Genomic DNA, 114,892 nt, shown 5'->3' with positions numbered 1-114,892 from the left:
GAATATGCCACAGAAGGAAGTCTTCAAGAACCCAGTGTCTTGATTTTCAATATTTATACAATGCTGCCATCTTGTGGGCATTTACTGTAGCCAGCCTTTTACGGTTGCCGTACTGTGACTTGGATTGCTTAACCGTATCTGAAGTCAAATATTAAATGCACAGAATCGGGCATTTGCCAATCACAGAGAAGAAAATAATCCCCAAGGAAACATACAGTGTTGAACTCACTCTGAAAAAGAAAGCAATATGATGCTTATAGAACATGGTAGATGAAAAAGACCACGTCAGGGAACAATTAAACCTTATGTGCAGAACAATACATACTGCAAAGAATCCTTTCTTCTTCCTACTATAATGACGTCATGCTGTGTCATAACCCCTGTGCAATGCGTTCTGTCTCTCTGTAGACAGTGATCGATGAGAATGACTATCAGGTCTGTTTGCATTTTGTGACCTAATGAGTGAGAGACATAGAGAACAGAGGACAAATTCAAGGTCGTAGTTGAGCAGGTTTTCTAGATTCCCAGGTCATTCAGTACTCTGTACCAAGTCTATTCAGGACTAGCAAAAGCATATTGGTGACTAAGAGAAATGAAAACATATTTAACCTTCTCAGTGACCACTAAGGACAGCCATTAGGTACGTCTACTGGCATGGCATTATTTACTGAGTGCCACTGTGGGCCAGTCACTGTACTAAGTGATAAGCTCTAAAATCCCTGCATTTAGGATGTTTCCAGTCTAGACTTAGAAGGTCTGAGTAAGAAATGTCATTTTGTCTATAAATTTAGAATTAGTCTAAATTCAACGAATCCCACAAAATACTGGGAGATGGTTAGGCGATCTCCATTTTGGGCACTCTGAAGTTTATATTTTTTTCTTATACACTTTTTCATTTTTTTTGTCAATCAACGCTGGGAAAGTCATATAGATTGATCAGGGTGTGGTGCTACACGCTTTTCAGGAGGCAGAGGTAGGCGGATCTCTCTCTGAGTTTGAAGCCAGCCTGGTCTATTTAGTGAGTTCTTGACCAGTTAAAGTTACACAGTGAGACCATGTCTCAAAACAAAAACAAAAACAAAAGAAAAGGCATATAGGTTGTATACTTACTTTACCCAAGAAACTAAGTCCCAGAAACACTAATGAATACATCCAAAGTTAATAACAAAGATAATTAGAGGGGCTGGTTTGTGAAATTTTCAAATTCATTTTCCTTTTACCACACGGCAAGGGCCACTTTATTTACTACGAGATACCGACAGTACTATTACTTGCTGAGAACTGCATATCATTCTACTTCTAATTTTATGAGTATGTGTATACATATGTATAACTTTTAATTATATATAACCATATGCCATATCTTTAAATATTTCTGTATATTTCCCAATCTTTTTTTTAACCCCAGTTTCTTAAAGATTTGGTTATTTATTTATTTATTTATTTATTTATTTATTTATTTATTTATGTGTCTGTCTATGTGTGTGTCTAAGTGCATACATGACATATATAGGTGCCCAACGAGGCCAGAGGAAAGCACCAGAGACCCTGGACTGAAATTAAAGGCAGTTGTGAATCACCTGACTGGTCACTGGGACCTGATCGAGGTCCTCTGGAAGTGTAGAAAGTTCTCTTAACCCACGAGCCATTTCTCCAACCATAAATTTTTAAAATCAAGAAATTGCATGTTGACACAATACTGCTGTTTGATCCCTAGCCTGTATTCGAGCTTCCTCAGTTGTCCTAATAATGCCATTTTCCCACAGTCCAGGATCCAGTTCAGCATTGAGAACTGCATTGCATTACGCAATCCCATCCATGTCCTTCAATCTGGACTCTTTAGCCTTTGTTTATGGGTCTATTTTTCTTTGTTCTGTTTTCTTTTTGATATGCTGTCTTCCCTGACTGAGTTGGAACTCACTTTATAGACCAAGGTATGCTTGACCTTACAGCAAGCAATTCTCTTATACCTGCCTTCTAAGTGTCGTGATTGCAGGTCTGTGCCAGCACTCCTGGCTTCTTTGTTTCTCTGAATTAACATTTTTGAAGATGATAGGCCAGTTATTTTGTGAGATGGCCTTTGATCTGCATTTATGTTATGGTTCCACATAAGTATATCCAGGTTATACATCTGGAGCAAGAGCCTGTTAGTGGCAAGGCTGTGTCCTTTCCTTTGTATCCTGTGGGTGTCACATGCTGCCAAGACATCTCAGTGATGGTGAGATTAAATTTTGGTTAAGGTGGTGCAGGCGGTTATTCCACTGCAAAGACATCACTTTGCTTTTGTGACTCATGAGTGGGTATGGTAATCCCCCTGCCCCACCTCCACACCCTCCGGAAGTGTGAGCCCTCAGTACGGAGGATTAAGTGTAGAGCCTTGTATGCTTCAGGTACACATTTGACCACTGTGCTTTTTAATTTTTACTTTGAAACAGGGTCTCACTCACTTGCTCAAGCTGACTTTGTTTATTTTATGTTTTTGCTTTTTTTTTTTTTTTTGACAGGGTTTCTCTGTGTAATCCTGGCTGTCCTGGAATTCGCTTTGTAGACCAGGCTGGCCTCAAACTCAGAGCTCTGTCTGCCTCTGCTGAGATTAAAAGGCGAGTACCACCACGCCAGGCCTAGGCTGGCCTTGAACTCACTCTGTAGCCTAGGCAGGCCTTGAATTAGTCCTCTTTTTTGCCTCAGCCTTTCAAGTGACTGAGATTAAGGCCTCTACCATCATCCCCAGCTCGGCAAGATATTTTGACCCCAATTCATATCAAACTTTCACTATAGCAACAACCTTTAAGGAGTTTTCTAACAGACTATTCATGTATATTAGTCTGTAAGGAACAGTTTCCCAGTCTTCATTTATTTCTTCATTCATCCTGTTATTTATATCAGTATGGGCTTGCGGATTATTATTGCTAAAAATGCTTATTTTTATTTGCATGTATGTGTGCTTGTCTGTGTGAGTGTATGCCACGTGTGTGAGACTTCTAAGGACTGACGGTGGTGTTAGAGCTGCTGGAGCGAGACTTACAGGCCATTGTAAAAGGCCTGACAGGGTTACTGAGAATGGAAGAGCAGCAAGAGCTCTTATCTACTGAGCCATCTTGTCAGGCCCTAGATGATTGATGGTGGTGGTGATGATGATGATATTTGACTTATCATTCCTTGGTGATACTTACTTTGATAAATTAACTTAGAATTAGCCAGGAAACCCTTGCAAGTTAACTCTCTTACCGTTTTGACTATTATATTCTTCCACACCCCACTTCTCACCCCTGAAATAGAGCTCTGTGTAACAGCCCTGGCTGTCCTGGAACTTGCTTTGTAGATCAGGATGGCCTCTGACTCACGGAGACCCACCCACCAAGTACTGGGATTAAAGGTGTGTGCCACCACCAGCAGGCAGTGGGGATTTTCTTAATTGCTGTTTGTTGTAGGAGGACCCAGTCCACTGTGGGTAGTACCATTCCTAGGCAGATGGGCCTAGGCTATAAAGGAAAGGAAGAAGCAATTTAGCAAGCAGAGCTCTTCCATGGCCTCTGTTTCAGTTCCAGTCTCCAGATCCCTGCCTTGAGTTCCTGCCATGGAAGGTCAAAATGAAAATCCCCCTGTCCCAACTTGGTTTTGGCCACTGTTCTATTGCAGGAACAGGACAACAAACTAAAGCAAGCTGTTTTAGGCTTACCAGCCCCTTCTTCCAAGAGAGTCGTGGCTCCTTTAATGAGGAATGCTACTTAGAAGCCAAGATCTGGGGGTTGGGGATTTAGCTCAGTGGTAGAGCGCTTGCCTAGCAAGCACAAGGCCCTGGGTTCAGTCCTCAGCTCAGGAAAAAAAAAAAAAAGTCAAGATCTGGGTGCTAAGTGTGCTCAACGTTCCTGGTTTGTCTCTTCTTCAATGTGTATACTTCTAGTTCCAGTGTTCTGTTTTTTTGTTTTGCTTTGTTTTTTTTTGTCTTAACAGGCAGAAATTTGGTTCCTCTTCATCTCTAAGTTATCTTTCATCATTGGCCCAATGATTAAAAGTCCAGAGGGTAGCCTCAGAAACCTGCTTATTAGAATTTAGTATTAACGTTTTAAAAGATTCATTCGCTTTATTTGATGTGGGTGAGTGTTCTGCCTGTATGTGAGTCTGTAGACCATGTGCATGCCTGGTGCCTGAGGACATCGGGTGCCCTGGAACTGGAGTTACAGATGGCTGTGACTATGTGGGTGCTGGGTCCTCTGAAAGCACAGCCAGTGTTCTTAATCTTTGAAGCCTCTTCTCCAGCCCCTCAAATTGAATTCTTTATGTAAAATAAATAAGAATATCAACCTTACCATTAACATGTGCTTTTGTCATGAGTGAAATGATAGGAAGTTTGTACTATTAAATTTTATATCATCAATTTTTTGGCTGCGGGTATAGTGTGACCAGCAATCTCCTGTTCCTACTGCTGTGCCTTCCTTCCCAGGACAGTGTGTACCTCCTGGAACTAGAAACCAGAATAAACCCTCCCTCCTTCCCTCCTTCCTTCCCTCTTTCCTTTCCTCCTTCCTTCCCTCCTTCCTTCCCTCCTTCCTTCCCTCTTTCCTTTCCTCCTTCCTTCCCTCCTTCCTTCCCTCCCTCCTTCCCTCCTTTCCTTTCTTCCTCCTTCTTTTTAAAAGAAAATGTATACCAAAGACTTGCTTTAAAATTTCTTTATGATGTGTTAATAGGTGTTCAGTTTTGTAACACTTTTTTATATATCTATATTTGTGGGATTTTAGGAGAAAAGGGTCATAAATGGAAAAGGCTTGAGAAGCCCTGCTCAGGGAGATGTCAGGCTTTTGTGGCACATGCTTTTAATCAAGTCACTCTAGAGACAAAAGGAGTCTGATCTCTATCAGTCCAAGGTTAGCCTGGTCTCTCTAAGGAGTTCCAGCCCAAAGGCCCAAAGAGAACAAAGACTGACCTCCACTAACCTGGAAATAACTGTATCAGGAGATGGCTTGGACCACAAGTTTTACCGCTTTCCCAAGTCCCAAGTCTACTAGCATCCACCGAAGACTTCGTTCTCATGGCATTTCCACAATTTCCTGAACCAAACTGTTGAAATTCATCTTTCTTCCTCACTCCCCACCTTTGTCCGGATTGTGTCTGTACATAACCTCTATTGGTTGTCACCATCTGGAGAATCTTTTTTTTTTTTTTTTTTTGGTTCTTTTTTTTTTTCGGAGCTGGGGACCGAACCCAGGGCCTTGCGCTTCCTAGGTAAGTGCTCTACCACTGAGCCAAATCCCCAGCCCTGGAGAATCTTGACTAATACAAACTTCTTTCAGGTCATTGATAAACGTTTTCTCCTTAGAAACACTTTCACAAATGTGATACTTGGGCTTGGTAATTTGACAGGATTCCCAGTCACCTAGGAGACACATCTCTAGGCGTGTCTGTGAGAGTATTTCTGAAGATGATTAATTGACAGGGGAAGACCCACCTCCATGTGGCTGGCACCTCACAAGGTGTGGTCCAGATATAAGGAAGCTGAAGGGACTTCTGAGACAGCCAGCTTTTTCGGACAGGACCAATCCAGGACACACACACACACACACACACACACACACACACACACACACACACACACACTCCTGATGATGATGTTTGAGGAGGCTATGGATCCTTTAGGAGGTGAAGCCTTGTCCGAGGCTGGAGAGTTACTGGGAACTTTGAGGCCTTAAAGCCTGGCCCCACTCACACTTTGGTTACTGAGTGCAAGAGTAATATAACCAATCATCTTCCTGTTCTGCCCCTCACCTTCCCTGCCTGTTGCCATGTCTTTCCCACCCTCATGAACCATATCTCTCCTAAAAAGTAAGCCAAAAAGAACCCTTTCTCCCATAAGTTACTTTTGTCAGGATATATATATATATATATTTTTAAAGATTTATTTATTTTATGTATAAGAGTACACTGTAGCTGTCTTCAGACACACCAGAAGAGGGCACCAGATCCCATTACGGATGATTGGTTGCTGGGAGTTGAACTCAGGACCTCTGCAAGAGCAGTCAGAGCTCTTAACCACTGAGCCGTCTCACTCGCCCTTGCCAGGATATTTTAATCATACCAATTAGTAAGTAGTTAAGACAACATGAAACCAACACTTGTTTTTATTAGAGGGCAAATGGATCCCAAGAACACTGATCTCCTCTATGGATCAATCCACTGATGAATTCATAGACGAATGGGTTTATCAGGAACAGAGGCTAGTTGGAGGGTTAGATCTCTGTTCACTCTCATTCTCTCTCCTTTTCCCTCTCTCTTCTGATTTCTTGGGGGTGAGAAGCTTTCTTTTATCATGAACTTCCTCCATGACATTTCTGCCTTGCCACAGACCTAACAACAATGCACCTGTACAGTCATTGACTTAAACCTATGAGACCATAAACAAATAAAATTTCTTCTCCTAAGCTATTTTGTCACAGCAACAAAAATACACTGTTCATCTTAGACTATGATGAGAAAGAGACAGAGACAGATAGGTAGGTAGACAGACAGACAGACAGATAGAGGTAAAGGGAAGCAGGCAATTCATAAAAGTGTTCAGTCAACTGTAGTGAGTTACAGTGAAGATATCAGTCAATACTTGTTCGGAGGATGACAGCTGGGTCAACTCTGAGCCTCCATCACCAGACCCAGAGCCCACTGCCAGTGTTAGAGCAGAAGTATCTTTCCTGTGGTGTGGTTTCTTCATGGATCTGATCATCTAGCCCAGTGGTTCTCAACCTTCCTGATGCTGCAACCATTTAATATAGTTCCTCGTGTTGTGGTGACCCCAACCATAAAACTATTTCATTGCTACTTCATAACTGTAATTTTGGTACTGTATGAGTCACAATGTAAATATCAGATATAGAGGATATCTGATATGTGTCCACAGGTTGAAGATCACTATCTAGCTCCCTTTGATGCCTGCCCATGTTTCTAGCTTGGTTCTTCACTCTTTCCTTTTGTCCCTTTTGTTTAAGATTTATTAGGATTTTAAGATTTAACACACACACACACACACACACACACACACACACACACACACACACACCTGCCTGTATGCCTGTGAGCCATGCGTGTGCAGTTACCTGTGGAGGCCAGAAGAAGGTAGCAGACCCACCTGCAGCTGGAGTTGCCACTATAAGCTGCCCACAGTGGTGTGGGTGCTAGAGATTAAACTCAGGTCCTCTGGAAGAGTAGCATGCACTTTTAACTGCTGAGCCATTAGTTCTCTTCTAACTCTCGGTTAGTTCTCTAACTGTTGGCTCGGCGAGCCCCCTACGATCTCCCAATGCATTCTGCTGGTGCTTCAGTTAACCAGTACCAGTTTTTGTTACTGCTGAAGACCCTAGCATGCACAGTTAGTCCATCACCTCTAGATAGATTTAATCCCAAGGAGTTCGATCTTGCAGCTTATAGTATGTATCTCTAAATGGTTTGTAGAAGAAAGCAGACTGAGCAAATAAAACCCTGGGGAGAGGGCAAGTAAACAACATTCCTGTACAGTCTCTGCTTCAGTTCCTGCCTCCAGCTTCCTACCCTGCTTCAGTTCCTGCCTTGACTTCCTTTGAGAGCTGGCTGTGATTTTGATACCCACTGCAGTCCTCCCCCTAGGTTAATTTTGTAATTGGTTTGGGAGTTCTATCTGGGTTCCTCTGAAGTCTTGTATACCTCAGGAAAAAGGAGAAATGGCAGAGAAAGGGGTAACTGTCTTTTGATTCCCAAAATATCTGCTGCCCCATTTCAAATCATAACTCTCTCTCTCTCTCTCTCTCTCTCTCTCTCTCTCTCTCTCTCTCTGACTTTCACAGTTCTTAATTCGTAGTCTCTTACCCACCCACTTAACAAACACTAATTCAGGGCTAACGGTGTCTTTGGCAGTATGCCAGGTACTAAAGCAAGCCAAAGATCAACGAGAAATAATCCCGAGAATACGCTTTTTGAATTTTAAATGAGACAAATAAATGTAGTTTTGTTTTGTTTGGTTTTTGAGACAGGAATTTACTGTTTAGCTCTGGCTAAACTCACAGAGATCCGCCTGCCTCTCCCTCTCAAGAGTGCTGAGATCCGTGCCACCACTCTGTGGGACAAATGTAACTTTTAGGTAGGTAAATTTTAAAGATAGGCGACTATTGAGGAAAGAAGTAGAGGTGAATCGTTTTTCTCTCTGGGTTGGCTGTCACTGGGGCAAGGTGATATTCACTTTTTTTTAAAGTTCAAGAAATCATTACTAAAAAACAAAATCAAAAATCTGGACCAGGCGTAGTGTGCACACTTTAAATCCCAGCACTTGAGGGAAGAGGCAGGTAGATTTTTGTGTGTCTGACACCAGCCTAGTCTATATAGTGAGTTCCAGGTCAGCTCTGGTTCTATAGTGAGACCCTGTCTTTAGATAAATTGGAGGGTAGAGCTGGTAAGTGCTGTCCCTATAAACAAGCTTAGGTAACTGATAAGGAACACTGTGGGCTTCGCTGTATTTTGCTCTTCCAACTGTGGGTTCAGTGTCCAAGGCTAACAGGGACCCTAGCTGTGGAATTAACTTCTGATTCTTCAGTACCCAGAGGTCACCCCTGCTCACTGTAATAATACGAAATAAAACACCAGCACTTTCTTATCCCAGAAGAAACTGCTCGAAGCTTTGTCTAAGATCACGTGCACAGACCCTTGGAGCAAGAACCCTTAGTGCTTCCCAGGTTTAATTCCTCAGCTGGTTAGTTTCTGTGGACTTGACACAAGCAAGGGTCTGTTGAGAAAATGCCTGCTTCAGACTGGCCTCTAGGCAAGTCTGTGGGGGCATGTTCTTAATTAATGATCGCTGTGGGGAGGTCCAGCCCACTCTGGATGATGACACCCCTGAAGCCCCTGGTTTGTAGAAGAAAGCAGGCTCAGCAAAATAAAACCCTGGGGAGAAGGCAAGTAAACAACATTCCTGTACAGTCTCTGCTTCAGTTCCTGCCTCCAGCTTCCTACCCTGCTTCAGTTCCTGCCTTGACTTCCTTTGAGAGCTGGCTGTGATTTTGATACCCACTGCAGTCCTCTCCTTATGTTGCTTCTGGTCATGTGTTAATCGCAGCAACGGAAAGTAAGTTAAGACACTGCCCTGGAGTTTTCTGGTTGCAGTACAGAAGAAACCCATTGCCAGCAGGAGAGCCCACTAGCCGACCTGTGGCCCTGGTTTTGGGGTGAAGTCGGGCAGGTGAGTTGGCAGGTGTGGCGCTGCCCCGCCCCGGACCAGCGGAGGCGCGGTCTGGGAACGCCCTCGACTGCTGGGTGACTCAGGGAGCGCGCGCCGAAAACAACCTAGGCTTAGAGTGGCAACTGACAAAGGCGGGGGCGCGCTCTGCGCGTGCACAGCAGACAGAGGAGCTGCACTCGCAGCCGGAGCCCAGCGGGTGCGAGTGACACCGGAGGGCATCCGGCGCGTGCGCGGTGAGTCCAGCCTGGCGACAGGATGTCGCCAGGAGGGTTGCGGGGAAACAGCTGCTGGACAGATGAGGTGCGCGAGGTTGGGGGTCGGGGGTAAGCAGAGAGGCAGGGTGTGGCCGGATCCCAGGCCCCACAGTGCTGGATCTCTACCCTGTTAGGAGCTGGAGTCACCAGATTCAAATGGCTCCCCCCGATCCTATTTCTGGGTGGGAGGAAGGTCCAGGAAAGTAAGCTGGGCTAGAGCAAATGATAACTGTTCTGTTTCTTACCTCGCTGCCTGGTAGGCGGCTTTTAATAAAGCATTCATTAAAACAAAGGGAAGATTCAAAGGACGGTAAAGAGCCTTGGCTAAGAAACTGAGTAGACCGGTCAAGACCTAGGAAGAAAGGGTCAGAAATTCAAGACGAACTGAAGGGAGAATTGACCCGGTAGTAAAGTGGTATCAGAACTTGGGTCCAGAAAGCAGAACCGTGGCTCCTGCGTGCTGGCAAGTTGGAGGTGGCGCGGTGCACCCTTAGCACAGGTGCTAGTTCTTAGTCCTCTGGAGGTCAGTGGTCCTGCAAAGAAGCTGTCCACTGCCAATCCCGGCAGAATCTCTGAGAACAGTTTGTTCCTGGGGAATGGGTGGGTAAAAAGAGAGAGACACACAGAGGGACAGAAAGACAGAGACAGACAGACAGTGGAGAAGTAGGCAGCCTCCTGACCTTCTATATGATCTGGGAAGCCCAATTTGCCCTTTTCCAGGCCCTGTACTTTGCCCTCCTGTTTGTTTTGAGGGTAAAGCTTGGTACCTGGCACACAGCAGACGCTCAACAGAAGGGTTGATGCCGATTATCTGATCAAACACTGCTGTGCCAGTTAGGAACGGCCTGGAAGGAACTAGGCTGTGTACAAAGTAACCTAAAATGAAAACTTGAAAAAGTGTGTATGTGAGTGGAGCTGGGGAGATCGTGAACGGGGCAAAGCCCAAAGGCATGAGGAATTGGATCCCCAACACCCACTTAAAAGGCTGGTCTTGCTGGGGAGTTTGTAACTCCAGCCCAGGGAGTGGGGACAGGCAGAGATAAAAGGATCCCTGAGGCTTGCTGGCCAGCTACTCTAGCCAAATAGGTGAGCTGCAGGGTCAGTAAGAGATTGCCAATAAATAAATAGGGTGGAGAGAGGCTGATCCCACTGGGATCTCTGGCCTCCACACTCATGCACCACCCCAAAGACAAAAATGTACACATGAAAGTATAATAAAGCCAATGATATCGTGACTAGCAAAACCCAGCTCGTACTGTGGTGAGAGCACCTTAAATAAGGGTGCAGCAAGGTACTACATGCACTATTTTTAAGATACTTGTTTTTATTTTGATCACGTGTATGTGTGTGCCTGTTTGTAGGTATGTGCTTGTGAGCGCAGGAACTCTCTGAGGTCAGATGCCTTCCAATCCCCATGGAGCTGGAGTTACAAGTGGCTGTGAGCTGAGTGACATTGGCAAAGGGAACTAAACTCAGGTCCTCTGGAAGGGCCGCGGGCATTCTTAATCACTGAGCCCTCTCTCCAGCCCCTCAGTTCACTATAAGTCAAAAGTAAAAATGGAAACTCGCAGATACTCTAACGAAGGTGGGCCCTAGGTGTCCCCCTTGCCTCTTTCGAATGGAGCCAGAACCTTACAGAGTGTTTTGGAAGGAGAGGAGAGGACATGACCTGGGACCTGGCAGCACCATTCTTGCCCAGCCACATGGCCTCATTGAATTTGTGCCAGGGCCCAGGATTCGCCAACAGCTGGCTCGCATCTCTCTTGATCAGCAGAGTACTGCAGCAAACAGTGCCTTGGTTGATTCTGCTCCAGCTCAAATCAATGGCTTCTTATTTAACTCTGGAGAGGGGGTGTGTGTCCGAGTGCTGTCACCCAAGCAGCATGGCATTCACCAAGCCTGACAGTCCACAGCCTGGTGCTTGTTTATTGACAGGCTGAACAACTTTAGATCTGTGGATCAGCAATTGTGAAGACACAGACTGGGCAGACCCACTGCTCTATAAAAAGACCTGCTTTTTTTTTAAATACTGTATGGTTTCCTTTCTCTACCCCTTTCAACCTTCCAAGTAGAGCTAGGGAAGTCTGGCTAATGGTAAATAGCTGTCGTTTAATTTGGGTTAAGACATGTACCACCTGTCTGACCATGTGTTTATAAAGAGAAGACACACACACACACACACACACACACACACAGACACAGATATGTCTTTGTTCTATTTCACTTCTGTATCACTCTTAACTCATGGAGGTTTTTTTTGTTTTTGTTTTTGTTTTTGTTTTTGTTTTTTTTCAGCATGGTAACTCTCTTTTTCTGGCTTTATGCTATGATTTTTGTTCCACACTTGTTTGGTTTGGTTTTATTATTTTGTGTATATGGATGTCCAGCCTGCCTCTCTGTGTGTCTGTGTACCCTGTGTGTGCAGTGCTCCCCCAAATCAGAAGAGAATACTATTTTGAACTGACCTGTGGGTTCTGGGGACTAAATCCAGGTCCTCTGGAACCGCCCCCCTCCCCAGTTGTTTCTAACATTTTGAATTTTCTTTTCTTTCCTTTTCCTTTTTTTTTTAAAGATTTATTTGTTTTATGTATATGAGTACACTGTGCCTGTCTTCAGGCACACCAGAAGAGGGCATCGGACCCCATTACAGATGGTTGTGAGCCACCATGTGGTTGCTGGGATTTGAACTCAGGACCTCTGGAAGAGCAGTCAGTGCTCTTAACCACTGAGCCATCTCTCCAGCCCTTTCTTTCCTTTTCTTTTTTCTTTTTTTTTTTTTTTTCAAGACATGGTCTCACTGTGTAGCTCTCACTATCCTGGAACTCACTATGTAGACCAGGCTGGATTCAAACTTACAGAGATCTGCAAGCCTCTGCCTCCTGAGTGCTGGGATTAAGGCATGCATCACAACAGTGGGCTTTAATGATCAGTTTAGACCTTTTAGACTTCAAACTTTAGCTCTCCATAGAGGACCATTTATGGCAAACATACTTCCTATTTTAGCAAGAGTTCCTTCCTTACTTGGTAACAGTTGCTCACTAGCCCCCATAATTGCCCAAGACCCACTTACCTACATCCCAGAACAGACTTTTTGAGGAACAATTTATAGAACCCTTACATCAAAAACTCCTAGACATTTGTTAAATGCTTCAGGCCAGCCCTTTGAAGCAGAACTTTTCGAGGGGAGTTCTGTGCTTAGTTTGTATGTGTCTCTTGTGATTCACATACCCCGTGGTTACCCTCGTGCCACGGGGTGGTGATTAGTGTGAAGGACTATGCCCTCTTCTTCACACCCTTCTCTGTTGTTACTTGGTTCTGTAATGAGCAAGAGCCTTTTTCCTAACTTACGAGCATTAAAGATGTTGTTCCAGAAAATATATCGGTGGCAAATAAGATCTGGAAAGTGTGCCCAAGGTTATTAGCCCCAGAGAAACAAGAAAGACTGATGACTGTGTCAGTGTTGACCAGGAGGCAGAGCAGATCCAGCTCACACTGCGGGGGGGTCGGGGGTGGGGGGACACACATCAAACCAAAGACTGCTTTACAAAGAACTTGACATTTCCTTATAAGTTAAGGAATCCTACCATGTGACCCAAACATTCCATTACTACTAAGTCTGGCCCTATGGCAACAGAGGAACCAGTTAGGTGACAGGTTGTTTATCTGGTATGTTGATACTCATAGTGTCCATACAAACATAAAACACAGACACCCACGACATACATATATCCACAGCAGCATATGTGTAGCCATAACAGAATATTACGCAGCTATAGAGTGATGAGATATTACTACAATGCTATTGCCTGGTTAGAGCTCAAAATAATTTTTCTGAAAGAAAAAGGCAGCCCTAGAGAGTGCATAGCATCTAGTCCGTTTCATATAAAATTCAAGGGGAATTGGCCTTGAAAGTTTGCTGACCTCAACCTTTTTGGTGTCTTCCAAGAAGACTCAAAGACTTGTGTAAGGGCCTATTAGTCTCAGTGTCATTGGCAATTTAACCATGGTTCTTTGTATTTGTCTGTACCATTTATTCAGGTTATTAACTGAGCACATGTTATGTGCTAACTTAAGAGCAGACAGCAAATTAATATGTTAGTGAAAAGAATAAGAAATGTGCCTTAGTGAAAGTTTATGCTTTGTTGAATGACCCACCTAATAATTAAACAAATAAGTAAATTTGTTATTGAGAACAGGGGTGATTCTTTGGAAAGGGCATTGGAGTCAAGGAAGACTGGTCTAGGTGTTTTGGTTTTGTTTGTTTTGTTTTTTTCAGGATAAGAGTTTCTCTGTGTGGCCCTGGCTGTCCAGAAACTCACTCTGTAGACAGGTACCACCACCACCACCACCACCACCCAGCTCTGACTTTAGTTATTAATTACTTATTATAAGGCATCATAATCTCAGGAGTGAGCATGTCTTAGACGACAATACTGCTTATTTTTTTTTAAAAAATATTTATTTGTGTGTGTGTGTGTGTGTGTGTGTGTGTGTGTGTGTGTGTGTATCTGCCTGCACCTGCATGCAAATGCTGTGGTCGGTGTGTGGAGGTCAGAGATAACTTCTGTGGAGGTCAAGATAACTTGTTTCCGCCTCAGCACTGTTCAGCCTCCAAGTTGGCTGCCCTGGGAGCTTTCAGGTGATTCTCTTGTCTCCACCGCCACCTCAGTTTAAGAGTGCTGGAATTATGGACTATGTGGCTTCTGGGAATTGATCACAGGGCATCAAGCTTGCAAAGGGGAGCATGTCCCCATTCCCTCTTCTGTCCTTGATGTAGAGGAGTAAGGTGATCAAATCTCATGCTTTTCTATTCTATAGACAGATATTTTTCTTCTTCTGGGGTTGGCATCAAACTTAGGGCTTTGCACAGGCTAAGCATAAAACCTACCCTTGAGCATACAGCCCAACCCTCATTCCCTTCTTAAGATTTTATTAGACATATACCTATTTTTTTAAAAATTTATTTAGTTTTTTTTTTGTATGAAATGTTGCCTGGATGTATGTCTGCCTAATACCCAAGGAGGCAAGAGAGATTATTTATCCCCTGGGACTTGAGTGACAGATAGCTGTGAGCTGCCCTGCGGGTGCTGGGAATTGAACCTGAGTCCTCTGGAAGAGCAATCAGTGTCCTTAACCACTTATCCATCTCTCCAGTCCCTATTAAAGATATTTCTCAAAGATGAGTCCACATTTTCATGTTTTAAAGGCCATGGCATTCTGCTGCCATGATTCCAGTCAGGAGTCTGTCATACTCTTTCAGGAAGAGGGTGGAGTGTGAACTTAGGTGGTCTTTGAGGTAGGAAACACTGGAGCGATTACTGGACATAAGTAAACAACAGAGCTCAGGTGGTGGTACACGCCTTTAATCCCAGCACTCAGCAGGCAGAGGCAGATAGATGAATCTGAATTCGAGGCCATCCTGGTCTACTACAGAGAGAATTCCAGAACAGCTGGCACTACATAGTGAGAGCCTGTCTTAAAAAACAAACAGGTTTTAAAAAATCTTGTTCATAATATCACATGTGTATACATTGTATCTTGATCATATACACACCTAACTCCGCCTTCCACTCTCTCTAGACTCCCACATCCCCTTCTTACCTTCATGTCTCCCTATGTTTTCATATTCCATGATATTCAGTTATTTCTGTCTGCATGTATATGGGTGTGGAAACATCTGCCAGAGCATGGGCAACCAACCAGTAGCCACACCCCTGGGAAAAACACGCCCCTCCCCAGGCAACAACTGCCAATAATTCTTCAGCGGAGGGCGGGGCCTCATGATCCCCTCCCCCACCCGGGATGGAATGTTGACCATCTTGATCTTCTGCAGGGAATCCACAGCTGCCGTGGGTCTGTGAATGCAACAGGCATATCAGGTCGAGAGGAAACATCTCACAGCGTTCCTCCCACTCCTTCAGCTCTTACTCTCTTTCCACCCTTTCGTCTGCCATGTTCCCTGATCCCTGCAGAGGAGATAAAGCAGAGTGTGATACAGATGACCCATTTTAGGGCTCAGCTGTCACTCATCCTCAGCTGAACCAGTTAGGACTCTGCATTAACTTTGGCCCGCATTCATGCATGGGTGTAAACGCAAATACCCAGAAGGCAGTTTGACAAGGTGTCAGTTTAACAAAACAAATACTTTTTGTAGGTTCCCCACTACAGCTTATGACCTTCCTAGCTGCCCACCGGCTTTTGGCCAGGATGACAGTGCCAGGCATTAGTTCCTATGCGGCAGGCCTCAAACGCCATCTGAGATCAGATGGTTATTCACTAACAGTAATGCTACTGCTGTTCCGGTGGGTGCATCCCACCTGGCAATCATTATCAATTTTAGTACACACGATTGCCTCGCAATGCCCTTTTCCACAGCCTCCATAACCACATCTTTCTTTCTTGTTCATAAGGGTGCCCTGAGAGAATCACAAGACCTTGCTGGACCAGATTGCTGGGCTACGTAGGCTACAGCATTCCTTTGATCTACTGATGCAGTTGACTGCCAGTAAGAGAATGAGGATAGCCTGGCATGACCTGCTTTTTTCTTTTTTTCTTTTTTTTTTTTAATTTAAATTAGCCAGTGCTGACTCCCAGTGACCTGTTTCCTTTCAAGGGCTAAAGCACCATCTGTCTTAATCAAGTGGCAGAAATCCAATGCAAAGTGCCGTAAGCCAAGATGGACGCAGAGAAAAAAAATGTATTAGCTCTTATGAAAATGAAACCGGAAAGGAATCAGTCTCCATTATGACTGGATTGAGTTACATCCTCAGAACCTGCTCTCCTTCCCAATCTCTCAGGTCTATTTTTGAGACAATAGCAGCTTATGGCTCGTTCGTAGTTTTTATTATCAATGATGGTGATGATGACGATTAGCACTCTAGTCTTGATGAGCTGTTTCGATTCTCTGTTTACTTGGATTTGATTGGTTGTGACAAAATCAGGCAGCAAGCATTCGTAGATAACTTTCTGTCCACCTGGTTAATAACACCACTAGCTGTCTTGGTCAGGGTTTTATTGCTGTGAACAGACACCACGACCAAGGCAACTCTTTTTTTTTTTTTTTTTTTTTTTTTTTTTTTTTTGAGCTGGGGACCGAACCCAGGGCCTTGCGCTTGCTAGGCAAGCACTCTACCACTGAGCTAAATCCCCAACCCCAACAAAGGCAACTCTTACAAGGACAACGTTTAACTGGGGCTGGCTTACAGGTTCAGAGGTTCAGTCCATTATCATCAAGACAGGAACATGGCAGCATCCAGGCAAGCATGGTGCAGGAGGAGAATTTTTATCTGAAGTCTGCTAGCAGAATACTGACTTCCAGGCAGCTAAGATGAGGGTTTTTTTTTTTTAAGATTTATTTATTTATTTTGTATATGAGTACACTGTAGCTGTCTTCAGACACACAAGAAGAAGGCATCAGATTCCACATCAGATTCCACTACAGATGATCATGAGCCACCATGTGGTTGCTGGGATTTGAACTCAGGACCTCTGGAAGAGCAGTCAGTGCTCTTAACCTCTGAGCCATCTCTCCAGCCCAAGATGAGGGTCTTAAAGCCCACACCCATAGTAACACATCTACTCCAACAAGGCCACACCCACTCCAACAAGGCCACACCCACTCCAACATGGCCACACCTACTCCAACATAGCCACACCTTCTACTAGTGCCACTCCCTGGGCCAAGCACATACAAACCATCACACTGGCTTTGCAGTTTAACAAAAAATAGTAATAAAAACCAGCTGAGAGCTTATGTTCCGGGCACTCCGTTAGACAATCTCTTGTGAAGTCCTAGAAGGATGGTTGCTAAACGTGCTGGGAAGGTTGGTAAATTGACCGCAGAATCAAAATATCAAGTCGGCAGCTGGGCATGGTGGAGCATGCCTGTAGTCCTCATCCTTGGGAGGCAGAGACAGAAGGATCAAGGCTAAGTGTGGCCCTCTGAGAGCTGGAGCTAGCCTTGGCAATATGAGACCCTGACTCAAGAGCCTACAAAAACAATTGGAAATCAGGTTTCCTTGGCTTCAGGCCTGGACTCCAAATGACTTCATATAGTTCCTTCATAGTTCCTCCTACAGTTATCCTTAGGACCAAAGACAGAGCAGAGCCATCAAGTAGTACGCCAGCTTTATATTGTTTCTGAGCATGAATATTTTTTCCTCTTCTTGAAAATAGATTTTTCCCCCTCGCATAATGTATCTTGGTTATGGTTTCCCCTCTGACTACTCCTCCCAGTTCCTGCCCACATCACATCCAGATCCACTCCCTTCTTATCTCTCATGAAAAACAAACAGGCTTATAAGGGATGATAATAAAATATTCTGTAATAAAATAAAATATAATAGGGAAAGTTACATTAGAATAGGACAAAGCAAGCAAGCAAGCAAGCAAGCAAACAAACAAACAAACAGAAGGAAAAGATCCCAAGAAAAGGCACAGGAAAGTCCACACACTCAGGAATCCCATGAAAAGACTAATCTGGAAGCTATAATGTAGGCACAAGGACCTGTAGGGCTTTTGGCCCTCGACTGCTAGGCACTGAGCAGGAATCTTAAGAATACGGTTAGTAGGGCTGGAGAGATGGTTCAGTGGTTAGAGCACTGACTACTCTTCTAGAGGTCCTGAGTTCAAATCCCAGCAACCACATGGTGGCTCACAACCATCTGTAATGAGATCTGATGCCCTCTTCTGGTGTTTCTAAAGACAGCTACAGTGTACTTATGCATAATAAATGAATCTTTAAAAAAAAAAGAATATGGTTTGTAGTGGATTGATAATGGACTGAACCTCTGAACCTGCAAGCCAACCCCAATTAAATGGTGTCCTTATAAGAGTTGCCTTGGTCATGGTGTTTGTTCACAGCAATAAAACCCTGACCCAGACAGCTAGTGTTCTCATTGAGAGATGGCTCAACAGGCAAAGTCACTAGCTTTGCAGACTTCATGGCCTGAGTTTGATCCTCAGAACCCATTCAAAAAACTAGAATGGCACCATCCATAATACCAGTAGGTAGAAGACAGGAGAATCTCTGGGCGCTAGCCTGATGTAGGAGGCCGGCATCAAACAACAAAGAGCCCCTACCTCAAACAAGATGAAGTTGACCTCTGACCTCTCTACATGTGTGTGCCTGTATACATAAGACACACACACACACACACACACACACACACACACACACACACACACACACACACGGTAATAAGTAGGGGCTGGCTTACAAGGTGATTCATATAAAAATTTCAATCTCAGACCCTTCTGAGTTTGAGAGCTGGAAGCTCTTTGTATAGGAATGTTTCTTCTGACCGCTACAGTGGTCTTGTCGACCACACCCTTCAGTCCCCCTGCCTCCCCCACAGCCACTATTGTTTCTATAGGTGTTCCCTCCCTTTATTCCTCAGGAGGGTCTTTTACTGTCATGGCTCCCGACCTTCATCTTGGACAGCCCTCCATGAACCATCCCGCAATCTCAGACTCTAGGTCTCATGCTTTTTTCTTTTCTCCCGAGTTAGAGAGCCCTCTGGGCTGGAGAGATGGTACAGTGTGTTAAGAGACTCAACACCAAGCTTGATGGCCTGGGTTCCATCTCCAGGATCCATGTGGTGAGAAGGAGAGAACCAACTCCTCCATACACATGCACTTGCCAAGGGAAACAAATGTAATACATAAATGATGAATGAGTGAATAAGTTGGAGTCATTTCTGAACTTCCCTGGGTAGATGGCTGAGGATACTTACTTTCCCTGCTTGCAGTCCCTGTCTTTCTCCCCCTGCCCCAATCCTTATCTCCATCTCTGTCTCTCCCAAGGATCTATCTAGTAACCCAGGCTGCTCTCGAACCCAAGATCCTTCTGCTTCCAGCCCCCAAGTGCTGGAATTCTAGGCACATACCAGCACGTTCTTTGTTGAATGCATGTGTAGGAATGTTCAAGTCCTGCTGCCCCAGAGAAGAGAGAATCAACCCCGTTTTCTGCAGTTCAGAAGAAGCATTAGCTTGCTGTAGAAGCATAGATACACCATTGACAGTTTCCCTTTCTCATCAAGGATGCACCAGGAAGAGTCTAAGTGGCATGCCTATGCGTGTGTGTGCGAGTGTGTGTGTTACCAGGAACTGGGCACTGAGTTCAGAGCCTGGCGAATGTTATGCACTTTACCACTGACCTACGCCCGTGGTCCCTGATTTTGTTTCCTAGTTTTGTTTGTTTGGTTCGGTTTTGAGATAGGGTTTGTCTGTGGAGTCCTGGCTTTCCTTGAACTCACTCTGTGGGCTGGGATTTGAACTCAGGACCTCTGGAAGAGCAATGAGTGCTCTTAACCACTGAGCCATCTCTCCAGGCCCAAGATGTTCTAAAGAATGAGCCTGCTTTAGACAACAATGTGTTTCTATGCTCATCAGGCATCCTACTTGCCTTGAAGAAAGGGTGAGGCTGCTCCTTATCAGATAAAGCAGACAAGGGATAGGAGAAAGGGCCCTCAGCTCAGTCTTCCCAGCTGTGCATATGCTGAGACTGTTGCAAAGATAACAGAGAACTAAAGTTACATGATATTTTGTTTGCTTTACATTTTTTGTAGGACTTGGGAATTGAACTCAGGTCATCAAGTCTTGGCGGCAAGCTCCTTTATCCACTGAGAGCCATGTTGGCCTCCCTCCCTCTACTCATCTAATGGCTATATCTTGCTTAACTACTGCACAACCCAAGCCAGGAAATAGGTACCAACCACTATACTACATGTATGTGGTTATTCCACAGCATTTCATCATGTGATGGATTGTGTACATCCATGTCTACATCCATGTCTACATACAGACTGTCCCACCACTGCAGGGTGCTCCCTTATGATTGTTTCTATAATGTAGCTCCATTCGCTTGCTTTCCTACCCTGTCCCTAGCCAGACAGTCACGATCGGTCCTCTGTCTGTGATCTCATATGTCATTAGGTAGAATTACCGAGTACTACGTTGTTTATAACACAGTCATTTTCCTTGAGAGCCCAACCAAGCCAAGGCCACGTGTCAATAGTTTGTGTTCATTTCTGATTGTTCTGTGGTACCGATGGGCCAGTTTGTTCAGTCATTCAGCCGTAAAGGGCACGTTTATTGTCTTCTATGAGTATTCGCATGTGGTTTTCTGTATGGACCTACATTTGCTTTCTCTGGGTTAGATGCTTAGGTGTCTAGGAGGGCGATTAAGCACATGTCTCATTGGAAAGAAACTGAAAAATTGTTTTCCAGAGTACTCTACCTAGGAGGAGCTGGAGCCATGGGGGAAAGGCAGATGAAGGGTACTTTGGTGGAATGTTCTAGATCTTGACTCCATCAGTGTCAGCAGACTAGTAATTGTAGCATATGTAGTTTTGCAGCTGACCGTGTGAGAACCTGCTTCAAAGGCCCGTGTAGCTTCTCTGGGCATTTTAAAAATTATATGTATGTATTGTGTGCATGTGTAGGTTAGAGGACACTTTCTAAGTGTTGTTGGCTCCCTTCTTTTACCATGTGTGTCCCGGGAATGGGATTCCTGTCTTCAGACTTGGTGACAAATCCCTTTACCCTCTGAGCCACCTCACTGGCCCTCTTAGTTCTTAACACTGCATATGAGTTTGAGCTACAGACCCAGCCCATACATTATTATTAACAACAATAATAAATAAAATTGGAAAATCCCATTTTCCTCAGTTAATTTTTCAGTTTACCTCACAGTTATAAAAATATAACTTGGGCGGACGAGCTGGCTCAGTGGGTAAAAGACATTTGTCCCCAGGCCTGACAACTTCAACGCTTTTTCCTTGGGAGATTTGATATTTGAATCTTCTGAAATTGCCAGTAGATCAACAGGAGAAGAGTACCGCAGGTATATTTGGTCATAATTCTAACCTGACTCGGAGGCCCGGGGCTGGGAAACTGTCTGACTTTGACAAGCATGTCGCGATATTACTGGGAAGAAAGAAGCATGAGACGCTAAGTACACACCAAATGGGGAGCCCCAGTAGGTCTGTCTGTTCAGATATCAGCCCTTTGTTCACAATATTTCTTCCTCCAGAATGAGACAAGATTCTTTTATCTTTTCTGCACAAAAAAATTGTCGTAAAATATCTATTATTTTTTTGGTTTCATTGGTTGACTGGTTTCTTAGTTTTCTATGAGTCGTCTGTGTAAATGTTCCCAATTAGATACCAGATTCTGTGCTATTTCAACAAATCCGTTCTCAAGATATTTTCTAGCTTTCTGATGCTCTCTAGTCCTAATTGTTTTCCGTTAGGGTGAGGCCAGCTGTCAGCTTGAGTGTCCCCTCCCCGGCTTCCCATGAGGATTTATTCCGTGGGTACCTCACCAGTGTGTCAATCATCATTCTCCAACATCTTTCTTGATGTATCCCAGGCTGATCCTTTCCCCTGATTCACCACTCCACTAATGGAGCGTATTTCCTGGTAAGTTCTCAGGTGGCTGAGATTGGCCACGACCATTTCCTTGTCCTCTCCACTGTGGGACACAGTGGCACCAGCTCACTCACCCCTGCTCTGATTTAGTTCTCTGGAGGTTTCTCTTATGCTTTTGACAGCCCTGCTCTGGAGTTAAAAGTTACACCCGTTCTGGCTTCTCTGAGTGTTTCATAGTAGAAAGATTTTTTTTTCAGGTCATCTTGTTCATATGATGGCCTTATTTATACAGTTTTAACATTTAGAGACAACGAGTAGGTGGGAGTTTCAGAGTTGAGAAGGGTGAGGACGACAAATGGGCTTAGGGAAGAAGAATGCTGCAGGCGGAGCCTGGGAAGGGCGCAGCAAGTGCAGAAGAAGCACAGGGGTGGAGAGAGAAGCACCGCCTTCTTCTCTCTGGCTGGCTTCTGTCTGGGGGCTGAGTGAGTGAGTGAGACTGAGCAGGAAAGAACACTGATGCTGTGGGCGGCAGGGGATGAGTGCCATGACCATAGCTTGTTTCAGAGACTTAAACTGGAAGCACATCCAGGATAAATGGGAGTGGATGGCAGGGTTGGAGAGAGGTCTCAACTCAGAAACATGATTCTGGAACCTTTGAAAATCACCTGGCAAAACTGGGCATGGTGGTGCTTACCTTTGATCCCACCGCTCAGGAGACAGAGGCAGCGGATCTCTGAGGTTGAGGCCAGCCTGGTCTATGTGGTGAGTTCCAGGATAGCCAGAGCTGTACAGAGACCCTGTCTCAAATAAATAAATAAATAAATAAATAAATAAATAAATAAATAAATAAATAAATAGTCAAACAAACAAATAAGTAAAACAAAAGGAGAAAAAAGAAAGAAAATCACGGGCTGGAGGGATGGCTCAGTGGTTAAGAGCACCCAACTGCTCTTTCAGAGGTCATGAGTTCAATTCCCAGCAACCACATGGTGGCTCACAACCATCTGTAAAGAGATCCGATGCCCTCTTCTGGTGTATCTGAGGACAGCTACAGTGTACTTGTATATAATAAATAAATAAATCTAAAAAAAAAAAAAAAGAAAGAAAGAAAGAAAATCACCTGTCCCTAGGCTCTATGTCATGACTGAGGATGGAAGCCAGGAACTGTGGGGACATGGGGAGAAAAGAGGAGAGGACTTAGCTGAGCCAAATAAAGAAATCTGGGTCAATGACTATGCCACCCCTGGGTATTCACCAACAAAATTCCAAGTCAGCACCTCCTAGAGCCACTGCACATCAGAGTTTAATGTAGCACTTTTCACAGTAGCTAAGCTATGGCGACAACCTGGTGGCCACCAGCCAGGGGATGGCCAGACTCTGATACAGTAGGATTTCTTTTTGGCCATGAGAAAGAATGGAGTTGTGCCATCTATAGGAAAACAGATGCACTGGGACTATCATGGTAAGCATGTCACAGGAAGACACTATCACAGGTCTTCACTCACGTGTGGACTTAGGTTTCGGGAAGGGTTGCTGTTCATGGGGAGGAGATGTGATCAGAATACATGTCTATATCTACATGGGCGTGGCCATGTGAACCCAGCATAAAGTATTTTTTAAAGATATATATGTGTATATATATGTGTGTGTGTGTGTGTATGTATGTATGTATGTATGTATGTATGTATGTATGTGTGTATGTACATGGTCTCTGTCTTCAGACACACCAGAAAATGTCATCAGACCCACATTACAGATGACTGTGAGGCACCATGTGGTTGCTGGGAATTGAACTCAGGACCTCTGGAAGAGCAGTCAGTGCTCTTAACCGCTGAGCCATCTCTCCAGCCCCCAGCATAAAGTATTTTTAAAATGAATGAATCAATGCCTGAATGACTCTGGATCAAACTTTGGAAAAAAAATAAGAGCTATTTTAGGAAAGCACATCGAATCCTGGGAAATAAATTTCTTTGCATTATTATTATTTTTATTGATTATTTGGGAGTCTTACATCATGTACCCCAATCATGCTTACCTCCCAGTTTTCCCATGTCTGTCCCCCTATCCCATGACATACCCACCCCCCAAAAAAAAGAAGGGAAAAAAGAAAGAAAAAAAGGTCCATTTTATGCTGTCTACATACTCACTGGAGCATGCTCACGTTCCTAGTGGCCACCGCCCTGCCCCCAACGGAGGATGATTCTTTCTTTGTTCTCTGCCTGCATCCTCTCCAGAAATCATCAACTTAGGAAAGACCTGTGGTGGCTGGAGAGGGGCAGGGACAGCTCTTCCATACTCATTGGCATTATCATGACTTCAGGCATCTGCTTAGAACATCCTCGTGGGTTTCGGTGGTAACACAGGCCACAGGTATCAACATGACCCTTGGTCATATCAGGACCACCAACTCACTCCTGGCCCTCAATGGCTGCAGAGACCAGGAGCCTCAAACATGGCCTTAGGTGGCTACAGATGCCACTCACATCAGGATCCCCCTCCAATCCCCTAGGGAGCATAGCCTGAAGACATTACCAAGGCATCAGGCAGTGGCAGTGAGCCCACATGGATCTCAGGCTTCATCCTGCCTGGGGCAGCAGCATGGACTGCAGACACTAACTTGGCCTTCGGTGGCATCAAGGACTGTGGTGGTCCTTCGAGAAGGTTGGATCTAGAAAGTGAACTTTCCCTCATCCTGGGCCTCCATCATTGCCCAGAGCTAGGGGGATCCTATGACTGGGAAGCAGGTCTAGGGGCTACGTCTGTATCTGCTTAATAACCAGGCTGTTGTATACCATCCTGCCAACCCTACTGGGCAATGACAGCTTGTTAACCTCAGTGTTCTCTCTCTCTCTCTCTCTCTCTCTCTCTCTCTCTCTCTCTCTCTCACACACACACACACACACACACATACACTTGTCACTGCCAATCACTTTTTCCATTCGGCCTCTCTCCATAGCGCATGCTACAGTTTTTCTGTCTTTTCCCCATCTCCATCATTGTAGTGGCACCAGCCGACCAGTGCCTCAAGGCAGGGCAGCCGTTTGGAAATGAATTTCCAACGTCAGCAACAACCTGAGCTGTTGTTTGTCCTCTCGTATTGTTCAGATGCCAACCGTTCACGGACTCTGTTTGATAAACAAGCAGTTGACTCTGTCTGCAGTGAGTGACATTTTAGGCCACTTCAAGTTAGGGACATCATTTCCCAGGAGATGTAATGAGAAGACCCCACCTCACAATTGAATTGAGATGGTTTGTTTTTTTTTTTTTCCCCCAGAACCTGTGGACATGGCTGACTTTGAAACAGATGAGGCCTCTTCCAAGTCAGAGAGCCCTGAGCAGGAAGGCCAGGGTTCTGAGGACAAATCTCTGCTCCATCAGAGGCTGGCCATCAGAGAGCTCATCGACACAGAAGTCTCCTACTTGCACACACTCCGACTCTGTACCTCTGACATCAGAGGCCACCTACAGCAGGTACTCATGGGGCCCCACAACCTGTCTTTATAGGAGCAGGTGTGGGCTGCCTCTTAGACCTCTCGTCACAGCTGTAAGCTGCAGGTCTTTTTTTCATCATGGCCTTGAATGACTTGGGTGTGTCCAACTGGTAGCCTATTAGCCATAGAGGCTGAGGATAGCTATGAACTTAGCCTGACATAAAACAGTAAACTTACGATGCTGACTGTACTTCCTGAGGTCCTGAGTTCAAATACCAGTCACCACATGGTGGCTCACAACCACCTGTAAAGGGATCTGATGGCCTCTTCTGGTGTGTCTGAAGACAGCTACAGTGTACTCGTATAAATAAAAATAAATTTAAAAAAATCAGTAAACTTACTTAAAATACTATGAAAGTTCTCATTGTTGTCTTCTTTTGTAACTCAGTTTTGCAAGGTTATGTTTTGAAGATTTATTTATTTATTTTTAACTTTAAAAATGTATCTATCTATCTAATTATCTAATTTAAGGCATTGGTATTTTGCCTGCATGTATATCTGTGTGAGGGTGTTGGAACTTCTGGACCTGGAGTTACAGAGTTGCGAGCTGCCTTGTGGGTACTGGGAATTGAACCTAGATCCTCTGGAAGAACCACCAGTGCTCTTAAACCACTGAGCCATCGCTCTAGCCCCTTGAAGATTTATTTTTATGTGTATGAGTTTTTGCTGGTATATGTGTGTGTACCTGTGAGATTCCCAGGAGCCAGAGTTACAGACAGTTGTGAGCTACCATGGTGGGTGCTGGGAGCCTGGGTTCTCTGCAAGAGCAGCAAGTGTGCGTTAAACAAGCTATTGGATAGGCAAGGAAGGAGAAGGGGCAGGCTGAAAAACCTTCAGGTCCACCTCCATCAACCCACTTCCTCCAGCGAGGCTTACCTCTTAAAGGTTCCGTAGCCTTTCCAAATAATGCTACCAGCTGGGGAAGATTTCACATTCAAATCTCAACGCTAACCCCTTGCCCATCCCCAAACTAGCCCCATCCCCGGCCTTAAGCTTTCCTTCCATGCTGGACATGCTGGACTTGATGTCTCTTTTTCTTGTTAAGCAATACTGGGAACTAACTTAAAATATTCCCAAATCTTTTCCAACATTACATTGGGCAGCTGGTCTTCCCAAGAGTGAGAGGACTCCAGATAGCATGAATAGCCAGATCTGCTCCTGATAGTCCCCTACCAGACACCCAGTCTCTGCATTTCTGTTGCTTGCAGCTGCCGCCAGGAGATCTGGACATACTGTTCTCAAACATCGATGACATCATCCAAGTGAGCAGCAGATTCCTTCACGGGCTGCAGGAGACAGCCTGCAAGGAAGAGAAACAAGCACACTTGATTGGTAAGCAAAAGACCCATGTACTCACCGGCTTGCTTGCCCCGAGCTCTGTCCTCAGCCTGTGCTTACTGTAGAACTGGCTCCAGAGCTCCAAGGAAAATCAGCAAAGGGGAAGTCTGGGCATGTCAGAGGCAGCAGGGCACTCATTAGTGTCTGATCCCTGTGATCCCATTCACATCTTCCTCGAGACGAAGCGTTTTACACATGTACCTGGGAGATGTTGAAACCACAGTGCTTCCTAGTTTAGTCTCAACATGGTACTGATTTTTTTTTATTTTTTATATGTATGAATATTTTGCCTGCATGCATGTCTCTGGACCTTGTGAGTGCCTCGTGCCTGCAGAGGCCAGAAACAGGCATTGAATCTCCTGGAATTGGATGGTTGTGAGCTCTCATGTGGGTGTTGGGATTTGAACCCAGTTCTCTGGAAGAGCAGTTAGTGCTCTTAACTGCTGAGCCATCTCTCCAGCCTCTATTTTTCTTTTTTAATTAATAGGTTTCATTTTTTAGTGCACTGTTAAGTTTATAGAAAAATGACCATGGTACCAAGAGTCAGAATTATCTCAAACCTTGTTTTTTTTTTTTTTTGGTTCTTTTTTTCGGAGCTGGGGACCGAACCCAGGGCCTTGCACTTCCTAGGTAAGCGCTCTAGCACTGAGCTAAATCCCCAGCCCCTCAAACCTTGTTTTTAATGCAGCAGTCTTCTTTGTTTCTTATCCCTACAGTGCCACCCCAACTCCTTTACTTTTACCACCCTGTTCCACCTGCTCCCCTCTAAGTAACCGGTTTCATATTGGAAGACACAGAACACTTTAGGAAACCACTTGGGGTCTGTTTCATCTTCTCTGTGTGTTCTAGCTTTACTGTAGCTGCTCTTGAAATTAAGCTGACATGAGACCCCAGCTCAAACCACTCTCTCCCACTGCCTGGCTGCACCCCATTTAGGCTAATGCCCCGGGGCAACTTGGCTTTAGTATCCCATTTGATTCTGCCCCTGTGTGCCTGGCACACTCTGTTCCAGACAAACCAAGGTCTGTGGCTGTCCTCAGGCCAGGGTCACCTGACTCAGGGGCCTTGTCATTGCCTTGAGAGCCACCCCTCCCCCCAGCTTTCTGGGGCTGGCTATTTCTGGTCTCTGGCAGATGGTCACATTATCTGTAAAACCTTCCTCAAACAGACACCCCACCCCACCCCCACCCAGACCACACACACACACACACACCTTGTCTTTGATGTTTCTTTAGCTTTGCTTTGACCCCTGTAATACACAGTCATCCCTTGGTACCTGCAAGGGCTGGTTTTCCAACCCCCTCACCAGGTGCTCAAGCAGACCTCTTTTGTAAAATGGTTTATTAACCTAAACCTCCTGAGGCTCTCCTGTATAGTGAAATCATCGCTAGAGGACTTATGACAGCTAGCGTCGTGCAAGCCATGTATAGAAGGTTGTTATGCTGTGTTGTTCAGGGATGGTGACAGCAAGAAAAGGTCTCACATGTTCTATACAGACACTGTTTTTCTTTATAAAAAGTGTTTGACACAATTTAACTGTAGGACAGAAGAATGATTTTTTTTTTTAAAAAGTGATGCAAACGGCATTTTAAATAGAAGTTGCATGGAGATTTCTAATGTTCCATTAATGTGTGAGGATGCTCAACCTGCTGATTACAAGGAAATGAATTGAAAGAACGACAGGCCTTTTTCTAAATTTCTAAAATTTCTTTTGCTTTTGTTTTTGTTGTTCTGTTTTCTTTTTCTCCTCCTCCTCCTCCTCCTCCTCCTCCTCTTCCTCCTCCTCCTCCTCTTCCTCCTCCTCCTCCTCCTCCTCCTCCTCCTCTTCCTCTTCTTCCTCCTCCTCCTCCTCCTCCTCCTCCTCCTTCTTCTTCTTTTGTTGTTGTTGTTCTTGTTGTTTGTTTTTTGAGACAGGGCTCTCTGCGTAGCTCTAGCTGTCCTAGAACTCACTCAGTAGACCAAGACGTCCTTAAACTCGGAGATTCCTGTCTCTGCCTCTCAAGTGCTGGGATTAGAGGCATGTGCCACCACTGCCTGCTCCAAGGCAGATGCTCCAAAATCCTGAAAAATTTGAGAGCTGACATGATACCACAGGTAGAAAATTTCACACCTAACATTGTATGGTGGGTCACAGTTCAAAGACAGGTATACCAGAAGTAGGATAGAAAAATTAAATAGGGTCAAACTGGGCAAGAAATGTGTTGGAGGCACACACACACACACACACACAATATATATATATATATAAAATATTACTAACATTCATATGCCAACTTGGACCTCAGCCCCAACATATTTCACTATACGTATACAAATGTCCCCAAGCTTGAGAAATCCAACACTGGAAGCGGTGTTGGTTTTAGGCAGTTTGCACAAGTAATCTCAACCGGTCTGTATACCTGTCTTCTGAAACCTATATACACTTTGCACTTCTTAAACACAAGCTGCACGCACGCACAGGTTATCAGCCTGCCGTCTACACAAGGCCCTGGCTCCACTCACAACTTCTTTTTACCAAGGAAAATTTTACACAACTCAGGGGTAGAGTATATGGCTCTATAAAATAAATATACAAGCCAGATAGTGATGACACACATCTTTAATCCCAGCACTCAAGAGGCAAAGGCAGACAGATCTCTGAGTTTGTGGTCAGCCTGGTCTATAGCTGTGGTCTTCCAGGACAGCTAGGGCTGTCTAGAGAAAGTCTGTCTCCAAAAAGAAAAAAGAAAAAAAAATACAAACTGAATGTTTACTGATAATCACAAGTAATTTTATTTTAAAGCTGTCTTTTATAGCCATAATTTTGTCATTTATTACAGTTTAATTTCGGTACTCAGGAGGTAGAAGCCGGCCTGGTCTACAAAGCAAGTTGCAGGCCATCCAGAACCACATAGTGAGACTCAGTCTCAAATACAACAACAACAAGAACAACAAAATTTATGAAAACAAATTGGTATACTAGTGAGATATATGTGTTTATTTTTACCTAAAGAATTAAATCTTGGTTGAATATCAGATGCTTTAGGATATAAAAGATCTCCAGGTTTTTTTTTTCTGAGTTGATTAATATTTTAATTTGATCATTATTAATGTTATGAATTCCACTTTGAATCTGTAGCACAGTGACAGAAGTGTAGGAGGTCATTTTACTAAAAAAAAAAAAAAAAAAAATTAATGAAAGTTCTGTCCTAACTCCAAGCCAAAATTTGACCACATTTAAAACAATGAAAGCAGTAAATTTTATTTTTATTTTTATTTGTGTGTGTGTGTGTGTATGTATGTGTGTATATGTCACATGTGTTAATGAATCTCTAGAGGCCAGAAGAGAGCATTGGATTCTCTGGAGCTGGAATTACAGGTGGTTCTGAGCCACCCAGTGTGTGCGCTGGGACCTAAGCACGGGTCCTCTGACAGAATGGCAAATTATTTCTAGGAACTACTAAGCCATTTCTCCAGCCCTCTGAAGCAGAAAATACTAAAATCAGGTATTCTACCACAAAGTGATCGAAGGATACACTAACTTGATACTTATGGGGTGACAGTGGAAAAATACTAAAAGTCTTATTTTCCACAACTAAACTACTCTGTTTCTGTCAGAGCAGAAAACTTTGTTAATATGGAGATGATGCTGCAACTCCTTTCATATCATCGGTCCCAGACCTGAGAGGTATTGCGGGCAGTGTTCCTTGGGGTTGTGTGTCACAATGACACCTGCAGACAAAGTGCAGATGTTGTATGTGTTCAAAACCCAGGCTGCAGCAAAGCTCCATGAGGTCACAGAAACACCTCAGGTTCACAACGAGTTTGCTTTAGAACTGATCTCCGGTTGCCCTGTGTTTGCAAATATTTTACTCTTGCCAAACTTTCCCAGACCCCACATTCAGCTCTGTAGCCAGCCCCATCTGGGGTCATGATCTATAATTTACGAACGGGGATCCACACCATTCTGTTACCCACTCAGTGACTCCATGAAACGGATGAAAAAATAGAAACAGGCCACCACAGAACAGGCTCTACCTCCCAGCCCCAAGCAAGGGACACACGCACTTGCCACCAGTAACCCTTGTTGCTTACTGGCCATCAGGTAACTTATTCCTGGAATTCCAAGAGGAGCTTGAACAAGTCTATAAAGTCTACTGTGCCAACTATGACCAGGCCCTGCTGCTGGTCAAGGCATACCAGAAGGAGCCGGAACTCCAGAAGGAGATCCAGGGCATCATCGAAGCTGCAGTGTGAGTAGCATGTCTGGGGACAGTTCAAGTTTTGATCCTGCTCGGGCCTGCTCAGGCTGCTTCAGGCCTGTGTCAGCAGCCAAGCCTCTCTCTCAGTCAGTTCTGTCTCTTTCTTGAAGGTGCGTCCCCTTATGTCGTTCCTCATCCTTTGACTCTTAGTACATGCTTCCACCAGGTGGTCATGCCAGTTCATTTGACCCATGTCGGTTTGTTTTTAGTCTCGCGATATTATAGGTGGGACTTTTTTTTAAAGATTTACTTATTTATTTGTTTACTTATTTACTTATTATCTGTAAGTACACTGTCGCTGTCTTCAGACACACCAGAAGAGGGCATCAGATCTCATTACAGATGGTTGTGAGCCACCATGTGGTTGCTGGGAATTGAACTCAGGACCTCTGGAAGAGCAGTCAGTGCTCTTAACCGCTGAGCCATCTCTCCAGCCCCGGGGCATTTTTTTAAGATCTGTGGTCTTATTGTTTTCTTTTATTTCTCTTATTGTTTGGGTGAGTTATTAATTACTGGTTCTCATTTTACTATTTCCCTTCTATCACAAATTTAATATTTCCTTTTTCACATATCTTGATAATTTCATCCATGATTTTATATTTATAATCCATGTATTTATATCATTGTACACCACCTTCCTCTGCCTCCAACTCCTTCTGGGTCCCATTCTGCTTCCTCTCAAGCTCGGGACCTCTTCTTTAATTATTACTGTCACACACATATGTGTATTATGTAACATATGTATATATATATGCACACACATACATATATACATATCCTTCTGAATATGTTCTATGTTGTTCATATGTTTATGAGCTGAGATCATAGATATAAACAACCACTTGGAACTAGATAACCCATCAGGAGGCTCATACTTGAAGAAGTCTGATTCTTCCTCTCCTCTCTTGGTAGCCATTTGTTGCCTGTAGCTCTTCATCCAAAGGGTATCTGTTCTTGTTTTTTTGTTTTTTAAGAATCTAAGGCAGGAGAATAGCTATGAGTTCGAGGGTAACCTGGCTATATAGCAAGACCACATCTCACAATACCAAAACTTAGCTGGACGTGATACTGTACACTTTTAATCCCACCACTCAGGATTCCAAGGCAGGAGGATCTTTGTGAACTTGAAGTCGGGCTGGTGTGCATAGAGAGTTCCAGGCCAGCCAGGGTCACATAGCAAGATCCTGCTCATACACGAAATACTCCAAAGCCTTCAACAGCGAAAACCCTGAATCAACATGAAGTCCCCAAACACGACTTGCCAAGGGGACATTGATGGTTAGGCTTGAGAAGTCAGGGTGGTGGAGGAAGGACAGTGGAGGCCATCACTGCCTCACATAGGTGCTCCTTTATGCCACAGAGAAAAGTGCTCGTGGAGTGATGTGAAGCTGGGCCAGCCTTTCTCATCTGCTTTGTCTTTCTCTCAGTCATTGACCTTCCATCAGAGTCTCTTTTTCAAATACTCATTACCCTAGATCCTCTCCTCAAAGGAAAAAAAAATCTGTTTCTCATAGGTCTCAAAAATGTAGGCTTTTGCAGGGCTATTCGATGTGACGCAGGCAACAAAACCCAGGAAAGCTAAAACCCAATGTGGGACAAAAGGGAGTAGTGGAGACTGTGGTAAAAAGGGAGACAGCAGACCCCGTGTAGAACGTAGAATGACTTTAGGAGATTTTTGCTCCCAGTAGCTTTTGCTAGGTAACAAAGCACCTCAAACCTCAATACCTTAAACCAGCATTTTCTGAGCTGGCAGGATGGCTCAGTGGGTAAAGGCACTTGACTGTGGCCACCAAAACTGACTGCCTAAGTTCACTCCCCAGAACATGGTGGGAGTAGACAACAGACTCCAATAAGTTGTCTTCTTACCACATACATGTGCCATGGCTCTCGTGTGTCCATGTACATACACTCAAATAAATGCGCAAATATTAAAAAAAAAAGACATTTACTTAGCTTACGCTTTTGCATATTATCAGTTTAGCTGGGCTCAGTAAATGAACCGTCTGTTCTTGGCTGAGCATTCCTGCACCTGGCCTGCAGCGGAGCATCAACTGAGGGTGATGGAGGACACCCAAGGTCTGCCGACCTTGCTAGGTTCCTCCACCGAGGAGACACAGAGCCAGCTCAGGTCTGGACACACGGCCTGTGTGCTTCCTGCAGCTGCTGTTCACTTGATCGTCACAGGGCTCCAGTGCAAGGGAAAGGCCAAGCCATTGGGATTCCCAGCCATTCAGGTCAAGTCTTGTAGCCAGTTGAGAAAGGACTATAGAAATGAACCAGCACCCCTTGGTTGAGGGGACTTCAAAGTCACACAAAATGCAGGATTTGAAGACATTTTCCTTTGCAAACCATCTGACTAAATTGCCGTATGGGAATGTGAGTCCCCTCTGGCCCGAGCTCCTGCTTTTTCCAGAGCAGCGGAAACTTAGACGGGATCCCTGCCATGGTTCCATCCTCCCCAGCCGAGCTAGAAGCGATAACTAGTTGGCAACGAGGTTGTTCTTTGTCCTGTTTCTGCAGCTCTGGAGCCAGGCCCGCATGGTGGCAGATCGGGCTCAGCCCCTTCCTGTGAGAGCCATTTCACATCTCAAAACCAATTTCCTTATGGGTCTGATGGGAGTCCTAACAGGGCTTGGTGGAGCGTAGACACACGACACAAGGGACACTAAATAAGTCCCGGCTATTTTAGTCATCTCAGCCAGGCAGGAATGGTGTTGCTCTGCAGCTTGGTTCTGTCAGTTGCAATATCTCCTTTTATACTAAGTATTAAATGTATTTATTATCCTGCAATAAATCCTGGAAAATGGGGCCTACCTATACATGAACTAGGGAAAGTCAGTATAATGCCAACTCTAATGAGAAAGAGAAGGAAAAGGAGGGCATTTTCTAACGATGAGGGTTTCTGTGTGCACTCGGGCACCAGCGCTCCAGAAGCTGCGAGGAAGCACTCTAAAATTAGCCTGCCTCTATATATGGTAAGTAAGTATGGAGGTCAGGAAAGAAAAATCCCAAAGCTGCTCTGCTTAAGAAGTACAAGAAGATGAAGGAGTAGAGGGTGTGTGTACCCAAGGGCCACAACCCACAGGGGAGGCAGTCCTGGCTTCCTGCGTATGAGGGGCTAACCATGACTCATGATGGCTCACCCACCTGAGAGGCCGGGAAGTGAGAATGGGTGACGTCCTTGTGAGTAGCCTGAGTCTCATGTATAAAAGGTGGTGCATAAAAGCCAGTGGTGTGACATGTGATTGGACGGATTCTGAGAGGCATAGAAGTATTTTGGCTCTTGGAACCACAGTAGTTTTGAGACCCTGTTCAGGCTCTGGGTGTTCAGAGGGACACGTGAGACCCGAGCTAGTCTCTGTAACACAGGTCTGTATGCAGGATACTGTTCTTCCCAGTTAGCTGTCTCTCTGTCTCTGTGTCTCTGCATCTGACTCTGTGTCTCTGTCTCTGTATCTCTGCATCTGTCTCTCTCTCTTTCTCCCCTCCTTCTCTCTCACTCGTTCCAACTTGTGGATCAAGATGTGAGCTCTCAGGCTATTCCTGCTCCCATGCCTTTGTTCTACCACCATGGACGGTAGTACTCTAAAACTGTAAGCCCCAAATTAAATTCTTTTTAAAATTTTGTAAGTTGCCTTGACTAGGGTGTTCCATTGCAGCAGTAGAAAAGTAAGACCGTGGTCTCAGAACGGATACTGACTGACTTTACCTTTGTGTGGATTAGCTGTCAGGGTAGTCTGCCCTTTAAGACAGAAACGAAGGCTGGACAGGAAACTCGGTATTAGGAAGGAGCTTTTACAGAGTGGTGTGCGAAAGGAGCCTTAGCAGACAGAGGTGGACCAGCCCTGGAAACCAACGTTTTAGAGGGCTGGACGCAGCAGTGTTTGGAGAAGGCAAACAACCGTTTTCCTTTATCAGCTAATTGTGTTTGGTTTAAATATGAAAGTAATATTCAAATTCTACTCAAGCATTCTCTGTTGGGTCTCCCCGAGGGATCCCCGTTCTCTGTTTAATTTTCTTCTATTTAGCCACAGACAGAAAGATACGGAGGAGAAGCAGGCAGGAGGTGGTGTTGTTTTTAAAGAGACTCCTACGCTATTCTAGAACTTTTATTTAATTGTAGCTGCGAATACTGTCTCACGACAGTGTGAGCAATTCTGCCGTGCTCCTGTCAGGGCAGCATAGAGCTTGCTCCCAGATTCTACTTCCTTATTCTTCTATTGGTGGACTCTGTGTGTGCGCATGCGTGCGCGCATGTGCACTCATGGAGTTGCCGAACAACTTACCTCTACCCTTGTTTCCTTGAACCAAGATTTCTGTGCGTAGATGTCTAGGCTGGGGTTGGTGGAGCAAAAGATTTGTGTATTTCAAAATATTGCTCAACTGTCCAAGGTGACACTCAAGAGAGAATGTAAGAAGCCGTCTCCTGTCGCACTCCCCCAGCCTTCTGTGTTATCCTTCCATTCCTATTACCTATAGGAGGTGCCGCATAGGTTTTCCTCCGTGTTATTTTAAGAAAGCTTACAAATGTGAGCGGTGTCCACCATTCTGCACTGGTTCCTTGGTGACATTAAAAAAATGCAGTCATCTCTTTAAGGACCCCTAGGCCTCTGGTTTGTGCTATGGTGGCAGTTGTCTCTGGGAGGCAGCTGGCTCTTTCCTATGGAATGTCAGCCAAGAATGGAGTTCCCAAAATACCCGCCCACAGTTGTCTGAGCTCAGGACAGCCTTAGGGAGAGCAGATGGACGACGCGCAGGTGAAGTCCACCCGTTGCCCGCTGGGGCTCCCACCTGCTATGTCTTTTCTTAGCCTCTGAGCTGTTTTTTTTCCTGAACATTTCGTCTGAAGATTTTTTTCCTTAGGAAGGACTTCCGGCTCTGTTACAGGGCCCTGAAGGCTGGACCCAGGAGCACTTGTGAATCTTGTAGGAGGCACACTGAGATGTGTGAGGGGTTAGAATTCTATACACCTCTCAGAATCTGAGACTCACTAAAGAAAGCCTGCTGCTGGAGCCTCTCCCCAGTGGCCCTTGACCTGCCTCAGTGCTTAAGAGCATTGACTACTGTTCCAGAGGACCCAGGTTCAATTCCCAGGATTCATAGGGCAGCTTACAACTGTGATTGCAGTTCCAGGGTATCAGACACCCTCACGCACATACACCCAGACATACATTCAGGCAAACACCAATCAATGCACATAAAATTAAATAAATAAAGCATTAAATTTTTCTCCTGATAAAAATTCCAATCCTACAGGAAACTTGGATGACATGATGGATAATCTCCTACCTACCACCTGATATGAGAGTTAACACATCAATATCTTCTTATCTATTTTTATGCTACACTACTTAAAGGTAGTTGTTACTTTCCCCATATACTCTAAACGTTATGTTCCTGTGAAATTTTACACTCATTTAACTATTCAGTGTGTGGATGTGTGTGCCTGTGTCTGTGGAGGTCAGAAGACAGCTTGTAGTATCCTTGTACCACGTGAGCTTCAGAGGCAGGTCCTCAGGCTTCGTGGCAAGTCCCCTTCTCTGCTGAGCCATCTCACTGGCCCTCAAACCTTTTTTTAAGCAATAGCCTATTTTGTTGTTAAGTAAACTATCAAGTGAGTAACCTCTGGGTCTTGCACCATTATCTGACTGGAGAGGTGACATCACAACTGAGTGCAGTTCAGCACGTGATTCTGACGCCCTGGAGAGAAGATACTACAGGACCACATGAGGCCACCAAGGGGACATGTGGAGGAATAGGCTTTAGCTAGCATCAGGCAGAGAGAATAGCCCATGGAATGAGCAGACACTGGACAGAGGGGCTGTGTGTCCTACTGAGTAACACCTGTCAAGGAAGAGCATATGGTCAGCCATGCTTACTCCGGAGAGGGTGAATAGGGCCAATCAAGCACTGGACTTTGAATAGATGAGGAATCGAGGCCCAGGAACGGCTCTGTCTGCCTAACATCTAGATTCCCTAAGTTACAGAAAAGATGACAGGGAGAGAGTACACTACACTGCCTGATATCACACACTGAGCTAAATGACAGAGCTGGACCACTTCCCTAGACCCCCACCCCCACCCCCTGGTCCCCTAAAGGATGGTTTCTACCTGCCTAATAGCAACCTTCTCCCTTAGGCCACAAGCTGGACCTTCGGGTCTCAGTTTCTTACTTGTAATCCCTCTGCAGAGGATTACCAAGTACCCCCTCCTGCTGCAGAAAATCCTGGAGAACACACCTGCGGATGCCAGTGCCCACCCTGTCCTTCAGAGAGCCACCTCTGCCCTCCAGGATGTGAACAGCAATATCAACGAGTACAAGATGCGCAAGGAAGTGGGTAAGGGATGCTTAGGGGTGCATCAGGGACAGCATTCCTAGAGCCAAAACCTCACCCCGAGAGAGGCTCATCTATAATTAAAATGGTTTAATCCCTATCACCGCTGGGAGCGAAAGAGGTGTGTGTGTGTGGCTGGATGCATTCACCACTTAGGTTGCTGTAGTAGGAATGGTTGTGAACAGAAGCAGTATCCATGCATCAAGAATCTCAATTGTCCACCATGAGCACGAGACCAAGAATTTAGCTGATGTTTACTTTTTAGAAAGATTTATTTATTTATTTATTTATTTATTTATTTATTTATTTATTTATTTATTTTGAGACAGGGTTTTCTCTGTGTAGCTCTGGCTATCCTGAAACTCACTCTGTAAACCAAGCTGGCTCAATCTCACTGAGATTCTCCTGCTTCTGCCTCCTGAGTGCTGGGATTAAGGGCATGTGCCACCACCACCTGGCTGAAAGTATTTGTTTTTATTTTGTGTACATGGGTGTTTTGCCTACATGCATATCTGTGTACTGTATACTTGCCATGGAGGGCAAAAGAAGGTGTCCAATCCTTTGGAACTAGAGTTACAGGTGGTTGTGAGCCACCATCTATGTGCTGGGAACCAAACCCAGGTCCTCTGGAAGAACAGCCAGTGCTCTTCTCTCTGTCTCCCCAACCTTCATGATTACTTTTAAGACAATTACCTCAAATTCATAAATATCTGTGGGGCAGAGTGTGATACTTCTGCCCACATAAACAGTGTCCAACAGACAGAGTGGTGGTCAATATATGTTGTTTGAAGGCTAATTCTGCTATGCTCTTTTCCCTTCAATATTTTATTTGATCCTTACAACCCCTAACGCCAGCCCTGTTAGTTCCACTTCCCACTGGGTAAACAGAGTATATACAGTTTGCAGTCATATGCACTCAGTGTGGTTACATATCCAGTCACTGGGCTGTAAGAAACAGAGAGCCTCTCAGACTTAGACTGGGGGTCTTTGAGGTTTCTCCAGTGCTTGTTTCTTTATCCAGCTGGACAGGAGGCAGAGGGCAGAGGTACTGAGCCCAGAGAGGGAAATATGTGTTTGGTAGACCTTGCTAAAACTTTCTGGGAAAGTCCCTTCACACATGCTGTCTTAGGTGATTCCTCCCAGCAAGCCAGCAGGATGAAGTCCTCATTTTATAGACAAAAACCAAAACCAAACCAAACCAACCAAACAAACAAAAACCCCAAAACCCAGAGACCCCAAGGAGCAGTGACCTATTAAAATACTGCAGGCCGAATGCTTTCCAGCCAGGAATCATACCTGGGACAAAGAGGATCTGAGTACTGGGATTCCCTGCAGGACTTACCATCCTGCCTGGTGTAACTTGGTGGAGCAGAGTGCCAAGTCGGGAGAAGATGGGGCTGTTTGCCTCCTGGGTCTACTTTTGTCACCCACAGTGCCCTTTTCTTCTGTGTCACCACAGCCTTAAAGTATACCAAAGTGGAGCAGCTGAGCCTTCGGGAGCGGCTGGCCCGCATCAACACCCATACTCTTTCCAAGAAGACCACCAGGCTGAGCCAGCTGCTGAAGCAGGAGGCGGGGCTCGTACCCAGGGTGAGCCTGAGTTCCGGTGGGGGAGATACTGCCATGAAAACAGGGGGAGGTACCTTCAGAAATCTAGGTAGCTGAAGCTGAGAGTGAGGGACCACAGAGAGACACAGCACCTGATTCTCAAGCACCAGTAATGGGGCTCACGTTGCTTATAGAGGAGTCAGGCTCTGAGCTTAGGCAGGGCACCAGTCTGAACAGTTCCCCGTTGAGGCTCAGGTTGAGTGCCTCTTCCAAAGCAGTAGCATTTAAGCCACAGGACTAAGTAGATATTCTTACCTCAATCTTCACACAAGGAAACAGAGGCTACCAGAGGATGAAGGGTCTGCCACACGGCTGGGCAGCAAGTGAGCCAGGACTCAAACATACTCCAGTGTCTGTTTCCATGATATGAATGCAGAACTACCCAACATCACTGCTGTTCGCTTTCGAGACAAGTCCTTGCTATGCTGTCCTCATAATCCTCCTGCCTCCATGACCCAGGGTCTGGGCTTCAGTCCTGGGCCACCACGTACAGTTTATACTGTTTCTTAACCGCCCCACTCAGTCGTAGAGCTGGATGAACCAGCTCTTCTTGTCTTTCCCAAATCTATGGAGAGATTGTCCCCGGTGAGTTTCTAAGGCAGAGAAACCAGTTACACACTGCCCCCATGTGGATCGTCCGACCCTTGCATGTATGACTTTACTTAACAGACAGAAGACAAGGAATTTGATGACTTGGAGGAGAGATTCCAGTGGGTGTCTCTGTGCGTGACAGAGCTGAAGAGCAATGTGGCAGCTTACATGGATAATCTGGAGGTGAGCGCCCCGCATAGTCCAAAGGCCAGGCCCACGAGCTACCCTGGTACCCGCTGCAGGGATGCTGGGATGGGGTGTGAGCCGGGGGTACTGACAAACACATTACAGTCTGTAGCCACAAAACTGGGGGCTAGAGGCAGCTCCTCCTCCCATTAGAGTTCTCATGGGTCAGTGTCAACAATCCTTTGGAACTGGAATTAACAGATGGTTGTGAGTTGCCGTATGGGTGCTAAGAACCAAACCCAGGTCCTCTGCAAGAACAGCAAGTACTCTTAACCACTCTCTCCAGCCCCTGGCCTTTTCTTTTTCATACATTGATTTGAATGGGAGCAGTCCATTGGCTTACAGAAAAACACGAATCGAATCCGTAGAGCATGCACATGGCAAAAGGATTCACCAAGGTGGCACACAGATAAGTGTGGTGCTCACAAGCCCCAAAGGGGTGAAGAGATAAGGACCTCAGCTCAACAAGCCTCTTCTAATCCCCCAGGTTGAATAGGGACAGATGGCGTATGTGCTTGCTAGCTGTGGGGAGGTATGTGGAGGCCCTGGAGAACTGCTTGGGAGGTCTGCCGAATTGGGGGTTAGCCGTAAGATGGTCATGGTGGGACCTAACCACCTATCTGTGTTGACCCTGGACTCAGGCTTTCCTCTGCTTCCGGCCACACGAGCGGAACCTGGATATCCCTGGGGGAGCTGCGGAACAGTACTGCAGCCTAGCGAGGGACCTTCAGCTCCAGGCCTTCCTGCAGTTTGTGAGTGGGATATCTCCTCCCCCTTCCTCTGACGGGCAGGTGGTGGAGCGATTCTAAGTAATATTTAGAAGTCAGGCACTTACACAATTGTCACATCCACTAGGGGAGGGAGCGCTATTCCTGCAATTCCTGATAAAAATAGCCCAACTGATGTGCAGCGAGCCTCACCCTGTACCAGGCGCCGTGCCCGCCTTTTCCATTTGTGACCTCATTTACCCCTCAGCACACGCTTTCGGATGAGGCACTATTAATAGCCCCATTCTGCTAATGGGAGCTCGAGGCCCAGAGAGCTCCATCTCTTGGGTCATCTACACAAATGGAGTCTGGGTCCCGAAGTATCATTCTATACAAAAATCTGTTTCAAGCTCTTTACGTAATAACAATAGCAAGAAGTACCAGGAGTCGAGAACCTTCCCCGGGCTGCCCTCTGAGGACACTACATATCACCCCCTTTCCAAACTACAAGCCCAAGGCTCAGTGAAATTGGAGCAGGGTTCTGAAGCTTTTTCCACATCAACCGCATTACCTGAGGAACTTTTATGTGACCTAGATATATAAGTATATTTAATAGGTATACAGATTTACTGATAATAAATCATAAAGGAGTATTTTTAAACGATTCTTTAAAATACATATAATTTGACCATATATTAAAGGTAAAAGTGGGGCTGGGGATTTAGCTCAGTGGTAGAGTGCTTACCTAGGAAGCGCAAGGCCCTGGGTTCGGTCCCCAGCTCCGAAAAAAAGAACCAAAAAAAAAAAAAAAAAAAAGGTAAAAGCACATCTATGCCCCAGTGTGGTGGTGTGCTGTTATTTTTACATGAGTAAAATCTTGGCTGAATATTTGATATGGATATTCAGAGCTCTGGACACAGAACATCTTTAAAGGGTTTTGGGGTTGATGAGCATTTTGATGGCGTAATCATCAATGCTGAGACCATCACTTCACATAAATACACATTACAGAATTTATTTTGGGTCAGCATACGTTCGGAAAATGTTTACGGTTGTCAAATCTTGTTCAGTCACGACCCTGTATGAACTGCAATTCAGGTTAGGCAGCAGGGGGTGAGGATACACTAAGTCACAGCTTGTCAATGGATGGGGCCTAGAACCTCCCCCAGCCTCCACCCTCTGTCACCCCCTATCCCAGTTCCCACACTCCCCTCTCCCTACAGAAGCAGCGGTTAACAGGCCTGGTGTGGCAACCATTGTGCAGTCTGGCCAGAGCCCTGGTTGGCCCTCAGAACTTGATCAAGAAACGTCTGGACAAACTCCTGGACTTCGAGAGAGTAGAAGAAAAACTGTTGGATGTGGGCAGTGTGACCTATGAGGAAGAGGCGGCCCGGCACACGTACCAGGCACTCAACTCCTTGATAGTGGCTGAGCTCCCACAGTTTAACCACCTCGTCATGCAGTGGCTGGGCCAGATTCTGCGCACATTTGTGGTCCTCCAGAGAGACCTTGCAGACCAAGTGCTGCGAAGGGCAGAGAGCAGCATGGCCCTGGTAAGGCCCCTGGAGCTAAAGTTGTTGTGGAACACATAGTCAGGCAAGGCCCAAGCTGTTGTCAGGGCAGAAATAAAGATAATGTGGATGGCACAGGCTGCTGGGACTCAGAACTCAGCGGAGACCCCCGAGAAGTCTCTCATGCCTTTTCTCCTTCTCTAGTGGAGGCAGAGGCCAGACCGGACTCTAGGCCACCCTAGGTCATCCTGGGACTCAAGAGCAAAGGATGCTGTTGTGGAAAAAATAGCAGCAAACTCTCCCTGGAGAGTAGGGCGAGATGGTGACAGAGACAGGTATCTTTCCTGTCTAGTCAGGAGTAGATGTGTCTGTCCAGCTGGGATCACCACCAGAACCGCTAGCAGCTGTTTCCTGTCTAGCTGTTTGGGGACCTTTCCAGGCAGTGTCCCACTCAGTGTGGGGTCCCCTCAATAACAAAGAAGCCGAGACCCAGAGAGAGGTAAAATAGCTTGTGCAAAGTTGTGGAGAGGACAGGTGGTTTTGACCCCTGACTGTGCAGTAACTGAGCTTTGAACGCAGTGATCCAGAGCCTCTCAAAAGGGACCACCAGCCAAAGGCATAATTAGATTCCAAAGAGCTCTACACGGACCACCACGCGCACTTGCGCACTTGGCGGTGGAGAATTTAGAAGTCTGGGTTGGTACGGGAGGGAACAGGCGGCAGTTCCACATCTGGCTCTGCAGCGGCAGCGTCAGAGCTGAATGGCTCATGAGTCAGGCCTTGGGACCCATTTCCATGCTCTTCATCCCAGCATTGCCTTCTGTGTTTCCCTGCCGTCATCTGACTCCCTCCAACCCCACTCTCCTTTATCCACCACATCCTATCTCCTGACTTCCCCACCCCTGCCAACTTTCCAACCCACGGTCCCACTCTGCTGCTGCGGCTTGTCCCTCCCTCCAACACGTCGCTTGACCATCACCTGGAAACACCTCAACTGTCCCCCAGGCCTCTCTTGATGCCTACCACCCAGTGACAGATGAGCCAGTCTTTCCAGGAAGCTCCCAGAATTCTTGCTGCTCTGGAGGCGTGGAGGCTACCCGCTCCTCGCCCTCTGTATACCTGCAGAACTTAGTAATGTGTATCCTAACACTTGGCTGCTTGGTGCTTACTAGAACCTGCCTTCTGCTGGAGTGGTGGGAAGCTATGTTTTCCCTCAGTCGGGGGTGGGGGCCAGAGATCGAAGTGGTTCCTCCTTTGGATGTCTTACTACTCACTACTGGGCCCTGCCTCGGACATACTTATGAAGTGTGAAGTTGAAATAGACCCAGCGCTGTACAAAAAGAAGAGTGAATCTGATTGGATAACCCTTTTGTTTTCTTCCAATTTCTCCTTTCTCTGCTAGTCTGATGTTTGCACAGAGGGGCTGAGGATGCCAGAGCGGGAGGTCTACAGACATAGACAGTGCATGTGTGGCGGTGGTGATGGGGAAGCAAGGGAGTGTCTCCTGATTGGTCCTGTGCTATGGGTGGCTATGGATATGGCCTAGGATTGCTGCCAAACCCCTCTTGTGTGTCATTCACCTGGCCTCAGTCCTGTGACTCAAGGCCTGCGTGGCAAAAAACTGTCTTCTCTCTGCAGCCAGCCCAGGAGCAAGGCTCTGGGTCATAGATGAGTCTGGCTATCACCCAGAGGGCTGGACATGTCTGTTGGCTGTGGGGTCTCATTCACTCTTGAGCTGTCTGCTGAGACTGCGGGAGAGTCTTAACAGGGTAGGGACCTCATGGGAGAGCTCAGTACTCACAAGCTATACAAGCCCATGCCAAAGTGGTTGGAACACAGAGAAGAGCAGAAGGGCCTGACCCTAAGAGAGGTCAGGGGTCACACCCACTTGTAGACATATAGTGTCATGACTCTCTCCCAATCTCCTGCCTGGTTTTCTCCCTGTCTGGGCTGGTTTTCTGGCAGGTTGTTTCTGTGTGTGGAAGATAGGGAATTGTTGCAGTTTCCTCTCCAACCCGAATCAGCCGGTACAAAGAAAATGCAACTCAATTAATATGAAAACAATCTAGCGTCTAGATTGGGCAGATCCACCCTACACTGTCCTATTCCTAGCTCCCAAATCCCTCATCCCTTGCACCTTTTATTTGCCAGGTCTCCAGCTTCTCCTTCTCCCACGCTTCTTTCCTTTCTCCTCTCCTGACTCCTCCCCCTCCTGACTCCTCCCCTCTCCTGACTCCTCCCCTCTCGCTCCCAGACTCCTCCCTCTGCCCAAATCTTGAGCTCTTGCCTTTATTTTACAAATTCAGAGAGAACTCCAAGGCAAACCACAACAGGGAATCACCAGGTCTGCACATTTACCCTTGGGGATCTGAAGGAAGGGCAACACGGGTGTTCTGAGCCCTTGCACACTGCATCTGACAGAAGGGGCCTGGCCTAAGCGCATTAATTTCCCTTGATGTAATCACAGTAGGTAATGGGGGTCATGATGGCGGTGGTCCTCTACCCCTGTGGAGAGATGTTTTCACAGAAATGGGGATGGTGGGCAGGCAGGCAAGCAGGCAAAAGCAGTTGTCTGGGTCCAGAGGGTGAGTACCCAAGCACCCTGTGGTCCCTTCTCCTGGAGAGGCTCTGCTGACAGCATCTCCCCCCCCCCCCCCCCCAGCTGCCTCATCGCCACGTCTCCGAGCCGGACTTCCAGAAGCTGCTGGAGGACACGCTAGGCCAGAGCAGTAGCCAGCTCCGCCACTTTCGGGAGAGCTTTGAGAAAGTGCTTCCACCCTCCACCTCGCAGGTAGGCGTCCCTCCCTGCCATGACAAGCCGCTTTCCTGCCGTGTGCTGCAGCTTCCTTTACGCCTTTCTCTATTTCTTTTCTGTTACTCACAGAAACATTTCTTATTCCTCTCTCCTTCTTTTCTGTGAACAAACAAAACCCTGTATTCCAACACACACACACACACACACACACACACACACACACACACACACACACACACACGGATGGGGTTGAGGGGAGAGAAAAGCTATCTCCCAATCCACTTGAGCAGCATACCTGGACAGCCTGTCTTTTAGCTCTCTCTCTCTCTCTCTCTCTCTCTCTCTCTCTCTCTCTCTCTCTCTCTCTCTCTCTCTGTGTGTGTGTGTGTGTGTGTGGTGTGTGTGTGTGTGTGTGTGGTGTGTGTGTGTTTGAGATAGATTTTTTTTTTTTATACCTCAAGTTGGCCTTGAACTTGCTACTTAGCTGGGGCTTATTTAGCCGGAGACAACTTCGAGTTGTGAAGAGAGGGCTCATGGAAGTGGAGCCACAGGTGGTTGTGAGCTGCCATATGGGTGCTAGCACCAAACCCAGGTCCTCTGTAAGAGCAGGCACTGCTGAGCCATCTCTCCACCTCCCCAGGAAAACTCTTCCCAGAAAACTTCCACCTCTGTGTTCAGCCTGCAAACATCCATCTGCTCGATTTCATTCTCTTCCTCTAATGCTGGGGTTGCACATCACACACAGGCCTTGTACACACTGACTAGTATTTTGCCACTGAGCTACATCTCCAGCCCAGTACTGGATTTTATTTAATTTTTTTTTGAGACAGGGTCTCTTTATGCAGCCCTGGCTGTCGAGGAACTCATCATGTAGAGCAGGCTGGACTTGAACTCACAGAGATCTGCCTGCCTCTTCCTCCCAAGTATGAGGATTAACAATGTGCATCCTGATTCTTAATTTGGACTCTTCATCAGTACTAGGGCAAGAGTCTTTGCAGGTGTCCCTGACAGACCTCTACCTCTCCCGTACCCAACATCTCCAAATAACCATAATACAGTGCAGTAAATACAACATGGGCACACCCAGCTTAAGTGGAGAATGTGGTAAACTATGCATTTACACATTTGGTTTCCCCTTGGTTTTATGGAAGGGGGCGGTCATACCTGAACTCCTTCTGGATAATACTTTGGCTGAAAACAGTGAATGGGAAAACATAGGAAATGCCAGGCAGTTTGGGGATAGACTCTCTCCCAAATCTCTCTCCCCAGCTAGATGGCAATTTCTATCTGAATAAAGCCCAGCTGCACTAGTGGATGACGTATGCTCCAGTGCTTTGCACACAGTAGGTGTCCAGTTCATGTGTAGTGGAAATTCCCAGAGTCACAGCTAGCTGTCCTTCATCCATAGGAGTGCCAGGAGCTAGTGCTGGTCCTGTGTTAGCCTCTGAGGATTCCCGATGGCTAAGGCCTGGTGCATCATGAAGCCCATAGCAAGGCATGGTTCAAAGACCTAGATAAGACATTTCCTGTGGAATGCCTTAGCTCCGGGCTATGCATAGAATTTAGGGCTACATCCTATGAGTTCTATAACTGACATGTATTTATACTTGAATCCGTTGAAAATTTCCTCTAAAATGTCATTGGAAGCTAAGAGCCAGCCATGCACTAGAGGGCATGGTTGTCACCATCAGAATGGAGTCTTCGGTGACAGAGGCAGGGCTGGATAAGATTCCCAGCTCTCAGCTCGTGTTGGCACAACCTTGATACTTAAGCTACAATGTCTGTCTCTGCTCTCTCAGCCACTCCTTCCAGGGTCTGAACACCAGATGCAATCTCTCCTCACCAGATATGGCCCTGGGAAGATATACCAGGTGACAAGCAACATCAATGGCACTGGGACCCTGGACCTGACACTGCCTCGGGGCCAAATCGTGGCCCTTCTACAAAACAAGGACACCAAAGGCAACAACAGTCGCTGGCTGGTAGACACAGGGGGTATGTGGGCCCCCATGACCCTTTCTTCTCCTTTTGGGAAAGCCAGCTTCTAGGCATGGATGCCCTTGTGTGCCAATCTGACTGTGCAAATTCAGGAAGGATGAAGTCATTGACAGATGCAGGAGCTCAGTCAGCTTTCAGTAATTCAGAGGTGCATAAAATGTCTAAATTAAGGTCCAATGTAGCCTTCCTCATCTAGGACCTGGGTGCTGTGCAAGCAGGGCAAGCCTTAGAAGAACTTACACACTATTGAGTGATACGTTGTGTGGAAGGAACTTGAATAGGACTCTGGAAGATGCAGATGCGTGCTGAGAAGGGATGCTTGCACCCCAGCCACACTCCCAGAATCTGATTTATGACTTTGACAGTAGATCTCTAACGGCCACGGACTTGGGACGTGTCACTGAGGTCTGGGGTTCATGTGTAAATTAGATAAAGGCGAGCCCTGCCACTAGTCCGTAAGCTCACAATGGCGTCGCTATCACTGTATGGCACAAGGTCGAGCTTTAAAACCAAGCCAGCTTTTGAAAATGAGGTAGAGTCATGTGTGATGGTGCATGCCTATAACCCCAGCCTTAGGAAGGTAGAGGCAGGAGAATGACCGCAAGTTTGAGACTTGCCCTAGCTATGTAGAGAGGCCTGGGGACTATACACTGAGACCTTGTCTAAAATAATAATAATGAAAAGAAAAATAGAAACGGGTACCCTCTGAAAACACATCTGTGGGGAAATAGTATGAGGACCATGAAGAGGGAGGCTTTGGGGTTCCTGATGGGGTGATGGAGGGGAGGCATGGAGCTTCCCTGAGCTCAGTTGTGCCAGCATCAAACAGGCAGCAACAGTGTCACAGACCGACCTCAGATTGGTGTGAAGACCACCTGGGAAGCGGGAGATGGTGGTCATTCATGAGGACAGCAGTTGGGCAGCATGGGGTGGGTGCTGGCTGGTGAGAAGGAGCCCGGAAGGACAGCATCAGCAGTGGAAGGCAGTCCTGGTCCTGAGGAAAGCTGGGGAAGTGGCCTTGCTCTGGGCAGCCACTAGAGGGACGTGAGCAGTAGTGCCACCAAGGGGAAACAGTTGTCACACCAGCCCAGGGATGGACTTCCTCTGTCGGATGTTATCAGATCTCATGGACTGACCCAGTGGGGAGCCTCTGTGCCTGGGTGGGGAGCAAGCAGCAGCTAGGGACAGCGATAGGGAATGGGGTGGTGGGAGGGAAAGTGCAGGTTCTGGATGACCTCGTTCTGACTCTTTAATGCTGGGAAACCATGCTTGCAACACTCACATTTACTGGCTTTGCCACCACAGAAAAAGGATAGGAGTCTGGCTAGCATCAATGGAACCTTCTGTACGTTTCCTAGGACACCGGGGATACGTGCCAGCTGGAAAACTTCAGCTATATCACCCTATCAATCCCAGTGAGAAGGAGCCCAGACGCCAGACAGGGATGCCTGAAGACTACTGGCTTCCAACCCCAGAGCCCACCCAACCCTCTGTCCCCACTGTCCCGACCATGAGCCAGGTAAGTCTGGAGGAGGGCCGAGGGCTTGGATTTTCCTCTAGTGTTGAAGCATGTGCTCCTTTATCGGAGGGCCCACCTCCTTGTGAGGCCAGGCAGTGACCAGTGATTAGTTCTTATCATGGCCAGGGTTGGGGCTTCCACAGGAACACCAGGGAGTTAATCCAACATCCCCCCTATCAGCAGGATAAGTGGAAGTCCTCCATTCACTCTGTATTTGCCAGGTATGGTACTAAACGGGAGTCAGAGTGATGAACAGGAGGTCATGGTCCTCCTCAAGCTTACTGCCTGGGACTAGATTAGATTAGAAGTGATTAGATTAGCGGCGTGAATGTGTGAGCAAATGCAACTGTCCCTGCTGTGGTAAGGTCCAGAGTTCTAGGAATAGAGAGGCTTTCTAAAGAGGAACGCTTTCTCCTTACATAGGAAGGAGGACTAGGAGTAAACTAGATCAAGGGGGTCCAGCTTGGTACCTGGGGTGAGTTCTCAGAAAGCACAGACAGCACACGCAGAGGCCCAGTGATCTGTGAGGGTCCAAGGAGGAACCGATGAGGCCAGAACCTGTGGGACTAGAGAGGGCAGGACATAGTGAGCCGCTCCTGCTGCAGTCTGCAGGGCCAGGCCCAGATAGACCCTGTGCCCTTGAAGAGGGTGTCATTCTTCCCTATAAGAGCAGTGGGGAGCATAGACTGCACATGTTCTTGAAATCATGATTTATGGGAGGGAAGGAGGGGGAGGAGGGGGGAAGGGAGGGAGGGAGAAGAAGAGGAGGAGGAGAAGGAGAAGAAGAAAGAGAGAGGAGAGAGAGAAGAAAAGTAGAAGAGTAGAGCCATGAGCATGTGGAGAGGGAGGGGGGAGAGAATGGTGAAAGAAGGGACGAATGGGGAAGAGAGCAAGAGGATGAGGAGGGGGCAAGCAGCCCATTTTATAGTGTTAGGCATACCTGGCTGTTGCTAGGTAACTGTGGGGGTGGAGCTTAGACGGAATACTAACAGGGCAAATACAGAATGGAATTATAGTAAAAACCAGAGCCTAGCAAAGTGTCAGAACAGTAATTACTAGCCACAGTGCTAGCAGGCCTAGCATCTTTAGTGCCGAGAATGTGCCTGGGAAGTGATGTGTCCAGCAGAAGAGACTAGACTACATGTGAACGTGGTGGGGACACAGGATGACGCCCTCGTTGGATGGAGTTTGGTTGTCTGCTCCCTGACCATTTCTGTGTCACACCCATGTGTTTCAGGTGGTGGCCGTGTACCCTTTTGTGGCCAGGAGCACCCACGAGTTGAGTCTACAGGCAGGCCAGCCTGTGACCATCCTGGAAGCCCAAGACAAGAAGGGGAACCCAGAATGGAGCCTGGTGGAAGCAAACGGACAGAGGGGATATGTACCTTCCAACTTTCTGGCCAGGACTCCGAGTCCAACTCCCTGGGGCTGGAATCTTCCCTCTTAGCATGACCTCTTGGGAACCCCATTCCTAAGGAAAGGCGGAGGCTTAAAAGCTGTGTGACCTAGGGGGGATGGCGCAAAGCACAGTGGGAATGGGAGAGGCGTGAAGGGCACCCAGAAGGCAGCAGGAAGTGATTACTAGGCCTTACAGAATGCCTGGTGTGGGAGGCCACAGTGGGTGGTTCGGCAGTGCCACTGTGATCTGCATAAAGAAGCCATCTCTAGGCCACAGCTGATTAGCTAAGGCTTGCCACAGCTCGAAGCTCACCCTACCTCTTCTTACCTCTTTCATGTCTAGGATGAATGTGGCCTGTGTTAGTTGCAGGTGGGGCCTCTCTGAAGACGACCAGGCCTGCTTGGCTCTGTAGTACACTTCCCACAGTGTTGCCAGGAAACACCGTGGCTCGTCAGTCATCTTTTCTTTCTTACTGCCTTGCACTGAGTTATTGTGAACAGTGAACTGTGGAGAGTCCTGCTCAAGGGGAAGCCATGGGCCTAGGTTCTGAGGAGATTGTCTACTGTGTCTGGGAATGGGTGTGGTCTCTGCATAGGTCTGGAACGTGTGTACAAACTTGTAGGTGGTTCCAGGGAAGAGGGGAATTTGAGGGTGAATTAGTGGGTGTGAGAGGCTGATTGCAATGGTAACTACTGGTGTTTTCTTCAGAGTAGGAAACAAAGGAACTTGTGACATAGGTGACTACTGGCCTGGCAAGTCGGGTAAGTGAGGGATAGCGTGGTTTCCTGGCTCTGGGTAGAAGAACCACGAGAACACAGGGGGCCTAGCTTTGCCTCTGAGGACCTGGAGGCAGTAAGGAGCTGAGGTTGGGTAGATGTGAGGCCTAAGACATAGGACCCAATTGCAGTTTTCCACGTAGGGAAAAAAACAAAACAAAACTAAGTCATGGGAAGCAGTAGGGATGGCATGAGGCTGGAGGTGCAAGGGTCCCTTGTCAACCAGGATGTGCGACACCAACACAAAGACTGTTAGTGGTGTCAGGATGGCCCAGCCATTGCCTGGCGTGGGTTAGCAGAGTAAAGCAGTCCTGTTGCTACCTGTCACGTCCCATGTTCAGGCCAATGGTGTCCTTTTCCTTAAACCCAGGCTCTGATTCCAGGCCCAGTCAGCATGGATTAACAATAGACAATTGTTAGGGGGTTCTGTTCTGTGTGAGCATCATGGAGTGTGCAAACTAACAAGGTTATGACATCACTAGGCAATATAATCTCATGGGACTTTGACATACACAAAGCCATTGCCTATAGCTGGCTGTTGCATGGCGCATGACATATGGGTACAATCTAGGTAGCCAAAGTCCCAGTGCCTGGTACTTGATGAGCAGGTCATTTCTCAAATCTGGAAACAGAAACCCCTCAAAGCAGACCTTGTTTCTGGATGACAGGCCCACAGGGGCATGCTGGGTGTCGTCACTACTGGGCAATGTCCCTAGGCTGTTGCTTTAGGTCAAGAGTCATCAGAAGATCCCAAGACAGTGAAAAGGGTGATCCACTCTGACCTGTGTACAACTGACAGATTTGGAATCGACCCTCTTGAGAGACAGAGAGTAAAACAGGTGGCTATTTCAGTGTTTCCAAGACTACGTCTGTTTTTACAACTCAAGCGCCTGTTTGTTAACTTTGGCTTCTGAAGGGCTCTTGAGAAAGGCAGCTCGCCTGTGTCAGACGGTCTGTAATGTGCCTCCTCTGGGCTTGTTGAAGCACCAATGCCGGATGATGCAAGAGCAAGGCTACGCAGCTCCTTTCCCAACCTCAGGTTCTCTCGAAGGACGTTCTCAGCTCAGTTTCCTGTCCGTTTCCTTCTCGGGCTTCTAATCAAAACAGGAAGCATAGACAAAACACACGACAAAGCAGGCTGTACCTGCAGCTTCCACAGCTCGTTGTGAAGCTGAGACTCTAGCTTGGAGTTCTTAGCATGGCTCTTCGCTGCTGCAATTACCTGGGTTGCCCTAAACGGCAGCAAACCAGGAGCCCACCCAGAGAGAGCTGATGTCATTCATCTGGGCACGATCATGGCCTTGGGCTTCAGGAAGCTACCCAGGTGAATCTCACAGGTAGCCACGTTAAGAACCTCTGCCTTAGACATGCAGAGGTAAACAGCTAGACCTGGTCAGAGTTGGGACAGGGTAAGTTAAGTCATGCCCCACCTGAGCTTTGCGCTGGCTCTCTAAGCAGGAAGCTTTGGAAGCAGTTTGGAGTAGGACAGCCTGTTCTGTCAGGTCCCAAAATATATCTTTATTAAGTGCCGTTAAAGGGGACCTGAATGAAATTGAATGTTCTTGTAGGCATAAGGGAGAAAAAAAATGAAATATACTTTGAACCAAGGCTATCTCATGAAGGAGAAATAAAAATGTGTCCAGTACATGTGGGTTATAGCTTCTCAGACCAGGGGGTGAGATTAAAGTCACTGGAGAGTGAGAGAAAGCATACTGAGAAGATGGAGCATGGCCTGGATCTTCACCCAGGGACTCTGTGTAATGTGCCTTTTTACCCCAATGCCTAGAGCCATTGCACTGTGTCTTATTTATTTCACTCTTGGGCTGTCACGTGCATGCTCACAACGAGAATTGCCTAAGAATGGAACAGAACTCCCAGGAGTCGAAGGGTGGTTCATATGGTACCCCCTGATCCTCAAAGTGAAGTGGGAACTCTTTAACCCTTTGAGCCCCAACGTAGTTTAGGATACAGGGAGACGATTGTATTATCCAAGGGAAGACGAGGGAATTCTTGAGTCGTGTGATGAGCGTGATGTGACCACTGGCAATAAAGGACTTAGTATGACTCCAGCTGTTGGCTAGTATTTCATCCATTCACCATCCTCGCTAGATCTGAGAATGATAACTTGTTCGCTCATGTGTTTATTAGAGTGACTACTGTATACCCTTGAGGCTTCCAAGATTTGGGCATAGATGCTGGGGATATAGCAAGACGTCAGACAGATGAACTATGCCATTTTTGAGCCCGCCCAATCTGGGCAGGGAGGCAGACAAGTCAGCACTCACTTCTGTGAGTGTGTCAGGCTGGAGCCCAAGAGAGGCGTTGACCTCTGACCTCGGCTTGGCAAGCAAGGAAAGCTTCCTTAAAGAGGTGATATATGACCTTTGACCTAACGGGTGCCTGAGCTTGTGCGGTCAGGAGGGCATATGCAAAAGCTAGAGGAGACAGCAGATCACAGAACTGAGGGAAATGTGTGGTAGAGGCACTAAGAAATGTGCTAAGCAAGCCCACAAGAAAGAGGGCTTCAGACTGTGCACGGGAGCCACTGGAGGAGTTGAGAGAGAGGAGTGAAATGCTCAGGGCTACAGTTTTGGGAAATCACCTGGCTCTGGCCAGGCGCCTTGTGTGCCCATCAATGACACCGCATTACAAACACAGGGAGTGCTGCTTCCTTCTAGAACCTTCCAAGCCTCTGTCATAAGCTTCACGTTAGAGGTGTCCAAGGTGTATTGCAAAGATAAATGCCATAGAAGGAGCAGAAACACCAAAACCTTAATGGAACCCCCTCCTGTCTGGAGGCAGACCAGTGTCCTGCAGCTTTTTGCCCCTGCAGGGCTCAGTGCCATTGGCCCCATAGAAGATGTTTGCACCAGGCCTAGACAAGGAGGGGATTCGAGAGTGCTGAGGTGGTTGTGGGAGGCTCACTGAAAGAGCTGAGTGTAGATTCAGGACCTCGTAGAGGAGCAGGATTAGGAAAAGCAAAAGAGAGAGAGGAAGCTTGGCCTCAGGAAACCCAGTCCAGAACAGTGCGTACGCACAAACTCAGAGACTTTGACAGTGTGCACAAGACCTAGACATGCTCAAGCCAGACAGAATCCCAGCACGGAGGAGGGGAAGTGGGCACAGAGTCCATCCCTAGCCAAGAAGTGAGTGGAAACTGCTGAAGATAGAGGGAAAACCCAGATTTCTCCGATAGATACTGGACACAATCAGTCATACTTCAGGGCAGGCCCTGCTCAGAAATAGTTGGCTGAGACAAATCAGTCTCTTTGTTGGTTGGTATTTTGTTTTCCTTAATTTTTCTTTAATTTTTAAGACAAGACCTTACTATATTGTTCTGGCTGGCTTGGGCCTCACTGTGTAAACCAGGCTGGTCAAATCTGCCTGCCCCTGCCTCTGCCTCCTGAGTGCTGGGGTTAAAGGTATGCACCACCATGACTGGCTTTTTTTTCTTTTTTTTTGAAACTAGATAGTCTCTATTAGTCCTGGAGTTTGCTATGTAGACCAGGCTGGCCTTGAACTCAAGGCGTACTGGGATTAAAGGCTTGTGCCACCATGTCCAGACCTGTGCTTTTATTTTTTTAAACAGTACTGGAGATTGAACTAAGGGCTTTTTGTGTGCTAAGCAAGCACTTTACCAGTCAGCTTTATCCCCAGCCCACACATCTGTTTTCTTCTTTTCTCCCTCCCTCCCTCCCTCCCTCCCTCCTTCCCTCCTCCCTCCCTGCCTTCCTCCCTGCCTCCCTCTCTCCCTTTCCCCCTCCTTCCTTCCTTTTGGTTAAGAATCAAATGAGGATCTGGAAAGGTGGCTCAGAAGTTAAGGACACTTGTTTTTGCATAGAACCTGAGTTTGATTGCCAGCACCCACATGCCGGCTTACAACTGTCTGTAACTCTAGTTCCAGGAAATATGACACCCCCTGTTAACTGCCGAGGGCACCAGGCGAGTGGTACACAGACATACCCAGACAAGACACTCACTCACATGGAATAAGATGGAAATTATGTGTGAATTGTGACCACCAGGGGGCAGCAGGACACTTCCACTCAGCCATGAAATATTTGAGGAAGCAAACTGAAATGCCTATGACTCTGGCTGGGCCAGAGAGGCAGAGAGAAAGCCTGGGAGGAAGGGGGACATTAAGTAAGGTTATGGTTCTCAACCTGTGGGTCACTGATTCACAGGGGTTGTCTAAGACCATGGGAAAAGACAGATACTTAGATCACAATTCATAACAGTTATGAAGTAGCAATGAAAAATACTTTAATGGTTGGGGGCAGGGGTCACGACCACATGAGGAACTGTATGGAAGGGTCACAGAGTTGAAAGGCTGAGAACCACCACACTGTGGGCTGCATTTGGATTGGAGTCTGTATACCACATCTTAAGGGCTGCAGCTTCCTGGCTCCCAGCCAACTGCTGCCACATCAGAGTGACTGACACGGGTGGTATCAGACTGGTTGACTCTTCACGAGAAGCCAGAAGCCAGAGGTTTTGCTTGACTTTTATTAGGGTCTCTCGTTTTGGTTTGGTTGTAATCCAGGCTGGCCCACACTTCTCCCTCCTCAGCCCCTGCAGTACTGGGATTCCAGGCATGTGCCACCATGCCCAGCTCTGTCCCTTTTTCCTATGGAAATCTTCATGTGGTCGACAACAGGCCCACCTTTGCTCCTCCTGCTGGAGAATCTTCTCCGAAGAAGTAGTTTCGTGTCTCGACTTCATCGGACATTGATTTCTCTCCCTTGGATCTTTGGGGAAGTGTGGTTTCCCTTAGGGTCATTCCTCTAAGGATTATCACTGATGCTGAGTTTCCGTTAACTCCTTGCTTCTGTCTTACCAGTGAGGACTGTGGAGAAGTACTCACCAAGATTCTCTGAGGGAGAATACTGGTAAATCCCCTGGCCCAGCTCCTCTATGCTCCATGACATAATTGTTATTGTTATGGGAGCTTAGGGAGAGAGGCAGGGAATTTGGAAGGGTTTCAGGGTCTGTCTGCCTCCCTGTACGTGACATGGTAAGGATATCTGGCCACACCCCTGTGTAGAAGCCCTTATCTCTGTGCCTGTCCTGGGTCCTCAGGGATACGAATCTCCATGGAACCTGAGTAGGGCCTGAACTCTCCACAGTGGCTGCAGGCTGGGGCTACCCCCTACTCCCAGGCGGCTCAGGCAGAGAGCGCAGAATCTGCAGTCAAGCTTGCTGGGCAGCCTGCTGCTGTCTTCCTTGTTTGCTGCCCTGGCAGATGTGTACTGTAGGAAACATTTCCAAGGTTCCTTTGTCCTCTGTGCAGCTGGTTGATTGGATTCATGGGAAGCCCTGGCCAGGGGGAGGAGCCAAGGTATCCCCCTCCCCCGTTTCTCTACTTATCTGCTATAGGGTGGTCTTTTCTGCAGTCCCACCTCTGGTCCCTAGTGCTCAACAGACCGGGGGATGCTTCTAGTGTTGGGTGGCTCTAGATCCTCCAGTACCAGGGGACTCCTCGTCTTCAGTCCAAGTATTCAAATGTCATGTGCTTGCTGATCTCTGCAGTATGTCTTTCCCCTGTAAGATCCACTGCCTATGTTAAGTTCCTCCTGACCGAAAGGCACAATAGAGTGGTTTCTGGTTTCCGCTTAGACTGATATACCACAGGAACTCAGGTCGAAGGCAAGGCTGGGGCTTCAGCTACTTGGGTCTCTCAGTTAGTCCATCTTAGGAGGGACGCTGGGGACCTTTGCCAGCTCCAGTGCCAAGGGAGCATCACCCCTCTTTACCTGGAGTTACTGAAGTGTCTTCAGCCACAGAGAGCTGAGTAATGGCTGAAGGAATCTGCTGACCTGGTCTCATCTTGGCCAGCTGAGGCTATTACAGCAGGGCCCAGAGCAGACACTAATGAGAAGACCCAAGGGCCATGGTGACAAGCCAGAACTGTGGGTGAAGCCGAGCTCTGAAGGAAGGGAACAGGAGAGACGTGATTCTGGAGCAATAGTGTCTCAGGAGAGGCAGTGAGCCCCAGGTCTGAGAGAAAGGAATTGAGGCAGGTTTCTGGTTGGAGAAGAGGTAGCCTGTCTCGGATCTGGGGTCTCTGGCTCCTGAGCCCATCCGTGGAGTGTCAGAACAGACCAGCATGTCAGTAACCATACTTGAAGCATTTCCTCTCTGCTTACAGAGCTGCGGGGAGGTGACATGAAGGAATCCAGTTTATGTGATAAATCCAGGTACTATCACATAGAAAGCTCTGAAGAGCAGCGATCTTAACAAAACAGAACAAGACAAAACAACAAACAATTAAACAACCCTCGGCAGCAACCATGGCAGCCAGCCACAGTGGAGTTCATTCTCCGTAGGATCCCCAAGAAACAAGCATTGGGATGGAGCCCTGGGACTCTCCCGTGAGGCAGGGCCAAGCCCAGAGGTACAGATCTACTTGCCAGAGCTAGAAGGGTTGGGTCAGGAGAAAGCAGGGAGACTGGGAGGACACTGTGACCCTCGGGCACCCTCCCTGGGGACGGGGAGCAGCAGGTGTCCAACAGGCATAGCTGCAATGGGACACTCGGGGACAAGCATCCTGCGGTGTCCAAACAGGACAGAGGTCAAAATCAGGTTATAGCATGGGCAGCAAGACTCCAGGCTTTGGGCCACAGTTCAAATACAAGGCTATGTGGGACTGGGGCAACTTAGGGACACTGCCATAATGTTGGGATTGAGTATTGAGAATGGGATACAAGGCTGAGTCCTGCTATTGGTGCAAGGGACTTTGTACTGGGCCCTGGAGACCAGCCTGGAGCTGCCCTCAAACCCTTGCATTTGGGGACAGGCTGGTTTTCAGAGTCAAGTGAGCTGACTAGGGGAAAGGCTATAGAAACCAGATTTTTTTTTCTATGCAAGATACTTGTGTTCAAATCTTGACCCACAGTTGTGGGCTGAGTAACCTCTTTGAAACGAGTTACTTAATCTCTTTTTAAAAACCTCACTTTCCTCTTCGTGGGTAAGTCATGGGGTTGCTGAGGTGTTGAAACAACACAGCCTAGTGACACTGGACAGCGTGTCTTCTATGCACAGGGTTTAATACAGATTTGATCCTGGGCGTCCAGGCCTCTTCAGCTTCCCCTCGAAGCTTCCTAGGCTCAGGGCCCTGCACTGTACTTCTAACTAACCTGGGCACCTTCAGCCTTCCTCCTGATGCCCTGTTCCAGACCCCTTACTCGGAAATGCCCCAGCACTGCATGAGCGCTTTCAAAACTGAAAGCAGGTAGAAGTCTCCAGAGGCCAAAGGTCGTTCCCCTGGGAAGTAAGTGTGCCCTGTCCTCAAATGCTCTGTGATTCTCGTCAGCCATCTTGGATTGTTTCTACATTTGAGGGGCTCCCTCAGGCTGCTGACTGTGCAGTTGAAGACAATTTTGCTGTTAAGGAAGACACTGTGGAAGATGATGCTATAGAAAGAGGGAGTCTTTCCTCCTACTTTTTTTGGCTCTGGTTCATTTTTTTTTCAAATTTCTTAATGTTTGTGTTTCACTTTTTAAAATCTTGCCCCTCACATACTCCTTGCCCCGTCTCCTAGGCTAGAGATCCCAAGGTGTGACACATCCCTTCAGGGCCATGTGCCCACCCCCGACCCCATCTTCATGAAAACCACAGTGAAAAATCACTGTATCTGGATTTATCTGGATAGTTCATATCATAAAGATATGTTCCTTAACGTACTGAAATATGCCTCTAGTGCGTCTTTACTAAAGTTGAGTACTGAATTATAATCCTTTCACTTTCTCTGCCCAGAGGGTGCTATACTTCTTTAGTCCTCTGAAAGTTACCACATTTAGAAATGCCTCTCCCATGCCAGGACGCCTAGGCTGCATGGTCTTCTCCTCAGGAAATTGGCCATGTTGATGTTGACACCCTCCTGATTCTTCCCCGTCTCAGATCTCTGTACTCAATCCTTCAGTGGGTCCTTACGGCTTCAAAACCTCAGAGGCATTCCGTATCCCTTCCACCGGCTCCCTCTCCACTCCTTTCCCCAACATCTCCTGCCCGGGCGTCTGTTGTAGTGGCCTCCAGATGCCCTCATCCGTCACCTACAACCCAATCTTTGGAGTCACTACTTTTTTTTATTTCTTTTTTTTTTTTAAAGTGAATTAGAGACTGCTTCTCCTCTGTTTAAAAGAACAAAATCCAAATGCTTTTCTCTGAACCAAAAGGCTGTCCATGGGAGGGTCCTCCTACTCCATGTGCATGGCGGGCCCCGCCCACAGCACCACCCCACTGTACCATTCTCTTCTTGCTCACCCGTATGTGGCCTTCGTCACTCTAAGTCCAGTTCTGACCCAGGACCCTTGCACTGACTATCCCTTTCCCTCACACACATGAAAGGACACAGAGTTGGCTGGAGGAGCAGTGCGAGTGGGGGGCACTGCGACCTGGGGCAATTTCTTCAGGGATAGGGAAAGTAATAGGTGTCTGGCAGCTAGACTAATCACTCAGTCCAGACACCCCACCCTCCCCCACCAAGGTACCAATGCATCCTACAGAACAGACTGGTTTTATTTGCTATCAGATTTGTCATTTGTTTGTTACGTGGGTTTTCTGTTAGAAGAGAGGTCCCTGAAAGTAGGGACATTATCTCTTATTCAGTACCAAATTCAAATAATCTGGTGTATAGGCTTGGACTAAAAAAATTATCCACCTGTTTATCCAACACGCAAACCTAACTAGGCACCTTGAAATGTAAATGGCAGCCCTACTCAAGCCCTGTGAGGTCTTGGGGGACATGTACACAAGGGAAAGAAGTTGGCAAGAGACAAGAAGTAGAGAGGATGGGATGGGGAAGGAGAGTCACAGTTAGACTCTGACGTCATCTGAGTATCTCGTTAGCCTTACGAACCCTGACTTTCCTATGGTGTGTTTTTCAGCTATTAGTACGTTGCCTTGTTGCTTCAAAGCAATCTCCAGCATTTCTCGAGCACTCGTGTGTCCCAGCTGCTGAGCCAGCCAAGTGGCTTGGAAGCACAGACTCATTTATGCTGTTACGTCACAATGATGCTCTGGATGCTGCGATCGCACGTCCTCTGCAAGAAGAACTACAGGTCAGGACTTTAAATAGCACACCACAGTGACAGAGATGCTAGGCAGCAGAGCTAGGACTCAGCGTCAGGAGTCAGACCATTGCCAGGCCTCTTGGCCACTCCATGCACTCACCACTCACCATTGCTTTAGCCAAGGAGGTCCTCAGCAGAAAGACTGGCTCCATTGTGGGTTTGGGTCCCAGAGCCTTGTGATTCAGGATGACATATGGGCTTAGACCGGACCACAGGTCAAATCTAAGTTCTCCTAATCCACCACACAACTTCAGAATAAGTTCTTTACCTCCTTTCAGCCTTGACTTTCTCTTATGTAAATTGAGATGGTGATAAAAGTAGCTAGACGTGGGGTGCTTGACTCTGTCTGTCTCTCACCCTTTAAATACGAACAGGCACTGATGGGTGACAATGACGTCGGGGAATACTGATCATCATGAATGAGTGCCTTAACATCTGCCATGCACGAGCGCTGTGCTGAGCGTCTCACACACATCTGTCTCCATGACATCAGCGTCATGCAGAAACTGCTATCTCCCCCTTTTAAAGATGAGAAAACTGAGACTCAAGGCACTCGAGTTACCAGAAGGCCGTGGAGAGAGAGGCCCGGAGCTTGGATCTCAACTCTGGTGTATGGTTGGGTTGACTTTGATGAGGTGAGGAAGCAGAGCAATCACGTGAGGAGCTTCTTCTGTGGGCTGAGCTTTGACCTCTTACCCGTGTCTTCCCGGCATCCCTGTGTCCTGTTGCTATGCCTCTCCACAGTTTTCAATGCACTGCTGTCCCATATGAGTACGAAGAGTCCCAAACTGTGAAGGGGTCCTAGAGGCCAGGATGTATTGGAAGCCATTCTAGTAGTTAGGAATATCACAGGATTTGAACACACCTGACTCCAGCTCGTCTGTTCACTGTACTCTTAGAGAGCTCCCCTGACTATAACAGAGCACCAAGCGCCTACCTTTTCCTTTCCCCACACTCTTAAGCTCTGGGTTCATGTGGACTCATGTTGGATCCGCATGGCCTGTGTGTATTTCCCACTTCTGGGTCCTTCTGCCTACCTCCGTAGTCTTCAGACCCACCACCAGGTCTGCTCAGATATGCAGGCTTTATTACCACTCCTTTTAGGGCTCTCGATCAGGGCCACGCACTCTGGTTCTTGCTCTGGTTCCTGCCCTTATCCCCTCTGTGAACCGCGCTCTTTGACCGAGCGGAATCATCTGCAATGCTGTCTCTGCTTCTTGGCCACACACTCTTACTTCAGAGTGAAACACTGGTGTCCCTACCTTCCTGCTTTAAGCATCTTTCAACCCTCAGTAACTGTCGCCTCTTCCAGGAAGCTTTCCTGGCTTTGCTTAGGCACTCTTCCTACGTGTGTATTTATGGGGATCTTCTCCTTTTGTAAGTGAGATTTTTCTTAAGGGTCTCTCCCGCTGCGCTAGCTCCACGCGGGCAGGGGTTTTGTCTGTCTGCTCAGGCTGCGGTCCCGGGGCCTGGTACCATATTGGGTGCATGGCAGGTGCTCAGTGAAACACTGCTGAATAAATGAATGAATGCATCAGTGAGAATTTCTACTGTTAACCACTCCTTACGATCGTTATTTACAGTTAGCACCAAGCTGCACATAGTGGGCTCCTAAACACACCCATTGCATTCAATGGAGGAATGAATGAATGAATGAATGAATGAATGAATGGATGGATGAATGAATGAAGAATATATATATTGTATGTGTATATATGTATATATATATATATATGGCCCAAGCCCCAACCCTGCCTCTTTTGTCTACTCTTGGCTGTGAGGCCTCTTCCTGCCTCACCACCCTCTTGCAGAGTAAGAGGGATCCCAAGTTTACGATCAACTATTGGGGGGCAGGGTCTTTGGTGGAAGTACTCCTGCCCCTTCACCAAGAAGACTTTCAGGCCACAGAGGCCTTTCTTGCTAGCAAGGGATGAGCAAGAGTCGTGGCATCAGCCTCATTTCAGGACGGCCTCAATTGGCCCTGAGCTGACTAATAAAGTGTGAAATTGACTTCATCCTCCACCAAGTCTCCCCAGCCAGCCCGTCCCTGTAGCATCTCCTTGTGCTCCAGCAGATGCAGCACTCCTGACATCCCCTCCATCACTGGCAGACTAGAGCGTCATCAGTGCCCACGCAGTCCCTGGGCCCAGTGCTCTGCAAAGCCTGCAACGTTATTTGGCCAGCGGCCAGCTGAGGCTTTCAAAGCCAGAAGCATCCGACGCGAGTGTCTGCGGTGCTCTAAGACAGGCGTCGGCTCCTTCTGTCCGTCTTTACTCCACTGCTACAGGCTAAGGCAGGCTGACAGCCAAAGGGACCAACCCCAGAGGCTCGAAAGAGGGGATTAAGGGAACATGAAGTGCCTCGGGAGGTTACGGGAGACCCCAAGCCCTCTTTCTAGCATAATGCAGTCCATTCCGGGGTCCATTTAGTTTATTCCCTCCTGTTGAAGATTATCCAGGAAAAAAGGAGATCCCATGTCTGTAATATGTCCTAACTCCCTCTTACCCATGGATCAGAATTAACTGGCGATGAAATACATATTGTGAGTCCAGTATTATACTTTTTTTTCTTGCTTGCTTAGCACCCATTTACTTCTTCTTTGAGGAGAGCTTCCATGCTTCCTTAGGGAGTCATTTCTACCCACCCTGACATCATCCATGTGGTTCCAGGGGGGGATCCTGACTGGTCACCTAAAACTTGAAGGAACAGGCACGTCCTAGACGTGGCCAATCAAAAGGAAGGTGACAGACAGTCCAGGGCCAGAGGCACACTAGATCAGGAGGCCCCAGGATGAGTCAGAGCTGGAGAGAGAGAGAGAGAGAGAGAGAGAGAGAGAGAGAGAGAGAGAGAGAGAGAGAGAGAGAATGAACCCCTCCTCCCTCAGAGGTTCTAGGCTGGTAGCTGTCAGCTTGAAACAGCTCTTTTTTTTTTTTTTTTTATTAACTTGAGTATTTCTTATATACATTTCAAGTGTTATTCCCTTTCCCGGTTTCCGGGCAAACATCCCCCTCCCCCCTCCCCTTCCTTATGGGTGTTCCCCTCCCAACCCTCCCCCCATTGCCGCCCTCCCCCCATAGTCTAGTTCACTGGGGGTTCAGTCTTAGCAGGACCCAGGGCTTCCCCTTCCACTGGTGCTCTTACTAGGATATTCAATGCTACCTATGAGGTCAGAGCCCAGGGTCAGTCCATGTATAGTCTTTAGGTAGTGGCTTAGTCCCTGGAAGCTCTGGTTGCTTGGCATTGTTGTACATATGGGGTCTCGAGCCCCTTCAAGCTCTTCCAGATTCTTTCTCTGATTCCTTCAACGGGGGTCCTATTCTCAGTTCAGTGGTTTGCTGCTGGCATTCGCCTCTGTATTTGCTGTATTCTGGCTGTGTCTCTCAGGAGAGATCTACATCCGGCTCCTGTCGGTCTGCACTTCTTTGCTTCATCCATCTTGTCTAATTGGGTGGCTCTATATGTATGGGCCACATGTGGGGCAGGCTCTGAATGGGTGTTCCTTCAGTCTCTGTTTTAATCTTTGCCTCTCCCTTCCCTGCCAAGGGTATTCTTTTTCCTCATTTAAAGAAGGAGTGAAGCATTCACATTTTGATCATCCATCTTGAGTTTCGTTTGTTCTAGGGATCTAGGGTAATTCAAGCATTTGGGCTAATAGCCACTTATCAATGAGTGCATACCATGTATGTCTTTCTGTGATTGGGTTAGCTCACTCAGGATGATATTTTCCAGTTCCAACCATTTGCCTACGAATTTCATAAACTCGTTGTTTTTGATAGCTGAGTAATATTCCATTGTGTAGATGTACCACATTTTCTGTATCCATTCCTCTGTTGAAGGGCATCTGGGTTCTTTCCAGTTTCTGGCTATTATAAATAAGGCTGCGATGAACATAGTGGAGCACGTGTCTCTTTTATATGTTGAGGCATCTTTTGGGTATATGCCCAAGAGAGGTATAGCTGGATCCTCAGGCAGTTCAATGTCCAATTTTCTGAGGAACCTCCAGACTGATTTCCAGAATGGTTGTACCAGTCTGCAATCCCACCAACAATGGAGGAGTGTTCCTCTTTCTCCACATCCTCGCCAGCATCTGCTGTCACCTGAGTTTTTGATCTTAGCCATTCTCACTGGTGTGAGGTGAAATCTCAGGGTTGTTTTGATTTGCATTTCCCTTATGACTAAAGATGTTGAACATTTCTTTAGGTGAAACAGCTCTTTGAGAAGGGAGAGCCAACACGGAAGCAGCAAATTGGGACAAGGGGCGGGGAGGGTGACTGGTGACAGACACACCCAGAGACATGCTGCATGCTGTGAGTGGGTTGGGTCTAGCCTTACCCTGGGTTTGACAAACAGTTCTTATTTTTTGTTTGTTTTGTGACTGTTTTCACTTCCGCCTATTTCGCTGTCCCCTCAGATCTATGCAGTAGTGAGTCCTTTAAGATAGAGTTGAGAATCTTGCATTTCTCAAAAAAATATTTGCAGGAAATCCTTAAAAGTTTTGCTCCAGGCTGGGGGCTGATTAAACACGTGAGGTCTATCGAGATGGCTCAGGGGGTAAGAGGGCTTGCCACCAAGTTCGAGGACCTGTATTTGATCCCTGAGATCCTCATGGCAGGAGGAGAGAGCCGGTTCCCACAGGTGGACCTCTGACTTCCACATACGCACTGTGACACATGGTTACATACCCGCTTGCTCCCACCCACACAAGTAAATAAACACAATAATAAAAAGTTTAAAACGAAACAAAGACTTAAGCAAAGCAGGTCCCTCCAAAAAGGAAGAGGGCCAGCATGGCCGGGGAGTCTCTGCTATAAGGCTCGGCCTCATCTTCCTGGGTGCTTACCTTAGTGGGATTCCAGAGGTGTTTACTTGGTTTACTCTTGTTGAAAATTTCCCAGGAAGAGCAAAGGATTCTGTGGCCCATGTTTTGAAAGGACTATTGGGAGAAGAAGGAAGATGAAGGAAACTAGTGAGACACCCTTTGGTCATCAGAGAAAGGTCATCACCATTCAAGAAGGCTATGTGACCCCAGTCCCTTCCTCTTTTACTTACTGTGGCATTTGCCCCTGCCTTGAAACGTCATCACAGACACAAAGCAATGAATTTAGTCGACCACAGACTGACAGCTCTAAAGCCCTGAGCCCAAACAGCTCCCTTCTTAGCTGAGTGTCTCCAGCACTTGTAACAACAGCTTGCTATAAAGCCACACATGTGTGGTCCATTACTCCCTCTTGGGTAGCCGTAGGTCTTGAAAGAAGGTCAACTGTCAGAGTTCAAATGCCTCCCGAGGCTCCCATCTTTCCAGCCCTCCAATACTGTGTATAGCTCACTTCCTGTTGGATTCACACCCGGGTCACTAGGTTGCCCAGAGGACCAATACTGTGGCAGGCACATGCTAATTGTCTTTTGTTTTCCTGCTTCTAATTAGAGGATCTATGCCTACCCTCTGGGCACCCACACTCCTCCACTCTCAAGTCCCATTGGTATAAGAAACCCAGAGCCTCTGGGGACTCAAAACTCTTATAAGGGTCTTCTCCTATAAGGAAGAATGCACTTGGTCCTCATGACTTAGGCCTATCCAATCACTGTGTTTGACACGTCTTCCACACGATTTGATTTACGTTGGACAACATCCCTGGTCTGCTCCTGTGAAAAGCCGTGTCCTAGGCCTTGGGCTCAGAGCCTTGAGTGAGAGTTTCATTTTCACAAGCAGCAATGTTTGAGCTTGGTAGTTTTCAGCAACCATCTAGAAACTTCTTTCGAGAAAGCTGCTCTAGGTATTGACAGAAAGCCCTAAACTACTGGGTCTGGCCGAGCCCAGTGCTGGAAAACTCCAGATATTTCAGCCACGTGAGTCACGAGTCTCTTTGCTGGTCCATCTGCCTTGGCGCCCTGTCCTTGTAACTAAAAGGCAACTGAGAGAGCCTGTGGCTTTGATGGTGCTTTTTTCTGCGGCTGGGGCATGGGATGTGTGAGGGATAATGAGTGATAAGGGTAGAAAGCAAGGGATGGTGAGAGTCGAGCAACCCTTATATGGGCCACCGATCTTTGAGATTATTGAGAAGTCGGCTTTCCTGAGGCCAGGTGAGCCCAGGACTTGTTAAACAGGCTCTCGGCTGCCCCCCAAGGAATCCATTAATGTTGCCAGAGCTGCTGAGAAAGCTGGATTCTTTGCCTGCAGCAGGACCCATTCCCCAGGAACACTTTGCCAGAGGGAGACTAGGAGGGTGAGTCCTGCATGGCTGAGAATATTTGAAGACCAGGAGCTGCTTACATTAACTGGGGTGATGAGGGTGTGGGAAAGCCTAACACACCTTACAAGGAGAATCGAGGAGATCCGTTCTACTCAAATGGCCCAGAGCAGGCCACAGGCGGCCCACAGGAAATCCTCCACCTCTTCACATAGTCCTCCTCTTCCTCCACCACCACCATCTCTACCTTTTCACATAGTCCTCCTCCTCCTCTTCTTCCTCTTCCTCTTCCTCCTCCTCCACCACCACCATCTCTACCTCTTCACATAGTCCTCCTCCTCTCCCTCCTCCTCCTCCACCACCACCATCTCTACCTCTTCACATAGTCCTCCCCCTCCTCCTCCACCACCACCATCTCTACCTCTTCACATAGTCCTCCTCTTCCTCCTCCTCCTCTTCCTCCTCTTCCTCCTCTTCCTCCTCCTCTTCCTCCACCACCACCATCTCTACCTCTTCACATAGTCCTCCTCCTCTTCCTCTTCCTCCTCCTCCTCTTCTTCCTCCTCCTCCTCCACCACCATCTCTACCTCTTCACATAGTCCTCCTCCTCCTCTACCTCCTCCTCCACCTCCTCTTCCAACTCCTCCTCTTCCTCCTCCATTTTGGCTGTCCTGGAACTCACTCTGTTGACCAAGCTGCTCTCGAACTCACAGAGATCCGCCTGCCTCTGCTTCCCATGTGCTGGGATCAAAGGCATGTGCCACAGCTGCCCAGCAGACCTGCTTTTTATTATTATTATTATTATTATTATCATCATCATCATCATCATCATCATCATCACCATCATCATCACCACCACACCACCACACCACCATCATCATCATCATTATTAATTTCACTTTAATTTACCAGCCTTGTGCATGTGAGAGTGGACTGGGTCCTGCAGCTCACACTGAGGACACTGGGCTTGTACGGCAGAGCATTTACCTGCTCAGCCAATCTCACAGCCAATGCACTGACCTAGTTCCCTCAGTACAGCCCAAAGTGCCAACAGATTCGCATTTAAACAAACGTCATACATGTTGCTACTAATTTCAGGTTTCTCACCTTCCTCCTATCTAGGGAAAACCGTCCCCACATTTGTCTTCTTTTAGGATGCCAGGAGTCAAAATTCCTTTCTTGGGAGGGTCGAAAAGACAAGAAAACAGCGTTCATTCTATCATAATGGCTACTGTTGTTACTGAATAGCATCACGGGCCACTCCCAGGACCCCCCCACCTTCTAACTTGTTAGCAAGAGAACTGTGCTTGGTCCCACCAAGGTCCGTGGGAACAGAGTTCCATCCACAATGTTACTCCCTTCACTTGTACCCTCATGACTTTGACTGTTTCCTTCTGAGGTCTTGCTTTGAGTATCTGAAAATGAAAGTTTTCCCTGGACAGGTTCAGAGTCACCTGGCTCCTCCCAGCTAACGTTAAAACCCAAACGAAATGCTTAATTCTTTTCAGCCATAAGCTTGCCTATTCATGGACATAACATGATGGACAGAGTTAGCCAGTGATTTCCATCCGCTGACATAGTTAGCCTTGAGAGAATCCATAACACCCTTCAACATGCCCCCTTATTAATTTTTTTACATTTGTTTGATTATTCTATTGGTGTTTTGCTTAATTATATGTATGTATGCCTTGGTAGCCATGGAGGTCAGAAGAGGGCATTTTATCCCTTGGAACCAGAGTTATAGGCAGTCGTGAGGCACCATGTAGGTGCTGGGAATTGAACCTGGGTCCTCAGCAAGAGTAACGATTGGTCTAAACTGCTGACTCAACTCTCCAGCTCAGTGTGTCCTTTTTATAGAACATGGGACTGAAGTGTGCACAGATTAAGTGACCTCCCCAACACTATGAAATTAGTGGCGGATCAGAGCTTTGATTGGTTAAGAGCACGGACTGCTCTTCCAGAGGTCCTGAGTTCAAATCCCAGCGACCACATGGTGGCTCACAACCATCTGTAATTAGATCTGATGCCCTCTTCTGGTGTGTCTGAAGACAGCTACAGTATACTCATACGTAATAAATAAATAAATCTTAAAAAAAAGAAACGGAGTAGTGTGCACCCTTGAGCTATACCAAGAGCTGGCATGCACTTCCTGTAAAGGGACAGGTAGTGTTTTAAACACCGAGGATGACTAGATACTGTCTCTGCCATAGTTGCTCCCATTACTGTCATGGCAAAATGTGTGTACTTGTGTGCTATGTGCTAGTGCAGGTCTGTTTGCAGCATTCAGATCGCACATCATGAGATATGCTTCTCTTGACTTCCTCCCAACTGTTTAAAACATATGAGTCTTGTGTGTGCATGTGAGACAGGGTCTTGCTATATGGATCAGACCAGCCTCGAACATGTGATCCCTCTGCTTCTGAGTTATTGGGATTATAGACTTGTGATCCATTCTCAGCTTATACACTGTGTATGCGTGATGTGTGGTGGTCAGACCCTGCCCTGTGCTGTCCCAGATTCTGACACTTTCCCCTTATCATCTCTCTTTCCCAGCAATGGGTTGAGGAAGTTGAGGAAGTTAAGGGCTTGTGCAAGGTGCCCAGTGAGAAGCAGGGTCCAGAATTTCTAGCCCTTGGGCTACAGAGGCAGGAGGGCTAGCTAGCTAGGCAGGCAAGCAGGCAGGCAGGCAGGCAGGTAGGTAGGTAGCTGGACTCAGCATTACCTTGTTTGTTTGATCTGGATCTATCAGTCCACCAAGAGCTGGTAGGACTTCCCTGCCTGCCCCAGGAACTGAAACTGAGTAAAAAGTTCTACGGACCCGATTTGGTGTGTGTGTGTGTGTGTGTGTGTGTGTGTGTGTGTGTGTGTGTGTGTGCATGTTGTCTATTTTGTTTTTCAAATGGACACAGCTAGAGCTATCTGGTAATCTTTTCTTGATTGGTGATTAATGTGGAGGGCCCAGCTCGCTGTGGGTGGTGCCACCTCTGGGAGGGTGGTCATGGAGTGTATAAGAAAGCAAACTGACCAAGGAGGCACAAGTCAGTGAGCAGCATTCCTCCATGGCCTCTGCTTCAGTTCCGGCCTCCAGGCTCCTGCTGTGGTCTCCCTGGATGGCATACTATAACCTGTAAGGCAAGCTGATTTTGATCACGATGTTTATCACAGCAATATAAAACACTACATGAGAACCCCTGCCCCACGGGCCACTGTGGGCTCACTTTACACCCTGGGACTCGTAAGCAAAAGAGTGCTTTGCTTTCCAAGCCTGGGACCGGAAACTCCAGCAAAGGCTGGAGGTTGCTTTGCCTTTGTCTAACCTCCTGTAACTGCTAAGCTAGGGAAGACTCAGAGGGCCCAGAGATGTCACCTGTGAAAATATTTCAGCTCTGGCCTGGTTGGGGAAGGACAGCAGGGAGGGAGGGAACAAGAACCAACAGAGGGACAGAAGAGACTGGAAGGCAGATCCAGAGGCATATGGAGTTGGGAGTTGTAGATACTCAGGCACGCTCAGGTAAAAGCCACTTCCTGCTGGGCATGGTGGCTTGTGCCTATAACACTGGCATTTAGGAGGATGACAGGGTTGGTCACAAGTTGAAGCCAGCCTGAGCTACACAGGAAGATGCTGTCTCAGGGATGAATTGTTCTTCTGAACCAGAACCCTATTGTCTCAGGGATGAATTGTTCTTCTGAACCAGAACCCTATTGCCTGGATCCCTAACTCTGTGGACACAAAAAGCCAGAACCTTCCTGCTTGACTGTTTGGTATTCATTTTATAGGCTCCCTTACTCCCTTACTTTATCCAAACCAATGAGCAAGGCCCTCGGGTGAGTAATACAGAGGTCACTTACTGTGGAGGGATGTGGGCTCGGGGAGTTCCAGAATCTTGCTCCAGTAGCACCAAGTTAATGGCCAAGCTGGAGCAAAGATGGCGGCTCCCAACTCAGGGGGGCTAGGACTGCAGGCCAGAAGCAGAGAAATTGCCTAGCATGTGTGAGGCCCCGGTTTACACCCGAAAAAAAAAAATCTCGAAAAACAACCAGGACAAAAAGGGGTGGGGCTGGTGAGATGGCTCAGCAGATAAAGCCACTAGTCGCCAAACCTGACCACTGGAATTCAGACCTGGGACCCACGTGGTCCAAAATGAGAACCGATGCACACACAACTCCAGAAAGTTGCCTTTCAACCCATGCAAATTCCACCTTCTTCTCTCTCACATACACAAAGTGAGTGAGTGAGTGAATGAATGAGTGAATACATGTAAATTTAAAACAAAACAAAACCCCCACAAAGACTCTTGAATCCCAGAGCAAGGTATGCCCAGGGGATTCGGCAGTGCCAGGGGCGCACATACATTAAACGATCTTCTCAAAGTCACTAAGTTTGATCCTGAGAGCTTCCGAACTTACATCGGTGCTGAGCGTCAGCAAGCTTCACACCCGTGGGAAGCTCTTGATTTGGGCCCGCACAGCTTCCATCCTCCCCCCCACCGGAAGGACACTGGGGGGGACACACATGGAGACGCTCACTTCCTCTCCTTCTTTCAATCAGTGAGACCCTGAAGTGCTTGACCAGGAACTGAGCGTGGCAGAGTATACTGGAATGAGCAAGGCAGCAATTAAGCAGTGCATATCCTAGTGGCCAAGCAGAACAGAAAGCTATCAGATGGATTCTAGGGCAGCTGGGTAGACTGCAGACAGCAGAAGATTGGTACCCAAGGGATGGATGCTGATGGATCTCTTAACACCAAGGATGCTATGTCACACACAGCTCTTTAACACTTAAAGTGGATGACTTAAGCTCCCTCCCACCACTTGTGAGAATTCTTTACCCAACTTGGGATCCCTTTCCCAGGCCAGCTCTAGGGAGATCACTTAGTTTAATTTCCATATCCAGAGGGAAATAAACCAAAGGGGCCTGGTCTTTAGGGCTGCAACTTTGGGTTCTGGTATGTGAGGGTCCTGTTGAAAAGGCACAGCTTGGTTGCCTGGTGTCAGGAGCTTGGAAATAGTCACTAGCATCTGTGGGCTCAGCCTAAATGGAGTTCCTATATCCTAAAGAAAGTATGTGGGGGGAAGGAGAGGGGGAGAGAGGAGGGAGGGAGATGCTGGGGATAAAGCCTAGTGCTTTATTGGTCACATAGTATATGTGTCTGTCTTGCATTTGTTTCTCAGTGAAAAGGAATGAAAATCTCCCATATAGTTATCCTCTCTCCATGGCCACACAGACCTAGTGTTACAATTCTTACATATTCATGCTCAAAAAGCGACTCCGTACCTCACCAGATTCACCAGCACCTAGCAAAAGTAGCAAGGTCAGGACAAGCTCCACGCTCAGCGCCAAACTGAGTCAGAGCTCTTGATCTGAGTGAGCTCTTGGTCTGAATCTCTATCCCCCCCAAAGACATCCTATTCCACGGAGGGATGCGGCTGCTCCCCAGTGCATCAGAACCGGGTAATCCTAGTGCCTGTGTCTCATAGGGGACTCCCTTCATTTGCAGTCACTAGGGCCTGACCCTTTCTCTCTCACCTCTTGGGAGTCACTTGGTGATGTATAATCTCAAATGCTCTTTCCCAGAACTTTGAAGTCTGGCAGTGAAAAAGTAATGGTGTCCAGCCAGTGGCTTTGTGGGGTCAGCCCTTGTGAAAATAATACAGAGCATTCTGACGTAAGTCCTGGCTGCAGGCAATGGCTGCTTCTCCTGCCTCCCTGCCCTTTAATGTGTCCTTAATTATGCTGACCAAACATGCTCTTGGTCACCAATAATGGAAGCTTCCCCTGGTCTCCCACTATTCCTTAGTTTATCGAACTTGCACCAAGACCCCTGTCTGACACAGTCTCCCATGGAAGAAGGCCTTGACCTTCTCTTCTGTCCAAGATTTGTTTCTGTTTGTTGCCCAGGAGGACAGCTTGGGTGCCCCAGAGGAAAGGCCTCCTTTGCCCTACATAAATTTTCATAGACAACAGCCCAGGCCTCAGGTAATGTGCTTCCCACATGTTGGCAGTGACAGCTGAGTTTGCTGAGGTTCCTGGAGGGGCCTCGTGGTGTCCACTTTGTTGTTTTTGCCACAGCTTCCATTACAATTGCTGACGTCAGTCAGTGTTCACCTCTGTGTTGCTTACACTGCAGCCAGAGAACCCAAGATAGTGAGAGAAAGGCAGTGAGGGCCACCTTCGCAGTGCCCTTTAAAGCCTTGACTGGCACTGTGGCACTGCCTGTTGCCCATTATCACCCAATGTTTGGGTGTAGTTATTGACACAACTGAGGCCTGATACCTCAGTTGACTTTGTTGTGTGTGTGTGTGACTTAGGCCAAGTCCTCCATCCAGTTTCCCACTCACACAAGAAGGGCATGGGACAAAGTGACCTCTAGAGAGCTGCTGCTCAACTCTGGGCCTACTGAAAGCAGTACCCAAGGAAGGAGCTGGAGTCATGTTCCAGGGCCCAGGAAGCACAATAAGATCCCTCAGGGTCAGCTCTCTGTTGACTGCACATGGCACTGAGAGGTTTTGGATTGCAAATGGCTGGGTGCAGGGAATAAGGGAACGAGGAGGGCTCATCTCTCTTCTTGCTTCATCCTTGATCATGTTCTTCCCATAGCTGCCAGTGAACCACATGTGCTCAGGGAAGTGGGTGGGCAATGGTGGTAAGCCCTCTTCTATCCCTGGAGCTGGAATACAGGGGAGTTTCAGTTGATGGCTAGGAGTGGTTTTTTTTGGGGGCACACCAGGACTGTTGTCAGAGGTGGAGACCATGATGGGAAAAGAGAAGAAAAAGTCCTGCAGAAGTCCCCTTTGGTTCAGCAGCAGCCCCCCCCCCCCAGTATGTCCTTAGATAAGCATCATCCTTGAATGGTGTTGCTGAGAAATGCAAAGAACTTGAGCCAGTGAGAGTTCAAATTCGCACAGAAGCTGAGAAGTTCTGCAGAAACCTGGGGGTGTTACCCATATCCCAGTTGCTCACTGGGGGGTATTCCTGCCGCCAGGACCCTGTTGAGTGTTTGGATAAGACCTTGCTGCATAGCCCAGACTGGCCTGGAGCTTGTGATTCTTCTGCCTCGGCCTCCTGAGCACCGACTTTACAGGTGTGCACTACCACACAAAGCTTCCAGTCAACTCTTTCAGGATGAGGAGGAAACAGGTTCACTTAGAAAATGCTTCCAGTTCTGGCAGCAGTGGCTCAGTTGTTGTTCTTCTGGGGGATCCCAGTTTGGTTCCGGGCACCCATGTTGGGTGGCTCATAACTGCCTGTAATCAGGCACCAGGGAATCAATGCCCCCTTTCTGGCCTCTATGGGCTCTTACACACATGAGGCATTCACACACACACACACACACACACACACACACACACACCCCTAAATAACCTACATTTCCCCAAATGACTCCACTGGAAGGAAATCTTGCCCTCCACATTCCTGACTTGACACGTGCTGATGAACAAGAATGTGGGCAGGCCCCTGCCAAGAACAGCCTGGGAACAATGACATGTGAGGTACAACCCACAGCGAATCAAATGAAGCATGAAGCTGAGGTGGTGGCAATCCAGCAACTGTCAACTTTGAACCTGGGGTTTCCTTCTTGTAACAAATTAATCTGCACGCCCTTACTGTTGGTTCACCCAAGACAGGGGAAAAGACATGATTTCAAAGTTATTTTTGTATCTATCTCATTGAAATAAGACATAACCCTGTGAAGTGTGTAATAAACAGAAATACAAACCTGTGTTGGGTAATTTTTAGGAGAAGTACGTATTGTGAGGTTGGTAATGTTAAAAAGGACTATAACTGGGTAGATAGGTCATGGTAAACAGGCATGGAACTAGGGAAATGATTGGGTAGAGACAGAACCAGGAAGGTCGATAAAAGAAAATTCAAGAGGAAAAATACTCACGGTCAAATGGTAAAGCAGATCTGGGTAGCTGAACTGGGATCTCAATCCAGGGCTGTCTGGGTCAAAATCAGATCTTTACATGCATGTGACATACATGCATACATACATGCAGGCAGACCACTTACTTATACACATAAAATTATGTATGCATATATATTATATATAGGCTGCTTTTGTGTGTCAACTTGACACAAGCTGGAGTTATCACAGAGAAAGGATTCTTGATTGAGGAAATGCCTCCATGAGATCCAGCTGTAAGGCATTTTCTCGATTAGTGAGCAGTGGAGGAGGGCCCATTGTAGGTGGAACTATCCCTGGGCTGGTGGTCCTGGGTTCTATAAGAAAGCAAGTTGAGCAAGTCAGGGAAAGCAAGCCAGTAAGTAACATCCCTCCATGGCCTCTGCACCACCTCCTGCCTCCAAGTTCCTACCCTGTGTGAGTTCCTGTCCTCCTGACTTCCTCTGGCAATGAACAGCAGTGTAGAAGTGTAAGCTGGATAAACCCTTTCCTCCCTAAGACAGTATGTATGTATGTATGTATGTATGTATGTATGTATGTATGTATGTATGTATGTATGTATGCTTTTATTCCTTGTTCATGTCCTTCTGGGAAAGGTCTCATCTCTAGGGGTTGAGGAGCTTGGGAGGTGGACGGGAAGCTTACAGGCAAGCCCTCTGGTGTCACAGGCTTGTGGAAAAAGCACTGGCCTAGAACTGTTCAGTCTTGTGGCTTCCAGTAAGTTACTTTGGTACTGGGTCCTCAGTCTCCCATTCTGTACAATGGGGATCACACCAACAGGACCATAACTTCTTTTTCAGCTGCACAATAATTTCATGGGGGAGAGCCTAGTGGAGTAGCTTTCGTTCTGGGATTCTAAGGTCTGCTTGCTAAGTGCCTGTTTCCCCGAGCTCCAGCTCCCATTACAGCCATACCAGTTGCTGAAGATTGATTCCTTAACGACCCCTGAGGTTTGTTTTATTTTCAAGTCTTAGAAAACAGCACAACTCCTACAGAAGGTCTAACATTCTCAATAGTGGAGGTCTAAGAAGATTCTAGAATTCTGTGCCTTCGTCATTGAAGACTGAAAAAGCAGACGGTGACAACTTCACTAACATTTATCTGTTCCCTCTGACTAGGTGTGGCGCTAGTGAGGAAGGAAGAGAGGCCAAGGGGCAGCACCCTGGAGCTCAGGAGGAGAGCTACAGGTGCGGACATAATCCTGTTCATGTTTCACACTCATCCGTGAAATGAGAGGTTTGGGGCACCAGTGAAAGGGTTATTATTATCCTGGGCTGGTGTGCAGGGATGAGGATCCCCACCGTCTGTCGCTGGACCGTGTACCCGCACAGCTTTCTCAGAGAGTAAATGTTAACATTGTCAAAATTAACTAACACATGTACTCCTTTAAAATTATTTTATGTATATGGGTGTTTTCTCTGCACGCATATCTGTACACTGTATGTGTGTTTGGTGTCTGTAGAGGCCAAAAGAGGATGTCCTGGAGCTGGAGTAACAGATAGCTGAGAGCTGCCCTGTGGGTGCCAGGAAACCCAAGGTTCTCTGGAAGAGCAGCCAGTGCTCTTAGCCACTGAGCCATCTTTCCAGCCCCAACAAATGTAACCCTTAATCCAGTGACTCCAAAGATGACCGTCAAGATGCTGCCAACAAAGGGGTTTAGCGGGTAAAGGTGCTTGCTGCCAAGGGTGAAGACTTGAGTTTGAACTCTGAGACTCGCATAGTAGAAAGAGAAGACTTATTCCTGACCTACACACAAGTACACACAATAAATAAATATGTGAGTAAACATAATAATAACTTTAAAAGGAATCAAATGGTTTCTCTGAATACAAGAGACAAAAACAAAATCCACTCATTCGTGTGCTGGTAGTGTTCGTACTGGCTGGGGCTAGCCAGCCATCAGCCAATCAGTAGATGTGTGTAATGGCATAGAAAACTTCCCAAGGGCTACAGGTGAGAAAAGCAGATCCCAGAATATATTTGGTTATCACACCCACCCCACAGTGAGAAACTTCATATCCACCATGATGTTTACATAGACAGAAAGGGCAGAGGAGGACAGTCATGGTGGAATACAGAAACCAGAAGCATGGGTATTTTAAAGGAAAACACGGAATAGTGCAGCCACTGGAGACCCTGCAAGAAACTAAACACAAAATTGCCGTATATGTGGCGTCTTATTAGTGAAATACCAGTACTGGGAAGGTGAAGGCAGGAGAGCCAGGGGCCATCCTCGGCTATCTAGTGAACTAGAAGCTAGCTTAGGCTTCTTCTTCTTCTTCTTCTTCTTCTTCTTCTTCTTCTTCTTCTTCTTCTTCTTCTTCTTCTTCTTCTTCTTCTTCTTCTTCTTCTTCTTCTTCTTCTCTTCCTCCTCCTCCTCCTCCTGCTCCTGCTCCTCCTCCTCCTGCTGCTCCTCCTCCTCCTCTCTCTTCTCTCTCTCTCTCTCTCTCTCTCTCTCTCTCCTTCTCCTCTTCTTCATTTTCTTCTTCTTTTCAGATAGGGTCTTAGTACACAGATATCTCTGGGTGTTCTGAAATTCACTCAGTAGATCAAGTTGCCCTTGAAAACAGAGATCTGTCTGCCCCTGCCTCCCAAGTGCTGGGACTAAAGTCATGTGACTCCACTGCTGCCACCTCCAATGCCACCACCACCACCACCCGGCAGGCTACACAAGATCTTATTCCAAACAAAACAAAACAAGAATAATCACCATATATCCTATTAATTCTACTCTAAGATATACAGCAAGTGCAAATAAGAATACAAACTCGGACATGAATATTCATAGCAACATTATTATAATAACCCAAAGTGTGAAACAACCTGGATAACTGCATAGCCACACATTAGAGTCTTATTCATTCAGGATGAAAAGAAACGAAAAACTGACATGTGGTACGCAGACAAACCTTGGAAATCCTCTTAAATGAAAGAAACCATTCACAAAATACTGTGCACAACTCCATCTTTATGAATGTCCCAAACAAGCAAATCTTCAGACACAGAGAACAGAGCACTGGTAGACGAGAGACCCCACTGTGTGGCTATGCAGTTATCCAGGTTGTTTCACACTTCGGGTTATTATAATAGTATTGCTATGAATATTCATGTATGAGTCTGTATTCTTATCTGTGCTTGCTATAAATCTTGGAGCGGAATTAATAGGATATGTGGTGATTATTTTTGTTTTGTTTTGTTTGAGATAAGATTTTTTTTTTTGGTTCTTTTTTTCGGAGCTGGGGATCGAACCCAGGACCTTGTGCTTCCTAGGCAAGCGCTCTACCACTGAGCCAAATCCCCAGCCCCGAGGTAAGATTTTTATGTAGTCATATCCTACTCCATATAGGAGGATAAGGATGTGGGGAGGGTATAGAGTTTGGTCTGTAAATACACTGACCTTGAGTTATATACCTAAAGCAGGTAAATGATAGTGTGTGCTGTCTACATCTCGGAAAACACTCAAATATATCCAGAGTTTTGCAACAACACGTTTTACAATAGCAAAAGACGATAGCCCAAGTATTCACCAAACGGTGGTAAGCTAAGGAAATTATGGTGAAATAGACTACTGGAGACCAAAATGGGAACGTTTGCATGAATGGGTATTGCATGGTCTCCACAACGTATCACGTGGTTTCCTCAGGTCACACACAAAACACGGAGCCTGTGCATCTTGTTTGCTTGTTTGTGTTTTGGGCGTAGACTAGATGTCAACCAAGTACTTTCCGAATCAAGTCCAGCCTGTTGCCTATCGTGGTATAGCCATCGATAAGAGTGATCCTGGGAATTTTCTTTTCTTTTCTTTTTTTTTTTTTTCGGAGCTGGGGACTGAACCCAGGGCCTTGCGCTGGGAATTTTCAATAGTTGATAAACAATCAAAAGCACTCAGCTTGGAGATACAGCTTGGTAGTCGAGTATTTGCCTAACATGCACACGGCCCCAGGCTCAGTCCCTAGTACTGAGGAAAAAGCACCATGGCACATAAAATTAAAATTGGTGTTCACAAATAAAGTTTTATTGACATATAGCCATACTTAATTTAGTATGTGTTGTCAATGGCTTTCTTGTATATTATTGATTAAGTTATTTACTCACTTTACATCTGGATCTCAGCTTCCCCTCCCTCCTCTCCTTCCAGTTCCTCCTTCTTCCCTCCTCTCCCTCCCACCCACCGCTCCTCCCTTTCTCTGCAGAAAAGGGAGGCCTCCCATGGATATCAAGCAGCCTTGGCATATCAAGTTGCAGTAAGAATAGGTGCATCTTCCTTGCACATCTTCTTGTGTTGAGGCTAGACAAGGCAGCTCAGTTATAAGGGATCCAAAGGCAATGGCTGCTTTTTTAATGATAGGCTTGATAAGTTGCCACAGAGATCATGAACCTGCAAAGCCTAAAATATTCACAAGCTGGCCCATTACAGACAAGGTTTGCTGACTACTGGCCTAGTAACTATGAAAAGAAACCCTGAAATCTGATGTCCCACAGTGGACTGATCTGGTAGAAAACTGGGTTCCTGGAGGCAAAGGCTGAAGAGAGCTAGCTGACCCTACACCCTTTGGATCAGCTAAAAGAAGTCAATGCAGGATGAATGTGGTGGTAACACAGTAATTCCAAGATTTCAGAGCTGGAAGCAGGCTACATTTGATAGATGGTACACTCAAAGACATCTTGGGGTACATGATACTCTGCCCCAAAACCCAGCAACAACAAAAAATGTCAACCCTGCAATGTATCTCTGAATGCTGCCATATTAGGACGTGTGTGTGTGTGTGTGTGTGTGTGTGTGTGTGTGTGTATGTGTGTGTGTGTGTATGTGTATGTGTGTGTGTGTGTGTGTGTGTGTGTGTGTGTGTGTGTGTATCTTGATGTGTATGTTTTTATAGGTCTTATTTTATAGTTCTCTGGCTGTCCTGAAACTCACTAAGTAGACCAGGATAGTCTTGAACCCACGGAAATCCTTTTGCCATCCAAGTGCTGGAATTAAAGGTATGGGCTACCAACTGAGGTTTCTTTGCAGGAGGGGCTAGAAGGAGGAAATCTGAATAGAGGGATGAGAAGAAAAAAATCAAGTGGTTTCAAGCGTGTGTGTGTGTGTGTGTGTGTGTTGCTGACATATTTAAAAGAATTTAACATTTGTGTGTGTGTGTGTGTGTGTGTGTGTGTGTGTGTGTGTGTGTAAACATTGCAGGAGTCAGTTTTCTCCTTCAGGGTTTAATTTGGACCTTCTGGCTTTGTGGTAGGTTCCTTTGCTGGCCGAGCCATTTGAGGGTCCCATATATGGTTGCTGTTTTGTAAGGAGAATCACTTATGCATAGTGTGTGCCATTAAAAATAAAGATGTATCAATGCCTGGTGTGGAGACACATGCCTGTCATGCCAGCACTGGGGAGGTAGAGACAAAAGGCCCATGAGCTCCAGACCTGGGACTACATGCGAACCTGTCTTAAAATATAAAACAAGATAGGAAGGGAGGAAAAAGCCCACCACCACAACTACAAAGACCACATTCATTAACACAAACAAGAATTGTGCTGGCTTTGGCAGCACATATAATTGAAGTGGGAACAATACGAAGATTAGCACAGCTCATGCACAAGGATGACCCACATGACAAGGATGTGAAGTGTTCCGTGCTTTAAAGGAAGGGGGAGGGGGAAGAGGAAGACAAGGAAGAGGAGGAGGAAGAAGGAGAAGGGAAAAAGGAAGAAGAGGAAGAAGAAGGTGCAAGGAGGAGGGGGAGGGGGAGGGGAGGGGAAAGGGAGAGGGGGAGGGGGAGAGGGAGGAAAGGAGGCATCCATTTGGTCACCAAGGTACTTTTAGAGGTCTGTGTTCAGCCAGATTGTAGGCTCTGCTGGGGCACAGTGTAGACCCTAGTACAGAGCATAGCCTACTGTGGCCCATCATAGTTTTAGAGTGAATGGAAAGGAACAAAGAATGTGTGTTAAGAGCAGGGCGGTGTGGCGCACACCTTTAGTCCCATCAGGGAGGCAGAGACAGAGGGATTTCTGAGTTCCAGGCCAGCCTGATCTTTAGAGCTAGTTCCAGGATAGTCAGAGAAACCCCGTCTTGAAAAACCAAAACCAAACAAAACGAAAAGGGGGTGGTGGTGGTGGGAGATGTGCACACAGAGTAAAGCACACTTACTAAAGAGTGTGTCTGGCTGCGCTAGAATAACCCAAGAAGCTGGGCACAGAACGGCAGAGCAGAGACATTACCCACAGTGCCTCCTCAGACCATAGCTGAAGCTGAAGCTGGGCTGCAGAGTGCTGGTTCAGGACTTGTAGCTTTTCAGCCTCTCCCACAGTCCTTCCCCCACAAGGTACTTGCTTCCGTTTGTCCTTCACAGCTTCTTGAAGGACAGCAGAGGAATCTAGCTGGAGCGTGTGCACTGCCTGCTCTAGCTGCTGCTGCTGTCGTGTCTGTAAGCACCACCTGTGGGGTCAGTAGTCCTGGGAAAGGGGCAGATTTCCCACCAGTTGTCCAGAATCCCCTACCCAAGGACCAAGCCTGTGGTGGCTGCAGCCAAACTGCATGCCCAGGGACAGCCTGATTCTAGAGATAGCCAGTGTCACACATGGATAATTGAGGACATCTTTTGTTTGGCTTGTTCTCATCCTTACACACACACACACACACACACACACACACACACACACACTCACACTCACACACACACACACACACGGTTCTTTGTGACTGAAATATAGAGTTGGGCACCTTTCTCAGTTCATGAGCATAAATGAAACCAAGCCAATCCTGAATACAAGTTTGGGCCAATCAGATTATTCCATTCCCCGGTTTCTGTGATTAGTTTAGAGGAAGGCATGTGTATCCATGAGTGGCAGCCACAGGACTTTCACTAGTGCTTTTGAAAGAGGGGAGATTTTTGCCACTAGGCACAGTAATCGACCATAGGACTAAAGCTGTGATAAATAGATAAAAGAAGCAAGAGGCTCTGGGAGTGAGAGACCAGTTCCTGATAGCCCAGTTTAAACTGGTTCTGTTCTGCCTGAAGTCCTTACCTAGCCCTAGCTCTTCAGTGGAAGAAACACAAGACATTGTCTTTGCTTAGGCTGGTTTGCATTGGCAGGAGTCACGGCTGCTTTCGGGCTTGGCCGAGCCTTGGCTTTGAACATACATGGAGGTTTGCTCCTCACGCCCTGTACTCTGCACTTAGGCCCTCTGTGCCTCTTTCTGGGCTGTTAACCCATCTGAAAGCAGGCTGCTTCTCCACTCTGTTCATTTTCACCCCTGGGTGAGGTGTTTGACCTGCTAAATTCTACCTTGATTCTTCAGGCTGGCTTGCTGCCTGCCCTGCGCGCTCGCTCTCTCTCTCTCTCTCTCTCTCTCTCTCTCTCTCTCTCTCTCTCTCTCTTCCTGTCTCTCTCCCTTTGAAACACATGTACATGCTCACACACATGTATGCTCACACTCACATGCACATACACACATGTATGCTCACACTCACATGCACATACACACATGTATGCTCACACACTCACATGCACACACACATACACATATACACACATACACACACACACACACACACACACTCATTGACCTTTATAACTGAAATATAATTGGGCACCGATTTCGGCCTTCAACCTTTATTGAGCATTTCCTGTGTAACAGACTCAGTGCCAAGCACACTTGTGGATAATCTCCTTTGGTCTCAATAACCCCATCAGCAGGTTTTATGATTATTATTCTCATTTTCATGTAAATGGGAAGCAATAGCTTAGGAAGACTGACATCAAACAGCCATGTCATATCATGACAAAGCAGTTCATAGGAGGTGAATGACCTCAGAGGCTTTACTCCAACCCCTGAAACTGTGCTTCTGGCCCAAATGGGCTCCGTGGGCACAGGTGCTCATCCCAGGCCCTTGCCAACCATGGGGCCAGGCCTGAGTAGCTCTGGGAAGCCTCTTGGTTAAATGGATACCTCAGAGGACACTAAGTCAGGAGTCCCCAGGACCTCAGCCAGACAGAAGCCAATGTCTCCTCATCAAGTACTTTGGTCCAAAGAACGACTTTGGTGTGACCAGATGTCTTCTTGCAGGAATTGGAGTTATGTCCTGGCTGAAGAATATCTACAGCTCAAGGCACCTTCTCTGCTGACAGAGGAGGGGACAGGGCATCCAAAATGAGAGGCTTAAGGAGGAGGGGAACACAAGTTTTAAAACTTCATCTTGCAAGGAAGGCAATGGTGGCCCATGCCTTTAATCCCAGCACTTGGGAGGCAGAGGCAGGCTAATATCTGTGTTTGAGGCCAGCCTGGGCTACAAAGAGAGTTCCAGAACCGCAGGTTGACACAGAGAAACTCTATCTCAAAAACAAATAAGCAAACAAAACCCAAAATTTTGTTTCACTCTTCAAGAGTGGCTTGTGAATTCAAAGAGGTAAGCCAGGGTCTGAGATAAATTCAGACTCTGTAAGATTTCTTTATTTTCTCTTTCTTTGAATTTTTATTATTTTTATTTTTGGGAATTTTATGTGATCTATTTTGATCATATTCTTTCCTCTGTGCTAACCCCTCCCAGATCATCCCATCCATTCAATTCCATGTTCTATTTTTTCTTTTACAAAACAAAACAATACTGAAAAACTAAAAAAGCACACACACACACACACACACACACACACACACACACACACACACACCCCAAATTGGGTTTATTTTGTGTTGTTCATCTGCTACTCCTGGGCATGGAGCCTGGCCTGGAGAGGTTGTTTTGACCTGGTGTCACTATATTGAAGAGAACTGCTTTCCCCTCGCCCAGCAGGTACAAATGGCAAATGGTTCCTTGGCTAGGGATGGGACTTTGTGCCCATTTCTGGTTCTGCGTGCTGGGACTTTGTTTGGCCTGAGTTTATGCAGGTCTAATGGACGCCATCGCAGTCTCTGTGAGTTGATAGGGTGCCTCCCTCTCTAGGCCTCGAGGTCTTTCTGCCTTCTTTCCCACATATGTTCCCTGAGCCTCGAGAGAAGGGGTGTGGTAAAGATACCCCATTTAGGGCTGAGTGCTCCAAAGTCTCTCGCCCCCTGCACATTGTCCAGTTGTGGGTCTCCATGTTAATTCCCATCGACTGCAGGAAGAAGCCTCTCTGATAAGGGCTGAGCAAGGCACTGATCTATGGGCATAGCAGTCTGTCGCCAGGAGTCATTTTGCTGCTGGGTTCACTTAGTAGAATAATGGTAGCAGGTTTTCCCCTGGGCTCATGGCCTATCTAGTCTCATGTTCTTGACCTCTTTGTGTGGAACTTCCTCAAAAAGCTGGAAATCAATTTACTACAAGATCACTCTGTCACTCTTGGGCATAGACCCCATGGACCCTACGTCTTTCTACAGAGGTACTGGCTCAACTGTGTTCACTGCTGCTCTATTCATAAAAGCCAGACGTTGGGGAAAGCCCAGGTGTCCATCAAATGATGAATGGACAATGAAATGTGGTACATTTGCACAATAGAATAATACTTAAAGACATTAAATAGTAGGGGAGCAGGAAGGAGGAGGGGATCCTCCAGGGAAGGGAAAATAGAATACAGTGCATAAAGCAATAAAGAAGAAACTAGAAACAAGAGTTAAGTGGACGGGAGATGGGAGGTAGGGTGAAAGAGGGACTATGGGGCGGGACAGCTAACTCTGAAGGCCTTTCAAAGAGCCATATGGAAACCTGCTATTGGAGAAGCTTCCTAAAATATTTACATGTAAAAGAGAATTTTAGACGATGTCACCATATACTGGGTGGGGGAGACACAGACCTCTAACTAGACATCAAACGATGTAAAGGGAACCTCTTGGACTATATAGAAGCATCACCTATCAATAAGACGCTGTTGGCCTTTTAGCTTAGGCAGGACATAAGGAGGTTGAAGTTCTGGTAAAGAGAAAAGATTGTGGGAGAGGAGAAAAGTGGGAAGAGATTTGACCCCACAGACAGAGGAAGACTGTCACATGTAACTGAGGACCAGGTAACTGGCCATGTGGCAGAACTTAGAATAGATTAATGAGATGATTAAGTTCTAAGCTATTCAGGGAATGATCCAAAGCACTTGGCCTAGGCATTTACTCAGATATAAGAAGTCTCAGAGTCATTATTTTGTGAACTTGGGCACAGGTGGGAATAACATTTTTGAATTGTTAGACAAAGTAATATCATAGAGAGAGACCTCCCCCCCCCCCCCACCAAACGTTAGGGACCAAAGATATTGGGCACCCTTCTTAACATGCTGATAAAAGCCCGTTGCTGAAGGTACCACATACTTATGTGTAGAATATGGAGAAGTCCAGCTACTACCTACCTGGAAGCTCACCCCTACTTACTCCTGTTCCCAGTGCTGGCTGGTGTAATACACACTTGGAGGAGTAAACTCACCCAGTTATGAACAGTGTGAACTACAATAGTGACCCTCCTGCACTAGTGCAACAGTGAGACACACTATGGAATAACCAACCACCTTTTGATTGGACCTAAGGCCAAGCCCATGAGAGGGAACTCATAACTGACCAATTACCTGAGACCAGATAGGTCATGGTTTCCCTAGAGGAATACCTATGGAAATTATTCATGTTTCTCTTGAGAAGAAATGGCTCACACAGCATTAACAATGAAAACTTAAGCCCCCCACCACCTCCCTTTTTGTTTTTTGTTTTTTTTTTTTTGAGACAGTGTTTCTCTGCGTAGTCCTGGCTGTCCTGAAACTTGATCTGTAAGCCCAGGCTGGTTTCAAATTCAGAGATCCTCCTGCCTCTGCCTTCCAAGTGCTGGGAATAAAGGTGTGTGCTACCACTGTCTGGCCAAAGCTCCTTTTTAAAATTGCATTTATTTTGAGAGAGAGGAAAAAGTGAAGAGAAAGAGAGAGGGAGAGGAAGAAGAGAGGGAGAAGGGGTGGGGAAGGGGAGAGGGCAGGGGAGGAAGAGAGGGAGAGGGGAAGGGAGAGGGGGAGGGTAAGGGGGAAAAGGGAGGGGAAGAGGGAGAGGGAAAGGAGATCAGAGGATAATTTTGGGCTTGGTGATAGTGTCTTAAGGACTGAATCACCTTGCTATTCCTTAAAGCCCCCACCACCCCCCAGACAGGGTTAACTATGGAGCCCTGGCTGAACTTGCACTTGCAGGTTCCCAGGATAGCTTCAATTTTATGGCAACCTATAGCATCTTCCCATTTCAACCTCGGCAAGCTGGAATTGTAGGCATGTGTCACCATGCCTGGCTGTACTCTCTTAGTACCAGACTGCTGGGTGTGCTGTCCCCTCTGCCTGGATGCTGTGTCTTCCCTTCCCCTCCATTCCTGACGGACCTCTGCACATGCGTGTGCACATCCTCTCAGTGCTCACTTGCTTTTTTAAAAAACATGTTTGGATCCCACCACTCACGTCATATTTGATACGTTTGGTTTTTACCACTAGACAGTGAGGCTCCTGAAGGAAGGTAGACATCGGTTTTCTTCTCTATCATATTCTTAGCAGCAGACACACTGCAATGATTCACCGACTGAACAAACAAGAAAATTTAAGTTGAAAGAACCAGCTGAAGCAGAACCCCCTCCACCACAGCCCCAAAAAGTATAAAGCCCAATAATTATATGCTGGGCATGGTGGCTTATGCCTTTACAGCACTCTGAAGGCAGATGCAGGCAGATCTCGGTGAGTTTGAGACCATCATTGTCTATGTAGTGAGATGCTGTCTCAGAAAAGGAAAGGAAAGGAAAGGAAAGGAAAGGAAAGGAAAGGAAAGGAAAGGAAAGGAAAGGAAAGGTATGAAAACCAAAAAGCCTGAAGCAGGCGTTAAGGGCAGTTATTTACAGTGATTTTTATGGCCACTAGATGGCAGACTGCTGTACCTCCCAACAGGGAGGGATGGTAGAGGGTAAAAGCAAAAGATTGGCAGGTGAGTGGGTGGAATAATTAGACTTCCCAGGGGCTTCTGATCCTCTCCAGCAGGAGGCCTTTGTGAATCTATGAGTCTGTAGTTAGTGGTGTGTGTGTGTGTGTGTGTGTGTGTGTGTGTGTGTGTGTGTGTGTGTGTGTGTATGTGCATATGTGTGTGTGTATGTGGCATGTGTGTGTATGTATGTGCATATGTGTGTGTGCATGTGGCATGTGTATGTGTGTCTATGTGCATGTGTCTGTGTCTATGTGTGCATATGTGTTTGTATGTGTGGGTGTTGTACTGTTTGTGTGGGTGCTGTACTGTGTGTATATGTGTGTGTTGTGTGTATGTGGCATATGTATATATGTGTGTATGTGTGCGTATATGTGTGTGTTATATATATGTGTGTGTATGTGTCTGTTGTGTATATGTATGTGTTGTATGTGTGTTGTGTGTGTGTGTGTGTGTGTGTGTGTGTGTGTGTGTGTGTTGTGTATGGTAATTGCCTCATTGTACAAATCCATTCCCACCCAGGATTCCACCCTCAGGCTGTTACCTTGTCAATGCCATTCCACATCAAAAAGGTGGGTTTGTTGGGTTTGTTAATGGTATCTTTTGTGGTTTCTTGAAATGATTTTACAAATTGCTTTTTCTTCCTGCTGCATAGGAATTGAATGGGCTCTATCACTTTTAGCATCTGAGTCATATTATTTGACTTAAAAAGAAACACAAACTTCCACTTCTCTTATTTCATTATAACACAAGTTAGCTAAAATTTCAAGGAAGAATATTTTATAAAAAGCCAACTCCTCTGTGTGTGTGTGTGTGTGTGTGTGTGTGTGTGTGTGTGTGTGTGTATGTGTCAGAGAGAGAGAGAGAGAGAGAGAGAGAGAGAGGGAGGTGTGGTGTGTGTGTGGTGTGTATATGGTGTATGTGTATGATGTATGTGTGTGTATGATGTATGTGTGTTTGGTGTATGTGTGTGTGTGTGAGAAAGAGAGACAGAGAGACAGAGACAGAGAGAGATGTGTGTGGTGTGTATGTGGTGTATGTGTGTGTGTATGGTGTATGTGTATGATGTTTGTGTGTGTATGTGTGTTTGGGGGTGTGTGTGTGTTTTGCTGAGGATTGAAACCATACTAGATAAACTCTGTTACTAAACTATAACCCCAGTCTAGAGTTAATATTTCATATTACTTCCTGAGATTGTCAAGACACATAACAAATAACAACAATAACAGGAAGACTATGTTGGCACTGGTGAGGTAGCTCAGTAGGTAGGGCACTTGTCCCCAAGCCTGAAGACCTGAGTTAGATCTATGGCACCCCAGAAGGAAGGGAGAACATCAACTCTCAAAAGTTCAATTTGTCTTATGGTGCCCCCCTTACACACACACACACACACACACACACACACACACACACACACACACACACACATCAATTTAATTTTTTTTAAAGAAGTAACTGACTTGTACCATTAACCTAATGCAGGAAGCTGATGTATAGCTGGCGTAACCACAGAGCCCCACGTTCTGATTGGAATGGAAGTGTACCCTATGGAATCTTTTTCTCTGGAAGCTCATAAAAAACCTGTTTGGCAGAGGTTCAGTACTTTGGAGCCTGCAAGAAGTCAGGAGTTAGGGATTGGCCTGGCAGGGTTAATCCTTGACTCCTGTTGTGTTCCCATGAGGCTCGTAGCCTTTCCTTGTCTCTCTTCCTTATCTGCCCAGTGGAGGCTGCAAGGCTGGTCCACTGAGGGAGTGTGAGTGTCCTTTTTGCACATGTATTTGACTTGGAGCTGGTTCCAGATCAGTAGAGCCCCAGAGGCTGTTACAAAGACCTCTGGCAATCTTGCCTTGCTGGGCTCCCCAGTTGATGCCAGTTGTGGCCGTTACAACCTTCATATCTGAGCGATTTGGGAATCATTTAGAAAGAGTCTTATTTGTACTGCTGCAATTCAGCCAGTATGACAGCCATAAAGATTGCTTTGTGGCCCCTTGAGCTGTTGATTGGAGGGTGCAGAGGGAAGCAGAAGCTGACTCAGTCAAGGGTTTTGGCCCAAGGTTGACCAGAAGTCTCTATGTGCAGGTCTATGTGTGCCTGCATATCTGTGTCTCCATGTGTGTCTGTGTCTGAATGCTAGGTAGAGGGGGCACATATGAGAGGTAACCACATCCTTCTCTTAGCAAACAAAAGTAAATCTGATGTTGAGCATTGAGTTCGATTTGGCAGGGATTTCTTGGTTATGACACTACAGGTATTGGCAGCAAAGAAGGAAACAGCAAATTGCACTTAATAAAACTTTAAAATTTTGTGCATCAAAAGACTCCCATTTCTCAAAACCTGTGATTAATTCTATATTAAAATCTTTTAAAAATAAGCCGGGCACTGGTGGTGAATGCCTTTCATCCCAGCACTCAGGAGGCAGAGGCAGGTGAATCTGTGAGTTCAGGGCCAGCCTGGTCTACACAGTGAGTTCTGGGACAGCCAGGGCTACACAGAGAGAAAACTTGCCCCCCCCCAATCCCCAAAATAAATAAATAAATAAACTTTAACTTTGACTCAAAATCAAACTAAAAAACTCAAACAAAACAAAACAAAACCAAAAACCACCATCACCACCAACCCAACCAACTAACCCAACCAAAGCCTATCAATAAAGTAACAAGCCAAACAAGGTGGCTACAGCTGCAATTCCAGCACCCGTGAAGCTGAGGCAGGAGGAATACTGCAAGTTTAAGACCAGCTTAGCCTAGCTACATGGTAAGTTTCGGCCAGCAACAGCTTAGTAAGACTCAACTGACAAAAAGGAAAAGAAAAAAAAAAGATAAAACAGGCAGAAAATAGATACAAATCATGTATCTGATAAGGCACCAACATCCAGAATATAGAGAGAACCTAAAACAACAAGCTAATTTCAAAAGGAGCCCAGCGTTTGAGATTTGACCAAATAGTATATGCAAATGAGCAATAAACACACGAAAAGACGCTAGCCCTCATTAATCATTTGAGAAATGGAAGTCGGAACTACAAAGCTGCTGGTAGTGGTGGTGGATGCGGCGGCGGCGGCGGCGGCGGCGGCGGCGGCGGCTGCGCAGGCGCAGTCGGTGACGACAGAGATCAAAGCAGAGGCCAGTCTGAGCTCCACTATGAGACTGTATCTCAGTACCACTCCCCCGCCTTAAAAAACAACCTGCGCTGAAGTGCCACCTCACACACCAGGGTGGCTACTGAAAGCAAAAAGGGGGGGAAAAACCCAAACAAACAAAAAACAAAGCCACAAACAAAACCCAGGTGCTGGTGAAGATGTGGAGAAATGGGTCGAGATGGGAAATGGCCTAGTCACTGGGGAAAACTGATAAAATGTCCTCAGAACATTACAAATAGAATTATCGTAGGTCCCAGCATTTCTACCTCTAGACAGACACCGGAAAGACTCCAAAGCAGTCTAAGAGACATTTATGCAGCTGCCACAGCATTTTACATAATAGCGAAAATGGAGAAGCTAAGTGTCCCCTGGTGGGCAAATGAATAAGCAAACTGTGGTTTATAACATGAGATGGAATATTATTCAGCCTTTAAAAAGAAGGTAGCTCTGACCCTGGAGGACATTATGTAAGTGTAACAAACCAGTCACAAAAAAGACAGGTTGCTAGGAGCCTTTGAGAGAAAATGATTTCATGGGTACAGAATCATCGTCTCACAGAATAGAATCAAGGAGATAAATAGTGCCAGTCAGCATGCAACACAGTGAACGAATTTGATACTGCTGAACTGTACACTTCAAACAGGTAAGATGTTAAATTCTGTTCTATACAAATAAGACAAGTTTTAAAAGAGATTTAGGGCTGATTGGTTTTGTCAAATAAACATAAACATTTATGGGAAGAGAGAACCTTAATAGAGAAAATGTCTTCATAAGACAATGAAAGACCCCCTCCCAGAAAGGGAATTGTACAAGCCCAAGGCCCTCAACTATAGAAGTAAAAAGTAAGTTTTTAGATACACAGACTCAGAACTAAAATAAGCCTGGGAAAGTTCAGATGTGTCCAAGCTTTGTGGGACAAGCTGACCCATCATTTAGACGAAACAGACCATAAAAGAAAACAAAATACGGAAACCAGACTAAATTATTGATATTGCTTTATGAGCCACCTAACAAGAGATAAGCTCCTAGCCCCTGACATACCCGGACGCCCCAACCTGCACGTATTCTCTTGCTGTGTGACAACCTCATTTGAATAGCCAATTGGGTGTAACCATACATCCGTGCCTCACTTGAATCCACCAACCATGCATCTGCTTCTGTAAGCCTGCTTCTGCTCCCCAATACCCTATAAAAACCCGTCCCTGGTTCCGTTAGGCGCGCCAGTCTTCCGAATTGACTGGGACGCCCACAGATACCTGTGTATCCTGATCAATAAAAATCCTCTTGCAGATTGCAGCCTGTGGACTCGGACTGGTCATTGGGCTCGAGGATCTCCCTCCTGAGGGAAGATTCTTTCTGAGAGTCTTACAGCTCAGCTGTAGGCAGGCCTATAGAGCGCTTTCTTATTTAGTAATTGATGTGGGAGGGCACAGCCCATTGTGGGTGGGGCCATCCCTAGACGGGTAGGTCCTGGGTTCTATAAGAAAGCAGGCTGAGCAAGCCATGGGGAGCAAGCCAGTAAGCAGCATCCCTCCATGACCTCTCTACCAACTCCTGCCTCCAGGTTTCTGTCTTGAGTTCCTGACTTCCTTTGACAACGGACTGTAATTTGGAAGTGTAAGCTGAAATGAATCCTTTTCTCCCCAGGTTGCCTTGGTCATGGTGTTTCTTTCCTTATAGCAAAAGAAACTCTTAACTAGATAGATATCTCAATACATAAAAGTCTTTAGCATGCTAGCCTGGCAACCTGAGTCCACCCCTGGAACCTAAGTAAAAAAGTCAATGTAGTGTTCTGTAATCCTAGCACTCCTGTGGAGAGAGAGAAGGCAGAGACAGGAGAGCTGGCTGAAGCTTGACCAGACAGGAGGTTGGCAGAAAGGCTTGACTCTGAACAGAGGCGGAAGGGAGGCCTGACTTCCCAAAAGTTATCTTCTGACCTCACATGTGTGCTGTGACAAAGATGCAAACACACACACACACACACACACACACACACACACACACACACACGAAGCAAGTAAACAGATACTAAATCTTTTTTAAAAAGCAATTCAGTATTGAGCCCACTGTCATTGATAACTGAGTAAGAAGAAATAAGACGCAGTCCCCTGCCTCAGAGAACTTACAATGTAGCCAGGAACACAGAGTCAATAAGCCAAGAAGATAAGGACACAGTGCTGGTTCCTGTGACTTGAGCTGATGCCCTACGTCCTTGAAGATTAAGAATTGGATGGCGTGTACCCCGCTCCCAGCAGGAAGCTCAATGCCTTCTAAAGGTTTATACAAGTTCCGAGGCAATTCAGTCTGGTTCTCAGGCCGGTGGCTCAGTGCTCCCTGAAGCTGTTTGTCTCTAGGGTCACCAGACTTTGCTTTTCCTCTTGCCCTCCGTGGAATTCAGTGTAGCTCAGTAGAGTTATCAAGGCAAACAACTGTAGCTTAGACCCTAGCAGGCCTCAGCTGAGGCTTCAAGCCACCAGTCTGACTTCCTGAGTCACCTCCTTTCAGAGATCTCCATCTGTGTGAGTGCCTGACAGACCATCCTCAGAGCCCTCTATCTGAGCCACCACTATAGCTATTTTTTTGTTTTTCTTTCTGAATCCTCCTTCCCCACTCCTCCTAACCCTTGCACCTTTGGACATTTTGCGGTGTGCACAGCAAAGAGATTTTACACTGTGTGCCAGGCACAGCCAACACTTATTTCTAAGGAGCCAAGTTACTCCTTTTGAGGGACCTTCTTAGGTTCTCACTATTTACCACAGAGGCAAAGCTATAAGCCCTTGTAGTCCCAACTGCCTCTTCTCTCACGAACCTAAGAAAGCACATGGGGATTCTTTTCCCCACCCATGAGAATTATGCCTTCACTCTAAGGGGGCAGAAGTCATTACCATGAGTTTGAGTTTTAAAAACATTTTCTGTCTCTGCCTTACCCGTAGTGGACACTCTTCCATGCTCTCATTCAACAAACAATTTAGATTGGACTTAACAGATGCGGGTTTTGTATGAGGCTGCAGTGATCTGGGAAGTGGCTCATGGGAAGGATGGGGGCTGACTCAGGGTTTCAGAGCTTGGAGGGGTAGAAATTAAGATAAGACAAAGGAAGGGCAAGGCATGTTGGGAGTGGGCATAGGGATTGACTGGACTCGAGATCCCCATGAAGTCAATGGGTATGAGCACTACCCAGAGAGGTGGTCCTCTGACAGACACCCCAGTGGACAAACAGACATGAATGACCAGAGGGGCTCCCAGATGAGAGGGCCATTTGGGCTGAGGGATTAGATGGATATGTGGGTGACTGAGAGGCAGAGATTCAAACTGAGGGAGCACGAAACTCCCAGTCAGGTAGGCCGGGGGAGGGGGAGGGGAAGCTGGAGAGGTACACAGGGAGACTGCTGGTGGGGGATGAGCACAGCAGGCAGGACAGGAGAAGGACTCAGTCCTAGGGACAGGGGAACAGGCCCAGGCACCTTTGAGCAGGTGTAGCTTCTGGATCTGGCTAAGGAACAGATGTGGGAAGCTGAGGGCGGTCAGGGAGGGGTTTATAGCTGTACTAGGGAGCTCTGATGCATGAAGAGGCAGAGCTTGCAGTCAGAAGGGGAGAGAGAGGGAGCAGGGACACACCGGAAGACAGGAATTAGCCTTGTGGACTGGTGAGTAGGCCTGGGTCTACTAAGGGCTGGAGAATCCTCCCCTCTCTGGCAAGGGCCTGAGGCTGCTTAGGTTTGTCTGAGAGTGACTAAAAGCCTCTGGGAGGCGGAGTCAAGGACAGCCGGTAAGCTTGACAGACTGTCCAGCTTTTGCTCACAGTGAGAAAGAAGGTATCCCTTTCCCATGCCCCGGGGGCCTTAGGGAGAAAGCCTGGCTGTGTGCTGAGAACAGGTTGCATTTATTTTCACTGGCTGTCTTCTACTTAGTGAAATCAGATTTCCAATTAGGGCAACGACACCAGCATTTGCTTTTGAACAAGGCAGGGGATAAAACATGGGGTACCTTAAAAACACAGTAAGTCGTTGGAGCCAGGTGATTCAGGCTTTTTGGAAGAGCCAAGAACATGGGGCTTGGAGGCCTGTGGGGTGTGTGAGTGTAAAATCTCTTGTTCTTCCAGGGCATGGTGTATCTGGGAACGGGCTTCCGGATCCTGAGGAAGCCAATGAGGGGTGGTTCTTGGGATTATCCTGTTTCAGATGCACGAGAGGAAGTAGCTTCATGGTGACCCTCCTGGAGGGTCAGACATGAGGTAGGAGGTGATGGTGTGGGAATAAGTTAGTCGTCGTCCATTTTATTCCAAAAGCCTTTTAAAAGAAACAAAACCTGAAGCGTAGTGCTTGGCTAGCATGCTCAAGGGGGGGGGGGACAGGGAGGAAGAGAGGAATTCTTCGAAGATGAAATGACTCAAAGAAACCACTTCCAGGCCAGTTTTGTTCGTGGCGTCTTAAATTGAACCTCAGGCAGTTTTGGAAGGTCTGGTGTTCCTGGTGTCAACTCAGTGTAATCCCTTGAGCAGGCCAGAGTCCCAACCTCTGTCAGTAAGGGGAAGCAGTTCTGGGGGTGGGGATTGCCACTGTTGCAAATGTGAGGTCCTGTGCACGGGGGCTTCCTCTTGGGAACTTTCCTTCTTAGTGTTGGTGGTGTGTGTGTGTGGGGGTGTGTGTGTGTGTGCGTGTGTTCAGCGCTGGCGCCCGTGTGTGTGTCTGCCTGTGTATGTGTGTGTGCGCTCTTGCCTGCGGCCCTATTGCCAGACTGTAATTAGAAGTTTTCCTTCAGAGCTACTAGTCACCTTAGTTTAGCCTGTCTCTGTTTACTCGTCATTTAAAGGAACGACAGAGGAGCAGAACATTGCTGTCAGGTCTGAATACCTTTCACAGCAAGTACTGCTTGGTAAGTCTGTGGCGAAGGAAGGAGTTTGCTAGAAAGGCCAGGGACAGGATTCTACTCTCTTGCTTCCTCACGAGGCTCCAGACAGATGCATTAGTGCAGGACTGAAGATGCAGAATGGGGAGAAAATTGGTCCTTTCTTGCCCTTGTGACCTCATAATCCATAAAAGGGATTAAAGAAAGAATGCTTTCAAATGGAAAGCTCAAAGATTTTAAAATGACCCTGAGATCAAAATCTAAAGCAATATTTAAGGAAAGTGGCTATGCTCCCATTAACTATCTAAAATGGTCCCTTGGTGGAAGAGTCAGGATTTAGAGGGTTCCCCCTGCCTCCACCAGTCCCTGAGGATGGAGGGAGATAGATTGCTCAGATTCAGGCTCATGAGTAACTCGCTACATGGTTGGACTGCCTGGTACCTAGTTTTCATCTGGAACTACCCAGGGCTTCACTTTCAGAGTGGGCTCATACCTTGGTGTCTACTTGGCAGCCATGTGGTATTAGGCAAGTCGATTCAACTCCATAAATAGGGAATAATCGTGGCACAAGGATTCCCTAAATGAAACCTTGGAAAGTTCTGAAGACAGTTCTGCTGGATGTTCTGGTGTACAGCTCTCAGGAGGCATAAGCATGGTTTATACAACAAGTTCCAGGCCAGCCAGGGCAGCATAGAGAGACTCTGCCTCCAAAAAACCAATCAACCAACCAGTGTTCTACACATAGTAGTTACTCAATAAAGATCAGCTCTAGGCTGAGACAGGAAGATCATGAGTTTGAGGTTAACCTGGGCTACATACATAGGGGACCCACTCTCAAAGAAACAAAAATCAGCTTTTGGTCTGAGGAGATAGCTCAGTTAGTAGTGAGTTCTTGTCTCATAGGCATGAAGCCCTCACATACTAGTAATCTAAGCTGCTGGTAGGGGAATCAGAAGTTCAAGGTCATCCTAGATTATATGACAAGTTTGAGGCCAGCCTGGGCAGCATGAGATCCTGCCGTTTTATATATATATATATATATATATATATATATATATATATATATATAATAGTTTTAATATATATAATATTATAATTATATATAATTATATAATTATATATATAATATTATATATATAATAGTTTATATATATAATAGTTTTAATAATACTTATTTATCTCCTTTCCTTCCTGTTCTTAGAATAAAGAGGCACTGCAAATTATATAGAGGGAAAATATGAATGGCTATTACTATCCAGTCAAATATGTACTTATCATAATGAGATAATTTCCAAAAGACAAGTGTCTTCAGTGAGCTTGGGCGCTCTTCCTTCACAGTCTCAGCCCTGTCTCTGAAGATGTGTGGTATCCACTTATCCACCCCCGAGTATCCCCGAGCCAGAGACCTTACTGAATCAGTCAAGTGTGGCTGATTTCTGCTCTCTCAGACAGGCAAGCATAAGAGACACCTAAAAGTGTTACCGCCGTGTCTGTTTGTTTCTTTTTATAACCCCAACAAATTAACAGTCGATCCGAAATTTATAATTGTTGTCTGGAGGATTATACTTGGAAATGCAATGTACTGATGATGATAATTTGTAGGGAAACTCATTTTATACGTAATACATTTTATGTCCCCAAGTTAATACCTTGTGACCTAGATAGAAAGGGATTGCACCCATTTTAATCCTCCTTTAACTTTGTACCCACCCCACTCTGTCTCTCCTACTGCAGCAGAATTTTCCCACGGGGTGTTCACACTGGCAGCAACCCTCCATTCTGTTCTGGGCACACACCCATCTCCCCCTGGCTAAAATCAGCTTCTGGTTGGAGAAATCAATGTCCCAGAGAGTTAGGACATGAAGGGGTGGTCTGGGGATCTTCTGGGAACGAGGGCCATCCATCTCCCTGCCAGAGATCCTTTGTCTCTTTTCTGAGAGAAGGAAACCCCCTTTTACTTATCATTAAAAACTTAGGTGAGGCTCTTCTGTAATCCCCGTATTTGAGGCAGGAGGGTCTTGAGGTTAAGGATATCCTGGGCTCAGAGTAAAATCATTTCTCAAAAAAATGAAAAAACAAAACAAACAGTGGCTGGAAAGATGCATCAGCCGATAAGAACGGTGACTGCTCTCTCAGATCCAAGTAGGGGATCACCTTCTTCTGACCTCCTTGGGCACACATTCACACACACCCCTTTAAAACAGCCTACAAGACTGGTAGTGGGCAGAGTTTACCATGCAAGCACCAGGATTGAGTTCAGATTCCTGGCACCCACCCCACAGTGCTAGGTGGGCATGGTGGTTACCTATTCTTCCTGTGCTTGGAAGGCAGAGGCAGTGGATCCTTTAAGCAAGCAGATAGATAGATAGATAGATAGATAGATAGATAGATAGATAGATAGATAGATAGATAGATAGATAGATAGATAGATAGACAGACAGACAGGCTTGGGGATGTACACCATCAATCTCCTTTAATCAGAAAGCAGAGACAGGTGGATCTCTGTGTGTACAAGGCCAGCCAGTGTTAACTGGTGAGACCGTGTCTCAAAAAATAAATAGACAAAGAAAAACTCCCAACAAAACAAAAGCAGTGAAATTGTAGACTTTCACGTTCCCTTAGATGCCCCACAGCACAAGTCCCCCGTTTTACCAGCAAGGGACCGAAGGTTGTATTGGATGACATTTCACAGACCGTGTTATTGTGAGTACCAGCTGGGACGGCCCTAATATTGCTGTGTCAGTGTGAGGGTGAGAATATACCCTTCTGGACCGAGCAGAACTTTGTCTGTGTAATGGAAATGATCATGTACAACGACCAAGCCTTCATCAAGACATCATGCAGAGAAGAGTTAATGGACAGGCAAGTAATTTATAAAATATTAAAGAAGCCTGGCAGGTGAAGTAGGATCAGATATATAGTAAGAGGAAACATTATTGAATGGGTTAAACAGCACACACACACACACACACACACACACACACACAAACACAGGCACACACACACTCACACACACATACACACACATACATACACACATACACACACATACATACATATACACACACTCACACACATACACACATACACACATATACACACACTCAAACACACACACACATACACACACACACACACACCAACTCAACCATTTATTAAGCAGCTACTATGCGCCACTTTACACACTCTCCTGTGAGCCCTCCGCACCACCCCCCAGAGACCTTTCCCAATCTCTTGCTGGGGGCAGGGCATCTTGCCAGGAGTCACATGGCTGGTGTTGTATGGTGGAGCCAAGATTTGAGTCAGCACGGCAGGATCTCCTGCAGGCAGTGGAACGGGGCCTGGGTAGGCTGGGGAGAAGGTCAGGAGAATAAGAAGGTGAAAAGTAGGATAGGCATCCCCCTGTGGATCACCCAGGCCAAGACAAGGCCCCAAGGGCTCCAGAGAACTTCTCAGAAAAGAAGCAGGAACTGGAGACAATGGTTGAAGTTTTGTAAGAGTTTCTAACTCTGAATTGCTTCCCCATACTTGTTCTACTGCTCAAGCTTTGTGCCTATAGGAAGAAGGGGTGAGACCCACCCTTCTGGCTGCGAATATTTCTCAATGTCCCATTATGGTATCAGGCACGTCAAGGGCATGGAGCTAGGGTCCATCTCTTTACAGATGGAGGAGCGTCTTTAAGTCCTGCTCTGTGCCTACGGTGACTGGGTAAGAGAACACCAAATTACAAGAGAAACAGAAAGCTCATGGGTCTCCAAAGCCCTCAGAGAAAAAGGGGAACACAGGAAGGGATGTGAGCGTCGCTACACCCCAGAGCACTGGGTAGGCGGAAAAGGGAGATGACTTGGCCTTGTCTCTGCAGCAGGCTACCTCAGGGCTAAAACTGCCCTTGAACTGGCCTATGTCCTCCCTGGCCTTCCAGGCCCTCAAGTTTCTCTTCCTCCTCCCTCCTCCCTCCCCCTGCTCCACAAGGGCCCACCCGCATTCTTAGGAATCATAGACTAAAAATAAACATTTGCCACCAGACTAGGGCACAAGGGCGAACTGGTTCAACAGAGGTCTTGTGGACAGTGGGATGGGTTTGGTGCACGATGGGAGAGAGGGCCTCCCCCTCTGTCCCCTCCACTCCAAACTGGCAATGAAAACAATTCTTTCTTTAGTATGGCTCTTGGACAGCGAGACTTGCCCTCAGCTCTGTGACCTTCTATGGCTGGGACTATTTGGATCTCCAGTAATGTCACTGTGCCTGCTGGAGAGATAGAGCATGTGGCAAAAAATAGCTTCACCCCCTTGCAATATTCCTACCATAACTGGACACGGCAAGCCTTTATCAGCCCAAAGGCATTTTCCCCACTGGAGCAAAGGTACTTTTCTGGGAAGGCAGAACCCATGACTGTCCAGCCTAGAGAACACATAATGGGGGGCTCCCATTACAGAGAGCATGGCTGGAATCCTACAGAAGAGAGTCCAGCCTTAGGAACGGGAGGCAGGGTGAGAGGTGGGGGCCCACGTCAACTGGCGGCACACATCTGTCATCTAAGGAACCTTCCTGGGTCTTAGCTGTCCTCTACTCTCCTGCCTGTGTCGCTGACAGACATGAACCCTCTCCTGAGACTTTCATGATGGACACAGGGAATAGTATTCCTACTGAGTCATTGCCTATGCTTTGTCTACAAGAGTCCTGGGGCCCAAAGACCCTTCCTGGCCTTGTATTAGCTCCATATTTAGCCACAGAGAGACTGCGCCTCCAGGTCAGGGGGCCTGGGCTCCTAAATGCAGCACAAGATCTGCTAGTGTGGACACTGGGCTCATGACTCCACGTGACTGCACATGGCTAATCCTGGTGGACCCTACCAGCCCTAGAAGGTCACATTGGACATTCCTGTCCAGTTTACAGGTGAAGTGACACAGGACGGTTAAGCTGCCTGGTTGGACCCTCAGTGTGAGTGATAGTGTCAAGCCACTGGTTCATATCCGTTCTGCTCCAGGTGTGTGCACTGGGCCCCAACCAGAAGCATTCCAATTCAAATGGAAGGGAGAGGGATTCTATGTCAGCAGCAAAACCCTAAAGTGTTCGCCTGGAGAGCTGTCACTGTGCCCTGCCCACTGCCCTGTACACAACACTGATGGTCACTGCCAAGCATATGAGCTTCGTTGACTTCTGGGGCTTTCCCCTCTCCTTCAAAATCCCTTCCCCTTGCTCTGGATGGCTGACTTCTGTCCACCTTGTAGGTCTCAGCTGAGCAGGATGTCTGCAGAGAAGCTGGCCCTGGCTAGGTTTGGTCTCACAGATGCTGTTGAAATCCATGCAAGGGTTGTTTTGTGATTAGAGTCTGTGACTCTGACTGTAAAGTAAGTATGAACTCACCAGAGTACTCCTGCAATTTAGCCGGCCCAGCCAGCACATAGTAGGTGCTCAGTATGTGTGAATGAAGGACTGCAGTGGCAAGATATCAGGTGACCCCTAACTGGATTGGCGGGAAGCAGCAGCTTGGGACAACAGGAGTGACAGGTACCAAGGAGGCTGCTGGGAAAGACAGGGCCCCTCAGACAGGGGCAGGAGAGGACAGGATAGTCTGTAATAGACTAAGACCCTAAGAGCCCCCTCCACCACCACTGGTGTCATAGATGTCATAGGGTCACACTCCCTAGGTGCCCCACCCACCACCTCTTGTTTCCCCTGAACAATCAATCAAAATAAACATCATGATGTGAATTCTGGACCCGATGAGGCAACAAATGGTAGGATTACTTTGAAATGGTGCTGATGGAGTCTGGGATTACTGTCATATTTCTACTTTGCATAGTTCTGTAATGACCCCTCCCCCTTCTTCTCTGTCTTCAAATCAAATGTATTCTTACTTCTTTCTCTGTTTGCTGATTTCATAAATGCGTGACATGAAAGTGTCTCCCCTTTGAGAAGTTTATAGTTGTAGGGGAAGAGGAGGTTGGGAATGAGGGGCTGAGCTAGAACGACAGGATCACTGGCCACTTTTAATTGTCTAATTCTTTTAATTAGCAGTCGGTGAAACTGGCTTTTTCCCCCAACCCCATTCTGTGAGTTTCGACATAGGGTGTAGTATATTTTTATAAGCACTACTAAAATTGGACTATAGATCAGGTTTGTAGGTTGAAAAACTCCTACCACCTATGAGTGGAAAAGACTTTCAAAATCATTTTGTACATGAAATCAGAATAACATTTATATTTTGAGGCAGGATCTCATATCAAGGGGACGACCTCGAACTTCTCATCTTCCTGTCTGAGCCTCCTGAGTGCTAGGGTCACAGACCTGTGCCAGAATTTATGCAGTGCTAGGAATCAAACCAGGGCTTTGCAAATGCTCGGTGAGTATCCTACCGGCTGAGCTGCATTCCCAGCCCCAAAGTCCGTTTTGAAACAGCCTTGCTACTAGCCCAAGCTGATCTCAAGTTCATTATCCTCCTGTCTCAGCCTCACAGTACTGGGAGTAGAGGCATGTGCCCCATGCCCAGCATGAATGTCCCTTTAGAGAGTGGCTTCTTGTGTTTGTTCAAGTGTCGAGTTTCAGTGTTTGTACCTTGCTCTGCGGGTGTGCCAGGGTTTACCCACCCACCTACTAGAGGACATGGAGTTGTTTCTGGTGTGTGGTGATTATCGACAGTTGCTAAAAACACTGGTGCAGGGCTTCTGTGTGAAAGTAAGTTTTCATTTCTCTAGGGAGGTTACCTAAAGTGGGGTGCTGAACTCTGTCAACTATAACTTAGAAATAACTGCCAAACTGACAGGGCCCTCTGTAATCCCAGCCCACCTGTATTTGGCTAGCCACTGGCACCAGTAGAGTTTGGGGAGGGTTGTTTTGTATTTATGTTAAAAACAAGATCTTGTTACGTAGCCTAGGCTGGCACCAAGCTCATAGTACCCTTCTGTTTAGCCTCCCTACATCTGCGAGTATGAGTATGTACCACCCCGTCAGACTTGAGACTTTTCTACTTCTTTTTCTTTTCAACAGGGACTCTTGGACATAGAGTAGCCTGGAACTCACTTCTATTCTTCCTGCTTCTCCCTCTCGGACGCTCACCTTTTAACACGTGCTTGCACACTACGGGAACACTCTACCAACTGAACTGTTTCCTTTATTTTTTCCTTTTCCCATTTAAAGAAAGTCATTCTGGTGCTGTGGGCCACGTGGCACATACCTTAAACCCCAGATTTCAGGAGGCAAAAGTAGGCAAATCTCTGTGAGTTCAAGGACAGCCTGGTTTACAGAGTGAGTTCCAGCTAGAATTGTCAGGGCAGCCAAAGCTTCATAGTGAGAGCCTGTCTCAAGAAAATGGATTTTTAATAATAATAATAGTAATAGTAATAACAACAACAACAATATGGTGTACAATGTTATCTTATGGCTTTGTCTTTTAATAAAATAATAATTATCTGGTGTAGAATGTTATCCCATGGCTTTGTTTTGCAATTCCCCCATAAGCTAGTACAATTATATATCTTTCTTTATGATGCTGTGGGGACAACACAGCCTCCATAACTAGGCTACCCTCAACTTTGAAGGGTAGCTTTCCATGTGTTTTCGGTTCGCCCTCCCCAGTGGTTTTTCTTTGATGAACTGTCAAATCAAATTTTGATCTGTTTCCTAATTGGGTTGCTCTCCTAGCCCCACTCTGTTCTGCTTGACATAGAGTCTCAAAATGGGCCTTGCCTTGCTGGCCTAGAACTTGCTATGCAGACTAGACTGGCCTTGAACTTTTGATCTTTTGCCTCTGCTTCCAAGGGCCAACATCAAAGGTGTGTTAGCCACCATGCTCAACCTAGCTGTGAATATCTTCTTACCGTCGAGTTTTTAAAAAAATCCTTTCATATGCTCTATAGAAATCTTTCTGGTTTTGCATTCATTTATTTTGTTTTGAGATGCGGTCTCATAACCTGGCCAGGCTGATCTCAGTCTCGGGCAGTCTCCTACCTCAGCCTCCCAGACGCTAGGGTTGAAGGTGCAGCCAACATACCCTGTCTGCTTACAGGTCTTTTGTGAGAGGCAACTTGCAGGACCCTGCCCCCAACTGTACTCTGACTGTCCCTGCTCCACTGGGGTTCACTGTCAAGCAAGGAGTTCTAATTTTAACAAAGTCAATTTTAGTCAAGTTTTTCTTTGCCATGTCTTTGATTCCACGTTTAACGGCTCATCTGATACCGTCATTGCTTTTGCCGGTCTATATTATATAACCAATTAATAGTTACTAGAGTCCTAGGTCCTAGCCAATACTTGGTTGTGTCTTAAGGGACAAACTTTCTTTCTCTCTCCCTTCCTTCCTTCCTTTCTTTCTTCCTTCCTTTCTTCCCTCCTTCCTTCCTTCCTTCCTTCCTTCCTTCCTTCCTCTCTCTCTCTCTCTCTCTCTCTCTCTCTCTCTCTTTCTTTCTTTCTTTCTTTCTTTCTTTCTTTCTGTCAGGTTGGTCTTGAACTCAGAGATCTGCCTGTCTCTGCCTCTCCAGTGTTTGGGATTAAAGTGTGCACCCCCACTCCCTAATAACATGGCACTATTTCTATCTAACTTCAAATACTTCAGATGATGAGACAAAGCAGAGAGAGCTGAAATCCATCCCCCAACACCCACCTGGATTTTACCAGCAGACCCTGGTAAGGAGGAATCCTGTCCTCCTTACCTCTAGAACTGAGACATGGTAGGATGACTGGGAAGCTCTCCCATGAGGGCCAGTGACATTCAATACTACTTATGTGCTCTTAAATACGGCTACCTTCAGGGGTCTTCCATGCCTGTCTCTCCAAAATAGTTTCTTTATCTCTCCTCTCTGCTCCCCACTCCTCTAGTCTTCCTCCCGTCCTCAAGAGAGAGTGTGAATCTCTCTGGGTACAACATCCCTCTGTCTGGCATCATTTAGATCCCTTTTGTGACTTCTCTTCTGCTTGTTTTCTTTCTCTCTGGTAGAAGGTAAGCAGGGTGAGAGCAAGGACCTTGTTTTCTCACCTCTTTCTCTCTAGCCTCGAGCCTTGTGCCTGGCACGGAGAGAGTGATCAATAAGTACTTGTTTGCAGACCTTAGTGGACATATGAGTGGGTGGGTGAGTGGGTGAGTAAGGCTCTTCGTGGCTGGGGTGTTGGCTTTTTGGAGGAGCTGTAGGCTTGGGTCTAAATTAATGGAATGGATGGAAATTGCATTCCGTAGAGAAATGCTTGCCTGTGTGTGTGCATTTGTGCAATCTTAAAGATAAGACAAACAGTATCTACACAGAGTTCTTTGAGAAGCAATTCAAGCATCTACAGCACTAATCGTTTTCCACAGGTAGAACTGTGGTAGGGCATTAGGGAGGGAATGAGACCTTTTTGCATTATGTGACCTTATAATATTCTGAATCTCTGTCACATGCATGTCTTCTTTCTATCTACCTATCCACCGATCCATCCATCAACTATCAATTATTTATCTCAGATAATACTAAGATACTAACAATTTGCGATGTCTTTTCTTGATGAGCTGGGCGGCAGATCAAGGGAAAGAGTTAATCAGAGGAAGGCACTCGGAAGACAATTAACTCCTCCTTTTCATCCAGGACAGACAGACTTTGCAGAAGCTAAAGTAGGGCAAGTGTGAATACAAAAGATTTCCCAAGACTGGCTGGGCAGGAAACGTTGCTCTCGGACAGTGCTTGTTGGCACCGTCCTCTGTAGTCCTTGCGACAACTCAGACTTGAAGAAGAATCTGAATCCAATCAGACTCCTCTGACACAGTGACTAAAAATTTATCACAGTTGTCTATCTTTACGTGTCCAGGGCGATTTGGGTGTCTTGTTTTGCTTGTCAGTTTTCTATAAAATGTTGTCAAGCCACGAGCATTCTCCTTAACATCCCTTTTCTTTCAGATGTGTTAGTGATAACCTTAAACTAGAAGGCATGGAAGTGTCATTTTTGTTTCAGTAGCTATATACCATACAACAGGATTGTCAGAAGTGCAAGGTTTTGTGTTCCTTGCTATTACAGAAACATTGCAATGAATATAGATACTTCTAGCTACTCATCATCCATTTGTCTGCCTACTTAGATAAGTCTATCATTTATCTGTCATTTATCGACCAGGTAGATCAATCATCCATCTAAACCTATCTATCATCTATCTATCTATCTATCTATCTATCTATCTATCTATCTATCTATCTATCTATCTATCTTCTATCACCCAAATCTATGTATCTATATATCTATCTATAGATCAGTCTAGCATCTTTGTCTATTATCATTCATCTATTTCTCTATATAATTACTTTCATTTCTGAAAGTTGGCATGCATCCCCAGTCCTCATACATTTCTTGGTGTGAAGATATTTCAGAATATTTTTGTAAAGGCTGTGATGTTTCACAGTCTAACAATAGATATGTAAAGTTATTTTATGTTGTTATCAGCCATAAGTGTTACCACTTTTTCTCTTTTGTGAGTATTAGGTGTACAGATGCTTCTTATTTTAAGTTCCATCTCTCTACTTACATACATGCTCGTTGTTGCTCATTTCCCTTTTTGTTTGCTAGTTTTTATTACATTTTATTATTTATACTTGTGCATGCACGTGTGTGCGCACTTGTGCACAGGTACCAAGGCACACAAGTGGAGGTCGGGGGACAACCCATGGGATTCTGTCTCTCCTTCCACCATGTGTGTCATAGGGATTGGACCAAGTCATCAGGCTTTAATGGAAAACGCCTTTACCTGATGAGCCTCCTTGCCAGACCTGTCTGTTTTTTGAGCCAGCGTCTCATGTATCCAAGATTAGCCTCACATTCACATGTAGCTAAAGACAATCCTCCTGCCTGCCCCTCCTGAGTGCTGGCATTATAGGCTTGTACCATCATTCCTTGTTTCATGTGATGGTGTGTATTGAACCCAGGACTTTGCTAGGCTAGCACCCTAACATTGAACTAAAGCTCTGGGCTCTGTTTTTGTGTCTTGAGATAGAATCTTACTATATCGTTCAGGCTGACCTGGAATTTGTTATGTAGCCGAGGCTGGCCTCTACTGATAACTGCTGAGTGCTGGGATCATAGTAAGATTTGCCAGACCTATGCTTTGGCTGTTTTTATTTCCTCTTCTGGAAACAATCCACAGTCCTTTGTCCATTCTCCCCTTGGGCCATTCATGGTTTTTCCATTCATTAGCCAGAACATGTTTGGACCAAGGTAGTAAATCTTTGCCATATAAAGTTGAAATATCTTCCCCTGCACCTCATTTATCTTTTGGCCTTGTTGGTACTGTCTTTTGTTATACTGAAGTTTAAATTTTTATATAATCAAATCCTTGCATCTTCTCCTTTATAGTTTTAATAGCCACCGATGTTTGCATATCCCAGTGGTTTCCACACTGTCTTAAACTTAGGGTGTTTGAATGGAGGAGATGAATGGTGTGTGTCAATTGAGGTGTGGCTTATACTAGCTCTTCTCTAGTCGTTGATCTTGCATTTATGTTACACCTTCGATGCCAGAGTGGAGGAGAGTCTAGCTCTGGAACTGGAGTGACTGAGCCTCTCACTTATGTCCGTGGATCTTGGATTCATATACGAGAGGAGAATTTAGGAGCATGTCTGCCCCACGATTGTGGTTAGGCTTCAGTGTGTACGTCCATCTCTGGTTGGCGCTTGCCTTGTGTCAAGTGCTGAGTAAGGCAATGTGTGTACATGTATTTCCACTTGGTCTTTATGGTTCCTGACTTCCTGAGAGGCCAGCATGATTGTCTCTGTGTTACGGAGGAAGCTTAGGCCAGATAGGTGATCTAAAAGTGTGGCAGGGAGGATAGCAAGCATGGTAGGCGGGATAGAGAGCATTGTAGGGGGGCATAGCAAGTGAGGAAGTTGAGATTTACAATCTGTTTCCTGTGGTTCTTCTTCATCATCATCATCACCACCACCACCACCACCACCACCATCACCACCACCATCATCATCACCACCACCACCATCATCACCACCACCACCACCATCATCTTCATCATCATCATCACCATCACCACCACCACCATCACCACCACCACCACCATCATCACCACCATCACCACCACCACTACCATCATCACCACCACCATCACCACCACCACCATCACCACCACCATCATCATCATCACCACCACCATCACCACCACCATCATCACCACCATCATCATCATCATCACCACCACCACCATCATTATCATCATACCATCACCACCACCACCACCATCACCACCACCATCATCATCATCACCATCACCATCACCACCATCATCATCATCATCTCCTTCTCTCTCTCTCTCTCTCTCTCTCTCTCTCTCTCTCTCTCTCTCTCTGTGTGTGTGTGTGTGTGTGTGTGTGTGTGTCTGTGTGTGTGTGTACATGTGTACATGGTATATGTGTGGAAATGTATGACATGACACCTATGCAGAGGCCAGAGGCCAACTTTGTGGAAGAGTCAGTTCTCTCCTTCTACCTTTATGTAGGTTTCTAGGATGGGGTTGTGCCTTCACCCTCTGAACCCATCTCACTGGCTCTTAAGTTCAAACTCTTGGTGGTTGCTTCATCCACAGTCTTTGCCATGAGACTTACTGGACACCTGCTAATGTGCGTGCCCTACTCAGATGAGTATGACAGTCTCAGTCTGATGATGTCCATTGGGTGACACAGTGATCAACATCCAATTCCTAGCTGTGGTTGAATGAGGTGAGCCTTGAGCTTCAAAAGACATTAATAGTGATGGCTGTTTGGAGTTTTAGGGTCAGGAGATGCCTTTCTGATGCAGATTCATTGATATTAGACATAAAACATGAGCAGACCAGGTCATGTGAAGTTGGTGGGGATTAGGGCAGAGAAAGAGATTTCTTATCTCCAAGACTAGAGGAGGCAACATAATGGCTTGAATATGAAGTGCCCTAAAGGCTTGAATATTAAAGGCCTGACCCCAGCTGCTGGCATAGCTACTAGGAGACAACTGGAATGAGACCTCCTCCATGGATGAATTTAACAATTTCATAGGCGAATGGGCTATCAGGAGGACCCAGTTAAAGGAAGTAGAGAACCGGAGCTGTGTCTTCCAAGGGTGCTACTTATCTTGGACTCCCCTCACTCTCTGTTTCTAGGTCACCATGAAGGGACAGCTTTGCCCTCTGATTCCTTTCCCCACACCACGATGCTCACCACAGGCCCCAAGACAATGGAGTCAGATTGCCTCTCAATAACACGTGTCTCTCACCAAGAATCAAAAGATACCTTTCCTCCTTTAAATTACTTCTCTTGGGCATTTTGTCATGGCAACACAAGAGCTGACTAACAGTCAATGTGTCAGGAGGCCAGAGTGTGGGAGGGCATGGTTGGAGATGGAATGTGGGGGGGGGGGCATTGGTATAACAGACCAAGAAGATTTTAAGCCATCTTGGATACAGTGACACCGGAGACACTGTCTCTACAAGTATCCCTGTTCTTGCCTCCCCTCTTAAGGTCGTAATGACACCTTTCCCTGCTATATTCACCCAGGGCTCTCCCATGGCCCTAGAGCAGGAGTTTTAAGCATGGGATACTAAGCCAGGCTGGGAAGAAGAGTCTTTGCCATCTCGACTGTTTTCAGCCATTTGTAGACTATGTGTTTAAACCCTGTGAGGCTTTCTGTGCATTGGCTGCTCTAAGTCTTTCTTATTTTTAGTTGTAAGCAGGTTTGTTTTTTTTTCCCATTTGTGACACTTCTTCCCTGGTATGCACCTTCAATCCTCAGTGTTCAGGAAGGTTTCATAGACCAGGGTGAGTTACCAGTGCTGACCTCAAATGACCCTTACCCTTGTTGTCACCTATTCTTTGGCAATAGGCTGCAAACGCAGGACAGAGGGGACTGTGTGTGCCTTCGTTCTCATTGTTCCCCCAGCCCTGGGCATATGGAGAGTTGACCAACTCTGTCCCCTGAGCTCACAGCTCTGTTCCCTGGTGTCACGTCAGATGTGTCCTCTGGGCCATGTTCTTTCTCCATCTGGCCTAAACCCATGAGTCCCAGCCAGTGATTGTGCAGCTGTGTCTAGCTTTGTCCATAGCATACACCTAGCAAGACCAGAGTCCACTGGGCGTTTAGGGACACACCCCATGTTTACAGAATCCCTTGAAAATACTCATGACCACAGCTAACCCCACACCTTCTTGTCAACTGAAATTTGGGCACGGTTACAGGCAAATCAGATACCAAACCTGTACCCTTCTCCCAAAGGACCAATAAGGGTCATGCATAACAGCAACTCAGTTTAAAATGTTACTGCATGAGTGCCTGAGGAGGACAGTCACAGGGCATGGAAGCCAACAGAAGCCTTTCAATGTGAATGCCTTCTGCAGAACAATCCCCAACTAGGAAGCCATTCTAATAAAACAATGGGTATGGGCAAAGATGGAGTCAGGAAGATGTATAGTAGCACCACTTAGCATAGTCAAGATTCCCAACAACAGGGGATTGGCTAAACATGGAAATCCAGATAGTACCATTTTGCTCATAGAAAACGCAGGTATGCTGTTATAGAACATGGACTTGGGCCCACAGCATGCTATGTGTCTGCTAGGACTCCTAACAGCAAGTGACAGGTATTCTTCTCCATAAGGGAGGGTCAATTGGCTCTTGGAATCCAAAAGCATGTTGGAGACCAAGGAGAAGGAGCCTAGTGTAACCAGACCTATAGACTTCTTAAAATCCAGGACTCTCCAGGATGCCTTCTTCCTCAGCTATGTTCATCTTTCTGTGCATGTCAACCCTTTTTTTTTTTTTATGGAAGACCACAATGCCCAGAAAAACTTGGAGACATGTTATAGTATCCACCAGGAGCTGTCTGTAATACAAACTCCATGAATCTTAAGCAAGAAATACATTGGCCACCTCAGATCAATACCCAACTCTAAACTGTGAGTGGAACAGTCAAGAGCTGTGATTGAGTCAAGACTGTCCCCTGTACCAATCAACCAAGACCAGGAGTGGGGGCCTCTTTGATCTAATATGGGATATCCTAAGTTAAACCAAGAAGGAAAAGCTCCTTCCAAGAAGCTCCTAGGAAGATAAATGAGCTGAGAACCTCATGCCTCGTCTTTTCAAAGGGCTCTAGTACCTCCCTTTTCCGTAAAGAGGGGGGTACGGAGAGAGGCACTAATGGACACATCTGAAACAGTGTCCTAAAATAATGAAAGTCTTTTTTTTTTCTGAGTGAGTGAGATGCCTTATTGTGTGAAGTTGGTGACCCAAGTTAGATCTTCGGAATCCACAGTAGAGGGAGAGAACTGAGTCTCCAAGTCTATCCCGACTTCTACACATGTTCCTCCAACAAAAAATAAATAAAAAAGAGACTGTGACTACATTGTTTTCTCTCCAGCGAGCACCAATTATTTCTGAGACTAAATACTTGGAATGTTATATGTGTCTAACTTGGGAATATCCCCCAGTGACCTGCAGATGGGATCCTATATGGATCTGTCTTCAGGCACCCAGATAGCCATCTAGTGGATGTTCACAGGGGCCTAGTAAGTGGCAGGATGCACTATGCACTGGAGAGACAGAGAGCAGCAAAGCCAGGCTCTTCCCTTCATGATGTGGTAGAGACGGAGTACACAGCCAGCCATGTTATAAGAAACTGAAGACAGAATGTGAGCACTTAATGAAGAAAATACAGACCAAAGGATAACATACTCCATTTAAGGGGATCTAACAAGATAGTGTTGGGATGTTGAATTTTTAATTGGGTTATGAACCTTGACTGTGCACATTACCCAGAAGGAGAGACAGGCATGCAAAAGGGAGAAAGGCTCACCAGGAGGACCTGGAATTGGCAGGTTGTTGGTGTGCAATAAACCATGGTAGAACATGTGGCAAATTTCACTCACTGATTGTTTAGTGAGCCTCTACTATGTGTTCGACTAAGGGTTTGCTTAGGATAAGAAAGCATTTGGGATTTGAGTCCAGAGGGCCTTGTATTCTGTTCTGTTTCCAATAAAGTTGAGATTAAAATGTCAGTTTATTGCTGGGTGTGGTGGTACATGCCTATAATTTCAGCACTTGGAAGATGAAAGCCAGAGGATCAGAAGCTCAAGGTCCATGACTACACAATGAGTTTGAGACCAGCCTGCATGAAGCCCAACTCAAAAACCAAAATAATAAAAATTAAAAACCTAAAACAAAAATGAAACAAAACACAACTAAAATGTGGGTACAGTTTCTGGGTACCTACAGCTCACACATCTGTGTGTTTAAAGAGGAGTCAGGACTATCTCAACACCCTGCTTCCTGAGTTCACAATTGTAATTGAATGTGCAATGTCTCCTATAGGCTTCAGTGGTTGGTCCTCAGCGGTGGTGGTGATTTGGAAGGTTGTATAACCTTTAGGAGGTGGAGCCTAGCCAGAGGAGATGGATCACTCGAGGTGGACGTTCAAGAGTTTTTGGTTTTTGTTTTTAAAACCTCTCTGTCTCTCTGTCTCTGTGTCTCTATCTTTGTGTGTGTATTTCCCATTTGTGTACATAACTTCAGAGACCAGAAGAGTGTATCAGATCCCCCCAATCCTCAGACTTGAAGTTACAGGTGGATGTGAGTTGCCTGATGTGGGTGCTAGGAACTGAACTCAGGTCCTTTAGAAAAGCAGCAGATTCTCTTAACTGCCAAGTCATCTCTGCAGAGTTTGTGCTTTGAGGCTTTATATCCTGATCCCACTTCCTCTCTGCTCTCTGTTTTCTGACTGCAAGCATAATATGACCAGCCCACTCTTCCTCCTGCCATGCTTTCTCCACCATGATGGTCTGTATCTCTCCTTAAATTGTGTGTCAAAATTAACGTTTTATGTTGATTTCATGGTAGTTTGAATGAGAAATGTTCCTCATTGGCCTGGGTGTTTGAACCCAGTTGGTGTCAGTGTTTGGGAAGGTTATGGAACCTTTTAGGAAGCAAAGGCATGCTGGAGAAAATGCATCAATGGGAGTGGGCTTTAAGGGCTTATAGTCTTGGCCTACTTCTAATTCAGTCCCTCTCTTCCTGTGTTTGCAGCTGAGATGTGACCTCTCAGCTTCCTGCTCTTGCCAGCATGCATGCAGCTTGCTGCCATGCCCCCTGGCCATGTTAGATTCTGCTCCCTCTGGAATTCTTATAAAGTTACTCTTAGTCATGACATTTTATCATGGCAACAAAAAGCAACTAATACAGTTCCATTCTCTGTTGCTGTGATAAAACACCCCAACAAAGCAACTTATGAAAGAAAGAGTTTTATCTTAGTTCACAATTCCAGTGGGAAAGTCACAGTGGCAGGAACTTGAAGCAGCAAGTCAGGTCTACACTTATAAGCACAGAGTAAATGAATGTGTGCTTGTACTTGCTTTCATCTTTTTTACACAGTCCATGACCCAAACTCAGGGACTAGTGGTTTTGACCAATTATAGACTGGTGCATCCCGCATCAATTAACACCATCAAGAACATTTCTCATAGATATCTCACAGATTCACAGACCAACCTGATCTAGAAAATTTTTCATTGAGACTCTTCCTTGGTGATTCTAGATTGTGTCAAGTTGATAGTTAAAACCCTATCATATCCTTCTTCCTGTACATTGATTATTAGCAGCTATTTGGTCACAAGAAGAATAGTACCAATAATATAGAAAGTTAGTACCAGAAGTGGGGTGTTGCTGTGATAAATCTGACTATATGGTACTTGGGACTTTGGAACTGCTTTGCCAGAGGAATGTGAAAGAATTTGGAGCTGTGGACTAGAAAAACCCTGGAAATATTTAATAGGCCATTCTGATGGATGTTTAGAAGACCAGAATGTGGAGAGAAATATGAACACTGGAGACCTGACTCATGATATTTCAGAGAAGAACAAAGTTTATAACAACAATAGAGATAGAGTTATTCCAGCTATAGACTGGCAAAGAATATGGCTCATTTGTACTGGTCTACTGAGAATTGGTGTTTCTTTTCCTGGAACCCAGGTGGCCAGTATGAACAGCAGGGACCATCCTCTGATGGGAGTTTTCAACTGTGAGCTACCACAACCCCATGGGCTTCAGCTGCAAAAATGAAACAGAATTTAAAAGCTTTGTTTGACTTGAAACCCAAAAAATCAGACACTAAAGTTGGAAGACATAGGTAACTTGAAAAGCATTCATAGCAGTGATTGGCTAAGTTCTTTGAAAGTATCTGAGAGATGTACATTATCCTTCAAGATTCAGGATTGCCAAGATGAAACTAACTGGCTACTTAGTTTAGCTGTGAGACTTGACTATGGAGATATTGCTGAAAGATACAAGGTCTTTGTGCCTGGTAACACAAAAAGCACTGTCAACTACAAACACAAAGTCACCAATCAACTTGGCCATAACTAATCCTGAATTTAAGGTTGCCGTAATTGCTCTGGCCTACCTCCTTCAGATTCACGGTCAGGATGGTTACCCAGGGATACCTCAGGTGTTTTGGTTGAGGAACACCTAACACAGGGTGCTGCTGCTAAAGCAAATCCAACAAAAGAGGGCTCCCTTGTCACTGTAGGCAAACACATTCTTGGTTTTAGAGCAGGAGATGAAGCTGCTCAGAGTCTGCAGTTGTCTCACGTAGAGAGGTACAGACAAAGCTTGATGTGTCCATAGGATCTGTCCAGACAATTCCTGCTGAGTCAAAGACAGAACGCATACTGGGGAATCTCAGATGATGAACATGTTGGGATTTTTCACCTGCTTAGGATGATGGGAACCGTGAACACCAGCATGTGTTTGGAAATCACATATTACATTTTCAAAGGAGGAATCCCAGAAATTTGACTCTGTTCTAGAGATTTACCAATACTGTTCACTTTTACTGTTCTCTGCTCTTTTCCATGCCCACAAAAAAAAAGAGAGAAAAGAAAAAGAAAGAAAGAAAAAAAGCAAATGGACCAGAAAGTAACAAAAAAAAAAAAAAGTGCAGTTTAGCAAGAAAATGAGAAAGTTTAAAGTCACAAACACGATTGATTTAGATTCAGAGCAATTAAACTTGTTAAAGAGTTTAGCAATATTAACAATAAACTTTTTCCTCTGCACTGGGACAACAGGACTGTGCCTCAAGGGCAAGATTCCAGCCATTGGCTTCCATCTAGTGAAAACGCAAGTCCATCTGAGAGGAGAGAACTGGAACTGGTACTGTTGCTGAAGGGGACCCTGCTCGAAAACAATCATTGAAGAAGGACTTTGGATTCTTTCTCCAAAGGCATACAAAGGCCACCACTATGGTACCTGAGGGAGCAAGAGTACATCTCCATCTAGCAGTGGAATTTGTTGGCCTTGTCTACATGGTACTGTTGATATGAGAGATGAGAAAGCATGTGTCCCACAGAGGCTTGCACCAGTGGGCTATAGAGCCAGGCAATGTGCGGCAGGTTGGAATCTCTGCGTGGAGCTCCATTGTATGAAGCTATGAAGGTAAAACTCAAGCTGCAACTCCAGCATGTTAGGGATGCTGGGACTATGGGACATCCACCAAGAACAACTATAGGCATGGAGCATAGATGGCACCAGAGAAAGGCTGTGCGTGCTGCAGATGGCAGAACTGGAGGGAAAGGCTTAGGTATCCCTTTGGAGCCCAGTTGATTTTATCATAAGTCCTGGCTGCTGGACATGGACCTGAATGATTTAGTGTTGTTCCTGTAGGATTTGGATCCTTCCTTGTTATCCTCTTGTTCTGCATGTCTAGAATTGGACAATACTCTTATGTCTGTTGAATGTATCTAACTTGCACTTTGATTTTATAGAGCCTCCTAGTTAAGAGATTGCTTTGAATCTCAGAAGAGATGTTGGGCTCTTGAACCATGTTTGGACTACTGAAGACCATATGGGGATTGTTGACGTTGGAAAGCATGGATTCTGCATGGTAAGATAGGCACAAGTCTGTGGAGACCAGGAGTGGAATATTTTGGTTTGAGTACAAAATGCCCCTCATAAGCATAGGTTGGAAGATGGTGGCACTGACTTGGTAGGTTGTGGAACCTTTAGGAGACAGTGCTTTGGTAGATGAAGTATTACACTGGGATGAGCCTGAGGATTTATAGCATGGCTCCAATTCTTGTTTACTTTTCGCTTCCTAAATATGGGCACAATGGGACCGACTGCCTTACTCCTGTTTCCATACCCCCCCACCATGATAGCCTGCATCCTTTTATTATTAATAATAGTGTGTGTGTGTGTGTGTGTGTGTGTGTGTGTGTGTGTGTGTACACGCATATGAACACAAGAGCAGGCACTTATGGAGGCCAGAGGCATCAGATGAGATGCCGTGGAGCTGGAGTTACAGTCAGTTACAAGCTTCCTGAACGGAGTAATGGGAACCAAATTTGAGTCCTCTTCAAAAACAGCCATCTCTTTTAACCATTGGGTCATCACTCTAGTCCCTGCATCCATCCCGCTTTTAAAAAACTATTTTTATATTTAGTCGTACATCTGTGTATCTGTGTGGTGTTGTGCATGTGAGTGCAGTACCCTCAGAGGCCAGAGGCTTCAGATCCCCCTGAAGGTAGAGACACAGATGTTCATGAGCTGCCAAGTATGTGTTTTAGGAGCCAAACTTAGGTCCTGGCAAATTCAGTAGGTGATCCTTGCCAGTGAGCCAAATCTCCAATCCCCCCACCCCCCCTTTAAATGCCTTTTAAAATTTGTGAGCCCAAATAAACCTTTCCTATTTATGTTGTTTCTTGTTATGTCAGTCATAGCAGCAAGAAACGGAGATTGCGGACAACAAGATGGCTTACTAGGTCAAGGTACATGCTATAAAAGTACGATGTTCTGGGTTCGATCCCCAGAACCTACATAAAGGTAGAAGAAGAAACTGACTCTGTAGACTTGTCTGGCCACCACACATCAGACTCATCATAGTCCTCATCCCCAGCAGTAATTATTAAAAAGTAAAATTTAAAAAGGGGCTAATACAAGAATTCAGGTTCCATAGCAAAAACTGAGAGACACCTCCTACCCCCGCCCTCAGGAAATGCTGTATGGCGTCTATCATAGGCCCTTCCCCCTACCTCTTTCCTCTCTGAAGGGACCCTGGGGAAGGGGGATCACTGGTCTCTCAAGTATCTTTGGGGCACTAAGTTCATTGACCTTGGCCTGAATTGCTGAGGGTTATGTGGCTATAGTAGCTACTTAGTCAAAAATAGCGTTTCTGCTGACTCTAGCCCAGAGGACAGCATCCAAGCAAAGGAAGCTAAGCCCTTGACGGGGCCATCCCCTTCATCCCCTTCCTGCTCCTTTTCACTGGATAATTGTTTCAGCATGCTAGAGGGACATGGTGTGTACTTCTGTTTGGCTGCAGGAAAAAAAAAAAAGGCTGTTTGTGGCAGCACAGAAACTGAAGGGCTGTGAATATAGACATGCAGAGAGGACCATTAGAATAAATGTCAGCAAGTGCATGGAGCAAGGAAAAAGAGTCAGGCTGCTACCATTGACACTCCAGTGATGTGGTCTCATTTATTCAGTTAACAAACAAAGAGCCTTTGCTACGTGACAAAGACTGTGCTGTCACTGGATACTAAACAGGGAAAGGGTTCTTCTCACCTTCATCCCTCACTGGTAAGCCATCTTGTCCCCAACCCTAATGGTTGCTTTT

The 114,892-nt window shown here is 46.4% G+C and overlaps 1 protein-coding gene, 1 long non-coding RNA gene and 1 other non-coding gene across 11 annotated transcripts; all 3 read left to right on the top strand.

The window, feature by feature from the left end:
* Positions 1-9,296: 9,296 nt before the first annotated feature.
* On the top strand, positions 9,297-52,339 carry Arhgef37 (Rho guanine nucleotide exchange factor 37). Of its 8 annotated transcripts, none has more exons than XM_087592812.1 (14): positions 9,297-9,423; positions 21,698-21,866; positions 25,090-25,286; positions 26,515-26,638; positions 30,729-30,876; positions 37,024-37,223; positions 38,680-38,810; positions 39,498-39,602; positions 40,247-40,357; positions 41,536-41,865; positions 44,486-44,614; positions 46,378-46,573; positions 47,935-48,095; positions 49,333-52,339. In XM_087592812.1, exons 3-14 carry the CDS (start codon positions 25,101-25,103, stop codon positions 49,540-49,542), a joined length of 2,031 nt encoding a protein of 676 aa, XP_087448938.1. In that variant the 5' UTR covers positions 9,297-9,423; positions 21,698-21,866; positions 25,090-25,100; the 3' UTR covers positions 49,543-52,339.
* A 4,078-nt stretch (positions 52,340-56,417) lies between these two features.
* LOC147999828 (uncharacterized) lies at positions 56,418-74,809 on the top strand. Of its 2 annotated transcripts, XR_015643042.1 has the most exons (4): positions 56,418-56,664; positions 59,156-59,329; positions 59,716-59,976; positions 74,555-74,809. It is a non-coding gene; the product is annotated as an uncharacterized LOC147999828 (long non-coding RNA). The 2 variants fall into 2 exon arrangements; XR_015643041.1 differs by lacking the exon at positions 74,555-74,809 and having other exon boundaries at positions 56,496-56,664; positions 59,716-60,898.
* A 4,151-nt stretch (positions 74,810-78,960) lies between these two features.
* LOC120098447 (U6 spliceosomal RNA) lies at positions 78,961-79,070 on the top strand. The gene has a single exon (XR_015643228.1). It is a non-coding gene; the product is annotated as a U6 spliceosomal RNA (small nuclear RNA).
* The last annotated feature ends 35,822 nt before the right edge of the window (positions 79,071-114,892 follow it).

The sequence above is a fragment of the Rattus norvegicus genome, chromosome 18 (assembly GCF_021556685.1).
Source record: "Rattus norvegicus strain SHRSP/BbbUtx chromosome 18, alternate assembly SHRSP_T2T, whole genome shotgun sequence".
Classification (NCBI taxonomy): Eukaryota; Metazoa; Chordata; class Mammalia; order Rodentia; family Muridae; genus Rattus; species Rattus norvegicus.
Note: the sequence above shows the minus strand (reverse complement) of the source record. Positions and strands in the feature narration are given on the sequence as shown.

What these genes read in the sequence shown, in the direction of transcription:
- Arhgef37 (XM_087592812.1), top strand. Translation starts at nt 25,101, where the DNA reads ATGGCTGACTTTGAAACAGATGAGGCCTCTTCCAAGTCAGAGAGCCCT. An exon ending in GGCATCATCGAAGCTGCAGT is followed by an intron (nt 30,877 to 37,023) that starts GTGAGTAGCATG and finishes CTTCTCCCTTAG; the next exon opens with GCCACAAGCTGGACCTTCGG. An exon ending in TTCCACCCTCCACCTCGCAG is followed by an intron (nt 44,615 to 46,377) that starts GTAGGCGTCCCT and finishes CTGCTCTCTCAG; the next exon opens with CCACTCCTTCCAGGGTCTGA.